This window comes from Aptenodytes patagonicus, chromosome 2 (assembly GCF_965638725.1).
Source record: "Aptenodytes patagonicus chromosome 2, bAptPat1.pri.cur, whole genome shotgun sequence".
Classification (NCBI taxonomy): Eukaryota; Metazoa; Chordata; class Aves; order Sphenisciformes; family Spheniscidae; genus Aptenodytes; species Aptenodytes patagonicus.
Window position 1 is genome coordinate 49107971 of NC_134950.1, and position 121923 is coordinate 49229893.

At 40.3% G+C, this 121923-nt stretch overlaps 2 protein-coding genes across 5 annotated transcripts; one reads left to right on the plus strand and one right to left on the minus strand.

Moving 5' to 3' along the window:
- The first annotated feature begins 947 nt into the window (after positions 1-947).
- TRAPPC8 (trafficking protein particle complex subunit 8) lies at positions 948-58710 on the plus strand. 4 transcript variants are annotated; one of them, XM_076329787.1, is made up of 31 exons: positions 948-1164; positions 7998-8192; positions 10845-10928; positions 13554-13643; positions 14970-15144; positions 15548-15701; positions 16853-16940; positions 18382-18629; positions 20219-20334; positions 21913-22063; positions 23395-23495; positions 25034-25139; positions 26717-26848; positions 28969-29193; positions 30287-30395; positions 31144-31338; positions 31534-31664; positions 33344-33418; positions 34130-34256; positions 35331-35488; positions 36317-36759; positions 39888-40035; positions 41337-41433; positions 42336-42404; positions 42517-42557; positions 44071-44256; positions 44838-44939; positions 52264-52311; positions 53750-53895; positions 55455-55544; positions 57663-58710. In XM_076329787.1, exons 1-31 carry the CDS (start codon positions 1008-1010, stop codon positions 57895-57897), a joined length of 4422 nt encoding a protein of 1473 aa, XP_076185902.1. In that variant the 5' UTR covers positions 948-1007; the 3' UTR covers positions 57898-58710. The 4 variants fall into 4 exon arrangements, with proteins under 4 accessions (XP_076185902.1, XP_076185903.1, XP_076185904.1 ...); XM_076329788.1 differs by lacking the exon at positions 52264-52311; XM_076329789.1 differs by lacking the exon at positions 10845-10928.
- A 4842-nt stretch (positions 58711-63552) lies between these two features.
- Positions 63553-65578, minus strand: CATSPERD (catsper channel auxiliary subunit delta). Its single transcript, XM_076328957.1, is given in 4 exon segments — positions 63553-64011; positions 64398-64885; positions 65011-65124; positions 65167-65578. Coding segments are annotated over 4 exon segments (1473 nt in total).
- Positions 65579-121923: the final 56345 nt, after the last annotated feature.

A 121923-nucleotide genomic window follows, 5' to 3' on the forward strand; every position in this document is an offset into this window, starting at 1 on the left:
CTTACTCAGGTTACAAATGTAAAAGCAGGACTCCGTATAATATCTTGCTTTAATAGGCGAATCTTGAAAATTAAGCTATTTTGCATGATTTTCATTTCATGCATACAGCTGAGCAGTGACAGGTCCGCCAGAGAAACCCCAAACGACTCTTTACTTTTTAACCATTCTGGCTTTTTTTTTTTTTTTTAAGTAAAAACTCCAGAACTGTTTTTTTTTGGGAGGGTTAACAGCTCTGCATTAACCCCCCCCTGCACTCTCACCGCCTAGCAAAGCTCTGCAAAACCCTGGCTGATCCAACCTCCCCCTCATCCTGCACCTCGTTGAACAAGCAGTGCCTCCGCCGGACGAAAAGCCGGCCCCGGCTGCCAAGGCACGGCGGGGGTGCATGCGTGTGGGGGGAGGCGAGCGGCCTGCCCGGCGAGGCGGCCGGCACCCCGGGCGCTGAGCCCCGAACCCCGGCGCGGGCAGGGGGAGCGCAGCGGCTGGGAGCGGGGTCCAAACGCCAGCCCTCGGCTCTGCCGCAAAACCAGCTGCCCGCCGTCAGGGCGAACCCCGGGGGCGGCCGCCCGCCGCCTCAGCGAGGCGAAGGCCGTTGGCGGCGGTTGGTGGCGGCTCTCCGCGCCCGCCCCCTCGGAACGCGCCAACGGCCCGCGGGCGGGGGGAACACGCAAGCCCACCCCCGCCCGGCCACCGTCGCCTCCCCCTTCTCGGCCGCTTCCGCCCGTGCGCGCCCCGCCCCGGCCCCGCCCCTTTCGGCCAATCACATGAGCGAGCGCGGGGGCCGCCGGGAGCGGGCGCTACCCGAGGGGCTCGGCTGAGGCGCAACATGGCGGCGGTGGCCAGTCGCTGAGCGGTCGGTGGCCGCGGCGTCGGAGCAGGCGGCCGGAGCGGGAGCCGCGGGGAGGCAGCGGCGGGCGGACGGGGCGGGGGAAGCCGGCGGGGCCGGGCGGAGGAGAGCGGAGGAAGGTGGCGGGGCCGGCTCGGGCCCCCGGGCGGTGGCGGCGGCGATGGCCCAGTGCGTGCAGTCGGTGCAGGAGTTCATCCAGGACTCGTTCGTGCCCTTGGTGGCCGCGCTGTGCAGCGAGGAGGCGGAGAGGCTCACCCGCAAGAACAGCCTGAGCTTCGCCGAGCTGGTGAAGCCCTTCTGCCGCCTCACCTCGGAAGGTCGGTGCGGGGCGGGGAGCGGAGCGGGGCGCGCGGCTTGTTTACACGGGACGGGGAGCGCGGCGGCGCCGCTCCCTTCCGCCCGGCGGCGGCCCGGGGGGCGAGGGGTCCCGCCCGGCCTGCCGGAGCGGCTGTCGCCGCGCCTCCTCTGCCCGGCGAGGCTGAGCCGAGCGGAGGCCGGAGGCGAGACCCCTTCCCCCGGACCGTGGCGGCGGCCACTCGGTCGGGTGTTACCTGGAGCTGTGACGGGCTTTGCGGAGGCGCGCGTTTTCCGGGGTTGCCCCAGCTGGCTGCTAAGTCTGTTTAATTTTATTCGACCTGTTCTTCTCTGTGGAACCTTGGAAGTTAGGCTTCTCCTGGAGACATCACAGAGGACGCGGCTGAAGAGAAAGGTGTCTGTAAATCTAGCTCTTCCAAGCGGATTTTTTCTTTCTTTAAAGCGACTTTACTGTTATCTGGCTAATGTTTGTACCTGACCCTTGCTGTAGATCTTCTTGGATTTCACACTTGTGGTAAGGCTGCTAGTAAAGTACCCAATCGTTGCAAGTATGGTTGGTCTTTCAGAAACACTAATTGTCATTTCAGTTGTAAGTCTCTGCTTTCTCTCACTTGTGGTTTTATCGTATATACTTTTTTGTTGATGTTGCTCTGAGTAAGACCTGTGCAAAGAGAAGGTGGGAATTGAGCTGGTTATGTGGCATAGGTGAAATGACCATGCAGCGTAGCAGCAAAACTGGAAATTGACCACTTAAGAGAAACAGTAGGATTCTTTTGCTGTAATGCTTTAACTTACTACCTGGATTTTCTTTTTTTTTAATTTAACTAAGCTATTCTTTTCAAGCCACTGCTCATCAGAATAGTATGCAGGACAGCAGTTGGAATAGAACTGCTTGTCAGAATAGCAGTGCAGTGACACTTGTCAGATTTGGTTTCTGACAGACACTTAGCTCAGACTTCAGTCTCTTCATGTCATGTGTTGAGGAAACAGTGCAAGAAAATGAAGCTTGTACTGTCACTTGAGTTAGATTTTTTTGCATTGCTATTTAAAAAAAATAGCACCAACTTAAAAGCTAGTATATGTTAAAATCTGCCTTAATTCTGTGGCAAGTCTTAACAACTTATTAACCATAACTTGTTTATAAATGTTTTTCCCTTTGTTTAGGAACACTCAGTGCAGCAGAGATAAAAATAATAAATGCAGAAGCTCATATCCTTGGAGTTCTGAAGTTACTTAAATATCTTTTTAGGTTCTTTGGTGAAAAGCTTTCAAAATGCATCTAGCAAACACAACCATGCAGACTATTCAAAATGAAGCATTCACTCCGAAGAATACTTAATTCTGTTGTTGCTTAATTGTAACTTTTTTGTTCCAACTATTCTAACAGTTAAGGAACTTGCAAACCTGAATCATCCTGTGTTCACTGTGTAAATGCAGACCCTCAATACTATGTCGACGCTTATAAACCAAACTAGTCTTCACCCTCTTTTAATAAAGGAGTTAGTTATGGCTAAAGATTAGATTCCCTCCCTTGATATAATGTAAGACTTTGAGCTTATTACTTGAGAGACTGATGCTGACTCAATTTCTGTATTCTTCTAAAAACGTGGAAAGGAAAGCTCCACTCTTTGATTTTCATAATTTCGTAGTAATTTTTGATGTTTCTGTAACTGGTCTTCTGCAAGCTCTGTCATGTAATAGTATAAATGAACGCTCTCATGAATGGCATCTAAATCCCCATGATACAGTTTTAATTTCCTAATTTTGTAGCTGTGGCCATTGTGATGAATCTTTGAGAAGAGGCATCCTTGCTGTTCTGTGTAGGCTGCCTAACTTTGACAGTCCGAACCATCCTGTTCAAAACCTGACCCGAGGGTCAGAGAGCCACGAAGCTGAAGCTTGATAACAGTGGGTTTTGTTGCTGCACTAGTCTCTGTGTATTCTGATTCAACAGGCTGCAAACCTGACTGCAGTTCTTCACTCCAAGTGTGACTTCCTCTTCTAGCTTTGTAGAAAAAATGTTGCATGCTATATGTAACTTCTTGTGGTGAAAGCCAGTGTGCGTAAGGGTAGGGAAAGCACTACTAGGCATTTTCTTCAGGCAGAAGAGTAGTTCAGTGCAATAAAATTTCTCGTGAGTTTGTATAATGGTAAGCAATTTCTCTAGCTCCAGAATTTGTGGAGCACTGACAGGGAAACATGCTTGTTGGAGTCTGCACAAACACTGTTGCATAGTGACACTGTTAACTGTATCCTGTGCACAAGATCTGGAAACATAGAAGAAGTTCTTAAATTGCTCTACCTTAATAGGTTTGATCAGCCGTAGGAGTAAAACTTTTCCATGATCCTTTTCATGTCCAATTAAGAGGAAGAGAGGCATGATTAACGATCTGATCATGGTACAGCAGAATGTGTGCACATGACTCCACAACTGTGTGTTTCACTGCTTATGATTGTTTTGATGTCTTTACTTTTAAGCACCGTTTTTCTTAAGGGAGTGTGAAATGCTGTCCTTTTTTTTTATTAATACTCCTGTCTTTACTTGGTGGCTATTTCATTGGATTTGTAATGTAAAATTGGGTTGATTTAGTATTTAATCTCTTTAGAAATAAGCTGTCCCTTGTACTTGTGCAAAACTTCAAAGTACATGCATTACTTCCTGAACCCTTCTATAATTTGAAGAGCTTAGTCACTGGTTTGCCACTGCAAATCTGTTAAATACAGATTTTTCTCTGAAGTTTATGTTTTGTATAGCTTATGAGCCTGCTGAAGGGTGCATGTTCATCAGCGTTCTTGCTTAGAGAAGCAGTGCGGTTATGAAATGAATATCCTGATTTATGTGCAAAACAGTTCTGATACACAGAAGCTAAGCTGAGCTTTCTACTGTGCATGTATCAATCGTCCTTCACACGTTAACAGAGATGTGCAGGCCCAGACCACTGCTTGATTCTTCAGGTAGTGTTAAACCACATGCTTCTTGTGGTTGCTCAGTCCAAGGAGAACAGATTATATCGAATTTCAAGTAGAACCCCACAAACATACATAATGTAGGTGGGGGGGGGCTCTGCATAATCAGTATTAATCTACTCAGCTTCTGCGTATCAGCGACTTGCTAAAGTTGGTGTAGCCAAAAATATCCTTGCAGTAGAGCAAATTGTGATGTAGGAAATCCTGAGCATAGGTTCAAAGTGCTCCGTACTGTAATTTTTAGCTTCTTGACTTTCATAAGTAAGCCACTTTTACTGAAGGAGAAATGGTTAAAAAAGTGAGAGAACAACTTTACTGTCCCAGTAAGTCTTCACTTTAGAGGAAAACAAAAACAAAACCCTCCCCCAAACTCCCATTTTTCTATGATAAAGGAAACCAAAAGTATATTGTGGATTTTATACCTTCACATTTATTCTCCAAGTGGCAGTCTTTCTTAATTATTGTGTTTGTTAGTAACAATTGATGCTTAATTTAACAAATGTATATATTGTATGGGTAGGTTTTCTTTAAAATAGCATCCCATTTTTAAGAATCTTTAAAAATGCTATCTGAACTGATACTGTCTTGCTGGGAGGGAGAATTACAGTGTACACTTCAACTAGCAAGTGTCACTTTAAGATAGCCTTGGTTACTCTTAAACCAAAGTGGTTTATGTCTTTAAAAAAAAAGGGGGGGGAGCTTCTGATAACTGTATCTGATTCTAAGCCTTAAATATGTGCTGGAAGTAAGGAGGTATAATGGGAACACTGTGTTTATTTGAGCTTAGTTTGATGTTAGGAATTCCTTGTTCATGAGTATTTTAGTCAACATCTGAATATTTTTAACTTCTGATGAGAAAGATCTTGTCCTAATATGTTACTACTCCCACTTTTGGCAAAATACTTTCTGAAATGATCTTGTGAACACTTGAGAGAAATGTATAACAGTAGAAATTTTTTATTAGGGATTAAGGCAAGAGCTTTGTGGGGTTCCAAGTATGTCCTTTATGTCAGTCCTTAGCATTGCACATATGCCAGAAATGTCATCTGCGTCCTGTGTGGAAATGTGTTTGCTCTTCATTATTATGGCTATTATATTTTAGGAGAGACACCAAGGATGTGTTTTAGTGTTAGAGCTGCACTGGTAAAGGCAAACTGGTTTCTGAGTTGTTTGTCCCTCCCCCTTCCTTTACATTTGATCTTTTCAGTAATCATGTGGCAGTAGGGTTGATAATGTACCTATATGATAAGATGGGGGGGGGAAGAAAATTCCCCCCCTTCAGCTTTCTGATAGAAATGCTGAACTGGATGGATTAAGTTTAGGCAGCACAGTTGCCCTCCTCTGTGTTGATACAGCCTTATGATGAACCAGTTCAATCTGAAACTTGCAGCTGAAAAAACCCACAGACTTTTAGGTCGTTTTGGGCAGGATCAATTCTCTGAACTGCTTCACTGTGTTTCCCATGAGCTTCAGTGACGGCTAAAGGTTGGGAGTGAATGTGTGACTGAGGAGGGTAGAACCATGCCAGTCCAGACTTGAACTGCGATAGAAATCTGCTTTAACAGCTAAGATGGACTGTAAACACATCTAGTGTGATCTGGCTCAGGCTGCGTAGTTGTTACTTCTGAAAAGGCTTGTGGAAAAGGTGTGGAGTGCTCTCCAGGCTGGGGGGGACCAAAGGCTCAGCTTCAGACCTTCACAGTGTGAATTTTGTGGTTAGTTGCAAGACGAGGAGGAGAACAAGAATTTTCCTTTGTGCTGCCCTTTATATGCTATACAGTGATTTGTGAAAATAAAATGCAAAGGAGTTAAGGGCTGTACTGTGGGACACGTGGTAGCACCAGGTGCCATACTCAATGTGTCCTGCCTGCACTTAGTCTGGCTTGCTCGGTGGTGCTTGTGGTTTGGAATAGGGAAAATGGCATGAAAAATCAGAGCAGACCCAGAATTGTACTGTCTGTTGAAAATGTCATGAATGCTTTTTTAAAAACAGATGGCTCGAGGGAGCAAGTTTCACAAAGATTCTGCAAAGGGAACTCTGTACTTTAGGAGTCATGCAAAGCTCAAATTACTGCTTATGGTAAAATGTAACTTTCTAAGATACAAAAGAGATTGCAGCCCAATCAAATTTTAGTGAAAAGATTACAGAGCTAGACCTTAAGTAGAAAGGTGGGCCAGTACACATAAGTGTGAAAAAACAAAAAAACCAAAAATCCCCCCAAAACCCCAAAAAACCCAAACCCCAAACAAACAAAAACAAAAAACCACAACAAAACAACCAACCAAAAAACCCCACAAACCCGACCCCCCCCCAACAAACCACAAAACCCAAACACCCCCCCTTAATTTTCTCGTGATTTAATAATTTCTTTTCTTTTCAGGAGAGACTTTTTTGAAAAACAGAACCACCAAAACAAACAAACAAAAAAAAGCAGGGACTTAAGGAATAAAAGCAATCACATATCATTAAAGAAAAAAGTGAAATTTGCCTGTGATGATATTTTTTTTTAAACATATAGAAAATAAAGGCACCCTACGTATAGCTGTCACGGTTATACGGAATTTCAACTTTAACTTTCAGTTAAATACCATTGTTCATTAATCATCTTGCTGGACTTTGCTGCCTTGTCCTTTTGGCTTGGTATTGATCCCTTTGCATGGGCTTGGGACTCTTTGGTGGTGTTTTCCGTCTGACGGCTTTCTTGGAGAAGTTGGTCTTAATGGGAGGAAAATATTTTTTGGATAAGTAACAAAGACAAAACAGCATAAGTTACTGTGTGCTAATAACATAAGGCTGGTATCACCCTTTTAAAGGCTCATTTTAATAATGAATGTTTCTTTTTTGGAGTATTATTTTCATTGGTAACAGTCTACTTCACTTTTTCTAAATAAGCAACCTCTCCACACCAACAGCTTACATGCTTGCCAGCTGTTTGTAGTTCTGTCATAAATGCTAGGTCCATGGACACTTTCACTGCATTGTTAGGTTTTTTTGAGGTTGCATGCAATAATCCAGTATTTGTCAAGCAAAACTCTCATGCACAATTCTGAAATCAATATTTAATACTCATAAGACTTCTTCTGATTTTTTTAAACAAGCATTTAAAGGTGAATCAGGAGTGCTGATGTTACTCACATTGACTTTATTTTTAATTGATTAATTTTAACCAGAAGTTTGTCACACAAGAAATGTAACTTCAATAACGTTCTTTTAAGATAAATCAGTTGTGTGATGCTGTTTGGAGAACAGGGGAGTTCTAAAAGCATTTCTTTAAAAAAAAACAAAAAAAACCCCACACACCAAAAAACCCCCCAACCAAACCAACTTAAGATTAGTATTAAGAACTGTAGAATTAGAAATGAAAGGATATGTTCATTTTGGATGAACTAATACTATGCTATTTCTGTCAAGTTTCTTGAATGCTGTTATTGTGTACTGGGGTTTTCTTGGAAACTGGTGACTCCTTGGAACATGAGATGTTATGTGAAATCCATATGTGGTTACTCTAGGCTTTCTTTGTCGGTTGAGCACGTTCCACAAGGAAGGGAGTGCAGCAGTGTAGGGCATGGATTTTCAGTACTTTGTTACTCTGAGTGGATATTCTTGTAAGTTAAGATCCTATGCTACATTTTCATCAGTCTGCCTAGATGAGCCTGATATTGAACACGGGGTGGGGGGAAGGCAGGAATGAAAAATTACTTCATTTTTGATACTTGAGTATTATGGACTGTGATCTGAAATTTGATGATGGAGGGGTTTACTGAAGAAAGTAATCTTTAAAGAAAACTCTGGTGGAGAAATACTAATTTATGGTAACTATTTTAACTCATTGTACTCCTCAACAAAGCCTATTTTTTTCTTTTTTAGTTCACATGAGAGACCCTAATAATCAGCTTCACATAATTAAAAATTTGAAGATTGCTGTCAACAACATTATTACTCACCCACCTCAGCCCGGTGCCATTCGAAAACTTTTGAATGATGTTGTGTCTGTCAGTCAGCCTGCTGAAGGACTAGTAGCTAATGTGATCACAGCTGGAGATTATGATCTCAACATTAGTGGTATGTAATGATATTGCATTTTTTGGAACTTAAACTGGAATTTACTGTAAGGTTTCTAACCTTGATTTCAACTTCATGGCATCTATTAAAGAGTTGATCAGTTTTGAGTCATTGTTTTTACTGAAACTTCAGAGTTATCAAATAGTTTTGGTATTATATAATGCTAAAAGAGTGGTTGAACTTAATTAATAATTCTTAATTTAATGTTTCCTAATGTTGTAATTCTTCTGAACTTGTGTTAAATCATCATATTATTTTAATGTAGAAAATACTCATGCTTTGGTTGTGTTAATAGCTCATCAGATGAGAGAGGTTTTCTTGTTACAAAACTGATATACTGACTTGTTACACTTGGTTGAATAAATATCAGAACTTATTTATAATGTTGTTACTAATGTACAGCTTTATGTTGAAGCTTCTTGTCCTGGCTTCTTTTGTTTTTCTTTTTACTTATTGCTTAATGCATAGAGTTCATAAAGTTCTCAAAAAGTTTAAGGAAGAAAGGTTTGGAGGAAAGGTGTGTGATTCCTTGTCTTGGGTTTTTTGCCATGAAACTCAGTGCTTCATATTTCACTGTCAAAATGGCTAGAACATTCTAAAAATGTTTTTTTCAGATCTCCAAGGGATAAGGCATTGTGTATAATACTAAATGAGACCTGATCTTGAGAGCTGAGAAGATTAAGTTCCTCCCAATTAAGACCCTAATCCATTAAAGCCTTTGAGTACATACTTAATTCAAGGCATGTATGCATTGCCCTATTTAAACATGAGTAATTTATTGTACTTAAAGTTCAGCATGCAGTGAGGAGTTTCGCTCTGCTATAGCAAAAGACTGTCAAAACTTCACAAGGATTAGTAACCGATGTCATAGTATGTTGATTTTTTTTACGTTGATGATGAAAAATTGCATAATTCTACATCTTTGATACCTAATTTACAAGCCACATCCTCAATGTGAAATATTGATAGTAAAGGAAAAGACTTGAGCCTGGAAATTCTAATTTTTGAGAGTTACTGGAAACTGTACCCTTTTTCAGTCTTCATGTCCTCATTTATCTGAAGTTGGTGAATTGCCATTTTTTGTGAAATTTCTTTGGACGGAAAGTCTGCTTCGATTCGAGAGCTTGGAAGACCCTAAGAAAGCAGAATGGTTTCAGTAAAGAGACTTTTCTGTAACATTTCTAATGATCTCAATTTAGAAGTGAGGTATTGGAAGAAGGGAAGAAAAATAGTGGCTATATCAAGCCATGCTTTGTAGAAGCAAATAACTCTCCTTTTGTTTTCCTTATTTGCTGCTGGAGCCTCAGATGTACAAATTGTCATACTTGACTATCTTCTATCTCTCAGTGATCAGGTTCTTATTTCCATTCAGACTGGCTATATGCTTATTTGACAGAAGGAGAGATGTATAAGCTGTTTAAGATCATACAAAAGGACAAAATCATGTAACAACTTTGTAGTTTTGTGGTACCCCGTTTTAGGGCTTTAGCACAAAATACTGGCACAGTGTTCTTGATGAAACTTGGATCCCATTACATTGTAGGAGGATGTGAGGAAGTCCCTAGCTTGTCAGGTTCCTTTTCTACTTAGAAAACTGAGTATTTACTAAGAAACTTACTTTTTTTCAACTTTGTTAGAGCATTTTATTGAAAACCAATGGAAGTATTCATTCCTGGCAACAAAACGTAATCTTTTGGCATGGAAATGTGAAATACTCTGATCTGTTCTTTAATTTGCTCTTTTTCTTTTGGTGAATTAGTTTTCTAGGATAGCAATATTAAAACATATTTCCTTAATCTTTAATGATGTTCAAATGCAGTCTGTTTTGAAGGAAGACACAAACATTGTTTAAGAAGCTCACGTATGAGTGTTTCCGGCACTGGGATCATGATCCTGCTCTTTTTTTTAGAAAAGTTTTGGAACTGCTGTGGTGAATTGGTTTAATTGTTTGTAATCCTTCTCTGTTATGCTTGTTGTTTAATAGTCTCATATTTCCGTAAGCTTGTACTGAGAGACCTGGTTGATTGCTGAAAGGGTGCTTAGGTTCAGCCGTGCCTGCTTCTCCCATGTACTAGTGCATGTGGAGAGTGAAGAAAAGTGATCCCACCAAAGACTTAAATTTTTTTTCTTCTCTCCAATAAGTTTTCAGCTGGATCACTTTCCTGGCTATGTTTGTTCAGGGCTGCATGATGCTAATGCTGGTATGCAGCAATGCAGGGATATGATGGAGATAAAGGAGAATGTTGGAGCAACCACTTTCAGCAGCTAACATCTTGTTACTTTAACTGTAGTACTACAGGCTGAGAAATCTCAGAAATCAGTGTCTTACATTTATAGTATCTTCCAAGTAGAAAAATAGAAATAATATCTAAATATAACTTAATTCTTTACTACTTCATAAATTTCCATTTTTATTCAAGCCCAGAATTTGGGCTGAACTAGAAATTAATATTGAATTCTATTAAAGTACACTGTCAAAGGTTGAGGAGCCTGAAGTGTTCATGATTAAGGTTAGCTGGAATCAAATGTCTTCAGTCCCTGATGGGCCTCCATGGTATGGATTTTCTACTTCATGGTACCAGAGCGTAAAAGCCAATAGTGTGTTTGCACCTGACCCTTTTTAGTATAATAATATCATGTTTTTTCTATCAGATCGCTCAGTTAAAGCTAGTGTTCCTTGGTACAGTAATTGGAAAGAGACACTGATGGAACTGAACACATCCACGTTTTATTCAGGTATTTTTCGTGGTTGGTGCCAATTTGCCAAATTGCCCTTTATTCCTTTTCCATGTGCCCCATCCACCTTTCCTTACCATCTGCTACAACTGTTTAGCACTTTTCTTGGCGTAGATGTGTGTTCCTCCATTTTTTTCCCCCTAAATGAAAAATTGTTGGTGATGGTTCTTTAATTTTTCTTTTAGTCACATTTCTACTCCTGTTAATCAAATCGTTTGGTCTTTCCATACAGTCAATAAGTGCAGAGTGGTGGTGGGAAGTGACCTGATGCTCTAAAAGCACTGTTTTGTTTGATCCTATGAAACTGTGTACTGTCACTGTTCTGTATTTCAAATGTAAATACTTTCTGCTTCTCTCTAGAACTTCCTTCTCAGGGGATAGTAGCGCTTTTCAAACTGGAACTGAAGTGCTGACTGTGCTTAAAGCACATATGCCTCTGCTATAGTGACATTCTTTCTGGAGTATGACTCTCAAAAAAAAAAAAAGGCAAAAAAAAAAGCTTTCTAATACATTTTCACCTAGTTTATAAGACTTATTTCTACCAAAATGCATTGGTTATTGACCTCTCAACTTACAGTGAAGCTCTGTGTTGTGGTCTATAAGAGCCAGATTTTGATGTTTTTCAGTTTTCGATATTAACAAAGTTTATGCCTTTGGTTAGTAATAGCTATCTTTTCAATAGTGTCTGTTCAGGTGCTGCTTCCTTTCTGAATGTGCTAGAGTACCGATATCTGTGAAATTCGTCTTGGTCAGTCAGGCAGCTAAAAAGTACAAAACTTCATGAAGTAGACTTGTCATTCTTAAGCTGTTATGTATGAATTTTAATTACCAGTGTGTTTTCTTAACAATTTCTGACCACAATAACAAGTTTGCCTAAACTTCAGTTCTGCTTTAGTACACTGGAAACATGTTACTGGAAAAATGCAAAACATACAGGTCTGTGTACCTAAATGACAGTGTTGCTATGCACTGCTATAATGTGTTATGAAATGTTACATCTGTGAAAATTTTTTCAGATATTGTTTTTGTTTTGAATGTGGTGCATGTTTATTATTTTAAGTATCTACTATAAATGGTTACAGCCCTGTAAATGCTGTTGAGTGAATACTGTGAACGTATGTTGTGGTTGTGCAGAGGGATGAACCTGAGTTACTACAAGGCTTTGTTATACTTGTGAAAAATTTGCATATGAGTCACTTTTTCATGGTTTGTTTTTAATAACAAGCTGTGTTTTCCTTAATTTAAATAGTTGGCATATTTACATGTAGGACTTAGTGAAGCCAAGAGCTTTTTATACCCTAAATGGGTGCTCAGAGAGCAGTTTGCTAGAAAGGCTATAATCAAAAAAGTTTGCCTCCTATTGATCTGTTTCTTGAGATGTACTGACTGCTAGACTGAGTTCAGTTATGAAGTGTGACTCTATCTGTCTTCTGTGTCGATGAAGCTGATGTAAGATGGCCTGACAATGTAGAATTAAACAAAATGTATTAACTTAATGCACTAGAAGATAATTCCAACATAAAAATGAAACTCGATTTCCTAAAGTCAGCTGAGAAATCAAGGTGGTTTTTTTTTGGGGGGGGGGGGGGGGAAGGTTTACAAAGCATTAGAAATTCTTATGTGAGTTAAATCAAGGAATGTGTTTTCTTGGGGCCATATAAAGAAAATAAATACCTTCAGGATTTCTTATTAATGCATTTTTTCTGTACTAGTTATTGTTTTCTAGTTTGCAGGTGAGTTTACACTGGATTCCAGCTAACTTAAGTGTGAAATCAGGTTATTAGAAGCGGACAGATTTTGCTCTGGGGTCTTTTTTTCTACTCAAGGGAAGGAGTTGCAGAATTGAGATGGCATAAAACAGGCTTGAAAGAAGAAATAATACTTCATTGCTTGACTGATAGTTGGAGTGGAAAGAAACAGACAAGACTTTTATGTTCACATGTTCTTTGGATGTCCCAGACGTACTTGGTTTCCCTTGATTTGTTGGAAAAAGGGCATTTGGACATGGCAGGTTAACATTATAAGGCATTAATGGCACAACTGGGATCTGAGCTTTTAGCTTTTTGGATCTCTGCTTTGCCAGCTGACAGCTGAACTGTTTATTTTAGCAGGGGAAGGGGACTACTGTCAAGCCAAGTCACAAGACTTGCAAAAAGCTTTAGACAAACTGGCAGGCTAGGGTTTTGGTAATCCTTAGTTACTCTGCATACTAAAAGATTAACTTTGCTTCTTGGTCAATTCTTACATCCCTAGCCGAGGCAAATTCAATGACTGTTAGAAGAATTTTTATTTGTTTTTTCTTTACAAAGTGTGTGTGTGTTTAAAGGGGTGGTAAGGAGTAGTTACCCTAACAAGGACTGAATACATGTGAGCCTACAATATTGAGGAAGTTGGTGCTTAAGATACTCTTCAGTTTCGCAGGATTTGGTTCAAAGTGTTACTGTTTCTCCCACTTGTGTGTATTTTAGATGCTTTCTCCTTAGACTGTTCCTCCTTCTTTCCCCTCCCATGCAAACCTTGTCAGCTTCACTTTTAGGTGTAGTCTTTCATAGTTCCTTTTCATAAATGAGTAAACAGAAGTTTTGCCGAATATTCTAATTCGTCCTATCTTATTGTGTATTCCAGCTACTACTCCTTGGTTTGAGTCTTACAGGGAGTGTTTTCTTCAGTCGATGCCTGCATCAGATCATGAATTCTTAAACCACTATGTTGCATGTATCCTTTGAGTGTTACAGACCTCTCTAGTGAAGGCTGTTACAGCTGGCTGCAGAAATGTAACGTAGGAGACTTTGAAATTTTGCAATAACTTTTTGCCATTATGATTTGAAATATATCTTTTTCAATATGTCTAACTCTACAGACTAATTTCATAAGGGGGTCAGGGTTTTCTTTGTGGTTAGTTTTTTTCTTTTTTTTTTTTAAACCAGACTTGTTTATGTGTCAAACTGAACTCTAAGCTAATACTTGTGAACTAAATTTCCTCATCCTAAAATGCTTTCTGCTGTAGCTCTTTAGGTATCTGTTGACTGTCCCTTATGTACAGCAGAGGCTTGTGTGTTTGGGGTGCACCTGCTGCTTTTTATAGCTTTTTCTAGCAGATGGAGCGGGGAGGTTGGGGAGGGTGTTTTGGAAAATTGGTGAACTTTGAGCTATTTTGGACAAAAAGAAGTCTGGAAAGATGCCTAAATGCTTTCACTTTTTTTACCAAAACTTAGGCCTGATTTGCTTGTCTACAGGGAAAACAAAAATATGCACTGTTTCATGATGTAGCTGGTGTTTAGCTTTACAATACTTATAATGCTGCAGGTTTCATAACACCTCTGTTCCTAACCCTTTACTGTACTTTATAATTTCAGTATGGTGGAACAGGTATGTTAGTAGCCATTAGAGAGAACCATTTGTGCAGAATTAACTTGGCAAAATATTGATTCTGGCCTTTGACTTCTGAATTTTAATAATATTTAAAGTACAACTTGCTTTCTGGCTTCTCTGAATTAATGTCTCTGACTTGGTGAATAGATGTAGCAGAGCAGGATGTTCCTTATTAATGATTGTGTAGTTGCATTGAGGTAAAAATCTGAACACCTCTGCTTTTTACTCAGAAGACATTGTGTTTATGAATACTGGCCATTATTGTTGCTCAGGTGATACCTTGAAGTCCCAATTCTCCTTGGAAGTTGAAAACTAAAGTACACTGCGGGCGAATTTGAGTTATAGGTTTCATATGTGAACAGTTGGTCTCTATCTAAAATCTTAAATGAACTATTAGCTATTATGTATTGGCTTAAACTTGGATTCAATGTCAGAATTGGAGCAAACTCCTGTTTCATCTCATGTTACGGATGTTAGTTAACTGACCGTTTAAGTAGTGTTTTTTATTGAGACTAGGGCCAAATTCTAATGGCACATACTTTTGTGGTAGTGTGTTTTACAGGCTTACACCTTGTACTCATCTATTTTATTTTATATACTTCCTTTTTTATTATATGATCAGTGGTTGTTCCTGGGTTTTTTTAGTAAATGTCCTTAACGTGAATTTAGGTATGCTTGTAGTTTCCTCTAGTGAAACAGAGCCTGTGGAGCAATTTCTGAAGCTGTCTCAAGAACAACATCGAATTCAGCATAGTAGTGAATACTTATATCCCAAGTGGTTTATACCAAACACGCTCAAATACTATGTGTTACTGCATGATGTAAGCACAGGAGAAGAACAAAGGTGGGTCTTCTGTCTGCAGTGAACTGAGATGAACTCTTTCACTGAAATGTTTGTGTTCATAAATTCTATTGAGATTAGACATACAACAGGATCCACTAACTAGTATGCTGACTATTATCAAGGCAGATTTCCTTAAGTATTATTTTTAAATCTACTTCTTGTGTTCATATAAAATGAAAAGAATCAGTCCTAGCTTCTTGAGGTAAATGCTTTCTTTGCTAGCTTGCTGAACTAATTCGCAAAGATTCTCAGTTTCAGTCTTGCATAAAAGACTGCTTTAAAAATAGGAGAATTTTCCTTTTAATCCCTATGGATAATAGTCTAAAATAGCTTGTTGCAGTACATGCTTAGAATAGAATTGGTTTGATATCAAGGCAAGATAAATATTGTTTTGTTTTTTCAGAGCTGACTCCATTTATGAAGAGATGAAGCAGAGGTATGGAACTCAGGGTTGCTATTTGCTGAAAATAAATTCTCGGGTGTCTAATAGAGGAACAGATGAACAGATACCAGATCCTTGGAGTCAGTACCTTCAGAAAAACACTATCCAGAACCAGGTATTATAGTATTCTAAAAACAATTTATAAGGTGCATATGAAAGCCCAATTTAGTTGTGTTAAATTTTGCCTTAGTATTATGTATGTGTTTCTACAGAATGGGCTAATAGGCAGTCAAGATACTTCTAGCATAGCTATGACTTTTTGTGAGGGCATAAGATGAGTCCTCTCTCAAAGAACTGTCCTCTGTGCTACTTAAATTGACAGTAAGGAGCACTGAAATACTAGACTGTCTGAAATAGACTGACAGGAGCACTAAAATAAGAGGCTTGTGCTTTATGCACTGACAAGAGCAAGTAACCTCAGAAGTGTCCTATTGATAGTAACTTTCTACCTTCATTTTGATTGATTTTCTTCACTCTTAAAATTTGGGTTTTTTTTCCAGGTCTTCTGTACTTCACTAAACAGTGTGGGTGTGTTGTTTTTGTGGGGGTATGTGTGGTTTTTCTGGTAACTTCTTGCAGTCCGGTCTGGTCTGTCGTCTGCTAAGATAGCAAATGATAATGTATGTTAGCTCAGACTCTTGAGTTCAATTTGCCATGAATGTCTGTATTTTTGGCTTCAGGACCAAAAAATATTCCTTCTTGAGTTTGCTTTTGACTGACCTGCAGTTTTAGCTGCATCTGATTAAAAGGCTCGTTTGTGGAATCATAGTTCCTTACCAGATCTAGCTGGCACTGCAAAGTCATTATGCAACATTCATATTCTGTAAGCTAAGAGGACCAGTAGGTAATGTTCCACCGTAAACTAATTAGATCTTTCTTTTTTCTGTCCCATGTCAACTGTCCAACATAAGTGACTTTTTTTGTATGAGCTTGTTCAGGAATTGTTTTAGGAAGCATATTTTAACTGCTGTAAGCATTGCTGTGTAGGAGTTGGAGTTGCTTGCTTTAGTTGACAGTGAAGCTATTTGAGCAAGCCAGAAGATACTTGCTTCATTTGGTGAATATGACTTTCATCTTTACAATAGGACAGGTTCTTAAAGCCTCACAAACTACTTAAGAAATTAATATATACGAACAAACATGCTTTCTTAATAATTCAGTTAACTGGTATTAAAGTTAACAACTACTGTTGACTGACTTTTTTGTGTGTGCTTTAGTATCCTTAAAACTCTGACTTTTTTCTTTTTTTTTTTTTTTTTCTGGCAGGATTGCTACGAAGATTGTCCTTATACTGCCATTTCAAACAAGAATACTGATCACTTGATATCAGATGGGTTAGACAGTGAAATTAAAGGTATTTTTATAACTTCCATCAAAGCATTGATGTGATAGCATTTATACAGCTGTCTCATGTCTTGGACAGTAATCACTTGAGTGATTTCTTAGGGAATTCAAAGTAATAATTTTCTAAATGCTCAAAGATAACGTAACCTGGTGTCCACAAAGAAAAACGCTGTGGTGCTGATCTACTGGATTGGTGGTAACTGGTAGATGTATCTTTAATGAGATGGCTATTGATGTATTGGGCTCATCTTTTGTAAGATTAAGTAATTGTTCGCAAACTGACAATTAATAAAAAGTAACATAGGATTAAATGGTTAATTTTCATCACAATAAAAGTTCTGGTTAGTGTGCTCTGATGTAGCTTGGAAGCTGAGTGGCTTTTTTGTCTTCATTTTTGGCTTTAAATCTGGAAATGACAGAGTAGTGACTTACACAGTAAGTGGGCTGGAAGAACTTGCTTTGCAATTGAGCTCGTGGATGGCGGAGGACAGTAAACGAAATTGAGTGCAAATTAATGCATGGCCTTTTATTTTTTTAAGGCAGCTGTGTAGGATTCAGATGAGAAGCATCATCAAATAGGGAAGAAGTGGAGGTACCCCACACTGACTGACCTTACTTGAAAGGCATGGGGAGACCTAGCATATGTAGGAGAGCCTGCAGTTGCCTAAAAAAGCTGCTTTCTAGGGCCTTACAGCCTGGACGTAGTCTGCAAGCTGCTGTTTGAACTTTACATACCCAGCTTTATATTTCATGAGTAAAATCCATTCAGGATTTGCTTTCACAGCTCAGCTTTGCTCAGTGCTAGCTAGGGCCAGATAAAGCAAGCTGATTTTCTTACATAGAAAGGCAATAATAAATAAGAGAACTATTGAACTCTTAGAGCAAAAGTGTCTCGGTCTAGTTCGGATAGCTAGATGCAATAGTGGTCAGCAGCCCTTCTCAGTGAACTAAGGACTTTGGAGGAGGTTGTTTTACATCATGATTGCTTGGAAGGGCATGGAAAATGAGTTTGGGTTTTTTAACCCTAAAACAAACAGAAAAGAGTGAATGGATCCAATGGAGCCATTGTAGTAATTGCTGCGTTTCCAACTTTTCATGAATATTTGACTTTGATTTTAATGTTTTCATAGTTTTCCTTCAATGTTGTTGATACTAGTCAACATACTTGGGGATTCTTTGCACTGTAGTTGAGAACCAAACCTGTACATATTTAGCCATTTTGTAGTTCCTGAGATTCCCTGAGCTTTCTGAAGAATTTCAGGAGTGATGTAATACTCGAGCAGTGCTTTGCTGCTGTCTGCTCAGCATTGATCTATAGTGTAGAATAGCTTTGCTTAACAGAATTCTCAGTAAGGAAAACTTTAAAGTAGGTTAATAAAAATGACATTTAAACCCGAAATTGTTTAAGTAACTTTATACTTACTGGGCGTTTTGTTTCAATCTTTCAATAGATGGCCTGTCAAATAACTTTAAGACTCATCCCCTTCAACTGGATCATCCCAGCGGCAGTTTGGATAGCACTGATTACATGAAGGCTACTGCATCATTGCAAGACTCAAAGAAATCAAATTCTGGAACACCTCATGGTGCTTGTTTAACACTCACAGATCACGATCGAATTAGACAGTTCATACAGGAATTCACATTTAGGGGACTTTTGCCACATATAGAGAAGACAATTCGGCAACTTAATGATCAGGTCAGTTTACTTTTAAAAACACTTTGTGCCGTAATAAGAAAAAACAGTTGGGGTATAAATCCAGTTATCCAAAAATCTGTTTTGAAATTATTACTTCCTTCTGCATCTAATGATTCAATGGTCTTATTGAAAACTGTAAGTAAATTTTAAGAGGAATAGCTGAAGTTATCATTTTTGCTCAATTTGTCTTTTAAAAAAACAAACCAATTTGTATCAACAGAGCTTCAGTGCAAGGTGACTTCTTGGTGAAAGCCTGTCTGAACTGTTATCAGGGATATCTGTCCTTGCTCCTAAAATCTTAATATTTTATGCCTCTGGACGATTCTGGCACGGGGAACAAAATGTACTTTTTGTGTTTCAACCTTAGAATACACAGCTAAAGTTAAGAAATGTATTTTCATCAATAATTGTCTACAAAAAAGCTGCATACTTCACTTGCTACTTCTTGACAGGGGGAGAAATGCATGGGAACCCTAAATCATGCAACTCTGTTTTGATTCAGTTCCAAAAAATCCTAGTTTGAGAGAAGAGTATCTCAGCAGTTTTTGCAAGCGTGATAGTTAATATGCCCATTTTAAGTCAAGGACATGCATTAAAGTTATTTCCATCAGAGTAAGGTCCTTTCTTTTGTAAGTGTTTCACTTTTATAAGGTCTTAAATAGCTGGAGAGATGGATTGACTTACAGTAATTTGATTGTACTAATGTATCTAGCATTAGACCTGGACCCAAATATCAGTCTGTTCATCTGAAATCTGTATTTTGATTGAAGTGTCCATTCAGGTTATAGTTTTAAGTATGAGGGGGGTTGATACTAAGTATCATATGCTGCAAGGAACACTCTCTCCCTGTATTGACTTTTGGGAGTTTGTATATACTGACCATGTTTACGCTTGGAAAGTTTTATGAAGAAACAAAAAAAGTGCTTACAAAAAGTTTAGCAAACAGCCTTACCATTAGGAATGTACTAAGACATTCCTAGTTGTGGTAAGAAAAGCATGATGTTACAACTTTTAGAATTATCTTTAAAAAGAGATATAGTTTGTCTTAGATCTTGGGAACGGTAATTCCCTGTGGAAGTTTCCTTGTTAGTGGAAATTATCTAAAAGAATAAAGTTGTGTAACCTTGCTTGCAGGTATGACTAGTACCCTTGACACTTGAAATCGATGTTTGCAATGTGGTAATGCTTTATGTGGGTGATGATGGGGAGAATGTTCTCTCTTGAAGTATGTACTTAGTCTAGCTTTTAGGTTGGACTAATACCAGAAACTAGATATTCTGTTAGATTTCAAACAGATTATATAAAATGTTTCAGTTCTTAAGGTTTAGATGTCTGCAGTTTACAGCAACAATAGTGAACCTTAGCTGTCTGAAATAGAAGTTGCAATTCATAAATTTATTCTATCTTCAGTGTCAGTGTTTCATTCTAAAGGAGTGTGCTCTTGGTTATTTTATTGTTTTTATTTTTCTCTGTTTTATGGAAAAAACAGAATTTAGGAAGCCTTAATGAAGCTTGGGTTTTTATATTAGTTTAACTTACATTAGTATATCTCTTGCAATGTAGTGCTCTAATTTAGTGTCTTTTTGCAGTTAATATCCAGGAAAGGCCTGAGTCGGTCACTGTTTTCCGCTACTAAGAAATGGTTTAGTGGCAGCAAGGTTCCAGAGAAAAGTATAAATGAACTGAAGAATACTTCTGGTTTGCTGTAAGTAATTTCAGTCCTTACCTTTAGATCGAAACTGAAAATGTACCTCTTTTTTGGGGGGAGGGAAAGTCTGTATTTATTTGATGGTGTTCTGCAAAGTGAATTAAATCAGCAATATTGTAAAAGACTTTAATTGGAGAAATTATGAAAAGTACTATGCCTAAATGTGTACAATAAAGGAGTAGCAGAACTTAAAGAAAAATGGGATAAAAGCAACTGTTTAGAGTCATCTTCCTGCTACATTTACAGTGAAGCTTTTGAAGTTACAAAGAACATATATTTTTAAGAGTCATAGTAATAAAAAGAAGCTATAGTCTGGCATAAGGGATTTTTTAAATTAGTACAAGCTTTTTCTCTTCTTATTTAAGCCAAACCCCATGTATAGGTGTTTTTGTTTATGTAACTATGTAATTTACTGCAGTTGAGTGTTAAGTATATTGCTTTTGCAAGTGCGTTTGAGAGCTACATTAAGGCCTCAAGTTGCGCCAGGGGAGGTTTAGATTGGACATGAGGAAATTTCTTTACTGAAAGAGTGGTTAAACATTGGACCAGGCTGCCCAGGAAGCGGTTGAGTCCCCATCCCTGGAGGTATTTAAAAGACGTGTAGATGAGGCGCTTAGGGACATGGCTTAGTGGGCGTGGTGGTGTTGGGTTGACGGTTGGACTCGATGATCTTAGAGGTCTCTTCCAACCTTAATGATTCTATGATTCTAAGGGGAATTTCATACTTTTTGTACCTGTATTTTACACTAAAACCAGGTTTTAAATTTTACCAGAATATTCATTCTGTATGCTTTGTAATTTCCCTCTATGAATGAGCATGTATAATCACCAAAAGCACTCTCTTCAACTGTCTTATCTTAACCACAGGAGTCTAAATAGTTCTTGGACATTACCTAGCCAAAGTTAATGTCCTTGACACTTACATACAGCTTTAAATTTGTATGTTGTGTGTCTTTGGATTCATAATCAATTTGTTGTTAATATCAGCTTTCTGTATTGAACTTGTAAGCATGGTTTGCTTCCTACAAAGTTTGACTAACAAGTGTTTGTGAAAATGTATTTGTTCTTCACTGCAGTGTATTTGACTAACCCAAAGTTAGACTGATGCTTGCAGAGGACAGGAACTTGCCCAGTGTTTTGGCATAAGGCCTAGTTTTTTAGTGGATTTTTTCCTTTCAAGAGAAATGGGGAAAAATAACTACAGCTAGGTGAATAGTCAGTCTTACTTTTTTTCCTTCTCATGCACCTCTGTTTAGCTTTAACAGTTAATCTTACTGAGCAGTTTCGGTGATAGCTGCAGATTTTTTCAGTATTTCTTGGCTAAGAGGAATGCTTGCTTTGAGTGTGGAACAGTGGATCTTGTTAATTGCGAAGTAGGGTGTGAAACCATGTTACATGTGGCAGAAAGGAAGCAGCTTCACTTTTCTTAGCTGTTTTTTGGGTAAGGCTGAAGCAATGCAGTTTTTATTCCTACTTTGTGAATAGAAATTACAATGAGAGGGGACGACTTTATAGAGCATGTCTTGCTCTAGTTATTAAAATTATGACTTTGAATTTAAATATTTGTATTTATAGGTATCCACCAGAAGCACCAGAGCTTCAAATCCGGAAAATGGCAGACTTGTGCTTTTTGGTGCAACACTATGAACTTGCATATAGCTGTTACCATACAGCAAAGAAAGACTTCTTAAATGATCAGGCAATGCTTTATGCAGCTGGAGCACTGGTTGGTACTTCACATAACATAAACATTCTGTGAACTTTTCCTAATAATCTAATATTTGTCTGAAGGTAACAAAATGCAATCTCTTCCCTCCACCTCCAAATTCATAAGGGTCTTACCAAATTTGCTGCATATCTTTAGCAAATCCTAAAGTGTTCTCAAATCTATTGGCTGCTGTTTTATGAAGGGAATAAAGGTGTGAAAAAAACCTGAAGAATTAATTCTTAAACTGTGAAATATGGAAAGGAGAATACCTAGAATACAACCTCCAGCAAAATGGATCTTTGAACTTATAGTCTGATAACTCAAAAACAGGTGTGAAATAACTTTATAGTATCTCTTTTAGACTTTGGCAAAAGGCTTATTTGCCAGGAAGTCAACACTGTGTCACTATAAATATGGTATTGTACTTTTTTTTGTTAAGACTCTTGAGGGGATATAGTTTGAGTATGTCACTGCTGAACTTCACTGTAAACACATACTCATTCATTAATTTCTCTTGAGATTGAAGGTGATGTGACTAAAATAATTTTCAACATGATAAATGGGAACACTGGGAAAAATAAGTTTGTTCTAACAATTTTTAGAAGCTGTGTTTTATAGACTTTAGTCTGGTTAACTTGATAAAATTTGAAACTTTACTTTGTAGAGCTATGGAAGCATTCTCGTACACTGTCTCATCTTGATGTAAAACCTTTACATAAATGTGTATTTTTGCAGTACAGACAGTTGCTCTGCATTTGGATAATCTGAAAAGTTACCTTAATTTCTTAATGAATGGTTTGTAGAGGTCTTAATTACGAGTTTTGAAACCTACAAGTCTTAGTCTTTACTTACTGCAGAAAAACTTTGCTATACTATCTTTCACCCCATAAGGAAAGAAGTAAAATCTCAGAGTGCGTGTTTACTAGAGTATCATGGGAAGCTGGGAATGTAACTTCATTTAAGCAAAACTCAGAAAACAGTCCTCATCTTAAAATAGATGGTAGTGCTACTTTATCAGAAAGATTGTTCCTGCCATAGGAAATTCTCTTGGACTTGTAAAGCTGTATTGAATCAATACTTCTGTGTACTGTTGGGGGTACCATCAACTGAAAACACTTCTGTGAGTGTGTATAACTATCTTGCTGCTGTCTGGTTAATTACAAGCAGAGCCATAAATAGGCTATTGTATTAAACCTTTTATCAGTTAGCGTGTTGGGTACGCTTTTACGTGCCAGTAACTGATTAGATGAAGATCTTGAACTAGTAGCTGTTGAAACATGTTCCTCGGCCTTTTGAGGCTTACAGTTTGTTGAGAAAACTACAGTGACAGTACTGAATTTCTCTTGTAGGAAATGGCAGCAGTATCAGCTTTTCTTCAGCCTGGAGCTCCTAGACCATATCCTGCTCATTATATGGAAACAGCAATTCAGACCTATCGAGATATCTGCAAGTATGTTGTTTACTTTCATACTGATCCAGTGAAAGTTGAAAGACCTAGTGGCTTAACTTTCTTCCCCTGCTCAGTGATACTGCCAGATGACTAAAAGATCACAGGATGATGGTAACCTTTTTAAAGAGTAAGATATGTTAGTTTATCTAGAATAACATGGAAGGGGATGTATGGCATTCTTAACAGAGTGCTTATTAAACTTGTATATTGGATTTACCTGGTAAGATATTGGTAGCGGGGTGGCTGCAGGGATGGCTTCTGTGAGAAGACAGCAGGAGCCGCCCCCGTGTCAGATAGAGCCAGTCTTCACCCAGCTCCAAAATGGACCTGCTGCTGCCCAAAACTGAGCCTATCAGCAATGCTGGTGGTGGCTCTGTGATAACGTACTTAAGAAAGGGTAAAAATAGTTGCACAGCAGCTGTGAGAGGAGAAAATGAGAGAAACAGCCCTGCAGACACGAAGGTCAGTGAGGAAGGAGGGGGAGGAGGTGCTTCCCTGCAGCCCAAGGAGAAGACCATGGTGAAACAGGTTGTCCCCCTGCAGCCCATGGAGGACCACAGTGGAGCAGGGATCCACACTGCAGCCCGTGGAGGACCCAATGCCAGAGCAGGTGGATGTGCCCTGAAGGAAGCTGCAGCCTGTGGAGAGCCTATGCCAGAATAGGTTCCTGGCAGGAGCTGTGGCCTGTGGAGAACCCACGCTGGAAGAACAGCCTGTTCCTGAAGGACTGTACCCCATGGAAAGGACCCATGCTGGAGCAATTCTTGAAGAACTGTATTTGTGGGAGGGACCCCATGCTGGAGCAGGGGAAGAGTGTGAGGAGGAAGGAGCAGCAGAGATGAAATGTTATGAACCAACTGCAACTTCTTTTCACTGTCCCCCTGCCCTGCCTGGGGGGAGGAGGAGGTAGCAGAGTTGGGAGTGAAGTTGAGCCTGGGAAGGAGGAGGAGTTGGGGGAAGGTGTTTTAGTTTTGTTTTTATTTATTGCTATCCTCTTCTGTTGTTAATTGGCAATAAATTAATTTAATCTTCCCCAAACTAAGTCTCTTTTGCCTGTGACTGTAATTGGTGAGTGATCTCCCTGTCCTTATCTCAGCACATGAGCTTCTTAATCTAATTTTCTCCCTCTGGCTTGCTGAGGAGGGGGTTTGATAGAGCAGCTTGGTGGGCACCTGGTACTCACCAAGGTCAACCCAGCACAACTTGTTTCTGGCTGTTAGGCTTCTTGTTTATCAAATCATTTAGTTGGTTGGATCACTTTAGTTGGTATTTTTAATATAAACACAATACTGTCCTCAAAAATGCTCTCTAGCTTTGACTTTCGAAAAGCTGCTGTTATAGTAGGGTAGGACACTTAACATGTCAATCTGTATGTGGTTGTTTTGTAGGGGATGAACTTTTGTATATTTTACTTTAAGAAGGATAAACAGAACATCAGTCTGATGCAATATGGAGAAAATTTGTCAGATTTGAGGTGAAAAGTTTTCCGTGGTCTATTTTGATAAATATTTATTAATACATTTATGTTTTTGCTTTAGGAACATGGTTCTGGCTGAACGCTGTGTGCTGCTTAGTGCTGAAATCTTAAAAAGTCAAAGCAAGTATTCAGAGGCAGCTGCTCTTCTGATTCGTTTAACCAGTGAGGTAAAACACTTGGTAGCTTTTTCCACTCTTGCCCTCCCCCTGTTTGTTTACTTACCTAAGCACTTCTAGGTTACATTCTAATTCTTGTCCTATGATTTTTCTAGCTAAAGGTAGCAAATGAGCCTGTATAAAGCATGAGGTGAAGAAAACTGTTTACGCTGCAAGTGAGAAAACTAGTACTGTTACTCTATCTCTAGTCAAGTGACTTGCTTGAGTTCTTTAAATGTGCTAAATATGCATTTGTTATCTTTGGCTTCATAACTAATTTTCTTTGACATCCGCTTAGCTCTTGTATGGCATACTTCCAGTTTAAGAACTCATGGGTTAAAAGTATTAGCATGGCTTGCCAGAGCCATAATGGATACTATCCCACATATAATCAGAAGTTCTCTGTAGTTTAAGTAACTAAGGCATTACTGTAGCTCAGCTGTTCTGAATCATTAGAACCTTACTGTGTAAGTGAAAGCTAGTCTGAACACTTCTGTAATATTAATTAGTGGAAATTAAGCATGGAATTAGCTTCTAACAGCCTAGAAAGTGTCTTGCTTGTAAAGGAGTGAAACAAATGTAATACCAGTAATAGTATAGCATCTTCGATGTAGCTCGGAGGAAAGTCTAACTGGCAGTTAGTTCTGGCTTTGTAGCCAGCTGCACTAAATGTGATGCTTCTGAGACTTTTCCTGGGACAGATTAAGCATGGAATAAATTTGCTTAGTCCTGTAAGTTTCTCTCTCAGGTGTCTTTGTAGCTTCATTCTTGTCCTTTCAACTTAAGCTTGCTACCATGAGCAGCGTAAGTTATTTAAGCAAGGAATTTAAATACTGTTGGGTCTGCACAAGTATTTTACAACTTAAAATTATATGTAGTATGCTTGTGGTGCCTTTTGGCAGCTGCAATGAAAATCTTCATAGGATGCTATATAGGTGTCTCAGAGTATATTTGTAGTCCAGACACATACTTGGACATCACTAATAGCATGGAGCTCAATTGTGGTAAAATCAAGTAGATTCTGTTCTGATTGGTTAAAGTAATATAGCTGTGTCTTGACATGAGAAGAGATGGGGGTAATAATAAGAAATTGTACATTATTAAGAAATCATCCTGGTTCTTGTGATACAAATTCACTAAGTTCCATTGCTCCCTCTATTTTTCCTTCATCCTGTTAAAGCTCTTATTTTTTTTTTTTTTTGTTTCTAGCCTTAATATCTGCAGGGGGAGGGAGGGGGAAAAGGTAGCAGAGTGCTTCAGAGGTAATGGTAAGTGTTAGAAACAGTAGTGTGAGTAACTGAAAAAGCGGAAAATATTTTTGTCACTCATACTGAAACAGGTTGATATACAAATCTCTCCACTGGAAAAAAATACCAGCATGTTTGGTATTGAACACTACATATAACAAAGTGAAAAATACTTCTAGTCTTATTTTCTTGCACACATATACATATAATGTTTGTATATAAAAGTCTTCAACTTCACAGCACTGTTACAGCTAATTGTCCCTGTTAGCATTAAAACAAGGCCACTTACCTTTATGTTTGTATTCAACTTCGAGGCTAATTCTCCTTTTTACTTTTAAATAGGATTCAGATCTTCGCAGTGCACTTCTGTTGGAGCAGGCAGCCCATTGCTTTATAAACATGAAAAGTCCCATGGTTAGAAAGTTTGCATTTCATATGATACTGGCTGGCCATAGGTTTAGTAAAGCAGGCCAGGTAAGTACTACCTTTCCACATGGAAAATATGCCTGGTATTTGATACTTACTCATGAAGAACATTAGTCTGGGAAAAGATGCTTGGCTTCTGACACTTTTATGTTAGTCAGAAGTATTCAGCTCTGTGATCTTCTGAAAATGACTTCTGCATTGATCAGCTTAGCCTTTTGCTTCTGTGTTTGAAGTAATGCTGAAGATCACTGACTTGAAACTTAAGTGATGTGTGTTTTCACTTCTGTGTCTCAATTTTATACATGGTGAAATACAAGGCTTTTTGTTTGGGTAAAGGAGTATTTTTACTCTTGAGATAATAGTGAGTTGCAGGAGTTAGGGATTTGTTAAACTCTTAATTTATTAGAATAATAGCAAAATCTAGATATCTCTTTTTCGTGGTGCCTTAACCACATGCTTTTTAGTATGGAGGTGCAGGTGTGTGAACAGTTACTACAAGACAAACTAAAGCATCTCTTTATGGCTGCTTAGACTTAAGTAGCAATTAAACCAATACAAATCAGATTGTTTTTACTTCCATTCGCATTCTTGTGCAGGCAGCTCTAACTGTGGTAAATAAACTCAAAGTTTGTTGGACATAACTTGTGTGCTTTATTTCTGCCTCAGTTGTGGGATAAACTCTCTAAAGATAGCTTGTGCTTGATTCCTGCTGAGGTTAGCCACTGGAGTTCAGTTATGGGGCTGTCCTTGAATACAGTCAATTTCAGTTTACCGATAAGCTGCAAACCTGTGATAGAAATAAATTTGTATTGCAAATCAATAATAAGGGAGAACCCAGACATCAGAATTCTGTTTGAAACAAAGCCCTGTGGTCTTGGGGGGGATGTTCTTTCACCCCACCCAATTTCATTTTTATCAACCTGTAAGGACCAAAGAAAGTATTGCTGTATTCTTGGCTTCTGTATTTAAAATCACAGATGTGAAGAGTAGTAGGAATATTCTCCCCTGCCCCTTGGTTTTCTTCATGCAGTAGTTTGCCTGTCTATTGTGATGACAATGCAATACTGACAGGGAGCTATTGATCAGAGGTTTTTTATGTATTCTCTTATATCTCACTCCTCTGCCCGCAAAAGCGCATGCATTTTGTAAAGCTTTGACTTTGTCTTCATGTAACAGCTCTCTTGTCGTTTGTGTCTAGTTCTTGTAGGGGTTCTGGTTTCCAAGGAATGCTTTTTCAGTGTTAGAGTAAATGTAGGTTACTTTTTTTCCCATATCCTTAGAGGTACCAAAATATTAAATGCTACTGAAGAGACGTCAGCCAGGCTGCTCAGCTGCATACTGTGATACCATATTTTAAAGTGTCAGTAATATCTGCTGATGTTAAGGATTTACTGCTTGTACTCTGCTATCATCACCATACCAATTTGAACATATCTTAGATTTTTCCTATTACTGCTGTAAATAAGGGAATGCTGTTCCCTTTTTTTAGAAGCTGAGACTTGCCTGTTCAGTGAATGCCTATGCAGATGTTCAATACCTAGACTTGGGATTGAATGCCCAGGTCCTGATGTATGTACAGGAAAGGAACTGTGGAGCTGATTGGGAGCAGAGCATCTATCTCCCAATAGCTGATGCGATTGGTAATTTTGTCTTGTATGTACTGTAGGCCTGTGTTTTGTTGGTTTGCTTGGCATGGATTTTGTCCCAAGTGTGTCTACTGAACAACAATTGACTGGAAGTGCCACACTGAAAGTTCAGTTACAGAAGCGAAATGTAATGTGTTACATCTAGCTTATGTCCTGAGGCTTGGCAGTAGAGCTCTGCAGACCTTAGCAGTCAGTCTTAAAGCAACACAGAACGCTATTTTAAAAGTAAACTTCTCTTGTTGTTTGCTTTTTAAACTTACTGTTACACTAGTCTCTGAAAACATGAACTTAATCTGCAGGCTAGGCTCTGTACTGTAGGAACCAGCACTTCTGTGCTTAGATTAATGTTGACCAGATGCTATGAGGTATAGTTCTGCAAACATTACCATTAGCATAGTGGGGGGGTGGTAAAAACTTCAGTAACTTTTCTGACTTACTGTTCAATCTTCCTAATATTACAATTACAACGAGTGGTTAATGGGATTATTTGAGAAATTAACTTGTTTGGTTTTTTTCTTGCAGAAAAAACATGCCTTACGTTGCTACTGTCAAGCCATGCAGGTTTACAAAGGGAAAGGCTGGTCTCTTGCAGAAGACCATATTAACTTCACTATTGGTCGCCAGTCCTTTACGCTTCATCAGCTTGACAATGCTGTGTCTGCCTTCAGGCATATTTTGATCAACGATAGTAAACAACCTCCATCTCAGCAAGGAGCTTTTTTAAGAGAATATCTTTATGTTTATAAGGTAGATGACTTTTCATTGTCTTCATTCCTTGAGTAATCAGTAATTTTATTACCAGTAGTTTTCTATTAAGTCATTAAATGATTTTCTGTCATACCTGCTTTGTTAGAGTTGTGTTTTTATCTAGTTGATGTGTTCATTTTTTACGTTAGGCTTCAAAAAAACAAATACGCTGCATTGCATGTGTGTATTAAGTGTACTTCCACTGATGGGTATTAGTGTGACTCTTCATATGTGTTTTTATTACAGTAAAATGAACTCTTCCTTTTGAGGATCATGGCTGAATTGCAGCTTGTGATAGTTCAGTTTCTTTTAGAGGAAGTAGATCTGTTTTGTTTTGATCAATTTATAATGATTTTTGAGGCTTTTGATAATAAATGTTTAATAAAGACTAGGTAGCTCTATCACCTTTTCTAGTACTATAAAGTAATCCCCATCGATGTTGTAGTGAATTTTATTCTTTAATATGGGTTTTGATAGATCAAGTGGCTCATCGAGTTGGCTATAAGTTCGTGAGTGATTCTGGATTGTAGTATACCATGTACATTATGGCGTGTTTAGTGCTAATATCACCACACAACTTGCAGCCAGCCATGTAGTTACTTACTGTCTCTTAAAGCTTGTAAACAGAATTTCTGTGGTGTTTGCTAAGTTATGGTAGACCGTACTCGAGACTGGTGTTTGAGTCCACAGCTCAGCTGTGGTGAGAGTCTTGTGTAACGGTGGTCGTGTAGTGAACATAGTTTATCAAATTCTGAGTTGGAGAGTCAAGCTTTGCATCAAATAAAGCTTGTAACAGCCATGCCGCCACAATACTGATTAGAGTGCTGGATTAAAATAATTATTCTCCTTTTTCCATAAAGACTTCAGAACTTTAAACTCTTATTGAAGAAAAAAATACTACTTCAGACTGTCAAAGTAGAAGAAACTATCAAAACAGTTAATTAAAATGATTCATTCCATCTTAAAAATACTACCTGTTCAAACACTGAGTGCTTATAACTGGGCTTTCTTATCATTCAGTCATTGGTAATGTACAGCATAGACGTCATGTATTTGCATAATGGCATGACACTGTTTTCCTCCTTTGCTCCAGAATGTAACCCAGCTATCACCTGATGGTCCCTTACCACAGCTTCCTTTACCATATATTAACAGCTCAGCAACCCGTGTTTTCTTTGGGCATGATCGAAGACCAGCAGAAGGTTAGAAAATTTTATGTAAACAGATTGAAGTTCCTTATTTATGGAACCAAAATATATGCAAGAGTTGGTATCATTTTAAAAAAAACCCTATCATTATGTAATACTAATGAGACAAGGTAACTGCTTAAATAATATTTCAAAAGAAAAGCTTAAGCTTAGTGTCTAAGCGCTAGATGTTTTCAGATTTCCTGTGTAAATATGAAATCCGCTTATGCAGATGTGCTGACTTCCACTATTTTTCATAGCTGGAAAGCTTCAGTGCAAGTCTGTAACAAACTTCATGAAAGAGATTATTAATGCTTTAGCAAATGCTAGACGCTAGTGCCAATGCTAGAAATTAGCTTTACAGTTAACTTTCTCTTGGATGAAATGTTTGAAACACTGTGATTCCTGAATGTAAAGTAAGCTGAGTGGAAATTCTTATATAAACCAGGGCTGTACTGTGGGGCTGTAGTCAGTCATAAAGTAAAAATAATCTGTAAGCTGAGTATACCATGTAGCATGCTAAAATTTTGGAATTCCACAATTTGTAAATAGAAGTACACTCAAATTATCCTCAGTATTGTCTTCCATGTGTGTATTTCACTGTCCTGCAATTCACTGACTTATATCAATTGTAACATAAAAATGACAGTGACTGAGAAATTAAAATATTTTAACAATACTTACCAAATTGCTAGTGCAGCCCTCTGTTGCAACTGTTGCATGCTACTGTTCTCATCTTCTAAGATTGCCTTACTCATACTAGGTGAAAAGCAGGCAGCTACGCATGTAAGTCTGGATCAGGAGTATGACTTGGAATCATCACAACAGTGGAAGGAACTTGAAGAGCAGGTCGTTTCTGTCATAAATAAAGGAATAATACCTTCAAACTTTCAACCAACACAGTTCTGTTTAAATCGCTACTCAGATAACTCCAGATTTCCGCTTGCTGTGATAGAAGGTAAAGTTAAGATTTATACACTTCAGAAACAAAGTGTTAGGTAAATTTGTACAATATTTCCTGTGTTATTGTAGATCTAAACCAAACCAGCGTTCTTGTGCAAGTTGTTTGCACAAGAATGCTTTGAGTTAGGTAAATGTTCAGATTGTGGTGGGGATAGCCTGTTGGCATTATTTTCTTGTACTTCTTTAATAGAACCAATAACTGTAGAAGTGTCCTTCCGAAACCCTCTGAAAGTTCCACTTCTTTTGACTGACCTTTGCTTGCTGTGGAAGTTTCAACCTAAAGACTTCAATGCAAAGCATGATGGAGAAACAAAAGAGCTGGTAAGGAAAGCTTCATCCTTTTTCAACCAAAACCAAACAGCTACAGTTATGGAGTATATATTAACTTAAGTTTTCAAAATTCTGTAGTGTGAAAACAGCTGGTTTAAGTGTAAATTTAAAAAAGAAAAGTAGCTACTGAATTTCTTTATGCATTGTTTAGATTTTCCTAGATCCATAGGGCACAAAGCAGCCAAGTTAAGAAACGTACTGTAATGAGCATTGTAAAGGTTAATGCAAAGCAAAATACTTCCAACGTTTCATTGTATGTATAGTACATCTATTTTGAGTCACTAGCCTTGACCAGCAGAAATGACTTGCAGTGTCAATAGGTGTGTTATGAAATATCTTTTTCTTACTCGACCTACTGTACGTAGTGAAATGTGTGTTCTGAAAAACTGTGCTGGTGTGACATAGGAACATCTTGGTATCTCAATTAGAAGAAAAATGAAAATTTATTGTATTAAAAATTAATGTTTTGAATACTTTAGATGAACTACTTACTACTGTTTTAACACTTCAACTAATACTGCCAAAACCTCCCTCTGAAGGACAGTTCTCACATTCATATTTTTAAGGTTTTAATATGTTCTAATACTGAATATTACAGTAAATTCCCTAATAATTTGGTTTCCTGGCCAAAAGCATTTGGAACATAGTGATCTCTAAAGGTGCTGTAAGTGTTTGCCAAAGTTATGAACATGGTTTCATATAAATAAGTCTCCTGGTTTTGGCAGGGATAGTTAATTTCCTTCCTAGTAGCTGGTACAGTGCTGTGTGTCGGATTTAGTATGAGAATAATGTTGATAACACACTGATGTTTTAGTTGTTGCTAAGTAGTGCTTATACTAGTGAAGGACTTTTCAGCTTCTCGTACTCTACCGACTGAGAAGGCTGGAGGTGCACAAGGAGCTGGGAGGGGGCACAGCCAGGACAGCTGACCCAAACTGGCCAAAGGGATATTCCATACCATATGACGTCATGCTCAGCATATAAACTGGGGGGAGTTGGCCGGGGGCTGGCGACCGCTGCTCAGGAACTGGCTGGGCATCGGTCGGCAGGTGGTGAGCAGTTATATTGTTCATCACTTATTTTGTTTATTATTATTATTATTATTATTATTATTGTTATTGTTATTATTATTATTGTTATCATCATCATCATTCTTTTCCCTTCCTTTTCTGTCCTATTAAACTGTTTTTATCTCAACCCACAAATCTTACTTTTTTTCCCCCCAATTCTCTCCCCCATCCCACTGGGGGTGGGGGGGAGCGAGCAAATGGCTGTGTGGTGTTTTAGCTGCCTGCAGGGTTAAACCACAACGAAGTCTTAAGGATTACCATATGCTTTCCCTTCTGTTGTGGTCTGAACTGCTACTTTAATGATATGATAAATATTTCTGTGAGTATTGGTGAAATTGATAGGGAATGGTTCCAATTTATAGTGATAAATCTTAAATTTCTCTCAAGTAAATGTTTACTGAGCTCTCTAGCTACTGCTTTAATTCAGAAAGCCTGAGAAGCTGGGTATACAGCACCTGTTGGTCCTAACTGTCTGCAGTTTGAAATTTGTATGCTTTTTTTTTTTCCTTGAACACTTTAGGAAATGTGTGGGAAGTAATATTTATGGCACTTTTTCTGCCTAGGAGTAATAGTATCTGAAAAGCTGTTTCTTCTTTTCAGGGAACATGTGATGATGATATGATAGGAACTGAAGCAATAGCAGAATTTTTAATTAATAGTGAGGAGACAAAAGTGGTAAGTACTATACTTTGTTTTAAAAATAGTCTTTTCAGTGTTGAACTTTAGGGTGGAGTTCAGACTTGTTATGATCTGAACTTAATGCTAAACTTACAGAAGACGTTACTGATATATGAAGTACCGGAACTTCTGAATCTCATCAGTGTGTGTATAAATATCTGAAGGGATGATGTGACAGGACAAGAGGCAGAGGGCACAAACTGAAAGTCAGGAGGCTCCATACGAACATCAGGAAACACTTTTTTTTTTTTACTGGGATGGTGACTGAGCACTGGGCACAGGTTGCCCAGAGAGATTGTAGAGTCTCCATCCTTGGAGATATTAAAAGCCATTTGGACATGGTCCTGGGCAGCTGGCTCTAGGTGGCCCTACTTGAGCAGGCAAGTTGGACAAGATGACCTCCAGAGGTCTCTTCCAACTTCAACCATTCTGTGATTCTGCCTCTGTTACAGTTCATTTTTGTTACAATTTAGGATTCTTTTCTAATGTAATAAGTGTCTCTCAGCTGTGGACTGGTTTGGTAAATTCTGTATATATGAAATTCCGAATCCAGTAAATGACCTGTAGTTATTGCATGCAATTACATCTGCCTACAATATTGACTATAAAGTCAATGTAGCTGTGAGTGTCTTTAGCAATTGGACATTTAAATGTAATAATACTTTTTTCTAGTAGCAACAACAACAAAAATTTAACGTATCTCCACAGGCAAGACTAAAGCTCTTTCCCCATCAAACAGGGGAGCTACATATTCTGGGAGTCGTTTATAATCTTGGCACTGTTCAGGGTCCTGTGACATTAGATGGAATAGATCCTTCTATTGGATTACAGACAGGTAAGTGTATTATTCCCTTAAGTTGTGTGTCTCTGGAAGGGGGAGGCATGGCTTCTGCAGAGTAGAACTAAATTCTAGTGTTTAATGTTTGACTATCATGATGCAAGGCCTTCCTTCAGGTAAGGATGTAGAAACAAGGGAAACAACTAGAATGGGAAAAGAATGAATTGGCACCTGTAGGAATCCCATGAGAAGGGAAGTAACCTCTGCCAAACCCATACTTACTGTTCCTTTTAAATCTGTGGAAATTCTGAAACCGTTTAAATTTTGTTTTTTTTTTTTTTTAACATTCCATCTATGCCATGATGAATCCATAATAACTTTCACTGACTCTCTTGCCATTCATTTTTCTTCTGGGTCTTTTTGCTTTGTTAGCTTTCGGCTTTTGTCTACATGTTGCACTGAAGTTCTTTGCATAGATTCCCAAATTTAAATTTGGCTGATATAATTAATTTTTTAGCATCTTGACTTTATTTTGGTTCTCTTTCCTTTATATTAACATATAAATGTCTTATTAATTGCATGCTACTAGATATGTTTTGTTGAGTCATTCATCTGAAACTGTCTCACAGGGAAAATTTAGTTGTTGGAGGAAATGGGGATTAAAGCACATGTTTGAAAGTGTCTAAAAGAAATAATGAAGCTTGTTTAGCTATCTACGAACTGGAACCTTTGGAATAAAAAAATATTTTGAGTGGTGGCCTGTCTCTGAAGGAAATAAAAATGTTTTGGGTGACTTTTCTAGCTTGGCAGAAACTGGGAAAGGAAATAAATACATCACCTTCATGCTCCATGGCCCCCCTCCCCGCATTGTAGTCAAACTATTAAAGGGCAGAGTAAGTCCACAACAACGGATGACTGGCTGTCTGAACTTGCAATAGCAATGCGTTATGTGTGACAGTAAGCTTTGAATAGTTCTTTGTCAGTGATGCTGCTTAATCAATGAATGCTGCATGTGCCCAATAATGGAAAAACCAAAATAACTTTTGAGACTGGGTAGGGAGCCTTGGATCACTTACCAGAAAAAAGTTAGGAATTATTTAAAAAAAAAAATCTTGTTAAAAATTGTTTCAGGAAAGTTTGTCTCCAATGGGTTATCTGTGCGAGGACGACAAGATTTAGAAATCCAAGGGCCTCGACTTAATAACACAAAAGAGGAAAAAACATCTATTAAATATGGACCTGATCGACGTTTAGATCCCATTATTACAGAAGAAATGCCTTTGTTGGAGGTATGTAGCTACTTTCTATTGGTAGTTTTGAGCAAACAGCTGAATCCAGAGCTTATAAATGTAATTTGAACAATGAAGTCTTGGACTTTGTTAATGCCTAAATATTTCCAGTAAATTTCTGATCTGTCAGTACCAAACTTGTGTGGGGTTTTTTTCAAGTTGTTGTGGTTTAACTTGAAGCCTCCAAATTAATATCATTCTGAAATTGTTATATTCCCTTTAGAATTTTAGTTGGCAACAGCTTTTGTAGCCAAATTTCAAGATTAGGGGGAACAGGCAAAGAAGCTTTCTTGTGTTTGTTTGCCATTCTTCTAGAATAGTTCTTCAAGCTGGTTAATTAAAACATAGTGGTTTTCCTTACTAGGGTCATTAATGGTCTGACTAACTGGTTAGTGACAACACTCTATAGAATAGACTATTTCAGTTGGAAGGGACCTACAACGATCATCTAGTCCAACTGCTTGACTGATTCAGGGCTGACCAAAAGTTAAAGCATGTTATTAAGGGTGTTGTCCAAATGCCTCTTAAATACTGACAGGCTTGGGGCACCTCTCTAGGAAGCCTGTTCCCGTGTTTGACTGCCCTCTTGCTAAAGAAATGTTTCCTAATGTCCAGTCTGAACCTCCCCTGGCGCAGCTTTGAACCATTCCCATGTGTCCTGTCACTGGCTACCAGGGAGAAGAGATCAGCACCTCTCTCTCCCATTCCCCTCCTCAGGAAGCTGTAGAGAGCAATATAGTTTAAATACGTTGGTGGTTGTTTTCATGTGCATTTGTAAACTTGGCTTAATGTTCAGGTTTTTCTTTTCTCCTGTTCTCTCCCATACAGGTGTTCTTTATAAATTTTCCTACAGGGCTTCTCTGTGGAGAAATCAGAAAAGCATATGTAGAATTTGTGAATGTAAGCAAGTGTCCGCTTACCGCACTGAAGGTTGTGTCCAAGCATCCAGAATTTTTTACTTTTGGTGGAAATACTGCTGTTCTAACGCCACTAAGTCCTTCAGCTTCTGAAAACTGTAGTGCTTACAAGACTGTTGTGACAGATCCTACCTCTGTGCGTACAGCACTGCTATCTTCAGCTTCTTCTGTAGACTTTGGGGTTGGTACAGGAGGTCAGCCTGAAGTAATACATGTCCCACTTCCTGATGCTGTTCTTCTTCCTGGGGCTTCAGTGCAGCTGCCAATGTGGTTACGGGGACCAGATGAAGAAGGTGTTCATGAAATTAACTTTTTGTTTTACTATGAAAGTATTAAAAGACACTCAAAAATGTGGTAAGTTTTTTATCTACTTTTTTGTCGTACTTATTAGACACTTCATAAACATTGTAAGCATAAATGTAAATCTTACTGAATTTCTCTCAATTGCTGTGATCATGTAAAAGTGGTCTGTTATCTGCTATTCTAAGCAATAATTTTTTTCTACTATATGACCTAATTTCCATATGACATTATATAGCCTACACTGCTGCCATCAAAGTGGCAATTATTAATATAATTTAACAGAAGGAGTGTTAATAGAATGCTGTTAATACAAACTCTGTTTGTATTTAGTTTCTCTGGAAGCACATATTTCTGAGGCATAGGGGAAAGAAAATCATGATTTAATTTGTTTCTGCATGTTATAAAACAAAAGATTTTGTTCTTAGTTAAAATGTGGTTAGTAGTTGTATTATGATGAAAATTTATTCTCTTTGGAGGGATTAAATTCCAGGTTTGACTTGCATGCTGTTGTATAGTTTCTTTTTGGACCATCTTGAGACAGTGGACAGTCAAGTTTGACACCACAAGCTAACAAATAGTGCTTTCTTTTGAACTTTACTTGAAAGGTAGCAAGTTGACTTCTTGTGTCACTTATTCCCAAGTCCCACCCATGTCCAAGGCTCGGGAGAACTTTTTTGAGAAACCTGTTCTTCAAAGATTCTGGGGTGAATAGGCCTTTGTTCAGAAAGTGAAGAGATCAGCCTTCAGGAAGCCTTAGTGTAGCAGTCTAGCAAACAGCCAAATTCAGAAATGAAAACTGTCTCTTTTTACCCCTCTCTTGCACTCTTCTGCAAATACTGTTCTTACGTTGCTACCTTATGGCTGTTAGAGCTCATAGCTAGAGCTGAGAAAAAGTTGCAACAGGCTTTATCTAGATTTAGTTTTTAGCCCACTAAGAATACTGGTCACAGACTTAATAAATGTTATGATTTAATTTTCTGGGAGAGAAATTTATTATGGAGCTGTGTGTGCTGGATTTGTCTGGAGAATGTGTCTCTGCCCACCTTAAGAAGCAGTGCAGACTAGGAGTGGATCTGTAATCAGGGCTGGGGACCTGGTGTTGTGGTTTAATCCCAGCTGGCAACTAAGCACCACACAGCTGCTTGTCTCCCCCATCCCACAGGGCAGGGGGGAGTGAACAATCTTGAAGGGTAAAAGAGAGAAAACTTGTGGGTTGAGGTAAGGACAGTTTAATAGGCAAAGCAAAAGCTGCACACACAAGCAAAGGAATTCGTTTGCTACTTCCCATTGGCAGGCATCTCCAGGAAAACAGGGCTCCATCATGTGTAACGGTTACTTGGGAAGATTAAAATGCCATGACTCTGAACATTCCCCCCCCGCCCCCCTTCCTTCTTCCCCCAGCTTTGTGCTGAGCATGACATTATATGATATAGAATATCCCTTTGGTCAGTTGGGGTCAGCTGTCCCGGCTGTGTCCCCTCCCAGCTTCTTGTGCACCCCCAGCCTACTTGCTGGTGGGGTGGGGTGAGAAGCAGAAGAGGCCTTGACTCTGTGTAAGCACTGCTCAGCAGTAACGAAAACATCCCTGTGTTATCAACACTGTTTCCAGCACAAATCCAAAACATAGCCCCATACTAGCTACTAGGAAGAAAACTAACTCTATCCCAGCCAAAACCAGCACACCTGGTCTCTATACTATACATATTCAGAATGATGGTGGGGAGCAGGGCTACTTCAGATGAGCTCTAGTCACATGGACTGAATGTCTGCTTGTGGCTGGAGCTTGTTTTCCAGGCTGGTTCTGAGAAAGAAACCAAGCTCATGTGCTGTGAGACTGCTCTGTAATGTAAACCAAAGCCAAGTAAGTTGAAGATGGTCTAGAGCGTGGATCAGTGGTGTATTCTTGAAATCAAACTAAGTCATGCCAATGCACCTTTTGTTTAGATTTTTCTGCAGCTTCTGAAATGCCAAAGTTAACTTTTCATTTGGCTTTAAGCTAGTCTGTAGGAATAGGGAATTTGTCCCCCTACGATGTAGTTATTTTTTCTTCCTTTTTTTTTTAAGAACAGAACTTATTTCTCCTCTGAGTTCATAGTATTCAAAGTGAGGTGTTTCAGAGATGGAAGGTGGTTGTTTGGGGAATATATTTGTTCCCTATGGTATTGAAGTTTCCAGGGGAACTTAAGAGATGTGATCTTGTTTAACAGTACTCTTTGTGGACTGAGCATAGCTTTTAAATTTTCAAAAAATTATTTAATTTGTGTCACTTGAAAGCTATACAGACATCTATATATCTGTCTGCAGATTAACTGCAAAACTGTTAAGTTTATTCTGTAGCTTGTGACACTGAAGTAGAGTTTAGGAAACCACTGATTTCCCCTCCCAAAATAAGTATTGCATGATGTTTCGGCATATTTAGTAGGTAATGCATATCAAATTTTTACATACCTCTAATGTTTCCAAGTGGAAGTTATGGTAACACAAAGCTTCTATGTGGGAAAAGCTCACGTGTTTTGATGGTGTCCAAGAATGGAAGTTTACTCATTAGAAAAACAGGAAGGTAACTTTTACGAAGGGCTTGCTGGCCTGGAGGTTGAGCATGCCTGGAAAAAGGCAGAGTGATGGTTCTAGAAGTAAACTTTCAAGATTCTCAGTTCAGGGGAATTTGTTGAATGCAGTGATATTGTCTAAATGCTTTTTAGTAAACGTTTGTGCAGGAGATGTGACTAACTAGTGGGCCTTTTATGGTTTATTTACTCAAAAACTCTATTTGCCAAAGCACGTGGTGGCATTAAATAGCTTAATGACATGCCTGTGCCAATACATGCCTGTTTGCTTTCGCTGTGCCAGTTGTCTTACATCAGAAATATTTCTGATGTATTTTTCGTCACAGTAACTATATGAACCTTTTCCTGTAGTATTTCAAACTGGCTAAGGGACTGCATGTTTGAACAGCACCTACCCATGCAGCATGACTGTTAAAAATAATATAGTATTGATAAGAAGCTAAAGAGAAAAGTGTCTCTTTGGTGGTTGAAAGTAATAATTTGTCAAATGGCCTTAGTATTAATGACAAACATAAAAGCTAAACTTCTTGATGACAGGTTCTGGACAGCAGTCCTGGTTGTTCAGAATGTCTTCTTTCTTTTTTTTTTTTCTTCCCTTCCACTCCTTCCTAGTCATAGAGTATTAAGGCACACTGCAGTTATTTGTACTAGCCGGTCTCTGCATATTCGAGCTACTGTCTGCAGAAGTAATGCACTTGAAGATGAAGAAGGCAGAGGAGACAATATGTTGGTGTTTGTGGATGTAGAAAATATCAATACTGTAAGTTATTTTTAATAATAATACTGTTCTAAAGCTCAGCAGATGTGTGTCACCAGTAGAACCAAGACTTAAGTAAAAGGTTTTTTACAACTTCTTCGCAAACACTAACTAAACCTTGCATATTTAATCATTTCAGTTACTGTTGGAAAGAGTACTAACATTATGTTATATCTTAACTCTCTGGAAGTCTGCTATAACTATCTCTATCCTAAGCAAATTCCAGTACTGTAGTTCGGAGTCTTTTTTTTCTTTTAGGAAGATTTATTCCAAATTCATGAATGTTCTTGATGATCACAACTTTCAAGATAGTTCTGAATGAGACAACCTGTGCCCCATGCAACCTTTCAGTGAAAACACTGGTAGAATTAGCAGTAATGTGAAGTCAAAATTTAAGCTCCAGCTTGACAGAAGTTTCTGTGTTTACATTTGTTACCAAACCCTAAAAGACTTTTTTGCAAATAAAATCCAAATATAGATATGTCTGTTGTGGTCTGTGGACTTAGCAAAGCAGGTGAAAATATTTCAGTTTTTCATACCATGCTAATTTAAATTTACTCATTTTTTGGTAAAGCTGCTCCCATTTTTTCAAACACAAAGCACGGTAATTGAATCCTCTGTTTATAGAATTCCTAGACACTTAGCTGGTAGTGGAATCACTGAGCTGATTTGTCATTTTGTTTTAAAGGTGCGTACGCTCTGTTTTTTCTTCAGCTACTAAAGTGAATATTGTCCACTCCTCCTTTGAGGAGGAAGGAATGTTTTATATAGTACTTACCAAGTTAACAGATAACATTGTGTGAGACTTAATTTTCCACTACCACCTCACTCTTTGGGAAACCAACCCCAAAAGCTACTTTTCATTGTGTGTATATACGGTAAAAAAAAAAAAAAATTTCTTGGATTTCTGAGATATATGACGTAGCAATATTCCTAAATAATCTTAGAAACTAAGTGGCCTTGTGGACAGTGTTCTGCATTGGAGTTAAAAGCCTAGGTTTTATTATAGTCGTCTTAATCTAAAATACTAGCTTGCAGGTATTTTTCTGGGGTATCTTTGTTTCCTCTTTGTGTGGCTTTGTTTACTGGAATTGGAAGTTGCTGTGAGCTGGGACTGTTGTTTTACGTTACTGTGGGTCTTAATTCTCTTCTTGTCTTTCCTTAGTACTGTATTATGGATGGTGTGAATAATGAGTTAAATTAAGATTCTAACAGTGCCACTTTGCAATGAACACTTACTATGTGATGTACAACATCATAATTATGATTGGTCTTATTTGACATAATTTTTGTTTCTTCCTTAGAGTGAGACTGGTGTTAAAGAATTTCATATTGTGCAAGTTTCAAGTAATAGCAAGCACTGGAAGCTTCAAAAATCTGTTAACATCTCTGAAGACAAAGGTGTGTATCTTTATCACCAAAAGGATGGCAAGTCTAGCTTCTGCCTGACAAGAACAGTTAAAAGAATCTTACAAGGAGTTGAATTTGGCTTTCAGAATAATTAATTTCTAAAAACTTTATGTCCCTTTGAAACATACTACAGCCCTTCTTTTGTTAGTGTTTCAAGAAAAGTATATTGACAGATAACTTTCAGACTTCATTAATTTAAACGGGCTTAACTTACAGGTAAATTATTTCTGTGATGTAGAGAAATCTATGTCTGGGTTGGCTGATAATTTGCCTCACAAGTAATATGTTTCAGTGTTCCTTTACTTTTAGTTAATTATATCAGTGTTAAATTTAACTGATGAATAGAATATTTGACAAGTGCTCTATTCAGTTATTAGAAATATACCAGAATTGCTAGGGCTGTATCCTGCCTTAGCTAATACAAGTTGCTAATTTTTGAGAAGACTAACTATGCCAGGCAAAAAAAAAGTGCTATTATTGTATCTAACAAATGTTATCTTTACTTGTATGCTGACATTTTATGTACTTAAAAATTAGTCTAGACCTGTATTCCTCTTGTATTAATATTGAGGGTGAGCCAGTCAGATAAACTGAATCTTTTGTCTTCTGTTCCTTTCTTCTTTCTCTGTCTCCTTTATGTATTATGGCTCGCTTCCTGCTCTAGAAGTAGATGGAAGGGGTCAGCAGAAGATGTATCTTCTTTACTACCATGCAGTCACAGAAAATTCATCATCTTTACTGTCATGCAGTTGCTCTGCTTGATTAGTTATGCTTCTTGAGTATCATCAGTGTGGTTTTTTTTATTTGTGAAGTTTAAAGGCTGACTTTTGCTAATGAGGAAGGACTCTGATTATGTTGAGGGGGAAAAAAATTTTGCAACCTTTTTCTTTCAGATACTAAACTTGCTAGCAGAGAGAGAGCGAAGTTATGCTTTAAAGCAGTCAGATGCAAAAACTCAGAAGGTGGGTTCTCTCCTGAATGTGGTAACTTTTTGAAGAAAATACTATTTGGATGCTTGCTGAAGTTGTGACTTCTCATGATGCTGAAACAATGCCTTCTCTTTTTATCCCTTAGAAAATTACACATTTGCAGACATTGTCTTTGGAAATGAACAGGTAGGTGAATTGGTGCAACTGCATATTTTGTCTTGTGCAAGGTATCCCTGTCATGTGCAAGTATCCCAGTGAAAGCCTTTTTTAAATTTTAAAAATGGGAATAGTGCTTTCATAGTTGGGAAGTTGAGTTTTGCACATCATAAACTATTGGTCTTCTAGGTCAGCTGTCTTTGTTAAAAAAGAGAAGGTAAGGTAGCACAGGCTAGTGGATAGTCTGGAATTTTAAGTTCCCAACTCCACAGCTGAACTACTTTGGGAGCGCATTGTGATGCTAACTTTTTTGCTAATGTTTTTCCTTCCTTTCCAGCTCTTCAGAGCAGTTCTTTTGCATATTTATCAGTCCTCTAGTTTTCTAGTAGAGATCTGTGGATGTCATTCTTGTTCTATCGTTTTTCTTAATTATATTTTTACTAAGATAAGTTTAAAAATTCTAATTACAGCTTATTCTAAAAATAATCTGGAAACCTCTAATGGATGTAGGTATCAGAATTGCAAAACTACTAATGTAGGAGTCTGTTTCATTTTTCTTAGAGTTTGACTCTAGACTTTTTAATCTTTTTAAGCATACAGGTATTGTCTGAAGAAGAATCCTTTTAGCAAATGATCTTGGTACAGCGAATGCTTTTCCAAAACCTGAGGAAAGTAGGCCACTTGCATCAGATCAGGAATCTACATCAGCATGGTGGATTCAGTTAGCTGGATGTCAGATTGCTTATTTTATGCTGAGTGTACGTTTTCCATATATGTATCCAGCTTTTAGAAGCCAAAGAAAACCAACTCACTGCCATTTCATTTTGTAGGCATATAAATTGAAGTTAGGAATAAAAATCTGAGGTAGATGATCCCTCTTTGCATTTTTGAAAGGGAGGGGTTAGGAAGCTAAAGTTTCTTACTTATCCTGCTGTCTCCAAGTATCATTGCTGTTGGTCTTAAAACCACTGCTTCCTTATCAAGCTTTTGGTGTTGGAAAAGCTCAGCGCGAATGATGACAAACTTGACAAACAGCACAGTACTTCTGGCTGTGCCACTTATACATGGGGAATATGCTGTGCAATCTATTATCTTTGCTATTGCTAGCAAAATGTATGTTCCTAACTTTGATAAATAATTCTAGCTAACCTGAGGAAAATACTAATAAGCAATAATGTCTTGCATGTCAGTTAGTTTGTGTGTTAGTTGGATACTTCAGCTCTCTCCACTACACCTGAGATACGACGGTAGGCTGTCTGGTGGTAACAATCAAAGCCCTTATTTCCACATTTGGTGTTTGTAGTTTTAGGCCAATAATCTATAGCTCTGTTTCCCTGTGTTACCTTAGACAGCTCATTAGGTAGGGCTGATCTCTAACAGGGCAAGCATGGAAACCAAGACGTGGGGCATCCTGTAGGTTTGCAAAGGGAAGCAAAGCAAGATAACGGAACTGAAATACTACAGTGATGAGCTCTGTTAGAGTAACTTGTATCAGCTTGCATCCTGTTCTGAGAGTACTCTTTCTTGCTTTTTTTCCTTGCAGATAATAAGTTCAGCCAGTCCTTGTGCGGACTTTTTTTTCCAAAGCTTATCCTCTGAATTTAAAAGAACGCATGTGCAATCTCATACTCACGCATCTCAAAGGGCTGTGAAACAATCTTTTGATGAGACAGTCAGATTGATACAAAGATGCAGCGAAGTTGATTTGAACATTGTTGTACTGTGGAAGGTATGTATGGTTGTGGCCTTTGTGGTAATATGGCTGTGAAATATGACTGTTAGAAAATAATTTAATATGGCATCCTGAACTTTCAAGTGTACTTATACAAAATTTATGGATGAAATTTTTTTCTGAAAACAGGTAAATGAACTAAAATGGTGTCAAGAAGCAAAGACAGTCTTAATAGCTGTTACTGTAATAAGTATGCTTAAGTGGGTTTACATTACTCTGAATGCACCCAGTTCTTAAAAGTTCTCTTAAAAGAAAATATTCTGAATTCTTAAACCAAGAGATTTGTTAATGCTTGCTTTATCATGGAACTGTAAGAGTGACCCAGTCTGCTTTGAAGAAGAGGATCTCATTTACCAGAATGCAAATATTAAATAGTGGAAATTGGCAGCCTAAACTTCAGCAGTTGTCAGTGCTTGCAAAATTAAAAGCGTACACATAAAATAAATATATGTCATGCTAGCCTTTAGGTTTTGAACGGTACAACATCTTCCACTTAAGTTAGGGGGAAAGTCAGTAGCTCTGTATTATGAAGCTTATGATAGTTTCTAGTCTGCTAATGTCTTTATTATATTCCGTAGGCATATGTTGTGGAAGACAACAAGCAGCTTATTTTGGAGGGCCAGCATCATGTTGCCCTTAATACAGTTGGGAAGGAGGCATTTTCATTTCCTCAGAAGCAGGTAATCTAGTGTGAAGTTGTCCTTTACAATTGCTTCTTTCCCAAAATAGACTTGAGGTGTTTTCTTGTAAGTAAGTGGAATCCCTTTGGGTGCATTTGTAGACTCTAACATCAGATATGTGTTATTGCTAAATAATTCAGACTGACTTACTTCAACTTTGATTAGCTGTCTATATTGAAATAGCTAGGCTCAGTTTAAAGATGAGAAAAGCAATATACAAGTAAGTATGCTGCTATGCAGTTGTTGGAGTAAACTGTTCTGTGATATTTCAGGGTAGAACTAGGAGCTTATTAATAGTATTAAGTCAAAGTTAACGATTATTTAATAAGAAAGTTAATAGTAAAATGGTGGAATTATTTTGAGTGTTACAAAATCAATTTTATAAATTCTACTACCATGCACAACTTTTAAGTGAAGACCTTTAGTGTAAAATGTTAGAACAGCAGAAACACTGGAGCAGTTAGACATTGAAAACTCAATTGGAATTAATCAATTAATAGCATATTACTTCACTTTGAAGTTTTATAGCCTGTCTGATTGTCCCAAGAAAATAGCATCTGTAAGAAACTGGTGGATGTCTCCCGGTACATGAATAAATAACTATGGAAGCTATAGATAAGTTTCTGTAAAAACATCTATGCTAGATGCAATTTATGTGTGTGAAGAAGACTAATGTGCAAAACAAAAAGGAAGAAACAAGTCTTTACTTCTTTAGTCTTCTGCTGAGCAGTAAATTGGCACCAAAGCAAGAAGGAACGTCATTCTCATTACGTTTTTTACCAATGTTGCAAACATCATATATAGCTTTTAGTGAGCTGTTACTCAGAGTTGCAACTAGTAGTACTGTACATTAAATTTGTCAAGAAAACAATATAGGACACGTGTGTTACGTTACAGCATGGTATGTACAGAAAGTAGTGAATTACTCTGGAGCTGTGTGCTTATCTTTGGTTCATGAGCCTTTAAGTATTTTTACATCGTTAAGATGATTTTTCCATGTAGTTCTTTGTGCTATGATATAGATGGGAATAGAGCAAAAGGGGCATATAGTTTGAGCTAAACTGGCTGGTGTTCATTGATACTGAAAAATAGGAAAAATGAAGTTCTAATGTCTGAAGATGATTTTTTTCACTGAACACGCCCCCACCCCAAAAAAACCCTTGGCACATGTGGGCTCAAGCTATGCTGAGCAATACTAGGTTGTATTAGTCTAATGGCAACTGCCCACTCTGGTATTATCTTTCCTGTCTTAAGGTGTATGTAGAACAGTAGATCACACTGTAGACATCTAAAGTTAGGAGAGAAGACACTGTGGACTTCTGATCTCATTGAGGCCTGGTTCTAGCAAATGAGTGGGAAGAGAAGAGGTAGGAGTGAATCACATCTGCATCCTAAAATAAGCAAATGACTGAACATGCTAGGGAGAAATTTACATTTCTTGTTGACTGCACTGGAACTCCAGTTGTCTGCTTCAAATTCAGTTTCAAACTAAAAGAAATGAATCCTGCCACCAGCAACAAGGAGGATCTAGATGTACCCTCAACTTGTTTTGAGGAATACATGCTAATATAGTAGAATTCTCTGTCTATAATCTGTTTCTCATTATTATTACAACTACATTCAAATAGATGTTACATTGATTATTGTATTCACTTCCTTCAGCATAAGGAACATACTTTCTTTGAAGCATTCTGTACCTTGGTTGGAAGTACAAATGCAGCTGTGTTGTGATGCAGTTGAAATCTGGTATAAGGGTAATGGTGGTTGTTTTTAATAAATGTGTAAATTCTATGTCCTCGTGGTAACCAAAGCCCAGATTTAACTTGGACTTTAAGAGCCTGTAATCTCAGGACTGCTAAGGATTGAGAAATTTCATATGCTCATGTACTACTATTTTTTTTTAAATTGGCACTTTATACTGTGAGGAGAGTAGATAAACTCCTCTGAGATGGGAGGTGAGGTGTAACAAGTTAAGTGATTTGAGACTTTGCAGCAGTTTACTTTGTTCACTCCACTTTTAAGAATTAAAAGAATCCCCGAAATAGGATTAAATGAGGCTAGATAGAGAAAATAATATACTTAATCTATTAAGGATTGCATATTGTCTTTGAATTATCTTGCTCTTGCATTAAGGTGACACAAGCAGTGAAAAGGGGCGGGGGGGAAGAGAAAATCTGAAACCCAAACATTACTTCTAACTTAACATTTTCAGTATATAGTTTTGAGACTTATAATGTAACATTCAAATAGTTTGTCTCATAAATCTGTATTTAATCTCTCAGTCATAAACAGGGTTGGAAACTACAGACTATTCCTGAATGTCTTGTGCTGACAGTATAGAAGTTAGTTGTTTTCTGTGGTCTAGACAGCAGAGGGAGGTGGAGATGCATGCTTTTTATCAATGCATGTTGGCTACCAGTTCTTAAATAAAGAGCTGCTCAGATCTGAAAAAATAAATTTATTTGCAGATTCCGAACAGGGCGTCTCCTAGGATGCACGAGTCTGTTCCGTGCTTTTCTTGCTGTGTTCTATTTGTTGCTGCTTTTCAGCGACTTTCTTCTTGACTTGAACTGCTTCTGCTTCATGCTGTTGCAGCCAGCAAAGGCATTTTTGTGTCTGTTTGGCAATACAGCTATCCCCAACCAAGAACAGTCTCACAGTAGACATGGAGAAAACATGAACAAGATTTCTTTCTGGCCCCCCCCCTTTTTTTTTTTAGCCCTCTGAGAAATGACTCAAATCTTAGCTGAATTCATCAAATAACTACGTTGAACAAATCAAGATGGCTTGCTTTGTATTTTGGTTAAATTCTATGTACTGGTTGGCTTCTGCTTTGTCAATTATGGTATACCTCAGACTAATTCTTTGCTAGCTTTTAAGGATTTACTTTGGATTTATAGAAGCTTCTAGAACTGTTTAGGGAAACAACGCTGCAGTAAAGCACTGTAGTAGAAGAGCAGTAGATCTGTATTCATTGCCACTGTTATGTTTCTCAAGATCTTCCAGCAGTTACTGGTAGGTTGGTAGTTGGGTGCACTGATATAAAGTCATTTTTATCATATGTCTAAGCTGAGATGTTAGACTGCTGACTGAGATGCAAGGACAGGTGGTTACTTCTGCTTGGTTCATTGTGGAATACGTAATGCATACAACAGGCATGTGGAACAGACAGCAGGATGTGATTATTCCTGTATCGCAGTAGCATAACTTGCCATAGCATTTGATAAAATTAAGATAAAACCTCTGCTTTCTATAAAACATAAGATAGTGGGGCTTGAGGGAGGCTTAAAATCTTTTTCTGGGTAGAATTGCTGTATGTACCTGCATAAAAAAGAAGGAAAACAACAGTAAAATTCTATACAAATTTTACTTGGATGCTCAAATGCATGTGCTTCCTTTTTCTTGCCATGTCTGTTCAAAATAGAATTATGAATTCTAAACTTTTTTCATTCTAACCAAGACAATGATATTTATGACTTTGAAGCTTACTGGTTTTCTGTCATTGAATACAGATTTTGTTGTTTATGCTACAGGGTTTTTTATTTGTTTAACTAGCACTGCTTTTGAGCATAGGTTACTGGACAGTAGACTTATCAGGTGATATGATGAACTACTTATATCTTTGTTCTAGAAGTTTGGAATCATAACACATAGTATGCTGAAGGAACACTTAAAGAATATTGACTCTGTTAAAGCATTTCTTTGTTTCATATAGAAAGCGCTCTGAATAATATGGAAAACATTTATCTTCCTATCTTTTCTCTCACTTGTATTTTTGAACAAATGGCCTTTTGCTAAAGGTAGGGGGAAAAATGCTAAATGTAATTTATTTCCTTGAATCAGAAACACAAAAGGTGCCACAAAGTGATACGTTATAGTCACTAGCAACAATATGTGAAGAATAAATCTCAAAAGGTTTTGTTAAAGTGAATAGGTCTGAGCAGATGTGTTAGCAGTAGCTGTTTGAGTCCAAGTAGTAAAAGCCTCACTAGTAAAAATTAGCTGGGTATTTGTAACTAATGGCTGTTCTTTTTTTGACAATGATACTGCTATGGGTTCTGTTTCTCTTCTGAAACTTGCTTTCAGGAATCAGGTGGTTTTAACTGAAGGTCAACTTATGATTGCATCCAAAATACAGCTATTCTGTCCCTTGTTCTTGACCTCTTTCTACCTTAACTTAGTAAAAGGACAAAAACTTCAAATACTTTAAACATCCATTTGCAGTCAGGGCTGTTGATCAATATTATTGCGTATTGCTGTCGCCCATATTTTTCTAATCCGGTGAATTCAATCCAAAAGATTCCGAAGCACAGTGTAATATGCTGGGATGGACGTAGTAGCGTGGGGCTGGGGCGTTTGCCACACTTCTGATTGGCGAAGACTTCACGCTGATGGAAGGTGAGAAGCAGTCTAGTAGAGGCTTGTCGCTTGGGCATGCCGGCATGTTGGGAATAGTGCATCCATACTTCTGAAACACATTAGCCTGTGAGTGAAAACTTAGTTTCGACTGAAGTCTAGATGAGAGAAAGTGTCTATGAGTGTTTTAGATCAGGCATACTTTCTTTTTTTAAGATACTGTCCCTATTTACAGCGCTCTGTTTTCATTGTGAAGTGGTCTTGTAATCCACAAAGTGGATACCTTCCAGGCAAAATTAATCCAGATGTGTTCCAGGACCGCACATGATGTGCTTCTGGGCTGCTCAGTCCTGTGGATTAGACCAGTGCTAGCCCAAAGTAAAATCCATAAAATGCATACAGCATGGATGCAGGCTTTTTGGCAGTGTTTCACTTCAGAGATGATAATTTTTGGTAATGCTGCTTCTTAATATAGATGCAACTTAGTGAGGCAGCAACAGTTTGGTTGGAAGTAGGAATTTTTTGCAAGGTAGGAGAGGGTAGGGTTTAAATAACTTTTATTTTTCTTAACAGTGAATTACTGGAAGTGACATCTTGTGCTAGTTCAGAAATTTTTTTACAGGATACGTGGGAAGGGATATTTGAATTAAACACAGATTGTTGGAATGGATTTAAGACTTTCTTTAAACCACATCAGTGAAGGGAAAGCAAAATTCTTAAGGGTAAATAAACACCAAGAGCTGAAGTGTACATTTTTCACTCTGTATCAATTAATGTACTAGTTACTATACCAATTTGGGATGACTGGCTTATGTTATTGTCGTGAATGAAATACTCCAAATAGCTGAAAAATTGTATCTGCTGCTTTACCCATTGATGGACTGCAGAGCTGATGAGAATATTTGTGTTTTCAAATGCATTATTACTGGTGTCTTAATAAAATATTGTTCCTGGAGTTGTCATTTCTATACTTAGGAGCTTGAGTCACATGGTGAAGGAAACCAACTTAAAACTGAGGTTTTAAAATGGGAGTTCTCTAATCTAAAATGGGAAAGGAAGAAAGACACATCACTTAGGATCTCTCTGTTGCTTTCATGTATTCTGCTTTTACTTATGGTTAGCATTGTTCAAGAGTTTCCTGTTTAGATTTTCTTCTGTGCTCTGCATATTGGTCCCTCATACTTGACTGAGCATGTTAATAATCCTTTTGGCTATGTGTAACTTGTGATTTATGGGGCAAATATGCTGAATTTCCATACAACTTGGAAATCAAATTGTGGTGTTTAACTTTTTCTGGTGTGTTTAAGAGTAGTCATTGAGAAGATTGTTTCTGAAATTGAAAACTTTAGGTTGTCTAATATTACATAGAAAAATCCTTTAAAATGACTGCATGTGAAGATACCATCACTTCCATCCATCTGATGGAAAGGAAGAACTTTCAATTTGAAAGTGCATTCTAAGAGATTAAGGAATGTATTATGGGCAGACCTGTCTATTGCATCTATCAGATGCATCAGCATCAGCAAAAGATGCTTTGAATGGTGTAAATGTTGACTCTTCCAACTCTTAGCTTAGTACAGCTGCAGGAGATATCTAAAACCAGTGTGAATGACTAATATGCAATTTCCGAAGTATAAGTAGGAATAATATATAACTTTGTTTCAAAGTAGCAAAACATCAGACTCCAAAGGTCCTGGCTTTTTTGTAACTACTGAATAGTTATTATAGGTGCATATTCTTGAAGGGAGGGTACAGGTGCCCATTATTCTACTTGGAACAGCAAGCTTGTGTCTAGTTTTAAGTATATTTGTTTGAAGCTGGTCTTTGTAGATGGCTTTGGGCAGCAAAAAGCTTTCTAAAAATAGAAACAACTTTCCTAGCCCCAATTGCATAGTTTGTAGCTCTTGGAAGGTAACTGTGGGGAGCAGTGTGGTTCTGGTGCTACTGCCTGTTGCGTGTTTCTAGTCAAAAACCAAAAAGCTTAAAAATGCAGCTATAATATTTAAAACAATAACAAAAAACATTCCCTCCTCGTACAGTTCTTCCAAACTCTTCTTATGAAGTCTCTTCTAGTCAAGCTTATCTCTACCTCTACCAGTATGTATGGATGAGACCTTCAAATTACACCTTAACCATTTTTTAAAGGGAGCATCTTAACCATTGTTGTGGCCTTCTTGTATGCAATATATGGTGCTTGCTGTCTACTGGAGCCTGTGGCATTTCTGGAGGCTTTGCAAGGAACCATAATGGGTCAACAAGCAGACTTTAGGTGTCAGAACTCTTGGTTTTGCCTTTAAAAAGGCAATACTCCATTTGGGCTGGTATTCCAGGATTTCAGCAACAAAATGCCACCTGTTTAATTCTTAGAAACAAAGTAAAATAAATCCAAGTGTGTGTAACCAAAAGTCTTGAGGCTGTTATCTGCTTGGTGCATATTCCTGAAGGGAGGGTACAGGTGCCCAAGCAGATATGGGCATCTTTTTGTAGCCTTGATCCAATTTCCTGAGCTCCAGAGTAGGGCAGGAATTTAATGCATCCTTAAACTTAGCATTTCTTATTAGCTGTCTCTAGGTAGCTCCCTGATGTGTATGCACATCTTCTTGGTTACCATTTGGAAGTGCTTAATTCTCTCCTGAAGCATTAGGTAAGAGAATCATGTACTAAATGTCATGTCTTAGCCTTTGTTCTAGGTACACAATTACAAAAAAACTAGAGTTTGAGCAACTGAACTTGGAGACAGACATCTTTTCTGAATCTGACACCCAGAGGCTGGCTGGAATTAAGGTTTAGCTCTGTGATGGTAAATGGTTAATCTTACTGCTTTCCAGTCCTTCAGTAGAGGTGTAATTAGAACTAAAGGTTTGAAATGTTAACGGCACTCTGCACTTTCACCAGTAAATGTTCCTGCTGCATTTCATGTTGTTCTTGTCTGTTTGTAGAGATAAACCTTCATATTTGTCTTTTGTAGGGTTTTAAAAAAATACTCGGGAATTCTGATTGGGAGGACTTGGAACAGGTAATTGACTCTAGGGCAAACTACAGTGTGTAGGATATTGATATGTGGTTGAAGAGGGCATTGAATAATTGGTTGGACCGTAATTTGAGGGGAAAGATGAATTTAAATGAAAATCTATAATCTCATCTCTGGAGGCCAGTGTGTTTCATGCTGTCAATTTTCATCAAGTTAGATACCCATCGGGTAGGGAGGAAATACCAGATTAATTCGTCGCTTAAAATATTTCATTGTTACTGTGAAATCTCTTTTTTTTTTTCCTCAAATTACTTAACAAAAACCAAACCAACAAACCCCTACTCTTCCTTTCAAGGGGAAAGAATTGCAAGCTTGATAAAACATGTGATGTCTTCCTGGTGTTACCAGCACAGGCAAACAGTGACTGAGATGTTCATACATACTGCAGAATGCCCAGTGTGTCTGTTATTTTGAGTCAGGTTTTGTTGCCTATAGTATTTCTTTTCAACTTAGAAGGTACAATCCATCACCCTTAAACAACAAGTATTACTTTGTTATAGCGTACTGACTTATTGGTGGCTTTTTAAAATCTTCTTGGTCACTTGCTTTTAGTAGTTAGTCACACTTACTGCTGCAAATTCTTTTTTTTTCTTCTAAAGGTGGACTTTTTGCAGAATAGATTCATAAGGGAGTAATGAAAGGCAGCCCCTTCCCAAATGAATCCTGTTTGCAAAACAGATTAGATGATGTTGGACAGAGTTACAGTAGTGCTGTAATGCTGGACCGAATGAAGCCTGATTGCCTCATTTGGTGTTGCATCTTTCTGTATCATCTGATTTATTCTGCTTCAGAGATTGATTCTGCCCACAGGGTTAGGATGAATCCCAAGTAGCGTGTCAGTGTTTGACTTGGGCTTTCAGCTGGGGCGAAGGTAACTTTCATATCTGCAAGAGCTTGCTATACAATTCTTAAGATACTCTGCGTTATTAAATCCTTCTGTCATTGTTAGCATGTTCCTATAAACTTCTGTTTGCTTTACTTTGGATCTGTTTTGGGAAACTTGGCTATTGGCTTTCCTGTTGCGAACTTCCCAGGGCAGGTGATAGATTTTTTTTTTTTAGGTACAGCTGCTGAATAGGGAACTGTGTAAATGCTGTCCCTTTTTCTTAGGAACAAAACAAAAACACTAACAAACCACTGCAACAATAGCATGCTTTTGTGAAACTTGCACAGATAGTGTTTTCACAAGCAGCTGTGAAATCTGTCTCAGAAGATGGTAACATAAATATCTCAGTTCCTCCTCTAGCACACTTAAATACAAAACACATTGGAAAAAACTGTAAGCTTCATGATGCTGTAGACTTATTTCCCTGGAGTGACATAGTTCATAATGGAAAATTGTAGCTTCTGTGACTGGATTTCTTGTTGTGCTGCACAGTAGCTTATGTCAATGTTTAAATGTCGTTCTGAATTTGTGTTTCAGGAATTACCGGAAATGATTCTCTTAAAGTTTTTTCGACCAGAAAACACACCAGTACCTGCAAGACCAACACCAGAGCAGCTTTCTAATCTTATCAAGACAAGTCTTCATTATCCAGAGTCTTTCAATCATTCTTTTCATCAAAAAAGGTTTGTGCAATGTTTTCTTCAGAAACTTTTGAAGTAACGTTAACTTGACATAAATCCTGTTGAGATGCTGTGTGGGTTATGATACAAAAGATAGAAGTCTGGTATGCAAGGGTGAAATCTTGCTCAAGTCTTAAACTCACTGCTTCAGAATTGTATAGGTAAAATGAAAATTTGATGTAGAAAAACAGGCTGTAATACCACAGTTCACAGTTTTACTGTTAACTAATGTTATCTAACTTACTGAAAGAAAAATAAATGCTCTGCTGCCTTTGTGTTTATTTTTGGTGTCAGAGTAAACAGTGTGACTACTTTGAGGAGCTAGACAGAAAGTAAGTGGTACTTTTTAAAGTCAAAAGAACTGCCATGTCTACAGCATCTGACTTGCCAAGATTAGCTGCGCGTGGTTCTGATTTATGTCAGAAGGAGAGGTGGTAACAGTTTAGATCACTGGGGCTTGTCTCCTAGAAGAATATCAGAATTAACCTCTGTCAAAAAGCAGACTGCTAGAGTGAATTAGTTGGAGCCTGTAAAATCATGAGTCTTTCAAAATTAAAATGATCTGAACAAAGCCCTCTGGATTCACTTCTAGGTATGAAATGAATTGTACTTGAAACCTAAAGATACCTATTTAGGTTTGAGTTGTTTTATCTGAGAACTCTACTGTGTTACACTTTTTTTTCCTAACATTTCAGTTAATGTAAGTAAGTTGCCAAAAGAAAGGGATTTCTTTCTTTATAAAATCTAACATTCAAACATTTTATAAGATTTTTAATGATAGTTGCAAAGCATGCATTATTCCAGTAACAAATTCATATCTTTTTTGTTATAGTTCCTAATTGTTCTTTTCTTGTTAGTCAAGTTTAGGATATTTAAACTGTTAAGCAATGGCAAAGAATTCCAGTGACACAAATCACTTGTTGCATACATAGAGCTGTTTCAGCTGCAGTAGTTTGTGTACCTGCCTGTGAATATCAGTCTGTCTTGCTGCAGCATTATTTATTGAAAACAATCATACTAATTGTGAACAAGCAGAATAGCAACTAACTGTATTAGTTTTATTCAGGGTAAAGGCTTAAATTAACACCAAATGTGTATGTGCTGTCTGTTCTGTTCAGGCACTGTTCTGGCTAAACCTTTAGGTCAGATACCAGCAATCCCTCTACAGGAGACAGTGCAGAAGAAAAGTATCTAGACAAAACGTGCTAAACAGTGGTTCAGAGTAGCATAGTGGACCACGCTATCCCATTCTGAACTGTCTCTTGTCATAACAGTAGATTTCCTGTAAACTGAGGTATTACTTACGCTTTTGCTAGTCTTTCTCAGCTGGATGAAGGAAGGTGGTAACTTCATTTGGCTCAATTGAGCCAATGCTGTTTACCTCAATTAATAGCCTTTATTATAGGAAACTCTAGTCAATGTAAGTGATTATATTGCTATGTACACTGTCTGACTGTTGCATAATAGAGAACTACATGTTAATTTTATATTACTTGAAATTTATTTTAACTATTAAAATGCATAATTAAGACTATGCAGAGTAAGACTTTTTTCCTTCGCAGCCTCTGTCTGGTACCTGTCACTCTCCTACTTTCCAATTGTTCCCAGGCTGTTGTAGATGTAATGATTGATTTGCGGCATAAAACAACAAGGTAATGTGTGAGTGTTAATATTTTCTGAGAATGCTTCCTAGTTTTGGGGAATCTTGTAATGTTTTAACTGTATTGAATATCTAGAATAGGATTTTTTCAACAGTGGCTTCTTTGAAAGAATGGAAGGTGATAAAGGCCTTGTACAGTCAAATGGGAGTCTTCAGTCAGTGCTCAATTTTACTTTGCTTCTGACTATTGCTAAGACAGGACCTCGAATTGTGACTCTCGAATAGTTAAACTCTGCAGATCTTTTCTAGGAAAGTGGAAATGCTTTTGAACTAGTGAAATACGAGCTTCAGCAACCTTACTTTATTAAACATATGTTGTTGGGTTTTCATTTTTAAAGTATCAAGTAATTTGTAGAAAACTTTTGAATTTTAAACAAGTACTTCTTTCTGCAACTTGGCTTAGTATAAAATGTCATTGAACCTTAGGTATTTTTAAGACTTCCCCAGGTTTATCAGCTGATTCTTATGACTGGCATTTTGCTTAGTACTGTAGTATTATGTGCAGAAATATTAGCACTGAGGAAACGTTTTGTGAATTGTCTTTAAAAGTTTTACTAAGGAATCTGTGGGAGAGAGAATTCAGTACCATGTTATACCATTGTTAATTCTTCCACTTCTATTAAAACAAGGCAATTTAACTCATAATTCAGGTGACACCACCTCTCCCCTGCCTCCTCCCCCCCCCCACCATAGACATAATGCTACTTGGTTTGCTTACCACAAAATAGACTTTGTGGGATCCTTGACTGAATATTCTTGGCAGTGGGGGGAGGCAGGTTGTGAAGGATACTGAGGTAGGCTTAGTCATGGGGAATGTTTGCTTATTGCCAACAGTGTGTCCAGGCAAGTAAGAAATTAAAAGCCCAGGGCCTAATACACGGGTTCAGAAATAGAGGACGGAAGGCTTAAGTCTGTTTTATTAATCAGTTAAAATTAGGAAGCTGTTCACTGATTTGTGTTTTCACAAGATGGTCATGTTTTGTAACAGTGTTGTAAGACAGGCCTTTGAAAGGATAGTGTAGTCATGTGCCTTGAAACTTCCTAAAAACAAACAAAAAACCAAACACGCCTCCCTCCCCCAAACCAATATATTAATGCAATGTCTGTAAAGCAGTGTATATCCATGTTGACTCTTTGTGACATGCACTCTGATTGAACTCTAGTTCACGGGACAGGCCCAAGAATGCCTTATGTAGGAACTCCAAAAACTGTGACAATTTGGATCTTGTTACCATGTCTATTGTTAGTGTTATGTGTCGGTTATACAAAAAAAGCTGAGAATACACTGGCACTCATCATTATACATACATGTATAATTAATGTTCTGTATGTAGTGTACAGTATATTGGGAACCAAAGAAATGTTTTAAAAATTTGTAGTGATTCATCTGAGCCAAGGGGGAGAGCTGCTGTAGAGGAGTGTTAAGTGCGAGTCAAAGAACACTAAAAAGTACTTGTCAAGAAGTGAGGACCCAGAGTTAAATTGAGCTGATGGGTAGAAATAGGGATCCATAAAGATACCCAAGGGTACCTTAGGTACTCTGTCTCAGAGTGTGTGTATGTTTGTGGGGATGGGGTGTGTGTGGGGTGTGTGTTTGCGGATGTAGATGCAGTAGGAAAGAGGACATATAGGCATGACTTTTTTTCCTGAAGCTGCAATTAGCATCTTGATAAAATGTTAAGCGCAGTTCTGTCTATACCTATGATTGCAACTAGCTTTGTCTTGCTAGAAAAACCTTAATCTTTTAAAGATAAGGGTGGGCAGTGTGTGTGGGGAAACAAAGCGTGATGCCTTTGGGAAAGGCAGTGACTTACGGGAAATTATTGTAGGCAGGCAGTCAAAAAGACTCAGCAACTTCCAGGTCATCAAAGATGACTGATGGTGGGCACTATTGCATCCAAAGACTGCCAGAATAGTAACTTAAGTTTCCAATTCCTGGCTCTTGAAATGAAGTTTTCAGAAAGCATAAACAAGCATCTCTTTGTAAGGGGCCAGGGACAGACACACAGTGCATTCTGAAATCTTGGGAAAACTTGAGGTTGAAGGAATCATGTAAACTGGTATGTATGCTTCAAATACAGAGAAATAACTTTGTTACCTTCTTTTTCAGCCCAGAAGCACTAGAAGTCCATGGATCTTTTACATGGCTTGGGCAAACACAGTACAAGCTTCAACTTAAAAGCCAGGAGGTCTATAGCTTGCAGCTGAAAGCTTGCTTTGTTCATACAGGTGTCTATAATCTTGGAACCCCCAGAGTATTTGCCAAGCTAGTGGACCAAGTTACTCTGTTTGAAACGAGTCAGCAGAACTCCATGCCTGCACTGATTATTATCAATAATATCTGACCACTTCCTAAAAAAAAAAATCACACTAAAAGACAAAATAAATGGGATTCTTTTCTTATATTGCTGGTTGACATTTTGCTGCAGTTTTTGGAAATAGCACCTCAAACATCTAACTTGTTACTAAAGATCGTGTAGGAAAGAAAATAGCAAAATATTCAGACTACTTGTCAATTTGTTTCTCAATGCAACGCACGTTGGACTGAAAATACGTTTATCCTTTTATAATGTATTTCTTCTCTGGTAATTAAGTTGTTCATAACACAAAATATTCCTTAACTCCAAATCTGAACATATTTGTATGTCCTACGCCCTGTCAAAAATGCAGCTTGACTGCTGTTACAACTTCCAGCATGGTGTGTTTAATATTTGTGGCTGTATTAGGATATGGTTCAGGAAGAAACCCTCATTGGCTTTTTCCTGTCTGAAGCCATTAGTCATGATAAATCCCAACCTTACTGTGAAGTTCAATAAGGTGTCTGAAATCCGTTTCTGTTTCTCGTTTCTTTAGTTTAAAATTTTGTTTTGAGTTTTCATGTTTATGGAAACCGGTGACCTTTCAAGGTTTACACACAAGTCCCACCTAAGGTGTTTAAAAAATAATTTCTTCAAACAGTTTGAGTATTTTCTCATTCATCTCAACACAGAATGCACTATTTCACAACCATGAGATTGTCATTTAAATTGTCACTTGCTTTATTATGTAACTATAACAATTGATCTGTTTTAAAAAAAAGTCTACTCAAGATTTTCAAGAAATGTATTATATTTATAACAAATGTACTGTAAATAAAATAAAACATACACCATATTCACTGTATGGACTTGTGGCCCTTTTTTTTTTCTTCCTTTTCATACAGCTGTAGCAATCTATAGGGACTGATACTGTATGTGTGTTCTGTACCGTCTTCATTCTGGCCCTCCTTGCTCAGGTGAAGTTCCTGTCCTGTTGCCACGTGTAGTGCTGGTGTACATTGAAACTTGTAGCGGCTGCTGTATTTGCCTCTTGAGTTCTTACCCAGTGTTCCCAGGTACAACCCCCAGAATTCAGCTGTCTGGGAAGTCTCAATTACTTGCTACATGCTGGGGATTTTTAATTTGAGTAATAGATGCTGAACGTAGGGAAGGCTGTGGGAAGCAATCAAGTGCAGCAAAACCAGCTAAGAGTTAGGAGTTACGGTTTATGATGGGTTAGCTGAGTACAGTGGAAATTGAGCACCTAAAGAAACCCAAGACTTCTGACAGTCTGCTGCAGCTTGTGGCTGAAGGCAGTTCCTTCACAGGACAGCACTGACTTACGAAACAGGACATCAGCCTTCAGATGCATATTTTTCTTTTTAGATGAGGTTTCCAATTTTTCTTCATGCAGTACGACTGTATGACTTCTCCAGGTCTTAAAGCTTCCTGAAAAGTCTTAGAACCCATTCACAGCACATGACCTTTTGTAGTCGTACTTAATATGACTGTGGATCATGTTGATCTATCAACAGAATACTTGAGTATTATCTAACAATAAATATATTGCTTCTGGGGGTGAAGTTGTTTTTTCTTCTGCTGTTGGGCAGATTGGGAGACTTCTTCTTCTAAATGATTCTTGGCATTGTAGCCTTATGCTATATGTCATCAGTCGTCTTTCCATCTTAGCAGCCTCTTCAATATGCAGTTTTGAGATGCCTTTCTATGTTTGTGTATCTAGACATGATTTTTTTCTCTGTATACCAAGTATTCCCAAACACTTCTTGAAAATGCAAAGCTCAGCATTTATAAGCTGTCAACCCTATAAATAAGCCAGACTTTGGTTTTGCTGTAGACACAATATCATGTAGCTAAAAAAATCCATGCCAAACAAACCAAACTTGCTTTCTCTTCACACTTAAGTGAAATCTCCCCCTTATTCTCTTTCCTTATGTGGTGATTACAAAAATACTGAAGTTTTAACTTGTCATATTCTAAGACCATTTACTGAAAAGCAGTATCTGTGATTGTAACTTCTAAAGCTTAGCATACTGTTGCAGAAGACTGCTGTCATGCTGTGTCCAAGGAATGACTATTTGGTAAGCATTATAATGCTTTATTTCTGAATTGACACTGGTTGCTTCATGGTACGTTGCCCATTACGCACATTATGCTGCGTAAAGAGCATGGAGCTGTTCAAAATGTAGTCGTTGGCATGTCAGAACAGAAGTTTACTATGTGATTGCTTAGGTGAGGAGCTACTGTGGAGACAGAGCTACGCCTGGCTCATTAATGAATTCTCACATGGAAAACTGCGTGCCTATGCATGGACCCACAGAGACGATGAAAAACAGTTGTATCGAAATGAAAATTACCTGGTCTTGCTATTGAGCAAATAAGTATCTCTGCAAAGGCTGAAACTCTCTGCAAAGGCTGAAACTCTGCTACTTGCAGAACAATACTCCAGAAGAATCCCATGAACCTGCTGTAAGGCACAAGACCGTCCTAATGCATCTGTCACGGCAATGTTACAGCTCAGAGTAGATCAAAATACCACATCTTGCTTTGAAATAGCTAGAAAAAGCCCTCGAAAATTACTAGATCCGGGGGATCTTTGCTGTTTTCAGGAATCTAATGAATTTTCTTTTTTTTTTTTTTACTACTTCTGTAACATAAAACCGTGAAACTTGCCAAGCTGGGTTTTTTTGGTGAAAAGTAAAATGCCCTGTTTCATTCGTGGCATGGTGGGGAATTTGGGAATAATTTAGTCTTGTATTACATAAAACAGAAATAATTGCATACATTAGTAGACTTAAAAAGCCTAATTTTTTTTTTAATTTGAGCTGTGTCACCAATGAACTTGAATTCGCCTCCTGAAATGAGGTGAATTCTGCCATCGCTTTTGTACTTAAGGGCATGCACTACTCCATCCTGTGCTATGGGAATTCAGGTAGTTCTAGGCTTCTCTGCCAAAAATTGGTAAAATGCTGCATTGGCAAATTACTAGTTTCTGCAATGCCAGTCTGGAGTGACGGGGTTTTATAGTGTCTTCAGTAGGCTGTGAATGTGATATAGAAAGCATGCAACATTTATTAAGGCACAGTTTGAGAATGGAGACAACATAAATCCATGCAGCTGATGACTTTTGCAGTTTACATCACTTAAGTTTGAGAGTAAATTCAAATATTTGAATCCATTGTGTGTATGAATAAATGATATTCATAGTATGGCAGCTAATCTGTTTATTTACATGCTGTTATTCCACTGTCTGTAGTAATCCAGCCAGCCTGTTCTGTGTTTCTAACTCTCTCCTATAAAGCAGCGAAAATAATCTTCCTTGCTTAATTTTCATGTGCAAATTGAAGTAGGATGACGAATATTCCATGTGTGTGTAGTTTGCTTACAGAACTTGTATGCATTCATTAGTACATGTGGCTTGGGGCAGTATCTAGTGGTGCTCTGCTTGTATGAACTGTCACATCTCCAAAGTACTTGTAATTAAAGCTGCTTAAGAATATTAGAGAAGAATGCTACCTGGAGGTAATAGAAGTGAATAGGTGGCTGAACGGTACAAAAATTCAGCTGACGTGCTTTCAGAGTTCTGCACGACACTATCTGACAAGGGTGCTGAGAAAGCTGCCTGTCACGAGGAGTTGGAGAGGGAACGTAGAAAGCGCTCAGAGGGAACAGGCTGAGTATGTCTCATGAAAGAGCAATAGGAAACTCAGCCACTGGGAGGGGAAGGAGGAAGAGAGGAGCAGAGTTGGACAGAGCTTTCGAAGTGAAGATTGAGGGCCTTCACTGTAATGAAAAATAAGGATGATGTCCAGATGGTGCCTGTAGGCAGGGTGATTACCGAGGGAACGAACTCAACTGCTGCTTTTTTTTGAACCAAGAGCACCAAAACTTGGCTTTTAAAAAGATGATTGCTGTCGTTCAGGCAATCCTAACGAAAGTGTGCAAGCTTGGCAGAAGGACTGAAAAGGAAGGGGCAGGTTTAGAGCAACTGTGGGAAGGAGAGAGATGAGATCTCACAGTTTGAAACCAGACAAAAAGGAAGAAACTGAGCAGAGCAGCACAAGGGCAAGCCCCGGGAGACAACAGGCAATACCCGTTGGCAAAAAAAAAATGTTTAAAAGTCTGCATGCATCTTGAAGCTGCATTTAATTTGTTGTTCAGGTTGTCAGTCACAAATTCTGGAGTAATTATAGTTGGTGGTTACTAAAAGAGATGAAACCTTTATTTTGTGGGCAAACGACGACTGCTTTTAATGACTCATATACAATTAGACTGGCTGCTAGTATGGTGGAAGGAATGCCCAGAATCTCCTATATAAGCTTCACAAAGAGGCTCCGTTTTGTGCTTCAGTTATAATATTTGCCTGAAGGGAGATTTCTTTGATTCCTCTTACTGTTATAGGAGATGACTATGATGTTATAGAAAGGTCTTGTGCCTTTTCTGGTCTCAAGCATCAATCCCCACCTACCTTCTCAAAAATGGTAGAAATCATACTAAATGTAGTATTCCACTTGAATTGTGTACTTTATTCTAAAAATTTTTTAGAAGGACTGTTTATGCTGATATAGCTGTGGAGTTTTCAGAACTTGTCACCTCATCTTAACTTTTAAACTAAACTCTTCTGTGCATCGAAACAGGAAAAATAACCTTAGCTTTAATTTAAAGTTTAAATTGCTTATGATGGAAGCTCATCTTTAATATCTCTATCTTAAACTACATTATTTAAATCTTGTTTAAACATTCTGTGTAATGGAATAAGGCCTTAACTAGCAATAAATACCTAAAAGTCATATATATTGCAGATTTACGGGATTCTAAAATAGTTGTCTGAAATAGTTTATAGCAAAAGCAATAGTAATTGTTGTCTAACTTGTAGACAAAATGGTCATTTCCTTACTATTGTGGTTGCTTTAATTTTAATTGACTATTACTGTCTTATTAGAAAAATGTCTACCAAATTACTCTAAATAAATACAGAAAAAGTCCATCCATGCAAGGCATTGAGAAATTCTACAGAATGCTGGGCTTTCACAGTACAGTTATTAAGACAGGTAATATTCTCCTGGTACTCAGCCTGAGTGAAAAGCCATGCTCTCCCTAGGAGTTGGTTTCAACTTCAAATTTGGAAGTTTGGAGATAATTGGTCTTTGTCACACAGCCTGGATTGATACTGATTAGTAAGATATCCTCTGAAGTCCACTTAATTTAAAAGCTGTTTCCTAAAATTAAATTTAAAAGCTGCCATGTTTCTGAAATCATGCACTTGTACTGGAAAGACTTTTAAACTATCTCTACAGTGAAACAAGTAGGACTAGCCACATAGGGTCAGTGAAAAATTTAGAATGAAAGATGAGGAAAAAAAAAATGTAAAATGATCTTCTTTTTAAATTTCAGAATAATAAAACTTTAACTTTCTAATTAGAAAAAAGACATTGAACTCGTTTCCTAGTTTCTCCATCACATTTTCGTAACAACAACAAAACTTTCCTAAATAAAAGGGAACTTCTCTAGTTAGATTTCCCAGAGACTTTCAAAAATTCCACTCAAAATACTTTAACTTTTGCATCTCACTTTGTAGAGTGATAAATGAGATAGGGAGTATCTTGTAAAAATCAAAAGTAAAATCAGAAAGACTGTCAGTGATGCCCAAAAATGTAGGTAGTTCCTGAGAAAAGCACCATAAACTTATACTGAGAAGTTTAGGGATAAATCACAATAACTTTAAAAAGTATCCACTACACTGGCTTTAAAGATATACAGACCATTATAGGGAGGGAAAATGATCTTATTTTTATCTCCATCAAGAACCTGATACTTAACTGAGGGCCACTTTAATTCAGGTCCATTCCTATCCTTAAAGCTCCTGTAGTTTCTTCTGGTCCATGCAGTATTTGGATCTGGAGACTCCTGTTCCTCTAGCAAAGTCCACTTCTGAGGTTGAGAGATGCAGTTGGCATCATGTGCAGTCAAAAGATAATCATAGTTATGCATTCCATTTATTTCAAACAGAAAAAATTCAGCAGGGACATGCTCCCGAAATCTAGTGTTTTCCCATAACCCAAAAATTGGCACCCAAGGATTTTTATAATATACCAGAAGAGGCCATCCCAGATTTGTAAAGTTATATTTGATCTGTAGATTGTCCTACTGTATATGTTTTCTGGCAAGAAAGTGTGAGTCGTATATGTTATGGCTGATTGTGTAACTGAAATTATTTCTCAGTGCTGCTTCCTGAATGAGGCCTTTGTCACATGCCGTTACATTTTTAAAAATTCTGATGTGCTTTGTGGGACACTGCAACAAGTGCAGCCGGGGAAGCCACATCAATACAACCGATTGGGTTGTCAGGGATGTCCACATGACAGTAGACAACTCTCCATCACATACGCCATCGCAGAAGTCAGTGTCTGCAAATTCAGAGAAATACTGCTGCTCCAGAACTATATGCAAGAGGTATTCAGTGTTTCCACCACGTGTAAATCCCACTTCTATTACATACACACTGAAAGCCAGCACATGGGGTTGCTCACTGTCACCAAGGGAGTGGACCTTTTGCCTGGCTTGGGCACAAATATGACCTTCAGAGTCAGACTTTCATGCATGTCAGTGTAATAGATGTTGTTCTGGAAGGCTCCCGTGAGAATCTCTGCAGTGCAGGACTGCTGAGATCTCCAGCCTGCTAACTGCAAGTTAAGCTTGCATTTATTGAAGTCATACAGCTGAGTGAAATTGCTAATCGCAGGGCTGAGTAAGGTCAGCCACCCTCTTTCTTCAAAGAGCATCCCTGTGTTTTTCAGATCTGTGCTCTCATCCTTGGCAATGTGCACCGTGCTAGTGACCCGGCCAATGCTACCATAGAAGAGGTGTCTGTCCTGGGTCAAGACTGCAATCTGGGAGCCACTAGCAGTCACAAGTAAGAAACTGCTGTCAGGGAAGGCAGTGCTTTGAAAGGTATCCAAGGGCATGACAGTCACTTCTTCCCTGATCAAGCCATTGTTGGCCGATATAAGTAAAGTATCTGTTGTCCAGAGGATTAGGAGACCCCTCAAGGCAAAATTCTGGATCTCCAAAGCTTAGCAGGGCCTTTGTGCAGCAGGTGAAAGGTAGTAGAGCTACGGTTGGATATATGGCTGTTTTCGGTACCATTGTATCTGAAATAGACCCCTGCTGCCTTCCCTGCCCCACCCTCTCCACTTCTGACAATCAACATGCTGGTCACGGCCAAGGAGATGAAATTGTAGACCCCGAGCAGCACTCCTCACTCTGTTGTACTGGTCTCAACGTGTGTAAATGTGTAACCCCTGTCATGCGAAAGGAAGATGTGGCTGCCGGAGACCGAGCGCCTGGTGTCATAAGCAAAAAGGGTCCAGCTGAGCTCCTTGCACTGGGGGTCTGCTCCTGTGTAGCAGCAATGGGTGTTTGAGAGTTCGGACATGGGGGATGTGACTCCTGCTGATGGGACCCACCTGTTGAGGCTCTTGAAATACACGTAGACCCAGCCATTGACCACCATCGAGACCTCGTCCTTGTGCATGAAGACGATGGCACTGACGATGGCTTCCTTGGCCTGAAGCTCTTCTGGGATGGAGAACGGTGAGAGGCTGCTCTCAAAAGCATTCAGGCTGATGAAAACATCCTTCCCCAGGTACATGGCCACCTTTGCCTCCCTCCCGCCGGGGCCATGCCCCTTGCAGGGGTGCTGCAGGACCATGGGGCTGGCACTGCGGTAGCTCAACGTGAGTGCCTCTTGCTGGCTTCATGTCATGGCCGAAATGCATTGAGTATGCCAGCAGCACGTGGCTGCAACCTGAGCTGCCCCCACAGCCCCACGAGCAGAGCCACAGGCACAGCTCAGCTACCAGCATCCGCCAGGGCTGAGGTGCCATGTCCCTGGTGGCTGAGGGCCAGTGGTGGCAGTTGGGGCAGGGCTGGGGCTTCCCCTGGTGAGGCTACATGGTGGTTAGCCCGCTCCCCCCTGTGTGAGAGGCTTTTCTGCTAACGGTTGCGGAGGGCAAAGGTGGAGGAAGCGATGGCGACTGCCCTGGGTGCTGCCAAGGGGCTGGCCACAGCGCCTGGCTGGCCTGGAGTGGGGATGTGCTGAGGGGAGGAATTTTAAAATGAAGAGGAGCTGCCTTCAAAGGGGTCTTCTTCAGCAGGAGCGTTTCCTCATGGACTTTCTCTGCCATTGCCTGAGCACGGGGAAGGTATTTTTGTTAAGCAGCTGCACTATACAACTTCATTTCTGGGTGGTGCTCAGCAGGGTTTTTTTAATGTGAAATTAAATTTGTATAAATATGTGATCCACGCTTAAGTTTGAGTACAGCCTTCGCTATCCCCTTGCAGGACAGGCGCTAACCGCGGGTGCTGGGGGTCTGCATCCTGTATCTCATGAAGTGACCCGGTGTGCATCCCTCGTATTTGCTGATGCCCAGAGGGCAGCAGCACGGTCCATCACCAGGCTGTGCCTTTTGATCACATCTAGTGTTTGGATAGCGCAAGGGAACCGATACAGGTTAGACACCTGCATGTCTAGATAGTGATTTTATCCTAATCATTGAGGGGGGAAGGGGAACAGCCCACAACCACACTTTTTTAGTGGGTCTTACGATGTTACCACTTCTCCTTCAAGCATCTGAAGCTTAAGCTTTGTCCGAATTAACCACTAGCTGTCACCATTAATTGCACAGAAGATACTGGCAGTCCTTGGCAGGGAGGGGTGTTTCTCCCTCCAGCAGCACCAGAGCAGTGCTGCAACAGGCAGAGGGGAAAGGGATGACGTTGCCCAACCCTGTGGAAATGGGAGGTGGGAGATGCGACAGGAGCATTGTATACCTCCTCAGTTATGCAATATTTTTCTTTCTGATACTGGGAAATATATTTAGTGGTTCTGTCACATTGCTACTCCTAATGTCTTTTTCTTATGGCAGTGGGAAGTTGGAAGATTGCTTGATTCTGCTACTGCCTACTGTATTCACTGAGCATTCTATCAACAGTTTTGTGAGGTTTATCTATGTTGTCTTTAGTATTGTATTCATGTCTCAGGTGCCATGGGAAATACATAGAAATTGCATTGCTGAATATAGGTGACTGCTCTACTTTTGTATCCAAATTAAACGAGTTGAGCACTGCTGCCATCTAGTGCTTTCTGCTTCTAAATGTCTGTTCTTCTGTCTCGTCAGTAGACTTTTTTTATTCTCAGAGCTGGATACTGGAGGCGCAAGGAGGTCCAAACTAGCTAAAGGAGAGACTGTGGGATCTAGGAGTCTCTCAGTCAACTGCTGTGTGTGAGACAACTGAAGGAGTTGGCTACTAGAGGGACCAGGAGGTCCAGGCCTACTACCGTGGAGACCGTGGGGTCTGGAGGTCGACCAAGAGGCCCATCTGTCTGTCTCTGCAAAGCAACTGGAGATGAGAGGATCTAAGGGTCAGCTGCTGAGTAGACTGAGTGTCTAAGGCCAGTTACTGGAGGGTTCCACAGTGTGTGTGTATGTCTGTATGTGTGTTGGAGTGTGCAAGAGGGCTCCTCTGTACCAGCAACTGGAGTAGGGCTGTGGGCACTGGGTGCTCACCTGCCTAGATGCCTGCAGCTGGCGGAGATCAAGGATCCAAAGGCCAGCGACTGGGTAAACTGAGTGTTTAAAGGTACTTGCTGGGGCATCCATAGAGTCCCTCTGTGTATGTGTATGGGTAGTTGGGAGTGAGGGGGCCTGCATCAGCAAGTGGAGTGGGGCTGTGGCCCTCGGGGCTTATGTCGTTCATGTGTCAGCAGCTGGGGAGACCTGGGATCCAGGGCCCAGCTACTGGACAGCCTAAATGTGCGAGGCCAGCTGCTGGAGGGGTCCACACTGTATGTATTTCCCACTAGCAGACCTTCATCCTGATCAGCCGTTTGTGTTTGTGTGACTGCTGTGTTTTCTTTCTGTTTTGACCTGTGGGGCTGGCCACGTGTAACGTGTATTATATGCATGTGTCAGTGTGTGTGCCTATTGGGAAAACGTGCTCAACCTCACTACTGGCTGAAGCCGAGAGCATGGAGCTGCAGTAGCCTTGCCTCTACCAGGACAGATTCAGCAACTCCTAACAGCATTTCAATATCATTCAAAACTTCAGGTAAAAGAAAGGGGGTGGGGGGTGGGGAGGTGGGAATGTAGAGAGAGCTCGGTTCTATAATTAGAAACTTATCAATAGAAGTGTTGAAGATGTATTTCTCTCCCACTGAGTCCTTACATAGAAAGCCAAATAGTAGTATTATCCTTCATGTCATAGATAAATCTTACTGACTCTAAGGATTCAAGACTTGAAGCTAACAAAGGAAACGAGCACCGATTCACTTTCAGTTTTGACTATGACTAGGTTTTGCTCAGATACAAATTCTCTAGTGACCTGTGCCTCGAAACATCGGCTTTTCCATAATGAGGATTATGTGTTCCTTGGTTAATAAGCTTTTAAAAACTTTAGTCCTAGCTTTGTTTACTAAGTAGCTTGGGAGTCCTTCTGGAATTATTGGTCTTCCCTCAGAACAAAATACATCAGAAGATTCCCTAAACTATGTCTATGAGTGCAATTTCTTGTTCGGGAAAAGTTCTTAGTATCAGGAAGTGATACTGTTTCTTGAAACATACCTTCAACTGCACTTTGATTTCAGTTTTGAAACAGGGATTCACTAGATTCAGCAGCAGAATAGAGAGGTTCAAAGTAACTGTTCTTTGCCGGTTACTTACATTGTGTGTTGCTCCGGAAGAAACAAACAAGGTGCCAATACAAAAATAGAAGAATTTTCACTCTTAGTGTTTAGATTTGTTGACAGAGTTCCTGTTCAGTAGAAATTATGCTCAATACCTGCGGCCTGCGTGGGTCCCACTGCATAGGTTGTATTTTGAGCTGTTCTCAAATAGATACTCTTCCCTTGTGTAACACAGAGCCATATATGTATAGGATGATTGGTAGGATAAAAAGATAAGTAAAATCAGTTGGTTTAGGTTGTGAGAAACACTCTGTCAAAGTGCTAGAGTGAGTGGAAAATACTTATGCCTTGGGGAGGAGGATAGTGTATAAACAGCGTGATGAAAATGAAAAAAAAATAAAACATTTTTTTTTGATGGCTTTCATTATTTAAACCTGAGGTCACAATAGCTACATAATGTGAGGAAGCTCAGTGATATACCAAGGCTTTCTCACTGACTTAAAGTAAGTTTTCCCTCCTCCGACTAAACCACAAAATCAACGTTCCTATTATTCTTCAATTGTAAAATGCAAGTACGGCTGCCTTACTGAAAACAGTCACCCTGCCAGTGAGAGTGCTTGGAGGAGAATGGAATCATATGTGGTACTATCACAGCTACGCTCAGATTAATGGGGACAGAATTTCTCTTCAACTTGGTTCCCAAAGTTAGTCATGAAATATAAAGCCAGGCTTCCAAATTTACTCAAAAGATTTAATTTTAAAGCTCGTCTTCTAATTCAATATCTACTGTGATACAGAGCTGTCTACACTGAAGTTTCATCTAGCCCAGGTATCAAAAGCCAGGTCTCTGAATTGCAATGGATACAGTAGAGACTCCTGGATGTTTTTCACTTATTCTACTCTTACTCCAGTGAGATAAGGGATTTTTCTGAGTATACTAAAATATAAAGATGTCTGCAGTAATGGGAATCCACTGCGGGAACTTCAGCCTTTCTTCATATGCACATTGCCATTATTTCAGTCACTAGAAATCTTAATGTTTGCTGTCTTTTCAAAATTACCCTTGAATAATTTCATGGACAAAATTACTTCTATAGAGTAAAACTAGACTGAAACAGAAGGTAATAATTTTCTCAACACTTCTGTTTTTAAAACCATGAATGCTGATTAAGCATGTTCCAGGACTGAGCGATTTCCTGATCCCATTTAAATCAAGATTTATTTACTATGCATTTCTATCAGTTTACAGGAGTAAATCATTAATTTGTAAAATGTCACTCGGCTAAAGAGTTCTGCTAATTGCTTTAGTGGTAGCTGAAAAAGTGAAAAATTAACATGGTTTAAAAGATGTTGCTTATAGACTATAGCAGTGTATAAGTCAATTCAGCTGATGCTTGCAAATGTTATTCTTTTGGGTTTTCCTCTTTTTAAGTTAGAATAGATGCGGTGTTCTCCTCCTGATAACTGTGGCATAGTTCCTTACCCTGTTTCCTCCAGGACGATGAAAATTCTGCTCAAAAAAATAAAGCCTGTAACTTTGGATTTTTACTTACTGAAGGAAAGAACTTAGTGATAGTCTTTAAACAGGTGCCTCATGATCCCCAGATATTTTGAAGCCCTAGGATGAAGGAGGTATTTCTGTATGTTGAGGAGGTTGCGGAGAAAGTAACAGCCATTTCTGACCAAGAAAATACATACTTCTTGAAATTCACAGGCAAAATATTTCTTTCTTCCTATCCTTGTGAAGAAACCATCAGGCGATATGCCCAGCTCTCCCCCCTCTCCCTGCAGATGCTACTGTCGGGGGCATGCCAGAGGGAGAGACAAGAATGTGCTTGGGATGTGGGCTCCACTTCTTGTAGTTGCTGACACCCAGGGTGATTTTAATGACATTTGCTGTTGCAGCAAAAGCCTGAGCTCTTGGACCCAGATGATACTTTGAGACTCTCAGCTTTTTGTAATATGCATTGCTAGCTCTCATGATGTCAGGGAAACACTTAAAAACGTGACCCGAGTGTACCAAAAGCTCTGCTGCCATAGGTCACATTTTAAAGTAAAATAAAATAAAAAAAAAATCCCTCCCTATTGCAATGCCGTGGGCAACTGAAGGGAGCTGCTGGAGAAAGGAAAGGGCAGTGGCAGCTCAGACCACTTCTGGCTCTGCTCGGGAGGAACAGTGGGAGGCCTGGGAGGGAAGACTACCCCAGAAAGTTTTCCTGCTGTGACAGAACCGATTGAACGCATCAGTCGAGTTAAGGGGACAAGGCTCAGGAATCACAGCTAATACCATTTTTCATCTTAACATCTGTCCTTAAGGATCACAGTTTTTATTCTCCAGACCACAGAGGGGAGATGTCACTGCATTAGAAGTTCATGTTCTGTTTCTGGCTGCTTTTCAAATCCACTCTCTTCATCTGTAGGTCAAATGAGCCCTAAGCATTCTGGATGAATTGTATCCTCAGCTACACTAAAAACACTATTAAACTTAATTATTCTTTTATAGATGCAAATTAGAGCAGAATGTTTCTTTAACTTATTGAAATGCCATTTAGAAATACATGTATTTTTAGAGTAATATGTAGAACTTTTTCAATAACAGAGCTGTAAAAGATTACAAGGAGATAGGGAATATTTTATTGTTGCTCGTCACCACATTTTTTCCTACCAGGTGAGATTTTTTTTCTCTGCAAGCCAGAGTTCAGAGAACATGAGTGGGTGCTGAACATCCTCCTCAGAAAAGTTTTCCTCTGTCCAAGGCGATACCATAGTTTTGTTCAGTATGTTACGAAGCTGGCTACTGGCTAGAATTTTTCTGAAGACTTGATAGGTACTTTTAGCATTTTACAATATCCTTTCTGAGGGTGTGAAAGTTGACATTGATGAAGATTGCCATGAAAACACATTCATTTTCTTAACATTGAGAACTTCCCATTAAAAATGGGATGATTAAACCCCTTTCAGTGAAGGGCTTTGCACAGTGATATGCTTCTGTTACACAAGACAAATGAGAATGTATGCATTAGGATGACAGTGGAAGGGCAGATACGTAATGGAAACCTTCTTCACTGTGCTGCCATCTTCCTCACTTTGGCTGCTAGGTATTGGTGGAAACGAGAGGCAGTTGTGAAAGAGCAGCTTCATTGCATATTTGGGGTTTTTTTTTTTTGGGTCTTGAACAGAATCTTTACAGTGAAACCTTGTAAATTTAAGTGTATGGGTTTGAAACTAACAGCCTTTATGTGAGTTGATGCTCTGCCTGAGCTGTCAGTGCTCTGTATCTCAGTGTGAGGCCACCGCGTGGCTGGGAGGTGCCAGCCTTGCGGAAGCCCTGCAGTGCCAAGCAGCTCTGGAAGAAGAGTATGGGAACAAGAGCTCAAGCACCTGCTCTTTCGTTGATCACATGAAACGATCCCAGAGCCAGCTGTGGGACCGACACACCGGCTTTAGCATCCTCAGGAGCAGATGGGACAGCAGTCCAGAAACCCCTGCTTGCTAAAAGAGCTATGTTCCTATGCTGTCTGGTGGAAAACGAAAAGGGGACTGTGCTCTCCATATTCTTAATTAGAGTAGTTAACCAAATAGAATTGTCTCCAAGTTTATATGGTCCTGCTCATTATGAATGCCCTGCATCAACTATCTTAGTAAAAATCCTATATGCCGCTGTAGACAGTTAAGTTTGTTAAATAGGTAATTATTCTTGTCGGGGGTGTTTAGTCAGGTATAGCTACTTAAGAATGATAATACAATTTCAGCACGATGTTACTTATACAGTAGCTGTATGATGGATGCATTGAGCAATGTAGCGTTTCCATAGACACTGAAATGAGAAATAGATCCAACACCGACAGGCACTGGCTCCTGGCTGAGGAGAAAAAAAAGTCAATATCTTCATTTCAAAATGCTGCTTTTATGCCTGAAGAGTACAAACCCAACTGTTTGACACACTACTATGGTTTGACACTGGATACCACTGATTAATAGGAGTCTCTGTGTCTATGAAATGAATTTAAGTTTGCCATATTTCTTTAAGCAGCAAGGACAAAAATCCCCAAGTCCTTTTTGGTTCAAATTTTGTCAAAGTCAAGGGGAGATTTGTCTGAATAAAAATGGAATAAAATCTTTAGGTTTTGGACTAATAAGCAGACATGATCATTCCCCTCCCTCCAGCAATTTTCCTTCTCTTTCCTTAATATCTTCAATTTTTTTTTTTCTGCTCATATGTCTTAATTTTTGGTATAATTTTTAATTTTTTTCATGGTTCCAATCCATGCCTTAAGTGGTAAAACAACATTAACAACACTTGTTTTAGTCAGTATACAAGAAGGAGGCTGAGATTAAAAACAACTTCATTATAGTCAAGTATTTTTAATCTTTCATTAGCTTATGCTGCTTTTCTTCATGTTGGATGGGGATGCAACTTTGTGAATAGATGAGGCTCTCTGAAAAAGTCAGCCAGAGTATTTATAAGATTTTTGAGGAAAAGTGGTTTGTTGTTGCAACCAAGAATTTTCATCGGAAAATTCTTGACTGTGCAAGAGTATGACAAAGCACAAAAAAGAACATATTCTGAGCATAAATTATAAAATAGACAAATCTATTGTTAAATTCAACTATAATTTTTATCCCTAATTGCCTTTTCCCTTTTTTTAGAAGAAAACACATTTTTACATCTTATTGTATTTATTAAATGTTATACTACTAAGAACATACAGATATACAACTCACAACATACGATTCCTGAAACAGAACTGGCTTCTGTCAATTCTTATTTCATATTTGATTATAGTTGTTTATACTTAGTGTTAATTTTTGCAAAGGCACAGTACTGTGATCTGTTTTACATAAAACACAGTATATTTTTAATTCAGAGTAATTTTTCTTTGTTTCTTGTATGGCATATATAGCTCAGTGATTATAAACCTCTTCAAACTAGTCCTGAAATTCTCATTTTAGTGTGTTTGTTCTTGAGATAAGGCAAGCTGTCACTAGGCAACTAAGAAGGGTCTGGGGGGGGAAACAAATAAATACTTAATCCCAACTAAATTTATTCTGCATTTTTTTGGAAACTTTAGTGTCCTGATACTGGATCTAACAGGACGTGATAAGGTAAATGAGAAGTCTGAGCAGTGGTCACATCTGGGGTCTTAGGAAAAGAAAAGGGTGCAAAATGGTATCTGAAAAGTAGCATAGATTTACTATTAGAAACCACCTATTCCCACTTTGTTATCAGAATGGAAGAAGCAAAGATGTAACCATCATTCCTCAACTTGGATGGGAAAAGGCATTGAGCATAAAAGCCTTGGGCTCCCTCTCCCTCAGATTCCTGTAGAAGTATCAGGAAAGAACAATGGTGGCTGATGGGCTCTGGTGGCCATTTCTGGCAAAACCTGAGGAAAGGGCTGATAGAGCTTTTCAGAAGCTAATCCACTTGTATACATTTGACTTGCGTCCTATTACAGAGAGCCTTAGGATTTTAGTTGTTTTGGAGACTAAATCTGTATTATCCTTTATGCTGCTTTAAAGAATATTAAGCTGGAGATCAGATGGCTTCCAGCAATGGTTGATGGATAGTCACAGAAGTCTCTAAAATTGCCACTCATGGTGACTGTCTTCTATAAAAGCAAAATGAAGCTGGCAAAACAAACCTAAAAATCACTGAAGGAGAAGTATTTGTATTGTGGCCCAGACAGAAATCTGAGGCAGGCAGGTTTTGGGCAGAACTTCAAAGGGTGAAGGGGCAGATTGAGAACCAGGGGCGGTAGTGACTTTCTGGGTTCCTGGTATTCCCTACATGCAGAGGGGAAAGAAAGGTCTCCCTGATTTGTCTTTTTTTTTTTGTTTGTTTTTTGTTTCTGTTTCTGTTTTCTGGTAAACTACTAGCATTCCATCAAAGTATTCTTCACTTTAGTCATCAGTGCAAATCAATCCAAATTCCCTGAATAGTAATTTGTCAGGTCAAAAGTGACAACAAGGTTACAGCTTCCTAGGAAACCCAGTTCTCTTTGAAGGTGCTATTTTTGGGAGGGAAGAGGATGTTTCAGGTACATATTGTTACTTTGCCAGGAATTGTTATTTTGTTGAATCCTTCTGTAGAGATTTCAGGCAGTTGCCAAGGTCTTGGAAGGACGTAAAAGGAGAAGACACTAGATGCTAATTTATGTATCAGAAGCAGATAAAACTAAATTATCCTTTTAATAATAAGCTGATGTTGTTTTGCAGTATCCTTTCACTTAAGACCCAGAATATGCAGTAAATGAAACACAATGCAGCACTTGTGCTGATGGGATTCCTACCTAGTAGGATGAGCGAGGTAATAGGCAAAGGTGTACACATGAAGAACAGATGTATATGAAGAATGCATCCTGAATCTCTAGGAAATTGCACAAGGATGCAAGAAAAAAATAATCTTGTGTGAACAAGAGTTGCCCATGGGAGATAAAGGTAAGAAAAGGAAAGTCCAGGTTTAGTAGAAGAGAGAGAAATTATTTGAGAAATGAAATATTATTGCCAGAATTAATAACCTAAATGCTACTGTAAAGGCTGAACGCTGGGCTTTGATTTGTACTATGACTGCAGAATGAGACTTGAATGACAAAAAAAACCCACAAAAAAAAAATATGATTAAGCTGAGATCTGATACCCACGTGCAAAGATGGGCATGACATTCTCCACTCAAGACAGAATTGCTTGTGGGACTTAGAATCCTAGATAACGTGCCATTGACAGCAACGGATCTGACACTGGAGAAGCACTTCCAAATGAAGGGCTGCTGATGTTCAGGTACTGGCTCAAAGTAATAGCATTCACTAATACAGGACAGATATGTGGATTCAAGCTGAAGGAACCCAAAAAGTCAGAGCACAGCCAGTATGACCAAGAAGTCATTACGGAGTGGCATGTATATATATATACACACACTTGGAAGCAATATGAAAGCTAGAAGCAAAAATATCCAATCTACAAGCAACAATACAAAGGGAATGTGAAGCAGGCAATTTGTGTTTCAGTACTAAAGCTACCCTGTATTGAGTGGGGATGTTAGAAGTTACAATTAAGATGGGTGAGTGATGTGATTAGCCTAGCCAAGGGATGCATGCTGCAGGTGGCAGCTGTCAGCCATTCAACTGGTATTTTTTCAATTAATGTTTTTTAGAAGACTGACCAATGAATTTTCACCTGGATTGTTGAGCCATTTGCAGGGCAAATCCCCACAGTCATGATAAACAGCAATATTTGACTGGAAATCCCAGCTACGTACACTGAGAAATTTCTGAGACCAGGAGCAAACCTGGGCTATTGGCGATATGTATTTAAAGAAACAAGAATTGTTGTTAGGAGCGGAAAAGGGATAACAGCTGCTTGTTGGGCAGTAAGGCTGGGCACAAATAATCACAGGATAACAGATTTTTTTTTTTGAGGAAGAAAGGATCATGAGATGCATATGGTACACTTCTCACTTACTGAGAAGAGTGGTCAGGAAACGGAAAATGGAAAAAAGTGGTAGCCCCTGATTCAAACAAGAGTAGTGAACTGTATTGCACTGCATCATATGGTTCAGCACTTAAGAGGAAGCTGTGCAATGGTATTTCCTCCCGGGATCCAAAAAAGCAGTGGGAAGAGAGTCAGCAACAAAGGCAGCCAGAATACTGACGTCAAAGGCAGACAGACTCAGTTTGCCCTCGCAGTGTTGTACCATTCCTTTAAAACCATTCAAGGACAGGGATGGTTTTGAAGGCCAAAACCATCCAGCACAGGAACAGCTGTGACTAAGGCTCTGCTTTCTATCTAGATACGCACCCCCCCAGCCTAAGGGAGGGATAGAGCAAGACCTGTTAGAGGAACACCCCTCCAAAATGACAATTCTGTTGCAAGAAAAGAACCTTGGATCAGAGGCCACTAGCCTTGTGTGAGCAAATCAAAGTCCCACTGCAATTGGCTACACCAAAAAAACTCAAGCAGCAGTGGAGCCAAAAATCCCATGATGAAGGAGGACCGTGATGTTAAACTTGGCTTCAATGAGCAACTTCAATTTTGTTTTGGATTCAAGCTTCTGCATAGTTTTTTACAGGAATGTTCATTTGTGGTAGCTGGTAATTATTAAACCAGTCTGATTAGGATAGTATTTACACTAAAGCTGATGAACCTTTTGTTCTCCAGGAAGATAAGCCCTATTTAGTCTGGCTGCCCACAGCTGAATTCAATGGGAGTAGTAGACCTAGGTTCATAGATGCATTTAGGCCCATAATATTAATTTATTTATTCATCTATACTTAGGTTATTTGGATTTTTAAAATTACACTTTAATGATCAAAAATGGGGCATGATGAATCTTTTTTCTTAAGTCATTGTTATTTTATATGTGTGCAGTTCTGTTTAGATTAAGATCCAATTTCAAGTAAGAGTGCACACGATTGTTAAACAAATTGTTTTAACAAATTGTTAAAAGATGCTGGAGTTTTCATGAAAACTGAGTGAAGAGGTTACACTTTTCTGTGTATGTGACTGCAGGTTAGCCTTAGTTGTAGCTTTAGTTTACCTCATGGCAAATAATCTCCCTAATAAAGAATAAGTTTACGTTTATGAACATAGAGTCCTTTCATCATCTTACCTAACATCTTTTGCATGAAAAAATTCATTATTGGTCTCTCTTATTTCTTATATTCTATTTAACTATATTATAACAAAACTGATGTCTTTTATGATACTAGCGCTACCTTGCACAAATATTTCACTTCTAATTGGCAGATTTTTAGAAGTGTCTTCAGCAACAGAACAGGGCAACTTGCGACAAAGTGCCCAATGAAATTTTATTGCAATATTTTATATCAGCAAAATATTTGGCCTTATGAACCACTGCAGAAAATGCTTTTGAGGTCATAATCCATTTTCTCACTAATACCCTTCTAGATTATGCTATTTAAAAGTTATTGCTGAATGTGGTCGTATTTCCAAACTACGCTGGTACATACTGATAGAGGACAGTTTTTAAAAATACCTTTTGTAGGCACACATATTCCATTTCTTCCAGTGTATATCTGGTGCTTTATCTTTTCAGTTGGTTTTTTTTGTTGGGTTTTTTTTGTTTGTTTTTTGAATCTATCAGGCCCCCCTCTTCATCTTTAGATGCCTAAACAATGCTTTGAAAATCTAGCTTTCTAAATTTATTTGTGGTACCCCAAAATCTTCTGTTTCTCAACTGCATGTTTCAGCAACTTTTCACATTATTCCAATCAAGAAAAAAATGATGAGCACTGTTGAAAGATCCATGCCAAATGATTCACTGCAGAATTTGTTGTAATACACAACCCTCTTCTGTGATAAGAAAGGCATTTTGTTCCACTGGGAAGGATATTTAGTACTCAGAGTGGATGAGTAAGTATCTATAGGTCCTTTCATTCCACTTTGAACAATGTTGTATTGCAGTCTTTAAACAATAACATCTCTATATACAAATAAATATTGAGTTTAGAATTAACACATTTTGAATGAATGCTTGTGACAATACCAACCTTTGTTCTGTGTTCTTGTGGAGAACGTGTATATGCATATGGATGTATGTAACCCTTGATGTCCAAGGAACCAGTAGGTCTCATTTCACATTGTGTTCATATGTGCAAGTCCAATAAAATCTCTAGTTGAAGAATGACATTAAGAGCCTGATAAATAAAGAGTACTGAATATTTAAATACTCAATACGCGTTCTTGCTAGTGCCACCATATAATTGTATCTATTTCTGTAACCCCAGAAGTGTATCCTGAGTGGGGGTGGTACCTTAAGTTTGATGGCATACAGCTTTCAAAACCAGTAAGTTTATAAGACAAAACTGTGATTCTCAGGCCTGGGAAATGTGTCTATTCAGGCTCCTATTTTAGCCATTTGAATTTGCTAAAGAAAGAATTAGAAAGCCATGGAACCTAATGTTTGGGATCAAGAGAATGCTTTAACTTTATCCACACAATAAAGCAAAAAAAACCCCCACCAACAAAAAAACCCCACAAACCCACAGAATTACTTATATTTACTGACAGAGTAGTCCAGCAACTTGTTTTTATTCCAGAACTTTATGGACAGAGTTTGGCAGTTAGTCTGGAAAAGTGCTTTTACTATACCTATTCTGCACATGGAGTGTGTATTTCTCTATGTAGGCTTTTGTTTTCTTGTATCTCATCTACCTCTAATTGGCCACCTAAATAATTCAAAAAATTTACCCAAGCAGTTGCTAAAATATTTAGCAATATATTTAGCCTATATTCCCCAGGGAAATCTGCCAATCCTTGCCTGACATTGCTATCTTTCATTCTATGTGTGTGGTTGGGACACAGGAGGAAAGTCTAGAAGTGATAATTCAGACCCCTGTCTTTAGGATCACTAAGATGCCTCAAAGGGAAGAGTATACAGTATCTTTCTTGCTTTATCTTGAGTAATGGATTGTCATTTATTATAGTCTACTTATTCACATCCAAAAATCATTACTTCAGACGCCAGATGTCTCCTCATTTGTGGCATTCGGCAGAGAGAGATCCTCAGCTGGTAAAAACTATGGTAAAATCATTCAGGTAAATGAAAGACTGTCCCAGTAACGTCCTCATGGAACATCAAGGCATGCAATGGAGGTGGATGATGAGAATAAAATGGTGGTTACATCAACCACATTTTAACAGTAGAAACAATGTTGATATATCCCATTCTTTTGGTTTCTGTTTCTGTTTCTTTTAAAAGCTCGATTTTAGATTTGAAAAATGTAAATGTGTCAAATGAGAGAGATCACACAAGACTATAAACCATAAAAATCTTCCATGACGTATATCATTTTATTCTTGAATACTGCAGAACACATGGGTAGGAGACTTTGATCCTATTACCACTGCATGAGTGAAGTGGAAGTTTATAAGAAAACAGAACCTCAAATTATGCCAATGGGAAAGTCAGTTACGTAAGTAATTGTCTACAAACATAGGAAAAAATACCATTTATTTTACAAGGAACTAAGGTCATCCATGGCTAACTGGAAAACAGGGTTAGTCTTTGGCATCACCTCCTCCAGATCTGCCTGCAGCATTTTTGGTCCCACATTACCTAAGGACAAGAAATAAATATAATCTTGTTCTTCCATCCATCAAACATACCCAGCTCCTGTCCATTAGGATATGATGTAGTCATCCTGTGACACGGGCTACTCTGAGGGATCTGGTGTGGGTTCATGGCCTAATTCTTTGGAGCACATCACAATTTTTTCTGTTTTCTCTTATGCAGAAAATAGCTCTCCAGCTGTACACATTTTCCTAGAATGTGGATACAGAACCTCCAACTAACTATTTCTGAAATTATTTAAGATCCAGAAGAGATTTAATGTGAGGATCTGCATATCGCACAACAGCCAACACTGCCTAGTGACGGTTTCTGTCCAGTGAAGATTAGATGACTTGGCAGATCATATAAAGACTCTAGACAACTTGTTCCAGGCACTACAGATACTTACCCCAAATGGAAAACTGAAAAAACCCACAGCTGCCTGATTACTCTGAGGACTTGCAGGTCGCTGGCAAGCCAGCCATCTCATGCTGGGCCTGAGTCATGATGTGCATCCCACTGAAATTTTTAACACATTGTGAGTATTAGTGGCCCTATGTTATGGGTGGAGGAAAGGAGGCAGCAGATTAAATAAGTTCATTACAGCCATAGAAAACTGGTCTCCAAGCCAGAGCTACAGTACAGAAGACTTTATTCTCAGCTGGCTGAAGCTCATAGTAACTTCTGCCCTTGGGCCAGTTCTTGTCAGGTGCAGAGCAGACATCCCTCAACTCTAATTTGCTTGTCTGCTGCCATCAGTGGCGGCAGCAGCACCAATAACTCCTGGCGCTGTCCCGGCTGCACGCGCGTGCAGGAGGGCTTGCTCGGCAGTTCAAACAGCATAAGCACACTAGGTTGGAGTGGCCTCTGTGCCGCCTGCTGTTCATGGACCACAGCTACAGAGCTACAGTTTAGGGATGGTTTTGGTTCCTTAGAAGAGGAACTAGAGCTGGTGAAAGCAGCTGCCTTGGAGAAAATGGTCGAGTGCATGGATAAAATGCTAGGATGGGATCTGAATTTAATTCCCATTTTACCAGAGGCATCCTTTGGGCAGGTGCTGTCCCAAACCCTTTAAGATTTTAAAGCACATAAAACACCTGAAAGTTAACAATTTAGACATCTTGAGGCTACAGAACCTGCATGTCTTTCACTTCCCACATTTTAAAAATAGCAGAGTGCATTCCTATTTCATAAACATAAATAGGCTAAAAATTAATTGGATTTGACTGTAAAGTATCTTAAATAGTTTGTGTTGGCTTACTTGATCTAGAATGGAGTCTACAACACCAGTGAATAAAAGGATCTTCACTCTCATGGATTTTAAAAGCCAAAAGTGAAGCACCCGTGAGAGATAAACAATGGCTTTGTGTGTGGATATCCTCCCACAGAAAAAGCTAACAAGTCTTAATTAAAAAGAGGAAAGACAAATTGATAAATACACCTGGACTGATAAGTCTGAGGTCAAAGTTACACTCAATTTAATGAAACTGCCAGACGTGCAACTCCTGGGTAGTTAACAATGCTGGGTCTGTAAGAAATTTATGGTCTGCAAAGTAGAAATAAGATGATAATTCTATTACAAAGTCTGTAAGTAGTATATACATTTTACATTTCTCAAAGCAATTGTTGTGGTTTAACCCGGCAGGCAGCTAAACACCACACAGCCATTCGCTCACTCCCCCCACCCCCAGTGGGATAAGGGAAAGAATTGGGAAAAAAAAAAGAAAGAGTAAAATTCATGTGCTGAGATAAAGACAGTTTAATAGGACAGACAAGGAAAGGAAAATAATAATAATAATAATAATGATAAAAGAATATACAAACTAAGTGATGCACAATGCAACTGCTCACCACCCGCTAACTGATGCGCAGCCACTTCCCGGGCAGTGCTCACCGTTCCCCGGCCAACTCCCCCCAGTTTATATACTGAGTATGATGTCATATGGTATGGAACATCCCTTTGGCCAGTTTGGGTCAGCTGTCCTGGCTGTGCCCCCTCCCAGCTGTTTGGGCATCTCCAGCCTTCTCAGTCGGTAGAGCATGAGAAGCTGAAAAGTCCTTGGCTAGTGTAAGCACTGCTTAGCAACAACTAAAACATCGGTGTGTTATCAACATTGTTCTCATCCTACATCCAAAACACAGCACTGTACCAGCTACTAGGAAGAAAATTAACTCTATCCCAGCCAAAACCAGGACAGTATCCACCCCTTATTCTATACCAGCTGTCATGCCCAAGTCCCACACTTTCCAGCACATTCCAATTAATCACCAGCACTTTTCCTGTCTTTTGATATACACACACAGATATCATCCCCTTAGTCTATGGGCCATCCCTCTAAAAGGTCCGTCGAGCCCCATGATTTTGGGCTCCATCTGTCATAACAGTCCTTCAGGGCAGGAGAGATGGTGTGTGGTGTTGGATTGTTGCATGCTGAAGTCAGTTTTGGTTCCATCACCGCTGCACTTGTCTGGCTCTATCATCGCTGCACTTTGCTCGGCTTCATCAAAGTTCATTCTTCATGAATCTAGGTGATTCTTACTGTAATACTGTTGATATGGCATATAACCACCATAGAAGTGATGACATACAGTATTATATACAAATTAACATCATACAATTTAATTCATTGGCTAATCTCACCCAAAATCAAATCTCCTTGAGGTACACATCAGACTTCCCCATCCTCCCGCATCACCCACTAAATGCACCCAGGTCCTTGAGCAAAAGCCGTCCCACGGATGGGTTTGCTTTTGCCCGAGGCAGGAATAACCCCAGACTGTCTTCCCCAGCATATTTTTTATGTGCACTACAGGGACTTTATTCCCAGCTACAGTACGTAAAAGTTTTGACTGGGCAGGGCCAGCCTGATTGGCAGATCTCCTCGTGTTGACTAACCAGGTGGCCTTTGCTAAATGTGTGTCCCAATGTTTGAACATTCCACCACCCATTGCTCTCAGTGTAGTCTTTAACAGTCCATTGTATTGTTCAATTTTCCCAGAAGCTGGTGCATGATAGGGGATGTGATACACCCACTCAGTGCTGTGCTCTTTGGCCCAGGTGTCTATGAGGTTGTTTCGGAAATGAGTCCCGTTGTCTGACTCAATTCTTTCTGGGGTGCCATGTCGCCATATGACCTGTTTTTCAAGGCCCAAGATAGTGTTCTGGGCAGTGGCATGGGGCACGGGATATGTTTCCAGCCATCCGGTGGTTGCCTCCACCATTGTAAGCACATGGCCTTGCCTTGGTGGGTTTGTGGGGGTGCAATATAATCAATCTGCCAGGCCTCCCCGTATTTATATTTCAGCCGTCGTCCTCCATACCAGAGAGGCTTTAACTGCTTGGCCTGTTTGATTGCAGCGCATGTTTCACATTCATGGATAACCTGTGTGACAGTGTCCATGGTCAAGTCCACCCCTCAGTCACGAGCCCATCTATATGTTGCATCTCTTCCTTGATGGCCTGAGGTGTCATGGGCCCACCAAGCTAGAAATAATTCACCCTTATGTTGCCAGTCCAGATCCACCTGAGCCACTTCAATCTTAGCAGCCTGATCCACCTGCTGGTTGTTTTGATGTTCTTCAGTGGCCCGACTCTTGGGTACATGAGCATCTACCTGATGGACTTTTACAACCAGGTTCTCTACCCGGGCAGCAATATCTTGCCACAATGCGGCAGCCCAGATGGGTTTGCCTCTGCGCTGCCAGTTGCTCTGTTTCCGTTGCTGCAACCACCCCCACAGGGCATTTGGCACCATCCATGAGTCAGTACAGAGATAAAGTACTGGCCATTTTTCTTGTTCAGCAATATTGAAAGCCAGCTGGATGGCCTTTACTTCTGCAAATTGCCTCGATTCACCTTCTCCTGCAGCAGTTTCTGCGACTTGTCATATAGGACTCCATACAGCAGCCTTCTACCTCCGATGCTTTCCCACAAGACGACAGGACCCATCAGTGAACAGGGCATATTGCTTCTCATTTTCTGGTAGTTTATTACACAGTGGGGCCTCTTCAGCACACATCACCTCCTCCTCTGGCAATACTCCGAAATCTTTGCCTTCTGGCCAGTCCATGATCACTTCCAAGATTCCTGGGCGACTGGGATTTCCTATTCGAGCCTGTTGTGTGATCAGTGCGACCCACTTACTCCACGTAGCATCAGTTGCATGATGTGTACAGGGGACCCTCCCTCTGAACATCCAGCCCAGCACCGGCAGTCGGGGTGCCAGGAGGAGCTGTGCTTCAGTACCAACCACTTCTGAAGCAGCTCGAACCCCTTCATATGTGCCAATATCTTTTTCAGCTGGAGTATAGCAGGTCTTGGATCCTCTGTATCCCCGACTCCAAAGCCCTAGAGGTCGGCCTCGAGTCTCCCCTGGTGCTTTCTGCCAGAGACTCCAGGTAGGGCTATTCTCCCCGGCTGCGGTGTAGAGTACATTTTTTACATCTTGTCCTTCCCGGACTGGCCCAAGGGCTACTGCATGAACTATCTCCTCTTTAATTTGTTCAAAAGCTTGTCGTTGCCCAGGGCCCCATTTGAAATTGTTCTTCTTCTGGGTCACTTGATAGAGAGGGTTTACAATCAGACTGTAATTTGGAATGTGCATTCTCCAAAAACCCACAACGCCTAAGAAAGCTTGTGTTTCCTTTTTGCTAGTTGGTGGAGACATGGCTGTTATTTTGTTGATCACATCAGTTGGGATCTGATGACATCCATCTTGCCATTTTACTCCTAAAAACTGGATCTCCTGTGCAGGTCCCTTGACTTTACTTTGTTTTATGGCAAAACCAGCTTTCAGAAGGATTTGGACTATTTCCTTCCCTTTTTCAAAAACTTCTCCTGCTGTGTTGCCCCACACAATGATGTCATCAATGTATTGCAGGTGTTACGGAGCCTCACCCTGTTCCAGTGCAGTCTCGTTCAATCCATGGCAAATGGTGGGGCTGTGTTTCCACCCCTGGGGCAGTCGGTTCCAGGTGTACTGGACGCCCCTCCAAGTGAAAGCAAATTGTGGCCTGCACTCCGCCACCAAAGAGATTGAGAAAAATGCATTAGCCATATCAGTTGTGGCATACCACTTGGCTGCCTTTGACTCCAGTTCGTATTGGAGTTCTAGTATGTCCGACACAGCAGCACTCAGCAGCGGTGTGACTTTGTTCAGGCCACGATAGTCTACTATTAGTCTCCACTCTCCATTAGACTTTCACACTGGTTATATGGGACTGTTAAAGGGTGAGCAAGTCTTGCTGATCACTCCTTGGCTCTCCAGTCAATGAATCAGCTTATGGATGGGAATCAAGGAGTCTCGGTTGGTGCGGTATTGCCACCGGTGCACCATTGTGATAGTGATTGACACCTGTTGTTCTTTGACCCTCAGCAACCCCACAACAGAAGGGTCCTCTGAGAGACCAGGCAAGGTGGACAGCTGTTTAATTTCCTCCGTCTCCAAGGCAGCTATACCAAAAGCCCACCGGTACCCTTTTGGGTCCTTGAAATACCCTCTCCTGAGGTAGTCTATGCCAAGGATGCACGGAGCCTCTGGGCCAGTCACAATGGGGTGCTTCTGCCACTCATTCCCAGTTAGACTTACTTTGGCTTCCAATACAGTTAGCTGTTGGGATCCCCCTGTCAGCCCAGAAATACAGATGGGTTCTGCCCCTTTATAGCTTGATGGCATTAGGGTACACTGTGCACCGGTGTCCACTATACTCCTGTGGGTCTGATGTTCCAGGCCACCAAATCCACACAGTCCAGTAAGCCCGGTTGTCCCTTTCCTCCACCTGGCTGGAGGCAGGGCCCCTCTAGTCCTGGTCATAGTATTCGTTACTCACTCCTTGTAAATACGAATCAAAAGTCCCTTTATTAAGATTGGAAGTAAGACTGGCCCTTCTACTCTGTCTGGGGAACTGCTCACTGGACACTGGAGCAGCAATTTTCCTGGAAGAACCCCATTTTGTGATTGTTTTTCCTTGCAACTCATGTGCCTCTAGGGTTGAGGTAGATTTTCTATCCCACTTTCTTATGTCCTCTCTGTGGTCACGTAGGTAAAACCACAGGGTGGCCCGTGGTGTGTATCCATTATATCCTCTCTTAAGCAGAGGGACGCTTATTCCTAATGGCTGAGGTACTGGTCCGTACAGGTGGGGAGTAGGGCATATCCTCTTTGATAGTGAAGGGTCTGGAGAACAAGTCTTATGAGGAGCAGCTGAGGGAACTGGGGTTGTTTAGCCTGGAGAAAAGGAGGCTGAGGGGAGACCTCATCACTCTCTACAACTACCTGAAAGGAGGTTGTAGCGAGGTGGGTGTCGGTCTCTTCTCCCAAGTAACTAGCGATAGGACGAGAGGAAATGGCCTCAAGTTGCGCCAGGGGAGGTTTAGATTGGGCATGAGGAAAAATGTCTTTACTGAAAGAGTGGTTAAACATTGGAACAGGCTGCCCAGGGAAGCGGTTGAGTCCCCATCCCTGGAGGTATTTAAAAGACGAGTAGATGAGGCGCTTAGGGACATGGTTTAGTGGGCATGGTGGTGTTGGGTTGACGGTTGGACTCGATGATCTTAGAGGTCTCTTCCAACCTTAATGATTCTATGATTCTATGATTCTTTGAGTTGCTGAAACTCCCGGGACAGTTTCTCGGCTAACATGTCTGGCAGTTTCTCCACCACTGAGATACAGGCCTGTAGGGAGGAAGAGAGACTTTCTTCATATTGCTGGAATTGGCCAGCCAATTCATCCACCATTTCTTCCTCTCCGTCCTTCCAGGTCATTACTGCCAATGAATTGGTTTATGATGATGGTGCACTCTGTACAAACTTCCGCCACATGGGTCATGTGTACTGGACTTCATCTTGGTCTTTGGATAACAGCTCATTGTTCAGGTCATCATAAATCACCTCCAGCATGGCTAATTCCCTCAGGTACTGGATACCTCTCTTCATGGTGGTCCATTTGCTTGGGTGACATAGAACATCTTCCTTGAAGGGATACCTTTCCTTCACACCTGACAGGAGTTGCCTCCAGAGCCTGAGGGCTTGTGCCCCTCTTCCAATCACTTTGTCAATGCCCCCTTCCCTAGAAAGGGATCCCAGTTGCTTGGTTTCCCTACCCTCTAATTCCAGGCTACTGGCCCTGTTATCCCAGCATCAGAGCAGCCAGGTGACAATGTGCTCACCTGGACAATGACTGAAATCTTTTTGCATATCTCACAGCTCACTCAGGAATAGGGATTGGGTGGTTACCATCTCATTTTTGGGTTTTGCCTCTTCCTCCTCTTGTTTTCATGATGGCCCTGGTTCATCTTCCTCCCTTACTAAACGAGTTGATTTTCTTGTGTATTTCTTCTTGTGTATAGGGGTGACCGATACCGGCACGAGTTGGTTCTCTGGTTCAGCCACAGTGCCTGTCGCTGGGGTTTGAGTAGCTGCAGTGCCTGTCGTGGGTGCTGGAGTAGTTGTGGTGCCTGTCGCCAGGGCTTCAGTAGCCGCAGTGCCTGTCACGGGGGTTTGAGTAGCCACAGTACCTGTCACGGGGGCAGATCTCTGGATGGTATTCTTAAATAGTTGTTTAACCTTAAACAAGACCTGAACCACGTTCAGGAGACATAGCAATAGGAACATGCTGCTTTGAACATCCCAAGGATATTCAAAATTCTCAAGAGCTGTTGTAACTAGCCTGAAGGAGAAAGGGAAGGTGAAGGAGTGGGGGAAAGTGTCCCCCCCGTCTCCTCCATAGATCGGTTTCCTGAGGAGAAAAGGTAAAAGGTGTAATTATTAATAGTTTCCAAAAGGCGGCTCCTGAGGTACGGAGATGAAGGCAATGCCGAGTACAAATACTGAAGTACAAATACAAAAATCAGTCTCATGACCAATAATTTTATCATATCATAAGCCAGTAGTGTTACACAGTGCAGCAAAATGATATCCTTGATCCAGCTCCCAGAGGCGATAGACAGCACAACAGGGAACATATACAGCAAGTAAGGTGTTACATAAGACACTTTGAGAGTAAATTAATCAACATTGTGACCAGCAACTATTAAACCAATATGATGAATGCTTATAACAAATGTGCCTTAATATGCTCTGGTCAGATCTGTTGTTATCTCAACCCTTCATGCCCCAGGCTGGCACATTGGGTGCCAAAAGGACTGTTTTAGTTTAACCCAGCGGGCAGCTAAACACCACACAGCCGTTTGCTCACTCCTCCCCACCCCCAGTGGGATGGGGGAGAGAATCGGGGAAAAAAAATAAAGAGTAAAATTCATGGGTTGAGATAAAGACAGTTTAATAGGACAGACAAGGAAAGGAAAATAATAACAATAATAACAATAACAATAACAATAATAATGATAATGATAAAAGAATATACAAAATAAGTGATGCACAATGCAATTGCTCACCACCCGCCAACCGATGCGCAGCCACTTCCCGAGCAGTGGTCGGCACCCCTCGGCCAACTCCCCCCAGTTTATATACTGAGCATGATGTCATATGGTATGGAACATCCCTTTGGCCAGTTTGGGTCAGCTGTCCTGGCTGTGCCCCCTCCCAGCTTCTTGTGGACCTGGCAGAGCATGGGAAGCTGAAAAGTCCTTGACTAGTGTAAGCACTGCTTAGCAACAACTAAAACATCAGTGTGTTATCAACAATGTTCTCATCCTAAATCCAAAACTCAGCACTGTACCAGCTACGAGGAAGAAAATTAGCTCTAACCCTGCTGAAACCAGGACAGCAATGCACTGGATTGTACATTATGTTTCATGTTTAAATAGCAATGGTTTGTTAACTGGTTAAAACTTACTAAGCAGTTACAGTCTTCTTCATCTCCCAAAGGGTTTTAAAAAGCAGTATCTAACTTCTTTTTCTCTAGATTGCTGTCCCAGAAGTTCCGGGTGTTGGCTACAGCAACGTTACAGCATAAAGACTTGTTCTTACAGTGGCTAATTTCAGATACTTTTCTTTCAAGGAAATTACTTAAACCATATCCAGATTATTTGTATGGCCCTCCAAATTGCATTTCAAGAAGTAAAACTGTGCAAAGATGATTAACAAATAGCAAACAATGTTTGAATGCTATGCGCTTCATTTGAGTCTTGCATCTGTTTTATTCACATGAAATACCATTGACTTCAATTGAATTACTCCTGATAGAAACTGGAGTGTAGTAACCTCCTTATTCTGCATTTAATGAAGCCAATGGTAGGTCTTACTGGATACAGCAACAGTCTCTGTGAAACAGCATTTCTCCATGCTTGAAAGTGCAAAACTGAGGTGTGTGCTGCCAAGGATCCACTTTGAAAGCACTCTGCGCGGCTCTTGGAGGAATGTGAAGGGAGGAGGTGCCTACCCTGTGTCAGATGCCTGCCCTCCGCTCTGGTTGTTATTCCACGAATGCCTTGGATGCTGGCAAAGCTGGCTTAAACCATCTATACACTCCTGCCTTTGGCTTCTTTTTCTAGTTGTACAATATAACCGTTTGGGATTTATGTGATAAATCACAAGCATTAATTAAGCAAGGTTAAAAGGACTCCGCCTTTTTCTGTTGTGCAATGAGCAGAGAACACCTGAACCAGTTTCACTAGAAAGGATGTGGTTGCACAGCAGCCCAAGCAGAGTCAAGGTTGCTGTGGTCCTGCTCTCGATGAGCTGTTTCAGGGACATGATCTAGTTGCTCTTACAGGTTTTTCAGTGTCTGGCGTTCTCTGAAATCAGCTCGCTGCCCCAAGAGATGGGGCAGCACTGCAGCTGCACTGCTTTGCATCAGCTTTAAACTGACATGGATCCTAATGCTGAGAAAGACACCCACGGCATCAGGGTCTTCATTGCCTTCTCCTAATGCTGCACACACCAGTCTTCAGTAACCACTGATAAACTCATGGTAGCAAGGATGGACTATAGCTGTACAGGTATTTCCATCTGGTCCTCTTTCATTTCATGAAGAGATGAGGAACAGCTATTAAAATATAACTTGAGCAGCCAAGTTTCACCTCGTGCCTGCTGAAGTTTAATATGGAGAGGCAAGACTGCTGCAGCTGCAGAGGTTGAGGATGAAGCTACATGGCTCTCTGTGGCAGCAACAAGTACTAACGGTTACTAAGATAAGGAAAAGTTAGTCTTGGAGATCAGGGAATCTGGAAAGGGACTGGTAACAACCGGTGTGGAGGTATAAAAATGAACTGCTGAGTATGGTAGTATTTTGTGAACAGCTGCTAGAGTGTTTGGATATCTGCAAGGTGAAGTTCAGAGGGTGGTGATTTTTTGGAAGCCAGTTGATAGAGTTGGTGAAATTTTCAGGTGTGTATTAGCTTTGAAAAAAATATTTAAGTTCTCTGGGAGATGTGCTTGTATTTGGGAACTGTATGCCATCCCATAATTATGCGTGTAACATCAACAGTCTATGTGACTTCTTGCTTTGTAGGAACCGGAATAAATTAATATAAATGCATATCTCAGTGGAGAGAAAATAAAGAAGGGAGAGAAGGCTTTGATTTGCATCCTTCTCTGTTTCACTATCGTATTTTGATGGGAATAAATGTGAACTCTAAAGAAAATAGTTGCATTTTTTGTACAAAAATCTGCATGAGAATGGTTTTAGGTAGGGAGGGTTAACTGGATTTTTTTTTTTTAATTTCTTGGAACTATATGGCTAATTAGGAGCAAGAATTTCAGCTCAGTGCCTGTGAATCGTGGCTTAGAGGACACTCAGAAATCACGCTGTGTGGTTGGTGGCATTGCTGACATGCCACCCTCCACTGCCCTCTGCCTCAGCGCCATGCATTGCCATTTTGGGGGCAGTTTCCATTTGCAGAAATGTTTTGGGTTCAGCTTGTGCTGAAAGTGTGAGAAACCCAGCCGTGCTTGGTGCCAGATGTGGGTGTGGATGTGTGTGTGCTACTTTTACAGGTTTGCTGTATTTGACTTGATGGCCTCCCGTGGAGCCCGGGAAGGCTAGAAGAGGTTGGCTTCAGCAGACCCCGGGGTACTTCTGCCCAGGTGCTTGTGGAGACCTGGGTCCCTGCAGAGGCTGTGGAGCAGCCCTGGTTCCACTGCAATGGGCTTGAAGCGTGGGGAGCCCCAGAGCCCTTTGTGGCAACAGGGAGAGTCAAAGTCTGAATCAAGTGCGCTTTAGATCTGCCTTGCTTGTTACAATCAGATAGGCTGCCTCTTCATCTCTCTGTACGCAGAAGAAGATTTTGAGGGATGGTCTTTCAAGAAGTACTGAGAGCATACCAGTTTTTATGGTGATGATAAAAGAGTTTGTTTTGTTTGTTTGTTTGTTTGTTTACCCCAGTGCCGGGCAGTCCAGGGTCGAGGTTTTTTCCCAGTGAGACAGGAACAGCTACAGCTCTATGCTGCGTGTGTCACCTCATGTGGGTGTCGGGGCAAAACATCCCCGCAGTTCGGGATGAGCTGGGACCGCGGGCGGCTGTCATTGGTCAGCTCTTGCTCGGGCTGCTGCCGCCGGACGTTGCTTGCTCCCTCTCCCGCGGCAGTTCGGAGGGCTTTGCGGGCCGCCTCGCCGGGCGGTAGCGCTGCAGCCGGGCTCTACCTTGCCGAGGTCAGAGGGCGCGTGAGGGGCGAAGAGGGGGCCCGGGGCCGGGGCGGCGAGGGGAGCCGCTCGGCGGGGCGCGGGGCGGGGAGGCGGCGGCGGGGCGTGCGGGTCCTGCCGCCGCTGCCGGGACGGCGGCGGGCCCGGGCGGAGCGGCTGCCGGCTCCCCGGCGGAGGCGGCGGGGTGCCTTGGTGGGGTCTGCCCGGCTCCCCGGCCCGGAGAGCGGGGGCCGGGCGGGAACCTGGCGTTGAGCGCCGGCACTCGCAGGGTTCAGGTGCTTGCGAGGGGCTCTACGGCGCGGGGACCGGCTCTCCCCGAGTACCTCCCTCCCCTTCTCCTCCTCTCCTGTTAACGCCTCGCACACCTGCGAATGAATGCCAGTTAACTCGGCTCAGGCAGCGCATCCGCTAAGTGGCTTTTTGGAGGGGTGGGATGTTGAAATGCTGAGTGCTTCAGGACGGGGCTCTGGCTGTCGGGGCACTCACCAAGTGTATGCGCGTAACGGGGGCGGAGGAGAGGAGCCCCCAGCTGCGGGGGTGCCCCTGGCCTGGAGCGCTCTCGCTCGCCGCACTGGCTCTGCCTCCACTGTCGTCTGCCTGGTGGCAGCTCTGCGGGTGCTCCTGCTGTAGAGGTGTCAGGGGACGTTCACCGCTGCGTCGTTAAGATGTGTTATATCTGTGATATGGATGTAGATGTGGAAGCTATGGAGCTTTTGAACAGATATTCATGTTAGGTATCTTCTCTGTTCGTGAACTGTTTGTTGTGTGTCGCCGCATTGCCGTGATCGGAATGTCAGTTCCAGGATACAGGGAATTACAGGAAAACCGTAGATTGAATTTAGGTAGGCTACTATCCATTGAGCTAACGCCAAAAGCTTGAATGCATTATTTCTTAGCCTCTCAAAACATTAGGCAAAGAATGAAAACATGGAATTTACTCTCTTAAAATCCCATGGTCTATAAAAAATTAAATTATTCTTGAGGGCTGAACTGCATGAGTTTAGTGCTCCTGAGGTTGGTAGAAGGGCCAATTTAATATATTCTTTTTGCAGTGGCTTTGAATATATACTTTTTTAATGTATCGCTGCCTGTGACAGCTTAGAAAATTGTTTCTTTGAGTCTTTGAGTATTTATTAGCGAAGTTGAGATTTGATTAGTGAGGGTACAGGAGATGGATTTGTTCCTCATTTCTTCACCACCTCATAAGCTGGTTATACTTTGGCCTGACACAAAAAATATTTCTTAGCTATTGAACACATCTCAGCTGTGAGTTTCCAACTTGTTTTTTGTGAACGGCAAATCTAAATTCAGTTCAGACAAGTCCTGATGAAAAGAGAGTTAAACACCAGGAAGTGTGGTTTTATTCTCATATAGTAACAAATTACTGGTTTTGATATTTGTCTGCAGTCCAGCTTCAGTTTTTCACTGCTAGTCAGGAAATACGTAATTTTTTGAAGACGGGCACTGTGTAGCACTGTGAGATACAACCTTTGTAAGTATTAGCGGCTTATGGAGGTCTCTCTGTTATCTTTGCTTTGGAACAAGTGGTTGCTGCCCTGTAAACAACCAGAAGGACTTGGACATGCACTGTACACCAACACTGTTAAACAGTGATATTGCTAAGTGATTCTGAGCTGGTTTGATTCCCATATTTTCCAGAAGTTATGAGATGCTGGGGGAATATGGCAAATCCAACCATTTTTAGTTGACTAAGGTTGGTGTCATCACAGTGTTTACATCCTTGTAACAAGGCAAGATCTGTAGGGGCCAGTAATGCATATATTTTTAAACTATCTGGTAAAGACGAAGACCAGCAAAGTGTGAGTGCTGGCAATTGTGTCTACCTCGGCTTTTGCTTCAACTTGTCATAAGGTAAAGGGATAATGTCACTTTCAGAGCAATATGTACGAACCTTTTCCTACACAGAGAAGCAAGATCTGTTGGGTGAGAGTGAGAAATGTGGCAGTTGTGCACAACTACCTGCACATTTGGGCAGACCATCTCAGAGCTCTAGAAAGGTTTATAGACAGGGAGTCAGTTCAAAGTGTGTAACTACCAGGCAGTGGGATTCAAAGCCGTTGTCTGCCACACGTAGGGTGCGCATGGCCTCAGCCAGGTTCAGGATGAAACAAGGATGTTCTGTGAGCAGTTTTTTCCTTTAGGTTGGGGAACTGCAAGTTATTCTCTCTGGCAGAGAACCAACTTGTTAGCCAGAGTATGGAAGGAAACCACTCTGTAAAGGAGAATTAGCTGAGGTGGCTAAAGACATCTGTTGAGGAGACAAAAGCCAATGTTAAGCTATTCTATCCTTTGCCTCACCATCCTCCTCTTCCCCCAAAACTGAATATGTAATTCTTCAATAATAGATATGGAAATACCTGGGAGGATACTATTAAATTAATAATTCATATTAAATTAATTCATTAATTAATCCAGATGGGATTAATTTTGCTGAAAATGTATTACGTGGTTCCCTTTAGTGCCCTGTAGTGTTTCCCTGTGGCACTGTGCCTGGAATCACTGAAGTCTCAAGAACCTCTTAAAGCGCCAGAAACTGCCACTTATGAGAAAAACCTTGAAGCAGCTTTCCAAGCATCCTGCAAGACCTCAGGGCTAACAAAAATATCGTATGAGACATACGAAATGCTCCCTTAAGTCACAGAGAATTAGACTCCATATAGTAAGGAGTCTTCAGGCAGCAGATGCCTCTAAGCCTGATGCCATGAAGAAGACCTGGGAGCTCTGTCAGAGCTGCTTTGGAGGAAGGTCATGGAAGGAGAGTTCTTTGTAGTTTTCTCCTGTGTCTTGATGCAAGTCCAAAATGTCAAGATACTACAGCCAATAAAAAGTTTTAACGAAGGAATGTAAGGGAGACTGAGGAGGTGTGTAATCTTCACACTTGGCTTTAAAGTCCTTGGCTTTAAAGTACAAAAAGGTGCCAACCGGGGAAAAAAAAAAGTAAAATATGTCAGGCGGGCAAGAATGTAGAATAAGGGACAGCTAAGAGAAACAGCTGAGGACAATGAAAGACACAGAAATGATGCAGTTACCTGTCCTCTTAAGAAGCTGGACAAGGTAAATGAGGCAACAGAAATCCTTGATTATTTAAGTAAAGAGCTTGAGGGAGAAAACTGAATGTCTCAAACCTTTGGTGTCAAACAACATCTTTTAGAATCATAGAATCATAGAATAGTTTGGGTTGGAAGGGACCTTTAAGGGTCAGCTAGTCCAAGCCCCTGCAATGAGCAGGGATATCTTCAACTAGATCAGGTTGCTCAGAGCCCCGTCCAACCTGACCTTGAATGTGTCCAGGGATGGGGCATCTACCACCTCTCTGGGCAACCTGTGCCAGTGTTTCACCACCCTCATGGTAAAAAAATTTCTTCCTTATATCTAGTCTAACCTAGTCTGAATCTACCCCCCTTTAGTTTAAAACCATTACCCCTTGTCCTATCGCAACAGGCCCTGCTAAAAAGTTTGTCCCCATCTTTTTTATAAGCCCCCTTTAAGTACAGATAGGCTGCCATAAGGTCTCCCCGAAGCCTTCTCTTCTCTAGGCTGAACAACCCCAACTCTCTCAGCCTTTCTTCATAGGAGAGGTGTTCCATCCCCCTGATCATTTTTGTGGCCCTCCTCTGGACCCGCTCCAACAGGTCCGTGTCTTTCCTGTGCTGATGGGCTGATGGACTCATGGTGTGAGAGCAGTTATGACTCAGCTACAGAGGGGGAAGGATATTTCCTGGTCAGCAAAGACAGATGTGAAAGCATGCATGAAGAACACCTTTTCTAAGAAAACAGCTATAAGCCCCAAAGAAATGAGGAAAAATCACAAGGATAAAACAGATGTTCTCTGGTGAAAAATTACTTAGCAGGATAGGAAAGGATGGTTGGAAAGGATGGTTTTAAAAGAGAGACTTTGCTGGGGTTGAACTAATGAGTGTTTGTTGTAAGTTTTCAGGTTTGATTTAGAGACATGTCATTATGGTCAGTCGCCTTTGTAAATTTTAACCATCTAAAATAAGCCTGCAGTTTAATGTAGAGAAAGAAAAAAAGCTATGATGTCAGGTATTGCTACCAGCCTGGTGATGGCAGTGCATGCGTGGCAGTTGGGACCTCACTTCTTGGGAATAAATCCACATCTTTCCCTCTGTGGAAGAGGATGCATAATGTATTTCTGGTGGTGATACGGAGGTAGATGGGGCCCTAGACTGTGACAGATATTTCTGATAAAATACCGGTACTGAGCTAACTAGTGAAGTACAGGATGGTTTCATGGAAGTGGAAGTTTGACTGGTAGATGAGGAGGACAGGATATTTCCACACCCTTCATAAATAGGTTAATCCTGGGAGAGAAGAGACAGACAAAATAAACCTTTTGTCATTTTATTTGGAAATGGTAAATGGTGAGAATAAAACTGGCTCTGAAGAGGTGTGGATGGGTATCATGGTATGGAGATACTTGGTAAACTAGAAGACAAATTTAACTTTGAGTGTGGACTAAGGAGTAAACAATTATACAAGCACATTGAGGACCCCCCAGCTAGCTATCACAGCTCAAGAAAGAAGTTTGGCAGTCCTAATGGTCAGTTCTCTTTTAACATCTGTTCAGTGTTTAGCACCAATCAAAAAGAAAAAGAAAAAAAAGAATTTTAGGAAGTACAAGATAAAGACTGGAGAACAAAATAGAGAACTTGATTATTTCACTGTGCATTTCCAAAATGTATCGGTACTATTTGTGGTTCTGGTCTCCGCATCCCCAAAACTACGTAGCAGAACTAGAAAAGATACAGTAAAGATCAAAGGTACAGAAAGAATTCCCTACAAGAAGAAGGAACTTTCTTGTAACTCCACTCCCAGCCTCTTCCCCATTTCTCAGTACTTTATGTCTACCATTATTTTCTGTGGGCGAAATGCCAGAACAACGAAGCTTCTAGAGAGAACCATCAGTTATGGTCTGATTTGCTGGTTTGAGGTTGTGGACCACTGAGCTGGGCCTGCTTCATAATTAATTTGTGTTTTCTGCAAGCATTTTCAAATGATGCCTTTTGTGACTGTACAGAGACTGTACCAGATCCATGTTAAGAATGGTTAGGTTTTCTTGTGGTGCTTCCTATCTCTCATCCTTCAGGAGCTTCCCCAGCCCTGGCAGAACAGCGGTATGCAGAGGCAGCTAGGCTGTAGTGTGTGCATAGTCAGTAAATGGGGTGATTTGGATGTTGGCATGCCCTTTGTATTTCATTTGGGTAAAGAACAGAAGACACTGACGACTGCAGAGTTGAGTTTTGGCTCACCGGTAGTGTTGGCACAGAGTAACTCGTGAGACATGACGGATATAGAAGGAAAAAACCAGCCCAACAGGGCCTGTGAGTTAACTGCTCATTTAGACAGGGATTTAAAAAAAAAAAAAGTTTTAAAATGCCTTGCTGTTCAGAGAAGATGGGCTTGTTTGGGGGGGCTGTAGGCACCTGTTCTGCCTGTTCTCTGAGCGCTGCACAGTGTTTATCTGTCAGCAGTGTAACTGCTGGGAGGGGTGGCAATTTGATCAGTGCATGAGGTACTAACATTTATAACCCACTGTGTCTTTTAATGATCTCTGTTAAACATGGGGGGAAAACACTTTTGATGAAAGAGTGGAAAATCTATAAAACTATCCATTTCCAAAGCCATCAGTGACTGCAGAGAGATTCCAGTTTTTATAAACAGAATAAAAAAGCAAGCAGAACTTTTTCTGAGTTTGTGCCTGCTTAAGGAGCAGTGCCAGTGTAACAAGGATTTTATAGCGCATAAAGAGACTGAATAGATGTAGTATGAAAACTGTAAAATGAGAAGAGCAATTGACTGAAGGTGACTAACTCCAAACCTAAAGTTTTGCATCTGTAGAGATGGCAGCTCCTGCTCCCTGGCATCTTCAAAAGCTTTGTGTATTTCTGGTTACTTTTTAAATGGATGATAACAAGAAGGCACAGCATGTCCTGCATTTTGACTTTGTTTTTTGTTAGTGGTTCAGATCAGGAAGAGTATGAGTACATGCTTCAGAAATCTACCCAGTGTTTGTGAAGTAATTGGTAAACCCCCACTCTGTTCCCCATGTTCAGTGATGTTTTTCAAAAATGTCCTGAAAGAGTTTCCATTATGGACCGAAATTATTTCTTCTGTCTGTGTGACTCTGCATGCCCGGATGGTGTGAGATCTATGAAAATTCATTTTGTTTCCCATGATACCTTTTCATCATTTTTTTTTTCCAGGAAGGACACAAAGAAGTCTGTGGATAATGACTACCTCTTGGTTATTGAGGAAATCCTGGAAAATTGAAAGATCTTCTTGAAGTGGGAAAATTCACAGCTATGCCAAGCATATTTGTGAGCAAACTGTTAAATACAATGTGAAATTTCTCTTGAAAGAAGATCTCACTCGGAGGGTGGTGCAGGAAGAATGACCTGAAATCTAGTACACCACTTCTCCATGCAATATCATGATGGCTCAAAGGTGAATTATATCCTATTACTTGCAGAGCAATTTGTGCACATCTCTTTTGAAATAACAGATCATTCTGGCGGGTGATAGAGGTGCAATAAATTTAGCAATAAATGGGAGTCTTCAAGCTTCCACACTGAAATTATAGGTGGGTTAGAGAAATACAGAAGATTGATAGAAACTATATTTGGTATCTTGTGGTGAGACCATAGCTGATTGATACCAGAGTTTTGGTGTTTGTGCCCCAGAAAGATCCTTGTTGAGGTCAGGACCCTGTATGTTGCCCTGGCCGCTTGAGGGGTCCGGTTGGATGAGCAGAGAGGGAGAAGCCACACATCTGTGCCTGTGGGCTGCAGAGGTCACGGCCACAACTTTGAGAAGACTGACTGAAGGACAAAGTCCAGGGTACAGAAGAATGAAGGGTTGGGGGCCTAGAGAAAATACCACCTAAAATGAAGGTATGAAAAAATATTGAAAAAGGAGTTGTTTACCTCAGAGGTAGAAGTGGGAGGGGGATATAACAGCATTTTGTCTATTATTTCAAGGCTGTTGCAAAGAGGAAGGGGATAATTTATTTCGGGTAGCCATCCTGGACAGGTCAGGAAGATGTTAGGAAAAACTTTCTAACAGTAACATATTTCTGAGCCTGGTAGGACACCAACACTGCCGTGGGAGACCATGGAGTCTCCCTTACCAGACACTTTTAAAAATGGGCTGCAAAAGCATCTAGCGGAAAGGGCAAAACTAGAGCTGATCATGCTTTGTTATCCCATGGATGAGATCCACACTGAACAAACAGAAGTTAGCACTGTTTCTACAAAATCAGACAAACCCAACCGTAAGGTTTTGTGTGTAATGGGGTGAGTGGTGATCTTCCAACTAGAATAAAGTGATCACTGCATCACACACAGGTTTTAGTTGAGTAGGTGGGAAAGAACTTAGCTGGCTGATGAAATGCTGGTCTCATAGCATACGTATAAAAAATTTCCAAATGTATCTAACCCTTTCTGAGTTTGTTAGTCAAGACTAGTTAGAGCCTGCTAAATAGTTGAAATTTTCTTAATTTATGCAAAAAAAAAGTTACAAAACATTTTTGGAAGATATAAAACATTTTTTCTGTTCTTTTTCCTGATGACTTCGTAAGATTTGCCTAGGTAGTGGTCTTAGGTTGTTGCAATTACAAGGGAATATAGTGCCAAACTTAGTGCATGCACTCTCATAGATAGAAAGAGTGCAGTGTGTTTTAAGGTACAACTGTAAGATCAGATAAAAGTAGAAACACTCTTTGCTGCCTAAGAATTGCATTAAGTATTTTCGTAAGACTATATAAATACCAAAAGCAAAATTTTGGAAACTTGGCATGTTAGTTCTGATGATACTGGAAGGCAATTTTTTACCATCCAGTTTTAGTGGGACTTCTGTCCAAGTATAGGCACTCTGATTCTCATTCCCATGAGAGAGTGCCTAATGCTTATCTGTAACTAATGAGATAGAATCATTTTTATGGGCCTAATTTTATAAGTTGTAGATATCCCCAAACAAAACAAATCTGAGCTAAACATTCTGCTTAGTGAGACAGAAGTACCAAAGAAGCAAAGGAAAAACACAGGGACTGATTCAATGCTGGTTTTCCCCACTTAGCAGCTAGAGTGCTTAGTTCTGAAGAAAAAATTAACAAAACTATTTTTTTCCTGGAAAATCTCAAAACCAGATTTTTTTGGTGAAACTGTACTATTTTTATATAATTAGAGAATTTCTTCATGCCTGGGATTTCACAATGATGGAAGAAAATAGAGAAAATGCTCTCATTCCTCCTGCTTCTTCCCAGCACAGTCTTTCGCTTCTTGCTTGAGGCACTTTCCTGGATGGATAAGAGTCAGGTTCACCTAAGTGGGCCTTTGCCTAATTTGTGTAAGGAACTTGCTTAGGCTGCTGTGGAAGATTTTGTAGCATAGAGCAAAACAAAACTCACATTCTGTAAACAGCTTGCCATAATTCAATAACCAAGCTAGTAGCACCCAGTTTATCTGCAGTTTGGAGCCAAAAGTGGGATGCAAATGTTTGTTTTGGCAGGTGAGGATAGTATGCCTTAAGTCCTTCTTGCCATGTCGTTGTACTTGGAGAGCACATTAAATCTGTTTGCAGCTTTTTTACATGCCTGATCTTTCTCCAAGTACTGGACTCTTTATGCATTTGTATACAGGAGATGAGCAAGGAAAAGGATTTTACTTTTCTTTCTGGAAAAAGGTTTGCTGCGAGCTGCCTGCTACTGCCAACCATTTCACTGAATCACAGGATGGTTCAGGTAGGAAGGGACCTCTGGGGATCATCTGGTTCAAAACCCCTGCTCAAAGTTGAATCACCTAGAGCAGGTTGCCCAGGGCTGTGTCTAGTCGGGTTTTGAATATCTCCAGTGATGGAAACTCCATAAGCTCTCTGAGCGACCTGCTCCAGTGTTTGCACACCCTTACCATAAAAAGGTTTTTTCCTTCTGTTTAAACAAGACTTCTTGCATTTCAGTTAGCGGGCTTTGCCTCTCTTCCTGTCACTGGGTACCACTGAGAAAAGCCTGTTTCCCTCCTTATTACTCCCCCCCCAATGTATTTATACATTTTGATAAGTTCCCCCTGAGCCTTCTCTTCTCCAGGCTGAGCAGTCCCAAGTCCCTCAGCCTCTTCGCATATGCCAGATGCTCCAATATGTTAATCATCTTCCTGGTCTTTCATTGCCCCTGTTCCAGTATGTCCATGTCTCTCGTGTACTGGGGAGCCCAGAACTGGACTCAGCACTCCAGCTGTGGCCCCAGCAGTGCTGACTAGAGGGGAAGGATCGCCTCCCTCGACATGTGGATGACGCTGTGCCAAATGCAGCCCAGGAGGCTGTTGGCCTTCCTTGCCACAAGGGCACATTGCTGGCTTATGTTCAGCTTGGTGCTCTGTCCCAGGGGCAGGACCTGGCATTTCCCTTTGCTGAACTTCATGAGGTTCCTGTCAGCTTATTCCTCCAGCCTGCTGAGGTCATGCTAAATGGAAGCATGACCCTCTGGTGTGTCAACTCCTCTCAGTTTTGCATCCTCTGTAGACTTACTGAGGGTCCCCTCTGTCCCAGTGCCCTGGTCAGTAATTAAACAGTATTGGCCCCAGTATTGATCCATGGAGTACTCCACTAGTGACTGGTCTCCAGCTGGACTTTGTGCTGCTGATCACAACCCTTTCAGTCCACTAGTTCAGCCAGTGTTCAATCTACCTTACAGTCCACTTTTCCAGCCTGTACTTCCTCAGTTTGTCCATGAGGCTGTTGTTATGGCAGAGTGTTGAAAACCTTGCTAAAGTCAAAGTAAACAATATCCACTGCCTTCCCCTTGTTCACCAAGCTTGTAATTTCATTGTAGAAGACTATCGGGTTGGTCAGGCATTATTTCCTCTTTGTAAATCCATGTTGACTGCTCCCAATTATCTTCTTGTAGTTACTACGTTTGGAAAAGGTTTCCAGGATTGTTTGCTCCTTAACCTTCCCAGGGGTCAAGGTTAGGTTCCCCAGATCCTCCTTCTTGCCCTTCTTGAAGATGGGAGTGACATTTGCTTTCTTCCAGTCCTCAGGAACCTTCCCTGATCACCATGACCTTTCAAAGATAGAGAGTGACCTCTCAGTAACATCAGCCAGCTGCCTCAGCACTCATGGTTGTATCTGATCAGGGCCCATAGGCTTGTGTATGTCCAGTTTGTGTAAATGTTCCTTAATCTGATCCTCCTCCATGGAGGACAAGTTCTCCTGCCTCCAGACTCTTCCTCTGGTCTCCCAGGGACCTGGGATTGCTGAAAGCAGGTCTTACCAGTAAAGACTGAGGTGAAGAAGTCATGGAGTACCTTGGTCTTTTTCATGTCCTTTGTCACCAGATCCCTGCCCCATTCAGGAGCGGGCCCACAGTTTCCCTAGTCTTCCTTTTGCTGCTGATGTACTTACAGAAACCTTTCTTGTTGCCCTTCAGGTCCCATGTCAGATTCAGCTCCAGATGGGTCTTGGCTTTCCTAACACCATTCCTGCATGCTCAGACAGGGTCTCTGTATTCCTCCTGGGTCACCAGTCCCTGCTTCCACCTACTGTGTGCCTATCATTTTAGTCTAGTCAGGAGGTCCTTGTTCATTCATGCTTCATTTCCTGCTACTCAGGAAATTAACTTGGAGGAGGTGATCCTTGAAAATCAACCAGCTCTTCTGGACCCCTCGTTTCTCCGGGTCTGTATACCATTGAAGTTCAAGGTTGTGATCTTGCTATTTGCCCTGCTATGTGCCTTGTTCCCTTCTTTCAGAAACCTGAACTCCACCATCTTATAGTCACTGAAGCCAAAGTTGTATAGACCTTCACATCCCTGATCATTTCCTCCTTGTTTGTAACTGTGAGGTCTAGCAGACTACCTCTTCTTGTCGGTTCCTTGATCCCCTTTGTCACGGAGTTACCATCAATTCATGTCAGAAACCTCCTGGACTGCATGTGCCCTGCTGTATTGGCCCTCCAGCAGACACTGGGGTGGTTAAAGTCCTCCACGAGGACCAGGTTCTGCAAATGTGAGACTCCTTACAGTTGTCTGAAGAAGGCCTCATCTACTTCTTCTTCCTAATCAGGCAGTCTGTAGCAGACACTCACCCCAACAGCCCACATCTGTGTACCCTCTGATTGGAATTCTGTGACTCACTTCACAACCGTGTCTTTCCCAAGTGCCTCTCAGGCGTGCACAGGAGTGGGTGGGAATGGCCCAGAAGAGTTGGCCTGGCAGAAGCAGCATGCTTTTGGCCACCTTCTTTCCATACAGTCTTTCACCGACCTCTTCCTGCCCCTAATTGCATGTGTGAATGTGTCATGTGCTAGAACAAGCACAGCAGAGCTTTTGAGAAGGAGTGGGTTGCAGGCTGATGACTTGCTGCATGCAAGCTGGAAGCTAGTTTGGGCTGACCAGCTTAGGCTCTTTATGTTAGCTCTTTGAAAGAACTATGTGTTGTGTTGGATCACCCCTCCTCTGGGACACGGATAAAATAGAGACAGCCTAGCTGCCATGGAAATAGGGCTGCAGGGCAGATGATCAGACACAGAAGAATAGCAGGTGAGACCTGGGAAACTGCAACATTCAACCTTTTTGAAAGGACTGAAATGTGGAAAGCAGACTTTGTTTTTTCCACTCTGCTATCTCAGCTACCAAGTTATTGATCTGGGGATACGTTCAGAGACACACGGTCTCAGCTGCAGCACAGCACTGGAGCACATCTTCCCCTCCAGAGAAGCCAAGATGCTATGAATGTGTGAGATCCTAAGAAGGGGTGTAAGAGGCTACTGGGGGGGGGGAGGAGCGGAGTGAGTGAATTTCATGCTAAAAGCTTTTGTCTTTTTGCTTGAGATGCTTCTCTGGCTGAGAGGTACTTCTGGCTTGCATAAGAAGGATTGCTGTCAGAGCTGACGAAAGCGATAGGTTCCTTTTTAAATAGACAAGAAACATTTTTTTAAATGGAAAAAATATTTTTTCAGTAAAAAGGTAATGTTCTGACCAGCTATTATGCAAATAGTCATACTGAGGGTTTCTGTGTTAGAATGAATTGAAGCTTATAAGAGGATATTACGAGACTGGATCTGTAACTCTTCTGGGTTACATGCAGGGGCAACTATGACATTAGGAAGTGTTTGGCCAGCCTTTAATATATATCATCCCAAACTGAAAGGTTTTGCTGTTTACAGGGGAATGTCAGAATGAAGGGGGGATCAATACATGTTGTTGTCCTGGTTTTGGCTGGGATAGAGTTAATTTTCTTCCTAGTAGCCGGTACAGTGCTGAGTTTTGGATTTAGGATGAGAATAATGTTGATAACACACCGATGTTTTAGTTGTTGCTAAGCAGTGCTTATACTAGTGAAGAACTTTTCAGCTTCCCATGCTCTACCGACTGAGAAGGCTGGAGGTGCACAAGAAGCTGGGAGGGGGCACAGCCAGGACATCTGACCCAAACTGGCCAAAGGGACATTCCATACCATATGACGTCATGCTCAGCATATAAAGCTGGGGGGAGTTGGCTGGGGGGCGTGGTGACTGCTGCTCGGGAACTGGCTGGGCATCGGTTGGCGGGTGGTGAGCAATTGCGTTGTGCATCACTTGCTTTGTATATTCTTTTATCATCATTATTCTTATTATTCTTTTCCCTTCCTTTTCTGTCCTATTAAACTGTCTTTATCTCAACCCACAAATTTTACTTTTTTTTTCCTGATTCTCTCCCCCATCCCACTGAGGGTGGGGAGGAGTGAGCGAACAGCTGTGTGGTGTTCAGCTGCCTGCCGGGTTAAACCACAACAGTCATGCTGTGGTGATACTCTGTGTGTGGCATCTCTTGGCATTGGATAACAACAAAACCAAGTCTGGCACTATTTCTGTTTCCTGTGATTGCTCATAGCTGAATGATGCTGGCAGTTTCTATGTTATCTGAAGCTGAAGAGTCAGGCTCTGCCTTTTGCCTATCAGATTTGAATATATGAATTCAGTAACTAAGTATTAGAGCTGTCAGGAACAGTTCTTGTCGGTAGTAATTGGGATTCATGCATGGCATATATGCTTTTTGGCATCCTCCAAACTCCATTAGCAAATTCTTGCTGATAACCAAGACTTTTCATGTCTAAAATATGCTATTTTTCTTCAAAAATCCAGCCTTCTGTCAGACGTGCAACCTTTAGATAATTACTTGAGATTTGCCAAGCTACTATATATTGTGACCCCGACTGTCATAGGCAGAAACATCACTTTGTGCTGTTTTCCATCAGCTAAATGGGAGGTGGAGGCTCTGGACTTGCCAATGTCAGTGTAATATGCACTGCAGTGGGACAAAGATTTTTCCCTATATCTCCAGCCTGGAAAGGTTGCTTCTGAGCAAGGGTATTCTCTGGTAAACAGAGGCAGTACAGATGTTCCGGTATTTATCCTAACATTATCTGCTTATAGCTTTAAGTCTGAACCTGTTCAAAGTAGCCAGAAGATCACAGACTAGTTGGTGAGCTTTGTCCAGCACTGCATGCAGTATTCAGCTGTAGCAGAGACTCTTCTTCCAAAAGGTAATAGGTAAGTAACTTGCCTAAAATTGATACTGCTTATTTGCACATCCTTACTATAACTGGAATTCATAAGCAGTCATTTTACAGGTGTGACAGTGTAATCCACCTTTCATTGTGTTTATGGAGAAGAGCCACAGAAGCTGTGCGTCTGGTATACTTCTGAGTCTGACAGCACACTTGCAATCAGTTTAAACTGGGACTGTGCTTTTAGCTCCGGAGATTCCTGATGAGATCCCAGAGTATTTAAACTTAGCAATAGCATTTCTCCAATAATAATTTTAAAGATTAATAGTGTGGAAAAGCTAAGAGAGCTCTTGATTCTTCCAAATGTCTTGTAAAGAATTATTCCAATACACTATTACTAGGCTACCGGCTTCATCTCTTTACCTAAGGCAGTTTGTATGAGCCCTATTCAGATTTTCTGATTAACTTCAACACTTCTGATTAACCAGTGATTGAAATGCTCAATTTACTTTACAAGAACTTGTGAACCTGTGGGGTTGCGGACTCCCCCACCTTGTTGCACATAAAATTTGGTTATTTACTTGTGCGAATGAAGAGACAATTCCTGCCGTTGCTTCCTGATAGGATTTAGCATTCTGCTATAGGATTTGCCTCAAGAACCAAAATTGTGGTAGGATTCAGCTGAAGATGAAACCAGATCCTCTCTGCCAGTTCTGATGAGCGTTAAATCTTCTCCAGGTCTAGCAGAAGAGGAGGACTCATGCTCAAAGGTGGGATGCAGCTCCAAATGAAAACAAATACAATGCCTGCATGCATGCCAGGTGCATAAGCTCCTCTGGCAGGCAGTGGAGATCTAATGATTGAAGTCAGTGGCATCTAGAAAACTATTCTACTGACCCACCTGGTTTAGGGTGAAATGAAGAGCTTTCAAGGCTCTACCGACTATATTCACTAGCTCTTCACTGAGTGTAGTGGGAGCTGAAACACCAGCTCTTTAGCTCTTACTCCAGTTAAGAGTCCTGGCAAGAGGGTTTACTCTGCTAAGACATAAAAAGGGCTGAATCTCACCCTTTGAGTTTGAACATGCTCTTTCAGACTTTGGGAGATTCAGATGCTCCCCAACACTGGAGCTATGACCAACCCTTGCTCTAATTCTCCTGTTTTTTCTTGGTGTGTGGTTTTTCTCGTTCTTTAGATCAAAGGTGCTGCTTTTACTTATATCTTTGTTCTTAAAGCATTGAAGAGAAGGGAAGAAACCTTCTTGAGATCTCCATGTTTAACAAAACATGAAGTAGGATATGTGATGGTAGACGATGCTCAAGAATATGCAGCAGTTTTTATAAATGTGGTAGTCACTTCTGGGCTTTACAAAAAAACCAAACCCCTCTACTTAAAGGAACTGAAAAATTCACACACACACACAAAATCAGCAAAGCTCCATTAATCATAATGATGTCATAATCACCTCAGACAGGGATAGTTCAAAAAAGGGATGTTTAGTGTTATTAGTATAAAATGTTCTTTGAATTTTGTGTTTATTTATAGAATAGGACAAGGGTGGGTTTTTTTATTATGTTTAATTCATTACAGTAACTGCTGGAGGCAAAGGAACACAAAATCTTTGAAAATCCAGGCTAATACAGTCTGATGACACAAGTCTGAAATCCTCCTTATGAACATCCTGTCTCCCCCACATTCTTATTGTAGTGCCTGAAGTGTGGCAAAAAGAGTAAGAGTTTCAGATAAACACCTCTGTACTTTTTTTATTTGTGTATTGTTTCAGAGGACAAACAGTAAAACCTCACTGAAATTGGTGCTAACTGGCTGTTTGTGTCGATCTGAAATCTGTTTAATTGTGGTTGATTTTGAAAGAAAATATTGTTGAATAAATAGTTCATTTTACAGGCTTTGAACACAAATTATTTGAATCTAAGTTTGGTATAGATTTGCCGAACTTATTTAATGTCTTCATATGCTGGGAAAATGGCTAAGCATTGTGAGTCTGAAGGACTCTTTGCTGCCCCCACCTTCCAAAACTGAATTGCTGTGAAACAGAATGGGATTGCACAATACCTCAAGCAAAATGAAAAAATAATAAAGCTACGTTCAAGAGTAGATGTGGTTTCATTCAAATGGTTATTTCCCCCCCTCCCCATAACTGGGTGTTAGGTTTCAGTGACCAAGATTGTTAGGAAAGAGCGAGCGGAGCCCTGGCAGAGTACTTTAGAAACTCCTGTGGAAAGTAAAAACTTGTCACTCCCATAAGAAATGCAAGCCTGGCTTGATTCACAGTGCTTGATGTAAAGTAACCCCGTTAAGGATGTTAACGTAACTCATGGCATTAAAGGATTAGGGTAAAAGATCAAATGTAAAGATGTAAATAAAACCTCAGATGCTTTGTAACTCCGGGGCATGCATTGTGTCAGACTAGAGAGGGCAATGAGTGGGGAAAATGGCTGAACTGGATGAGCTACCTGCTCCCATCTTGTAAATGAAAAGAAGGTAAAGTAGTTTTTTATTGCCTTGACATGACCTTCTGCCTAAGCCATAGTAGCAACAGCAAAAAAGATGTTAGGCTTGCTAGTTCAGCTGTAGTGTGACAGAAGATTTCCTGAGGTTTTGAAAGAGTAGTGCTGTTAAGCAAAGATACACATGCAATGGAAAAGAACTGATAGTGGAGCTGTTACATGAAATCATATGAAGGAAATCTATTCTAAGTGTAAATGTGAAAAAAAAGATGGAATAAATAAATATTAATTAAGAACAAAATAGCTAAAAATATGTAAAAGGCCATAATAGCAAGACCTGACATGCAGCTAGGATGCTACTCTTTCAGGGTGGAAAGATGACATTTTTTCACATATCGCTTCGCCCTTGACAAGAAGCTACCAGAATTTTGGCAGTTTTACTTTGGCAAATTATTCAATAACAGCAGGAAATAGTGTGTAGCGTGAAGCAGGCCACAGTGGTGTGCGAAACAGCATAGCAATATCCAGGAAGCCTTCTGGCACTGAAGGATATGGTTAACAGTGAACAAATGCAGGTGGCTCAAACATCAAGTCTATGAATGAAACATAAAAGAAACACATAGCCATATTGTTAAGGTTACTGTTTGGTGTTGATCCTGTGGGTCTTTTACTTTCTTATTCCTTGGCCCAGGGTTCTGTGAAAGGGTACTGCTGGGGGGGGGGGGGGGGGGGCGGAACAGGCATCACACAGTCCAGTCTGCCACCACTTCAGCTGGATGGAGTGGGAGGACCATAGGCTTTTTCCTTCTCATCCTCTTCCATTTGAACTGCTCAGGACTGAAGAAATCTGCTTATTATCACCTGTCAAGCTTGGGGGAAACTCTGGACCAGGTGATTCTAAGTTACAATTTGTTTTCTCTTGTTTTCATAGCAGAAGTGATACAGCTCCTTGGCTGGCATTATAGTCAAGCTGGAAGATCGTGCCTGGTCCCTGAGGAGGAGGCAATTTAAGTTCTCTTTAGCAAGAATGATTTGGGAGTATCGAGATATGGTACCAATTCCTTCAGGAACAAGGAATCCATTTCACTCGAAGGCCCCCCTCTGCACATTGCTGGACATTCTCTTTTTTTGGTTAATCGTTGTTTCCTCCTCTTTTCTGTTTGGTTTCTTTCCTCCAAGGAGTCATTCCAAACACTAGCAAGAATCTGGAGCCGTAAAAATTCCTGGAAAATATTTTAGCTTTTGTCCTTTGATGTTTGGCAAAACCCAACAGCTTTGCAAACTTTTGGAACAGAACTGTGGTATTAAAATAATTTTAGAATCCATTTGGCATGAGTCACAAAATCATGTCTAGTCCCGTCATGTAGCTCCGCAAGTCTTGATTTCTACCCACTTTCTCTTTGTGCACTGAAGTAATAACCCTTCCAAAAGTATTTTTGCTGATTCATATTCCCAGGAAAGCTTCCCCCTTTCCTTCATGCTTGACCAGTAGGTTAGTTGGGTACCATAATATTTCTTGAAGGCTGTACATAAACAATGACTTTAAATTCTTCCTTTGACCCAGACTCGGGGTCCTAGTCTGAGAAACATGCAGCTTTTCCTAGCTGCTAGAAAAATTCTGTCATAATTTCTAACGTAAAATACTTCCAGAATGGCAGTGTTTGTAGATCCATAAATCTTACCCCTGCCAACTTAGAAAAACAGCAGCTACAAGGTTGCCCAAGTCCACTTTAATTTTTCAGGGAAGAAATTGAAACAATAGCAAGGAGATATTTCCTATTCATTTTCCATTGTCACTTTATTGCTGGCAGCTGGGAATATTAGGGAGATAAACAGCACTTCTGAAGAAATACTTGGGATCCATTCTCAGCTAATTCTAATTTTAAAGGACTACAATCCTTCCCTATGTCTGTGGAAAGTTCATCTGTCTAAAGGCTGGACTGTGTAAAAAAAAAAAAAAAAAAAAAAAATACCTTGAAGCCCTTTCAGGGCACATGGATATGTTTGAGTTGGTCCTGTTTCTACTTCAAAGTTCTTAGTTTCTATAGAAATTTGGCTCGTGGGATTTATCAGTTCTGAGATTTATCAAAGAAAATGACCTGAATCAGTCCTTCCTTCTGTCCCTGGAAGCCTGACGGTGCCTTGGCTGTGGTTTCTCATTCAAAATACTTACTCTCTACAGGCAGTTTTACAGCTATTCATCACTGGAGAACACTGGCCATGAAAGTTGTGTGGCTTAGCATATTTTCTAGTCCATTCGTGCTGGGCTGCAGTCCATAGCTTGAGTTGCCATGGTGTTTACTCCAGACATAGTCAAGCTTTGGATTAAGACCAGAGACTTTGCCAGCGGTTTCTTGTGATGGGGCTAGTATTGCATCATGTTGGTGAGGAAAACCTGTTCAGTAATGGAGAATTTGCCCACTGGCCCTTTTTCATGAGATCAGGGTTTGCAAGGAGACAAGCACCTGTCTGCCACAAGCCCTTTCTCTGTTTTCCTCCTCCATGGTATCTCAGGACCCTTTACAGCTTTCTCTCAGTAAGTGGAGGAGGTGTGGATTTTTAAAAGCAAAAATACCTCTTTCTGTTATCATTACTGACAATAATAATACTGGGTTTATAGTGATATCCTTCTGTCTATGGGAGCCATGCGGTGTTTGCTGTACCCATTCTGCTCATTGTGTTTATTTAGATTTTATTAGGGTCAGGGCTATCTGATGCAATATCTCTCAGCTATACAGACCCTGTAGTGGTGCTGGATTTAATTAGAAAGATATAAACTAAATAGAAAGAAAAACATAAAGAAGACAGCATGGATATCAGGGTAGGGGAAGAAGATTTAGGTGGGAAAAAGGCTGAACTTACATCCTTATCCTTTTCAGGCAAATATCTCAACCACTGAGTTACAGAGCCAAGCTCCTTGCAGCTCCGTGGGTCATAGCTTCTCCTTTCCTGCTTGTGGTTCAACTTCAGCAGAGTAACCCTTCTTCCACCTTGCTGTAACCTGGTGCTTTTAGTGCTCCCCTCAGAAATGGGAGATCTTGACCTGAGCCCTGTTAAGACAAGAAGTCCCCAGGTCCTAAGCTGCACACTGCAGTGCGACCCTGCCTGTAGCCATGCGGCAGGGGTGCAGAAGGCAGGCTTTTTCAGTATCCTCTCCCTTTTCCCGTGGAGTCTTACATGTGAAGTCCGTTCAGCTGCAGTGCCTATTCAGGAGAGACATCTGGGCTCTGAGCTCCACGTGGGCAAAACACAGCCTTGAGACAGGCACCAAAGTCTGGAGAGAAGGTATAATTCACAGCCAGGCCTATGCTCACTGGTCTCTCAGCCTGCTCAGCCTGCTGGTGTTCGTGGATCACCCTCTAGCACTTCAGATCGTAGCTATGGCTCCTTAAGTCACTGTTTTGAAAGGTCCAGATAGCAGCAGCTGCAGGGATTATGTTGGTGACACTTGAATAGCCTCTTTGGATTTGCTGCTATGTTTGCATCATGCTTTTCTTCTTGGGATTTTGTTGTTGCTGTTGTTGGTGCATTAAAGAACAATCTGATAAGGAAGGGCTCTGGTGACATTAAAAAATTTAGGCATTCTGGTACCAGAGTGGAGTCTCGCTATGGATGACTTTGCTGATACAAGTAATCAATGCATGTTCTCTGGGAATAATTCCCAGACTTCTCCATTGCTCCTCTTTTAAAGGATCTTCTTTTAAGTTAGTGGCACCTCACGCAACTACTTTCTCTCTTAATGTTTAGAGAAAAAGATACTTGCATATACTTCTGACTTTGACTCCTACTATAAAAATGTTTTAGCAGCACTACTGCATAGTGGATTATCTTCTCTTGGCCTTGAGTAGAAATATTGCTGAGTAATATGCATGATCTTCATGGTGTAGTAATTTGGTTGATTGCTTTCCTCACTCTGTCTTTTTTTACAAGTCAATTTTCCATGGCAGGTTTTTGGTCTGAGAAAGGGCGTGTCACTGAAGTAGTTACCTAGATACCCTCAGTATCAGAGAGGGGGGGGGGATACCTTAATCAGGGTAATCAATACCTTAATCAGGTTTTTCACCACTGCCTTGGACAAATGTAATATCCTGTAGCATCAGTCTGCAAAGAGACAGCCAACACATGAGGTGGTGGTCTTTGTGGTGGCAGTATCAGAGCAGATGCTCACACTGCAGTGTCACAGGTAGGAGCTTTTTGGCTCAGAGCTGGCAAGCATGGCCCGTTCTGGAGCCCGTCGTTCCAGTATCACCTTTGCTGTTTGGCAGTGTGTTTTTTCCCTTCAGCCATCAGCCCCTCTCTTTGCTAGTTAAGCTGATCTGGTGGACTTGATCACCGACCTCCTGTCTTGCTTTGGCAGCCCAGGACATAGGTTTGAAGCGGTGCAACTTTCTTCTCATGAGAGAGGGACCAGCAGCATGAAGTCAGAGAAGAGATTTCCTCATCTGTTTAAGCTCTTAATTTCTAAGAAATGGTTTGTCACGTTCTGTGAGGATGTACGTGGTCACGTGCATATCAGAGTGAGGTGTAACTGGGTATTGTAAGCTGTGAAGTACAAGAGATGTAACATTCTTATGAAGAAAGCAGCACTTGTGTTATTAACTGGTTGCTTGTAGGACATTTTCAGACTAGGTATCTTTTTTTCATTTGGCCATTAACATCCAATACCAGCTGTATTTCTATAGAAATCTTAGTTGAGGATGTTCCGTTAGTAATAGACTGACAGATCTCTTAAAGTGCCATTTGTGTTTCTTAGAGGATGCTGTGACAGTACCCGAATAACTTCAGAAGAGCCTGCAGCACAGGGGGAGAATGAGAAATTTCTGGCGTATTTATCCTACCTACAACAAGAAAGGAAATTGAAGCAGTAAGTTCCCACAAGGGTAACAAGGCACCTTATTTACACCTATTTCTTATTGTCACCTCTGGCATTCAGTCCTTTTTTCAGAACTAACTTCCTCTCACTGAACTTCATGGCCTCAAGGACGTTCCTATGGCAGCACCTGAGCCTGAAACCAGACTTTATTACTAAATTCTTGTTGAAGGGGAAAACTACCTTCTCTCAGCTTCTCCTACAGCCCACAAACCCTATTCTTACTTTGATGTAGGGTTCCATTGAATCTACCTTGTGGAAGTAAACTGTATTTCAAGTCAGTCATTATTGGGTTTTGTTTTGGCAAGGATTCTCAAAACCAAATAAGGGCTCTTAAATAGGGCTCTTATTTAAACCAAAATGAGGAAAATAGCTACTTCCCAAAGGCATTGTAGCAAATAACTAAATGGAAAATAGAAAACCTGGCTGTCCTTTTCCACCTTACAAATGAGATGGGAAATAGAGTACTTAAGAACATTTGGAGATTTATATGAAATAAGGAGTCTTGATACTGTTTCTGTTATTGAAACAAGTAGAACAAAAGTACAAATGCCCTAGCAATTACACTGGATAAACTAGAAGCCATGTCAAGAATAGCCAGTTGAATAATGAAACCAGAACTGTGTGATCATCGTGGTTTAATCCCAGCCGGCAACTAAGCACCACGCAGCCGCTCGCTCACTCCCCCGTGGTGGGATGGGGGAGAGAACCGGAAGGGTAAAAGTGAGAAAACTCGTGGGTTGAGATAAAGACAGTTTAATAAGTAAAGCAAAAGCCGCGCATGCAAGCAAAGCAAAACAAGGAATTCATTCACTACTCCCCATCGGCAGGCAGGTGTTCAGCCATCTCCAGGAAAGCAGGGCTCCATCGCGTGTAACGGTTACTTGGGAAGACAAACGCCATCACTCCAAACATCCCCCCCTTCCTCCTTCTTCCCCCAGATTTATATGCTGAGCATGACGTCACATGGTATGGAATATCCCTTGGGTCAGTTGGGGTCAGCTGTCCTGGCTGTGTCCCCTCCCAGCTTCTTGTGCACCCCCAGCCTGCTCTCTGGTGGGGTGGTGTGAGAGGCAGAAAAGGCCTTGACTCTGTGTAAGCGCTGCTCAGCAGTAACGGAAACATCCCTGTGTTATCAACACTGTTTCCAGCACAAATCCAAAACACAGCCCCATACTAGCTACTAGAAAATTAACTCTATCCCTGCCAAAACCAGCATAGTGATGAAGATGCTCTCTCATTTGCTGGAGGCCTCTTTTCCCCTCTCCCCTTGGGCAAAACTGCAGTATGAAGCCAATGAATAAGACCAGCAGTTATAACCAGCCAAAACAGGGGAACTTCAGCTGTTCTGAGACCTCTCAATCATGTTGCCTGCCATGGTCTGCTCTGTACTGTTAGGCCCACACTGGTCTTTGTTCTTGTGTTTTGCTTTTTTTTTTAGAGCTACTGAGAGAATTGCCATTGAAAACAAAGGTAACGTGATGTGTGATGTAGAAATAGTTCAGGAACCATGCCTTCTGGTCGTAGTGAGTGCCCTAATCATGGTTTTCAGGAGGGGTGCCCCTCTTCATTTAATTTAGTTAAACATTTGATTTAGTTTTTGTTATTTAATGTGTTTCTCTGAAGATACACTTTCTACTCTGGTATTGGAGTTTTTGATGGGCAGTGAGACAGTATGGATTTGAGGCTGTTACAAACGTAAAGGTCAGTAAAGGATCCCCTGAAAATGTTTTCCTTGTTAACCGGTTAATAGATTCTGTGACTTTATGTTCTAATGATATTTCTGCTGTCTCTGTTGAAGCCATCTTTGTCAGCCACCTTCTTCAGTGCCTTCATCATCTCAGCTCTAAACATGTAGCTACTGTCTTTCCCCTTACTTCATTTTTGATTTGAGCTCTCCTGGAGGAACAGTGTTTGCAGAATAAAATTTCTGCAGCAATTCACAGTATTTTGTGTTGTTATGTTATCTTGAGTTTTTGCACATTCAGCTTGCTTTGCTGGTGGCTTGCAAATGATAAAGTTACAATCACAGTTGGTTATTCATTTATTCAACAATATAGTAATATGCTTCTTTATAGTGTGCCTAGATTATCTGAATCCATAGGTCAAGTTTTTCTTTGCTTATTTTGACAGGCAAAAAATAACAGTAAATTATGTGATCACTTTATAACATCTTCCTTGTTCCAAGGGCACCTATTATTAGCAAGTAATACAGCTCCCAGTAGCTATGCCTTTGGACTGTAGTATGTTTTAATGTGTCTGAAGCGAACCATGCATTGTCTGTGCACAGCACGAGGCTGAGTTTATTCTTGCTAGGGCTTTTCAAGATGAGCAGTGGTTTTATTTCCCAAGCATAAATAATTTGGTCTTGTTCTAGCTATGCAGAATGATTATAGAGCTTCCTAATAAGCACATTTGCTTTCTGTATCATTTAGTCATATATATGAAATGCTTTTCCAAGTATTCTGAAGTCTTAATTCTGCAATAAACTTGTCATAGTGTTATTTTTTTTCTTATAATCTGTAAATGCTTTAGGTGATGTCACTGTTCCACTGTATGACCTACTGTAAATTCTTTGGGATTGGAACTCTTTTTATTATCTTTTGTGTGCCATACTGCGATGTTGTATAACGTTAATAGGCAAAACAAAGTAGAGCAGGGGAAATAAAGGTGAAGAATGCCTTTTAGAGGAGATATTAGAAATTATGGACAGAGCTGTGATGAGTTGTTCTCAGGGTACCTGAGTCCCTTTCCAGCAGTGCCTTTTGCATCTTGCTCGCTGCCAGCACTGCTGTCAGAGAGAGCATGGTATCCTTCTCGTAATGTCTGAAAGTGCCAGTTTGAAATTTGATTCTGCACATTTTGTAGAGCCTTTCAACCTTTTAAACCTTTTTAAAAGCAGATACAGAATTCTAATATGATGATAGTTTTTACATTCACTTTTCTTTAATTTTATAGAGATATAAATAGCATTCCAGAGTGTCACTCATCTTTTGATCTCTAAGTGTGGGCCCACAAAGCACCACTTTTAGAGTCTCTTTCAGACAGGAGCAATGATTTAGATCTGACAGACCTAATTCAGTTAGTGTCTACAAATTGAGGGAGGCAATATTTTCTCTTCTAAAACCTGGCCTAATACTATTTAGTTTATGCCTGTGTTTCTCCTGGCAGCGAATTCCTGCAAAGCATTCCCTTGCCAGCCCTCTAAATCTGTTTAGGGTCCGAGTTTCATGTTTCATGAAGAGGACCAGCATATTCAGTAGCAGTTAACACTATCTTGTGGATGATGAAATTCCTGACTTCCTCGCTGAGAGACAGGCTTTCAATCCAGAGAGTCTTTAACAGGCAGAAAAAAAGAATATCTCTGTTTACTTCAAGGGATAAATGAAATAAATTTTTTTTTTCCAGTTCACATGAAACAATGGTGGTGGTGCATGTTATCTTTTATGAAGTACTATTCCCTTGCTCCAGGCATCTTTGTTTCTCTTTTTTCTTAATTTTGAAGTTGATACTAACCTCTAAATCAATTTAATTTCCTTTTTAATTTTTTAATAATGTATCTTAATGGGATCACAGCTTTGGACTGCTGGCTGACCTATGGAGCCTTCCACATTTTAGGTATTTTACCTCTTTCTTTGATGCAAGATGTCTGCCATTTGGTGTTCTTCAGAAAGGCCTATATCTTAACCACTTTGGAAATGCAAATGTTAATCTTTGCTTGTATTTTCAAATTTTGTGTATATTATGCAGTCTTGCTCCTTAAATGCACAAACTGTAAATGGTTCCCTCTTAATTTCCTAATGCCTGTGGGTGTCTGTGGACACACATGATGCACTGCCAACTCTTTATGCTGACAAAAACTGGAAAGTCTGATTATGGCACAAATCAATTCAGTTTCTCTGTCTTGAAGCATATAAAGACTTTTTGCAGGTTTCTCACAGGGCTGGATGCAATGGACTCAAGTCCTTCACCACAGAAAGTGCAGTCAGCTCTCAGAGGGAGTCTTGGATCTCAACAAAGCTGACCCAGGTCTCCTAACCAGGATTTTCACTCCAGTCAGACATCCACAAGGCAGGATTTTGTTCCTTTTCCTTCCAGATTGGTTGAAACCTTGTGCCTAGTTTTATTCTTTAGCAAAGATTCTTAATGAATCATTTCCATTCTACAACTACTAGTATAGGAACCTCTGTTCATTGAGCAATGCACTTTTAAGACCTAAGTTACTTCATTTTTAAAAATTCGTAAGCAAACAGAAAAATAGAGAACTATGTGCAAGCATCCCACTAGGCTAAAGATTATTATTCTGCAATAATATTGTTAATGGCAGGTTTAAATATGTTATTTTGAACTGTGCATGTTAAGAGAGTTTACTTAGTCTAATGACTGCTGTATAATTACATCAGTATTCATTAGTTCTGGAATAAGAATTTATATATCAAGGGCTTGTACTGTAAACCCTATCTTGTTGGTTTTATTCTCCTGGCTCATACCTTGTAGAGCAGAGTAGGTTGTTATTTGTTCCAGTTCTTTTCTTTGCTGCAACATAAACTAGGATTCTAATTACGAACTGAAACATAAACACAGTTGTAAGAGCACGTCCTCTCTGCATATTGAAGGCATGAATGGATGGGTACAGGAAAACATTCTGGTTTAGAATGAGGCAAGCATCCTGCAATATTATCAGAGCTGGACACCTTTCTGATAGGTACGCAGACCCCTACTGTGAGGAAAAAAAAATATTTTTATCCTTCAGAGGAGCAGAAGGGGATTGTGTTTTGTTCCTCATAAACTCTCTGTCTGCCTGCCTGCCATGTGAGAAAAGGTAGGGGTAGGATTGAATGTTTTTCCTAGTAATGAGTTCAGTATTAATGAATGGATGAAGTTGGTGGGTCTGTATGAATGGTGAAATTGGTGCTCAGAGCGGTAGAGATTAGAGAGGTATTTAATGTAATAAGGTATGTTTGTGTGTTTTTACCTTTGAATACAGATATATCTGCATATAGATATGTCTGCATTCTTTGTAGTGGGTCTGAGATGTTTCTATAAGTTCAGCTCCCTGTGTTTGTAACCTTGTGTTTTAGACTGTTCAGTCTGTTTATTTCATCTGACAATAAATAAAACTTTTAAAAACAGAGCTGATTGGAAAATTTCTATGGAACTGGAAAATGTATTTTTGCAGGAAAACTTTAATTTTAACGACAATGAAGTTTGTCTATTTGGAAACTTTAAATAAAGTTTCAAAGACTGTTTAGGATTGGGTCAACTCAAACAGAAACCTGATTTGAAATTTGTTCACGTTTCATCACAAAATGAAGTTCCTTGTTTGAGCACATGGTTATATCCAGGTGCTTCACTCTCCCCTACCCGTTGGGACTTGGTCATCCTGCTGAGTTACGGGAACCATGCGATTGAACTCTGGCATGTCCTGATCATTAAAGTCAGCTGCCAGAGGAAGCACCCGAATGAGAACTGCTGTAAGGCTTCCTGATAACTTAGTGAGAGCACAGATTAAGTTCAGTATATCACAAACAAGATAGAAACATTCTGATGTGTTAAAACACAAACCTGTGATGCTTTCAGACACATCTTTCCTGAACTACCCATGCCTCAATTTTTTTCTATTGGGTAGCTGGTGTTTCAAACTTTTCATTTTTAAAATGAATGTATGGTTGGACTCGATGACCTTAAAGGCCTTTTCCAACCTAACTGATTCTAATTTGGAGTGCAAGCAGTTTGCAAGCTTTGAAATTAGGATCCTAAGAGGAAGAGAGACTGGTTCTTCAGCTGTTTTCTCTACCCTGTCTTTGCTACTGCAAGGAACAGCAACTTAAGGAAGATGGGACTCTGGCTTAACAATGAGCAGAGATGAAAAAGTTGTCCTTTTGATCATCTTTTTCTGATGTTTTCTGAAACATTTTTCTGATTTTTCTGAAATTTTCTGAACAAAAAGTTGCTCTCACAATGTGGATAACAGGAAGTGCAGGACTTCAAAATTTAGAAAGTGTCAAAAGGAAAGTAAGAAAGTGCTTTGGTACCGAAGCCACTGTTACATGGAGCCTTTCTTGTTGTAGTTTCAGAGTCTCCCTCAACCAGCTGAAATGAGGGCCAGTGTCAGCTCTCTTAGTGCCTTTCTGTAAGGGGGATGTCCTGGAAGTCTATCAACTTGATTCTGTGTTAAGTATGAATGTAAGCACAGCTGACCAAAGCGTCAGCATTTTCACTAAGTCTGTCCTGGAGTGGGGGGGTCTCAGTCCATCCCTTCTCAACACCTTTTTCCTAATATACTGCTGGAGTGCTAGGAAATTGGAAACCAATCTGCCATACTCTTAAACTGAAGATAGGCCTTTTTTTCTCTCCCCACCTTCATCCCTTCCCTGATCAAGTTCAGTGAAATTCACTGTTGTGTGCATTCACACTCCCAGTCATTCACACACAAAGCCACCTGGAAGGGTGTTATTGTGCTGCTAAATAGGTTGGTCTTTTTTTGACAGGAGCAACCTATGTAGAAGGCCAGACAAATATGTGTTGATCCATTAATTCACCTTGCTAACCTAGGCAGATGCAAGGCAGGGAGGGGGTGACAACAGGACTAGCACTCCCTAACCTAAAATGTCTTTAAGCTCAAATCGCTTTAATAAACCCAACTATTTCTGTGTGATAAATGTTGATAGTTAAAAACGAATCTAAGTCCCATTAGTTTGCCTTTAGGAGTCCACAGAGATCAAACAGGACACGCAATATAACAATGAACAGATTGCGGAAGAGAATTTGAGCCAAGTTTCAGGGCTGCATCTATGTCGTGCCTACAAGTTTTGGTTGGGGGTATGTTGTGTGTATGACCCTGGATATTTGCAACGTGTGCATGCAGAGCACTGTGCACAGCTGGAGGATAGACCTCCTCTTTCCAAAGTTCAAGCCTGCCTTTCAACATGTACTCCGTGCAAAAGATGATGCAACTCCTGGCTGCTTTCCAGCTGTCTTCACCTTTCCATTCCTTTCATTTATACATAGGCTGTCAGATTGATGTCCTTGTGTGTGCAGTCACTCTCTAGGGAAGTCTTCCTGGCTGGTTGTGCAATAGTAGTTTCTATTATTTCTGTGCATCACTTTACAAAGAGACACTTAAGCACTCCTTTGTATCAACAGCAAAAAGGCTGAGTGTGTCTACTAACTTTCACTAGAGAGCGGGAGCCATAGCTGAATTTAGCCTTTCCCAGAATATTACTGCAATACTGATGAATTGAAAAATTAATTATAAAAGTCTGGGGTTTTATCTTTGATGTTTTACATTCTGTTAATATTATAATTACATTTTTTTTCCTTTATCTGCTGAATAAATTTGGTGTCAGTCAGCGTCATGGTTTAACCCCAGCCGGCAACTAAGCACCACACAGCCGCTCGCTTGCTCCCCCTCCGGTGGGATGGGGGAGAGAATCAGAAGGGTAAAAGTGAGAAAACTCGTGGGTTGAGATAAAGACAGTTTAGTAGGTAAAGCAAAAGCTGTGCGTGCAAGCAAAGCAAAACAAGGAATTCATTCACTACTTCATAGAATCACAGAATCATAGAATCATTAAGGTTGGAAAAGACCTCTAAGATCATCGAGTCCAACCGTCAACTCACCACCATGCCCACTAAACCATGTCCCTAAGCGCCTCATCTACACGTCTTTTAAATACCTCCAGGGATGGGGACTCCACCACTTCCCTGGGCAGCCTGTTCCAATGTTTAACCACTCCTTCAGTAAAGACATTTTTCCTCACGTCCAATCTAAACCTCCCCTGGCGCAACTTGAGGCCATTTCCTCTTGTCCTATTGCTAGTTACTTGGGAGAAGAGACCGACACCCACCTCGCTACAACCTCCTTTCAGGTAGTTGTAGAGAGCGATGAGGTCTCCCCTCAGCCTCCTTTTCTCCAGGCTAAACAACCCCAGTTCCCTCAGCCGCTCCTCAGAAGACTTGTTCTCCAGACCCCTCACCAGCCTCGTTGCCCTTCTCTGGACACGCTCCAGCACCTCAATGTCCTTCTTGTAGTGAGGGCCCCAAAACTGAACACAGTATTCGAGGTGCGGCCTCACCAGTGCCGAGTAGAGGGGCACGATCACTTCCCTACTCCTACTGGCCACACTGTTTCTGATACAGGCCAGGATGCCATTGGCCTTCTTGGCCGCCTGGGCACACTGCCGGCTCATGTTCAGCCGGCTGTCGACCAGCACCCCCAGGTCCTTTTCTGACTTCCCATCGGCAGGCAGGTGTTCAGCCATCCCCAGGAAAGCAGGGCTCCATCACGCGTAACGGTTACTTGGGAAGACAAACGCCATAACTCCGAGCGTCCCCCCCTTCCTTCTTCTTCCCCCAGCTTTATATGCTGAGCATGACGTCATATGGTATGGAATATCCCTTTGGTCAGTTGGGGTCAGCTGTCCCGGCTGTGTCCCCTCCCAGCTTCTTGTGCACCCCCAGCCTGCTCTCTGGTGGGGTGGGGTGAGAAGCAGAAGAGGCCTTGACTCTGTGTAAGCACTGCTCAGCAGTAACGAAAACATCCCTGTGTTATCAACACTGTTTCCAGCACAAATCCAAAACATAGCCCCATATTAGCTACTATGGAGAAAATTAACTCTACCCCAGCCAAAACCAGCACGGTCAACAGATGTCTCTGCCGTAGCAATGAACCAACTGCCAGAAAATCTTGAGCTTTTATTTGCTTTCCTATTATTTCATCTCACTTCCAGAAACGAACACTACCTTAATCAGCTTCAGTTTTAGCTTTTATATATAATATCCTTCTACTTAAAACATGCCCTTTCTTCCAGCTCCATCGGACCTCTGAGGGAATGCTTTTGTTAAAGGGCCTGTTGCTTTGCTGTTCTTGTGGATTCATACATCCTTATATATTCTTATCATATGTCTCTTGTATGTTTTAAAGTGCTGTGTGTATAAAATAGGAAAATACTCTTCCTCAGGCAGAGTTCCTTCAGTGATCATGTCTATATATCTTTCTAAGAGTTGATGATCTTCTGTAAATGTTACTAAATATCCAGCCATTAATGGAACTGCTGATTAGAACAGAAAGTGTTTTTAAGAATTCATGTGCTCAGTGAATAAGATTTAGCATTATTTATTTAATGATTTAACTGTAATTCCTCTTTTCCTTGAAGACAAACAGGAGAAATTAATTTCCCCAAAAGAAATCAATTGTTTTGGGCCTCAGTATCAAACAAATGGTTTCTGTCATTAATTACAATGCTTAGATGAACAAGTAAAATCATAATTTGATGCCATCCCAATGAAGTAACAATGGAATAAGCAGTATATTTTTTAACCTTAATTTTTAACATTTTGTGATACAGCAAAGTGCAAATAATTAGAAAGGAACACGACATTTTTTCTCCTACTTGCTAGGAGATTGCAAGATATTCAAATAAAATCCCTACTTGAAATTAGTTTGGAGAATTCTTCAGTTGATACTTCTTGGTCGATGTACAGTAGAAGTGCAGTCCATGTTGTGCTGGTTAAATATATAATCCATGCAGCATTGTTCCTATTCTTAGTTGGGCATAGCTGTTTTATGACATAAAATGGAAATTTAGTAATTAAACTGGCAATTCAAAGTTCTCTTTGCATAACTCATTTATTGGCCAGGTCTGTCACTGATCTACTGCAAGCAGGTGAATGAATATACTGAAGTAATCTACTGTAGCTATAGAAATAATCATCTGAGGAAGCTCATATGCTTCTTCTCCTAAGAATTTGTTTCAGACATTGTAGTGCTTTAATGTTTGTGGGAAACAAAGAAAACACTCCAATAGAAATACACGTTGAAGTTGCTCAGAATTTTGCAAGAGTTTTTATTCTTTATATTTATTTCTTTGTATTTATTTCTTGCTCAGTGCACCGTTTCAT

Coding starts and splice junctions, on each gene's coding strand:
- TRAPPC8 (XM_076329787.1), top strand. CDS start 1,008: ATGGCCCAGTGCGTGCAGTCGGTGCAGGAGTTCATCCAGGACTCGTTC. Junction 31,665..33,343: donor ATGGAGAAACAAAAGAGCTG/GTAAGGAAAGCT, acceptor TCTTCTTTTCAG/GGAACATGTGATGATGATAT. Junction 34,257..35,330: donor TTCTATTGGATTACAGACAG/GTAAGTGTATTA, acceptor AAATTGTTTCAG/GAAAGTTTGTCTCCAATGGG.